The sequence below is a fragment of the Lagenorhynchus albirostris genome, chromosome 5 (assembly GCF_949774975.1).
Source record: "Lagenorhynchus albirostris chromosome 5, mLagAlb1.1, whole genome shotgun sequence".
In the NCBI taxonomy this organism is placed as follows: domain Eukaryota; kingdom Metazoa; phylum Chordata; class Mammalia; order Artiodactyla; family Delphinidae; genus Lagenorhynchus; species Lagenorhynchus albirostris.
Genome location: NC_083099.1, coordinates 108,989,395 through 109,133,573, shown reverse-complemented (window position 1 = coordinate 109,133,573; position 144,179 = coordinate 108,989,395). Strand labels below are relative to the sequence as shown.

The 144,179-nt window shown below is 33.9% G+C and overlaps 1 protein-coding gene across 1 annotated transcript; it reads left to right on the top strand.

Moving 5' to 3' along the window:
• Positions 1 to 10,161: 10,161 nt before the first annotated feature.
• Positions 10,162 to 13,106, top strand: LOC132520660 (R3H domain-containing protein 1-like). Its single transcript, XM_060149397.1, is given in 5 exon segments — positions 10,162 to 10,236; positions 10,311 to 10,641; positions 10,643 to 11,696; positions 11,699 to 12,571; positions 12,574 to 13,106. Coding segments are annotated over 4 exon segments (2,751 nt in total). The 5' UTR covers positions 10,162 to 10,236; positions 10,311 to 10,350.
• The last annotated feature ends 131,073 nt before the right edge of the window (positions 13,107 to 144,179 follow it).

Here is a 144,179-nt window from a genome sequence, read left to right as displayed (position 1 = left end):
TTACAAAGATCTGGTTTCTTAACAGAAACTTAAATTTTATGGTTCTTTTTAACCAAAATCTCAAGAGAGTGAAAATTTTTCCTTAGAAATATAAGAAAAAAGGGAGCTTGTAAAAGAAAATAATTTTTAAAAATTATCTTTCTATGGCAAGAATTTCTTAATCAAATTATTTTAGGAGCTCTTAATAATTTCATTAGTATATTAAACACATGTTAGAAAAGGATTTCACTGATTTTAAAAGGTCAGCATATACTTTTCACTCCATATGCAAGAAAATATACCTAAGTTTTTAGTATAAAATTATTCAAAATTTTCAGTGTTAGTTGCTTCTCATAAATAATATACTTTATAGTAGAAAAAATATATATGCAATCTTTAAAATATTTACTACAATAGCACTCTAAATGTTACTCGTAATCTATAACATTTTAATTTTTTTTCAGAAAACCTGGAATTTTAAATTTCTTACTTACATATAAGCATTTTTTGGTGTAATAAATGTGATCCAAAATACAGATTTTTCTTATGAAAATAAAATGTGAAAATCAAGTTTACTTTAGATATACAGCCAAGATGTGAGTCAATCTTATACAATTGTGGAAAATGTATTGTAATTAAATAAAATGGCTGATTGTCCTTCAACATTAATGCAGTTTGAAATTTAAAATATTAAGAAATAAGTTATTGGAAATGGAGCATATAATAACAACTGTTACAATAGTCATGCTACAGAAGAGTACTTGGATGGTTGGAATCATTCCAACTTTTGCTAGGTAATTTTGCTGTATTATCATTTAAAATGTGTATGCTGACAGTGAATGTGTTTATGTGTATACTTGCATAAATAATGTCCAGGAAAATACACAAATATTAGAATTAGTAACAATTACTCTCTAAGATTATTTCTAAATAGGTTCCTATACACAAAATAATAAAAATTGAGCTTCTGTACTTTACAATTTAGATGTTATATCACATTTATCTCAATACACTGGAACTGTAATTGCAAATAATTGAACTTCCAATACACAAGTAAATGAAACTGCTGAACCAAAAGGAAATTAGCATTGATTGCAGTTTGAGTAACTGAACAGATCTGGTAGTTCTGATTTATCGAGGTGGAAACTAGTACTAAACCCATTAACACAAAAGTATAATTAAAGTGTTGTGATTTTTAGCAACAAATGCAAGAGGAGGAAACAACCATAAAAATATCCTTTTATTTTGATAATGAAAATCAATATGAAAATTGCAAGAGTAGTGCTCTCAAATTAATGCCAGGCAACTAAAAGAAAACTAAACACACAATTATATTTTGATAGACCCTATAAATATTAAAGAAACTACATGATCGGTATATTGATGTTTGTTTAGCTTTCATACCTGGAATTAATACTTGGAGCAACAGTGCATAATTTCTTGGAAGAACTCTGTAAAATGGGGATACCAACTGCTTACTTCCTTAAATAATTAACACTGCATCTTATATAACATTTACCCAGTAAATCCAAAGAAAAATTACATTATGTCCATGGTTACATAACACTTTTAGCCAAAAAGAGTCTATTCAAATGAAATGAAGATAATTTACACAAATCTCCATATCACTTTATGTAAACACAACAAAGATTTGTTTCAACTGTGTTTCATGGTCCTCCATTAATAAGTCATTCCACTAAAAAGATTATTAGGCAACCAAAAATACCATCTGCTCTCATTCTTTAAGTCAATTCTATTTTATGACAGTGTTTACAAGACAAATCTACTTCAGATTAATTAATTTTATAGGTGAGAAATGTATTCAGCTTGTTATTGTATTTCTCATGAAATAATTTTAATGAATTAATCACTCATTTAAACTTCGCTTCCTCCGACCTGAATAAAATCACTGAAACTGTCACCGAGAGTAATTCTGACTGAATTTACAAGTGGCCAGTACAAGCCTTCTTAGTAATAACTATTTTGAATTATCCAAATTGATGAAACCAAAGTGAAACCAATAAAAGGAATTAAAGAAATTACCCATGTAGTATCCAAGCTAATTAAGACTGGTCAGCTATGACTTTTGGCTAGAATTCCACTTGTGCTCACATTTTACTTGAATTAAATTACTATTAACAATGCTTCTGTTGCTATTATTCCCACTCATGCCCATCTACCTCTTCCTTTTCTACTTTATCCTCTTCCTCCTCCTGATGGTATTGCTACTTTTCATATTAGTGCTGTTGCTGCTAGAGGTATTGAAATTACTGCTACTGCAGAGTCATAGCAAACAATTCATGTTTCAGCTCTATCTGTATAGAGTATGCTGATCCTTGTGTTGGGTATTACTTGCTAACTGGCTTTGGATTATTTATTTATATTAAACAAGATGATGTTCATTATCTTAATCAGCTCTAATCATTGCATTGGAGACATCTATTTATCGAGTCCTACCTCTCCTCTTAAAATCTAGCTCTCTAGGGTCCTCATATTAAATGTAGATAGTGTTAACATCTTGATTAAAGAAGAATCACATTATGTATTTTAACTTTTAGGGTCAAATTCATGTGATGAGGGGAGGGGCCACATAGAAGTCAAAGTAACTGAAATCAGATCCCTTTTTCTTTTAAGAAACACATTACCCATAGATAAATCATCAATTTAATACTGAGGCTAAAAAGGAAATTTTATAAAAGGAAAAATATAAAAGAGAAAAAGAAAGTAATCTCTACTGAGAATATTCTATATTGAAAGTAACCACACAACTTTCCTAAGAGGGGAAACAGTATAATTGAGAAATGATGTTTTACATGCTTTCATTACTTGGGGTTAAGTAATATTTTATGAAAAAGTCAATTGAAGACAAGTCAAAATATTTGGGTGGTATTACTATCATCCAAATTTGAAAAAAAAAATACTATTGATTCCATGAAAAATAGTTACAGGCTTAAATTTCAATTATCAACTTTATTAACTATAAGAATGAAATGACAACATCAGTGCTGCTTTTTTGCCACTAAAATGGGAATACCTGGCTGCAATCTATTTTCCCATCGTAGTTAGGGTGATCTCTAAGAAGATAAATTTGGTTGCTTCATACTCTGTTAAAAAATTACATCACATTGCAATGGTGTGTTGGTTCACAAACTGGCCCCCATACTCATGCAGGGCAAGGAGAGACTGAAGAAAGAGGCGGATCACTCCAGAGTGTTAGGTGGAAGTTTTAATAAGCAAGGGAACTTACACATTAGGCTTGTCTTGGGAGGCCAAAAGGCCCACCTGCCAGAATCTTAAAAGTTTATGTAGAGGCCTTAACTGGATTCAGTCATATATACCATCCAGATGATCTCAACGCCACATTGCTTTTTCAAGGCTGTGCTTTTAAAAATGGTCCCCACTGTGGGACCGGTGGGCAGAATGTATATTCCAAGGATGGGGAGGAGGTGAGGAGTCTTTGATTCCCTGGGACCAGCTTGCAATTCAACCAGCTGTCACCTCCATTCAATGACCTCCTCCGACATGGTAAGAGAATTCAGATTCTATGACAACCTCAAAAAAATGTACAACTTTGTGCCACCTGTCAAGCTTTATCTAATCCTGCCATCCCCCATTCTCCCTACACTTTGTCCTAGTTTACTTTTGTTTTGTGAACACACATTTTCCTGAGTAAGGAAAGTTACATATGGTATGCCTTCTTTCTGGGAGGTCTCTTCCTTCTTCCTCCATAGGCTTGATCTTTTCATTTATTCAGTTATCATCACTCTCAATTTATACATTACATTCCTCTAAGAGATTCTCACTGTTTGAACTACATAAAAAGAGGATACCCCCCTCCCATGTTTTCTCTTACACCCTACAATCATTTTCTTTTAGAGAATTCACTACAATTAAGGGTTTTTATTTTGTTTGTTTGCTTAATTTTTTTATTATCTATGCTTCACTAGGTTGCTTCATGAGTGTAGGACCATACATGTTTTACTTGTTGTATTCTAGCTAGTAACACAGTATCTTCAGTACCTAGGTACTCAATAAATATTTCTAGAGTGAATGATTGAATGTATGCCTTAATTTGTTGATAATTTGAGAAGCATCAACCCTGAGTCACTTTTCTAGTGATTAATACTGAAACCAAATAATCTAATAGACTGTATATTTTTCTGGTTCATATCTAGCCCTCAGAATCTTCTTTGCTTTCAGAGATCTTATTTAAATAAAATATTTGGGATTTCTACTAATCATGACATTTTGCAATCAACTAAATGTGGAATATAGTAAGCTAAAATATTGAGCTAATGAAAAATATTATAAAATATAACTAAGAGCATAATATCCAAAATCAATTATGAAGATAGGAAGGTATGCACAAGTACACTAAAATAATTAAAACACTTGAAGTTATAATACAGATCCATAAAACAACTTATGAACTCGTTATTAATAAGCTCCACAAATTTGAGCCTCTGCTGCTAGGAAAAAGTAGGGTTTCATGTATAGTAGAAAGCATGATGATGACAAACAAGCAGCAATGGTTGCCTCACAAGGCAACCTGGGTATTTCAGGTTGAGATTTTTGTGTCCTTTGTTAATGGTTTTGTTTTGTTTTGACTCAGGAGATCAAGGGTTTTTTTATGTACATTGGGAGACAAGAAGACATATCAAATAAGCATTATATTTGTCAAGAGATTAGAGACATGTCTAATAAAGCATGATAACAGGAAGATATTCACTTATATTATTAGTTGTGAAGCTAAACAGTTTAGTTAAATAACCCAGGTGCAAAATCACTGTAGGCCTGGCAAGTCACACATCTCTGAACTATAAAGCATATGTCAGTCCCATGGAGTGAGGAAGCAGAGAAATAACAAATGTGGATTTCCACTCTAATAGACTAAGGAGACAATGCCCAAGAAAGAGTTCTTAGTGGTAGGACACCATCTTGGAAAATATCTTTAACTTATACGTTAGAAAAGGGAACATACATTTTTACATAATACTGAGTGACAATAATACTATAAAAATAATAATATTTTAAGAGAGTGCACAGATCCTTATTTTCGACTAAATGTGAGCACTTACTATGTGAAAACAAAACCATGTCATATTTTCCATATGTTTGTTTGAGGGAAACTTCTCATAGATAACATGACCATGGAAAGCTTTTGAAGAAGTGATATTTGTATTAGTTTCTTACTGCTACTGTAACCCATTACCACAAATTCAGTGGCTTAAACACAAATTTATGTTAGAAGTCTGGAGATCAGAAGTCTAAAAATAGGTCTGCAAGGTTGTATTCCTTCTGGAGGATTTATGGGAGAATCTGTTTCCTTGCCTCTTTCCAGCTTCTAGATGTTGCCTAGCTTCCTTGTTTTGTAGTCCTTCTTCCATCTTCGGAACCAGCAGTATACCGTCTTTTCTCCTCTCTGACTTCTGCTTCCATTCTCTCTTATTCTCTCTCTGAATCTTTATAAGGATCCTGTGATTACATTGGACAAGCCTAAGTATGCTAGGATAATCTCATCTCAAGAACCTGAAGTTAGTTGAGTGTGAAAAGTCCCTTTTACCATGTAAGGTAACATTCACAGATTCCAGGAATTAGGACATGGGCTTTTTTTTTTTTTTTTTTTTTTTTTTTTTTTTTGCGGTACGCGGGCCTCTCACTGCTGTGGCCTCTCCCGTTGCGGAGCACAGGCTCCGGACGCGCAGGCTCAGTGGCCAAGGCTCACCGGGCCTAGCCGCTCCACGGCATGTGAGATTTTCCCGGACCAGGGCACGAACCCGTGTCTCCTGCATCGGCAGGCGAACTCTCAACCACTGCGCCACCAGGGAAGCCCCTGGACTTTTTTGAGGGATCATTATTCAGCCTAATATTTAAGCTGAATTCGCAAGGAAAATCAGTCAGTGACACAAAAACTGGAAAAAACCTGGCCTAGTTTGGATTCCCTGGAGAGCCCACGCTCAGTCTAGTATTTGAGGGCAGGCGGTTTATTTGGGAAGTGATACCAGGAAGTACAAGTGAGAATAGAGAATTGAAACAGTGAAGAGAAAGTAGCTGATAAATGATGTGCTAATGAAAAAAAAAAAAAATATGAGTAACTGGAGCTTAATCCTCCCAGGTACTCTTTGAGCAGCACATATCAAACCTGTACCAATGGGATATAGAAAGCCTGGGAGTTGTGCCTGACATTCCAATCTCTCGCCAGTTGAGGGACATGAAATCCCTACTATGCTGCTAGGCACAAGGGCTAAGCAAGCTCACAAAATTATCAGGAAAACCTTTAGGCAGAACAGCAGAGAAACCAGGAGGAGAGAAGAAATGGTGCTTGATGTGGGAGGCTGTCAGCTCTTCATGAGTACACTGGGAACTCAGGAGGTTGACCAGATATTTTTTTTTAAAACAACAATAGTATCTGGTCCAGATGGCAACAATAATAAGACATTACAGGATACACCCAAGGCATTCAAAAGTCTTGCAACATAATGTAGTCTATGAAACTACACTGTTGAAATAATTAGAGAGCAATAATGCATAATAATGCATTACATGATTTGAAACAAATATACATTATTGCAAGAAAGTATTTTTAAAATGGAGTTAGAGGAGCAATGAGTTTGGTCTGAATGGTAGGTTGATTTGCAGACCTATAGACTGGCAAAAAAGAGTTTGGATAGACAAAAAGAAGAAAGATTTGTGAAGATAGAGAAAACAATACAAGCAAAATTTTAAAAACTATGATTATACATATTATCACATGTTTTGCAATAAGAAGAATATACTGGATGGAAAATAGTGTTTTGATTTTAAGGTAAAAAGATTGCTAGGTAGCCTGCCAATAATAATTATTTGGTTCAGACACTCAAAATAATAGCTATTAAATATCTAATATGTGTTAGACACAGTTTCAGACACTGGCTTTATATCATTGAATGGAACAGTGAAAAGCCCTAGCCTTCAAGCTGTTTCCATACTTGACGTTTATGTAAAACTTTACAATTACCAAAAGGTAACATGGGCTCATATATAAAGTTTATCTTTATATATAATCTGTATAATACAAATAATGAATATATTGAAGCATGATTCATGACATAATCAAAGCACACATGTACTTTTCTTTCCTACCATCCTTTTGAAATATATTCAGTATGGAGTGTTTTTTTGCTTTCATTAAATAAAAATTTCTCAGGCGCATGACTTATTCTGGTAAACTTACATATAAGTTTACAAAACTATTTAGATTACAAATATAGCATCATTTTTCTATTCAACCTTTCCAACATATTCAATTGTAAAACTTCTCCTTACACACAGAAATGACATTTAAGCTCAGAATTGTGTACCAGCTGAGGGCAGAAACTGGCATCTTGTCCCCTCCATAAATAAAAGACTTTGGCAGATCAAAATCAGTCATTAGCACTCCTCTCTCTTCTCAAGTCAGCTCTTTTACTTTTCTCCCTTTTTAGCTATAGTTTAGGTCTCTGCTAGCATCAATATGGGAGGAGGTGAAAATGTTGGAGGCTGTCTGATGAGCATCCCTCCTACAAGCACACATATAGCAGGGTAGCCAACCTCTCCTGAAAAGAAGATTTGGGAGATACATCCCCATGTCTACCACATTCCACCTATGTCATTACTCAGCTCTGTATCTCTAAATATGTTTGCTTGAGGAACAACTCCTACAGAATTCCAGTTGTCCTCTTTTCCTAAGAGAAAACATAGAAAAGGAAAAATGACAGCCCAGTCTGATTCAGTTATTCTTAAGGGCCACAATATATAAATACTGTCTTCCCAAAAATAAGATGTATTAAATCAAAACAAGAATCACATATTCTCCATCTAGGAGCAAGTTGAATTTATTAAAATAGTTATTAGGACTTTGTTTTTAGTGATAGGTTATGATTAGATATATTGTTGGTACTGGTATTCGTTGATAGATGATATCAATATTTGTTGAAAGATCCATCAAATACATTTTCGCCCTTTCAAATGCAGTATATACAAACTTGAAGCTAGTATTGAGTTGTACATGTAAATACTGATGAATCTTGTCAGAGCATCTGTATAAAGTAATAAATGTGGAACACGTATAAAAAATAAATACAGTCTCGCTGTGGCATACTTAATAATTGCATATTTCTGATTGTTCACTTTTGTCCTGGTATTACATGGCCATGAATTTCACATTAAATAAAATGGCTCAGCAACTGCTATGATACTTTAAAACAAACATGTTAGTACTCCCTGTAAAGAGAAACACAATTTATTGCAGATGCCAAATCTTTATTACTTTTCTGGCTAACGGCAGAAGGACTTGAAGAATGAATCTAAATGTGTTCACACTGGAAACAGAGATTATATAAAACAAGTGTGGCAGCCCCTTGTTTAAAGCACCTCAAAGTTACCAAAAGATTTTGGAAGTGATAGGTCACAAGGTTTTACCTAGATAGGAAGAAAAGGAATGACGAAAATAAGTTTTGGCTCCCAAATGGTTTCCCTCACTCTCAACATTTGTTTACTGACTAGGGCAAAGAGCAAATATGTTTTTTGCCATTTTGTCAAAGGAGGGAGATCAGTTTTCCTCAATGAATACCAATTTACTCTCTCTCTCTCTATTTCTCTCTCTCCTTACCAGAGGCAGCAGGAATTATTGAGAAATCCTGTGCTAATATCTACCTGTACTTAGGCAAGAAGTTCTTAACCCTTACTGCACAATAAACTCTTTTGGAGTCCTAGTAAATTACATCAGTTCTCAACCCCCTTCTCTCCCCATCAAATCTCTGGAGGTAGGTTTCCAGCAAAGGTAATTTTTTTTGTAAGACCACCAGGTGGTTCTAAGACATAGCCAGAATTGTGTACTTCTGCTCTATCAAAGCAATCTAGAAAACACACACACGCACACACACACACACACACACACAATTTTAAATTCCTAATTATAAAGATCCATCAGTCCAATATCAAATGTAAACTTTCACTTTATATAAGAAAATGTTCAAAGTCATATTCTTGATTAGTGGTTTTAATAGTGTTTGAGTATAACTTAGCTTCTATGTGATATGATCTTATAAAATGAAAAAAAAGAATAACCTCTTTCATATTGAAGATATTCTAGAAGGCTGAATAAAACTTTTCCACCCCATTGATCTGTACAAATGTAAATTATATTATGTCGGTGTCTAAGTCAGTTTAGGCTGCTCTAACAGAATACCACAGATAGGCGGCTTAAACAGCAAGAATTTATTTCTCACAGTTCTACAGACTGGGAAGTCCGAGATCAAGTGGACAGTAGATCCAGTATTATACTGAGGGCACTCTTCTTTGTTTGCAATCAGCTGAGCTAGGTGTGTCCTCACATGGCAGAGAGCAAGAAAGAAGGAAAGAAAGTGCTCTGGTCTATACTTATGAGGACACTCATCATATTCATGAGGGCTCCACCCACATGACCTAATTACTTCCCAAAGACCCCACTTCCTATAATACTATCAAATGGTGGGCTGAAATATTAACATATGATTTTGGGGGAGACCCAGCATTCAGTCCATAACAGTGAGCTAAGGGTGGTCTAAATTCTGAGAACAGAAAGGACAGTGCTTCTCTGTAAAAACAAAACAAAACAGGAGAATTATACATTCACTCTTAAAATGTAATATTAAGTAATTCTTCACTTGAAAAAAATTGAATCAAAAGAACTACTTGAAAGTATACAAAACGTGCATTTTAATTATGTTTAAACTGTTACACTTTGGCTCATTAATCACCACATTATATAAGACCAAGATAATTATTTTACATGAATAAAAGGGATTTTATATTATAGATTAGTAATACATAAAATGTTCAAACTAATGTCTAATATTGATGTATTCAATAAATAAAAATGTAAAGATTGGCAATAAGATATGTTTAAATATAATGATATTCTTATAATAAATAATCAAAGCCTGCATTCAAGATAAAATAAGCCTGGTGGTGGGAAGGGGTGGGATTTTGCCAGCCGTGGCTGCCACTGGAGCCGGTGTCCGGGCTGGTGATGGGGTTAATTCCCTTTCGTAAGACTCTTAACTTGCACCCACCCAGCCCCTCCGTCGCCCTGCTGCGTCGTGCTCCAAACGTCTCCTCCTCAGTAACGCAGGCCCCTGAAAGGTATGATATATTTTATCCTAGACAGTCCAGGAATCTACAGTGGTGACAAGGACATGGGACTCCTCCTGCCAGATTCCAAATTGGTCAAGACAATTGACATCCTGGCTGACAACTGTGAGAAAGAACCTTGGATTATTTTATTTTATTTTTGTGGGACACCACAATTCCACATCCATGGGACACATCAGGCTTCAAGTTCCCTGTAGAATTTTAAAATAACCTTTGCTAATGAGGATGTCTGATACTGTTACTGTAAAAAATGAAACTGAAACAATGAAGGATTTGGAGGCAGAAGTGAAAGATACAACCAGAGTTGTAAACCTTATCAAATCAGAAAACTATGGGAAGATTTTGGCAGAGAAGACTGAACACTGCATTGACAACAATATTGATTTGCAGGGGAAAATTCAGATACAGTTAACACAATCATTTGGAAAAGAGGAGAAGCCCTCAAAAGGGGAAGCAGAAGGAGAAAAAGCCAGTGATAAGTTGCCCAGAAAAATGTTATCAAGAGATTCTAGGTCAAGAAAACACTGATTCAACCAGCATAGGTCTACATGAATTTTTAGTAAATACATTGAAAAACAATCCCAGGGACAGTATGATGCTGTTGAAATTGGAACAAGAAATTTTAGATTCCATTGGTAATAATGAGTCTCCACGTAAAAAATTCCACCCAATGACATCTTACCATAGGATGCTATTACACAGAGTCGCTGCTTACTTTGGATTAGACCACAATGTTGATCAGAGTGGGAAGTCTGTCACAGTAAACAAAACTAGCAATACAAGAATACCTGATCAGAAATTTAATGAACATATTAAGGATGATAAAGGTGAAGACTTTCAGAAATGTTATATCCTCAAGAGAGATAACTCTACCTTTGACAAAGATGATAACCAAATGAGAATACGTTTGAAAGCTGACAGAAGAAGCAAATCTATAGAAGAAAGAGAAGAAGAGTACCAGAGAGCTAGAGACAGAATATTTTCCCAAGATCTCCTGTGTTCCCAAGAGAATTATATTATTGACAAAATAATCCAAGACGAGGATGCTAGTAGCACCCAGCAGAGGTGCCAGATATTTAGAGTTAATAAAGATTCTTCAGGGAGAGCAACAGATAGCCATCAAAGCAGCAATGAGAACGAGTTGAAGTACTCTGAATCACGTCCCTGGAGCAGCACAGATTCAGACAGCTCTCTCTGAAACTTCAAGCCTGCAGTAACCAAAGCCAGCAGCTTCGGTGGAATTTCAGTTCTGACAAGAGGTGATAGTTCTGGAAGAAGCAAAAGCATAGGCAGGCTTTCAAAAACAGGTCAGCCCTTCATAAACCCAGATGGGAATCCAGTTGTGTATAATTCTCCTATGACTCAACAACCAGTTAGAACCCAAGTGCCTGGACCTCCACAGCCACCTCTGCCTCCCCCATCACCTCAACAACAAGCAGCTCAGCACAATTTCTCACAGCAGGACAACCATGGGTCTCAGTGTAGCCACCTGAGTCTTGCCCGCCAGCCATGTGCAGATGGTTCTGATCCTCAAGCCACCATGTTCCAGTCCACTGTTGTTCTTCAGTACAGCAGTCTGGTTATATCACAACAGCAGCCCCCCCACCACCACTGCCTCCTCTTCCTCCCCTACCTCCTGGGCAGCCAGTCCCTACTGCTTGCTATTCTGCCTCTGGTCATCATGTCAGCCAGCCTGTGCTCCAGCAGCAAGGACATATTCAGCAGCCCTCTCCACAGATGCCAGCCTGTTATTGTGCTCCAGGCCACTACCACTCCAGTCAACCTCAGTATCGCCCAGTCCCTTCTGTCCATTACAATTCACATCTAAACCAACCACTACCCCAGCCTGCCCAGCAGACAGGTTATCAAGTTATGCCCAACCGGCAGCAAAACTACCAGGGGATAGTTGGAGTTCAGCAACCCCAGAGTCAGAGCCTAGTTGGTGGCCAGCCCAACAGCATTGGAAAACAGATTCAAGGAGTGGTCATTGCCTATCCTTCAGTGCCATCATTTCAGGTTTCACTGCCTCAAGGTTCTCAAGGAATTGCCCATCAGACTTATCAACAGCCTGCTATGTTTCCTAATCATTCTAATCAAGGATCTATGCCTACAGCAGGAATGCCAGTTTACTACAGCATCATTCCACCTGGCTAACAAAATAATTTAAGCTCCTCAGTAGGTTACTTGCAACATCCAGGATTAGAACAAGTACAGTTGCCTCGAACTACTTCACCATGCAATTCCCAGCAGCTCCAAGGCCACCAGTGTGCAACTGTGCCACCTCCACCACCTGGTGGCGGAATGGTGACGATGCAGCTCAGTGTACCAAACAATCCACAATCTTGTGCCCATTCACTCCCACAGTGGCAACAAAACAAATATTATGGTGATCACCAGAGAGGACAGAAGTGTATGGAATTTAGAAATAGAGACAATATTGTTCAGGAGATGCCAGATACCCGTTACTTGGCCAGCCCCTGCAGTACAACTCTCCTGCTGTTCTGCACAGACACATTCCAGCCCAACAGGGTCAGCCTGGCAACAGGCATGGAAACCGAGGAAGGAAACAAGCTAAAAAAGCTGCATCCACCGACCTTGGTGCAGGAGAAGCAGTTGTTGGGAAGGTCTTGGAAATTACTGAACTACCAGATGGAATAACTCGTGTGGAAGCTGAGAAGCTTTTTGGGGAACTCTTTAAAATTGGCGCCAAGATCTGGTGGCTTTGGGACCCCCAGTCCCAGGCCCAGCTGCATCGTCACCTCCTCTGCTGTGGCAGTGGGGACAGCACTTTCAACCCCGAAAGCTCTAAACCTAGTGACTTGGCCTCCATGTACACTGTCTTAGCCACATTCCCCTCCATCTCGGCTGCACAGAATTCTCTGAAGAAACAAATTAACTCAGTTAACGAGTTTAAGCTGAGAACGAGCAAGAAGCATTATGACTTTCACATTTTGGAAAGAGCAAGTTCTCAGTAACAGCCACTTTGGACCCATGGCCTTTGTGATTCCCCTGTCCTCACCCATCTTTAACTGGCTTGGTATTTGGAACTTCTGTTAACATGAGACTCCTAGGATGTGTGGTCGTGGCATTACAACTTCTGAAGACAGGCCAGTGATCCAGCAAAGGCGGCGGGGGCGGGGGGGGGGGAATACACATTTCACCCCAGATGACTGTAGGAAGCCACATCGGAATGATACAGAGTTAGCAGCTTTTTCTGAGGAAATGCTGTTCAACTTCCTCCTAACTTTTATAGTTATTTTGTTTCATATTTCTGAATTCTTGTATCAGCTGTATTGTACAGCAAATTATTCTTCAAAATGATTACAACCAGTTGCAACCTGTATTTCTTTTTTTGAAGCCAGCACAGTGTGATCCAACATAGAATTTTTTGGGAAAAGAATGCAGGAGTGTAATAACCAAGTCACAACGGTGTACTGTCTTTGGGGGGCTGGAGGGTGACTAAGGAGACCCCACAGATAGAAGACTACTCTTCCCCTGTATCTCTAAACACAGAAACAATTTCCAGAAAATATAGAATTCCCTCATAGGGTCTTTTCCTTACTCACTTAGGTCATATAAACATTAAGTGTAAAGTAAATTTTGTTCTTAACACCTCTTAATCAAACCACTTAGGTTCAAAGGGGAATAGGAATCATTCTAGGCAGGAAAATACTTCCATTTTTTTTTTTAAGTCTCCCTCCAATAATTAAATGCCACTTATTTTCATTCCCTTCCTTGTGGATTTTTTTATCACCTGAGGAAATGCATTTGATGAGTGCTGGAAACTTCTTAAGTGGTTTAAAATGTGTTTTCATTGTTTGCAGCAGATCACTGGACATCAAAGATTCATTGCACTTATGAACAAGGAACCTGTTTTTCAATTTACAAGGCTGTACAATGTGTGCTGATGCAAGCCTTTTTTAGTTCAAGAAAATAAATGTTTACAAATATATACCCACTTTGTCTTTTGTAAATTAAAATCATGTTTTTAAATGAGAAAAAATAAAAGATAAAATAAGCCCAATGCAATGCACTTTATTTTAACTAGGTTTAGTGATTGTCCAAAAAGTAATTCTCAAATTAGAAAAATTATGCTTCATGTATATCAGGAGTACTATCTTCCTGTTTACAACAAGGTTTTAATCACCTTGATTTTTATAATTACTCCAATAAAATATTTGTAATACCTTCTCATATTACAATTATAAATAATTATTTGTGGTAATCTAAATTTTACTTATGACATTAAGTTCAATTTAATGACTTATTTCTAAATATTTGGAGGAAAAACATTTTATTTTATCCTCTATTAGAAGAATATCAACTGTTTCTAAAAGCAACTGTCAGTTTTACTGTATTTACTATGGCAACAAGCCTAGTTAGTATGTGTGTATGATTTATTTTCAGCAGATGTATAATTATTTCTAAAACAAGCAGATATATACTCTTACAAAATTAACTTTTTAAATTTGAAGTTGTAAAGCATGGTAGTTCTAAATCATAGAACATAAAACCCTTAAAACTTCCACTTTTCATCCCCGACTTATAAATAATATTTAGCACTTCTGACAAAAAGAATCTTATAACAGAATTCACTTACTGGAATAAAGCAGTGCAATAGATAATATGCTTGCCACCTAATTTTTTCTCCTTTACCCTTGGTACCAGAATGACTTAGTCCTTATGATGGCCAGGACACCACAGTCCCTTTAATGCTCAAAGCAGTAAATCCTTCCAAATTAAGATTTCATCTTGATTGTAACCACCTGACTCTTTGATAGACCTCAGAGCTATTCATTTTGCTGTTTTGTAGTATAATCATTATACAACTACACAATGCTCCCTACCAGTCTTGTCATTAGGGTGATATAAATTTGTTCCTCTACTTCTGAACTTCCAACAAGGTGACAGTCCTCTGTTAATGGAAGCCTTGCAAATACCAAGGAGAGAATTGTGGCAGTATCAGAAAGTGTTATCCCAATCAGGGGAAGCAAAAGTGTATGTATAGCTTAGTGATAGAATAATTCTAATTTTCAAAGTGAAAAATCAAGGAAATAAAATTTTCCTTCAGGAAATTTGACTGCTTTTTATAAAATAACTTTGTTGCATGATTAGACCAAAAATCGCCTTTTTTTGCTCTGCCTTATCATACATACATGCTCATCACTGCTGATATTGTCCTAAATCTTCTAGGAAGATGGGAAAACCAATAGGATTCTAATTTTAAAACTAGCTAAACTTCAGATATATTTGTACTACCCTGAACAAAAGATTCTCCTCTGGCTTTATGTTCTTCCCCATGTGGGGTCCACAGACTCTCATTTTCGGAGATAGTGATGACTTTCCTATTAATTGAGAGACATCAAATCAGTCTCAGAATCTGTTATAAGCAGATATAGGTTATGACTGCAAGAGACTGAAGCATATAGTTAGTCTTATTATCAATGTGTTTGTGGTATCCTTTCTGTAACACCTGCTCAAGCAACCACTTCATGAGCTATAATCTGGATAACTGTTCTTTGTTCTTCTGTAAGACCAGACAAAATTAGCTCTTGAACCATGATGGAAAAAACCTTATTATGTCTTACTGACCACTGTAACTATAGTCAAACTATAAGGAATATCACTAGATTCACATATTCTCTTCTCAAAAAAGAATATATTGCATATCTATATATCTATATCTATATATCTTCTGCCTTTTATATGATGAAAAATATCATGGAAAAAACAGATTATTCAGTTATAATCCCCATATCTGGTTCTTCAAGCTCTTCACGTGAGGGTCAGCAGCTTTTCTCTTGACTTAATCTACACATGCTTAGCTCCTGGTTTAGCAGTGGATGACAAAAGTCTGGAGATAATCCTATTCCTATAATGCTGAAACATAGGATCTCCAGAGTTTTATATCCTTCTCAGTATCTGGTCTCTGACTAAAAGTCACAAAAGCAATCATGCAGTAGAAAAATTAGAAGGCATAGTACATGTTGAAACTCAAATAATTATCAGCGTGATAAGTAACAACTAAAACAAGAGTAGGGTGGATGGATCATGGAAATAAATAGTATATTCTGTAACCCCTGTAGAAAATTACTAAAAGGAAATATGAGAATTAAGAACAGAGCCCAATAGAATAGTTTCTAGACTCATCTTTTCCATATTATTTAGGCCATACAAGTTAATTTTCAATAAGATAATGTTAAAATAAATATTGTCATGTTATTTGTACATGATTTCTAATGGCTCTATTAATATTGTTTTGCTTATAATTTATAAGTGAAACAGCATGAGATATAACAATTAACTATTAACTAGACCCATCTGCATTTAAATATATTTAACTTATACTCTTACAGGTTTTTTGCCGAGTAACCTATTTTAAGAGCTATAATATTGACTTTTTCTCCCAATTCCAGTTCTCCTTAAAAAACTTAAATATCTAAAAAGTAGCATGTTTTGATTTCTCTTCTATATTTTAGAATCAAATTGACCTTGAGCCTCAAGACGGCTGAAGAGTAAGACCTGGAGATCACCTTCCTCCCCACAAATACATCAGAAATACATCTACACATGGAACAACTCCTACAGAACACCTACTGAACGCTGGCAGAAGACCTCAGACCTCCCGAAAGGCAAGAAACTCCCCACGTACCTGGGTAGGGCAAAAGAAAAAAGAATAAACAGAGACAAAAGAATAGGGACGGGACCTGCACCAGTGGGAGGGAGCTGTGAAGGAGGAAAGGTTTCCACACACTAAGAAGCCCCTTCGCGGGCGGAGACTGCGGGTGACGGAGTTGGGGAGCTTCGGAGCCGGGAGGAGAGCACAGCCACAGGGGTGCAGAGGGCAAAGCAGAGAGATTCCCGCACAGAGGACCGGTGCCGACCAGCACTCACCAGACCGAGAGGCTTGTCTGCTCACCCGCCAGGGATGGTGGGGGCTGGGAGCTGAGGTTCAGGCTTCGATTGGAGCGCAGGGAGAGGACTTGGGGTTGGTGGTGTGAACACAGCCTGAAAGGGGCTAGTGTGTCACAGCTAGCCAGGAGGGAGTCCAGGGAAAAGTCTGGAGCTGCCGAAGAGGCAATAGACTTTTTCTTCCCTCTTTGTTTCCTGGTGCGCGAGGAGAGGGGATTAAGAGCGCCATCAGCGTGGACCACAGAGATGGGCATGGGACGCTAAGGCTGCTACTGTGGCCACAGTAGGCCACGGGAGGGGAGGTGTGCGAGCACAGGTCACTATCCACACCTCCCCTCCCGGGAGCCTGTGCAACCCGCCACGGCCAGGGTCCCGTGATCCAGGGACAACTTCCCTGGGAGAACGCACGGCGCGCCTCAGGCTGGTGCAACGTCACGCCGGCCTCTGCCACCGCAGGCTCGCCCCGCACTCCGTACCCCTCCCTCCCCGCGGCCTGAGTGAGCCAGAGCCCCCGAATCAGCTGCTCCTTTAACCCCGTCCTGTCTGAGTGAAGAACAGACGCCCTCAGGTGACCTACACGCAGAGGCGGGGCCAAATCCAAAGCTGAACCCCCGGGAGCTGTGTGAACAAAGAAGAGAAAAACGAAATCTCTCCCAGCAGCCTCAGGAGCAGTGGATTAAATCTCCACAATCAACTTGATGTACCCTGTATCTGTGGAATATATGAATAGACAACGAATCATCCCAAATTGAGGGGGTGGACTTTGGGAGCAATGATATATATATATATATATATATATATATATATATATATATATATATATATATATATATAACTTTTTCTCTTTTTGTGAGTGTATGTGTATGCTTCTGTATGTGATTTTGTCTGTAATACTTTGCTTTTACCATTTGTCCTAAGGTTCTGTCTGTCCGTTTTTTGTTTGTTTATTTTTTGCGCTGGCCTCTCAATGTTGTGGCCTCTCCCGTTGTGGAGCACAGGTTCTGGACGCGCAGGCTCAGCGGCCATGGCTCATGGGCCCAGCCGCTCCGCGGCATGTGGGATCCTCCCAGACCAGGGCATGAACCGGTGTCCCCTGCATTGGCAGGCGGACTCTCAACCACTGCGCCACCAGGGAAACCCCTGTCTGTTTTTTTTAGTATAGTTTTTAGAGCCTGTTATCATTGGTAGATTTGTTCTTGGGTTTGGTTGCTCTTTTCTTTATTTCTTTTTTTTTAATTACTTAATTTTTAAATTGTTAATAATTATTTTTAATTTTAAAAAATTTATTTTCTTTTCTTTCCTATATTTCTTTCCTTTTTTCCTTTTATTCTTTCTTTCTTTCTTCCTTTCTTTCTTTCATATTTCTCCTTTTATTCTGAGCTGTGTGGATGACAGGGTCTTGGTGCTCCAGCTGGATGTGAGGCCTGTGCCTCTGAGGTGGGAGAGCCGAGTTCAGAACTTTGGTCCACCAGAGGCCTCCCAGTTCCACATAATATCAAATGGTGAAAATCTCCCAGAGTTCTCCATCTCAATGCCAAGACCCAGCTCCACTCAACGACCAACAAACTACAGTGATGTACATCCTATGCCAAACAACTAGCAAGACAGGAACACAATTAGCACCCATTAGCAGACAGGCTGTCTAAAATCATAATAAGGTCATACACACCCCAAAACACACCACCAAACGCAGACCTGCCCACCTGAAAGACAAGATCCAGCCTCATCCATCAGAAAACAGGCACTAGTCCCCTCCACCAGGAAGCCTACACAACCCACTGAACCAAACTTACCCACTGGGGGCAGACACCAAAACAACGGGAACTCTGAACCTGCAACCTGCAAAAAGGAGACCCCAGACACAGTAAGTTAAGCAAAATAAGACAGAGAACCACACAGCAGATGAAGGAGCAAGGTAAAAACCCACCAGACCGAACAAATGAAGAGGAAATAGGCAGCCTACTTGAAAAAGAATTCAGAATAATGATAGTAAAGATGATCCAAAATCTTGGAAATAGAATGGAGAAAATACAAGAAACATTTTGCAAGGACTTAGAAGAACTAAAGAGCAAACAAACAATGATGAGCAACACAATAATTGAAATTAAAAATACTTTAGAAGGAGTCAGAAGCAGAATAACTGAGGCAGAAGAACTGATAAGTAACCTGGAAGATAAAAGAGTGGAAATAACTACTGCAGAGCAGAATAAAGAAAAAAGAATGAAAAGAATGGAGGACAGTCTCAGAGACCTCTTAGACAACACTAAACACACCAACATTCAAATTATATGGGTCCCAGAAGAAGAAGAGAGAAAGAAAGGGACTGAGAAAATATTTGAAGAGATTATAGTTGAAAACTTCCCTAATATGGGAAAGGAAATAGTTAATTAAGTCCAGGAAGCACAGAGAGTCCCATACAGGATAAATCCAAGGAGAAACATGCCAAGTCACATATTGATCAAACTATCAAAAATTAAGTACAAAGAAAAAATATTAAAAACAGCAAGGGAAAAATAACAACATATACAGGAATCCCCATAAGGTTACCAGCTGATATTTCAGAAGAAACTCTGCAAGCCAGAATGGAGTGACAGGACATATTTAAAGTGATGAAAGTGAAAAACCAACAACCAATATTACTCTACCCAGTAAAGATTTCATTCAGACTTGTTGGAGAAATTAAAACCTTTACAGACAAGCAAAAGCTAAGGGAATTCAGCACCACCAAATAAGCTTTACAACAAATGCCAAAGGAACTTCTCTAGGTGGGAAACAAAAGAGAAGGAAAAGACATACAATTACAAACCCCCAAAATTTAGAAAATGGTAATAGGAACAAACATATCAATAATTACCTTAAATATAAGTGGATTAAATGCTCCAACCAAAAGACATACACTGGCTGAATGTATAAAAAAACAAGACCTTTACATATGCTGTCTACAAGAGACCCACTTGAGACCTATGGACACATACAGACTGAGAGTGAGGGGATGAAAAAAGATATTCCATGCAAATGGAAATCAAAAGAAAGCTGGAGTAGCAATTCTCATATCAGACAAAATAGATTTTAAAACAAAGATTATTAAATGAGACAAAGAAGGACACTACATAATGATCAAGCGATCAATCCAAGAAGAAGATATAGCAATTGTAAATATTTATGCACTCAACATAGGAGCACCTCAATACATAAGGCAAATACTAACAGCCATAAAAGGGGAAATCGACAGTAACACAATCATAGTAGTGGAATTTAACACCCCACTTTCACCAATGGACAGATCATCCAAAATGTAAATAAATAAGGAAACACAAGTTTTAAATGATACATTAAACAAGATGGAGTTAGTTGATATTTATAGGGCATTCCATCCAAAAACAACAGAACAAACTTTCTTTTCAAGTGCTCATTGAACACTCTCAAGAATATATCATATCTTAGGTCACAAATCAAGCCTTGATAAATTTAAGAAAATTGAAATTGTATCAAGTATCTTTTTTGACCACAGCACTGTAAGACTAGATATCAATTACAGGAAAAAAAATCTGTAAAAAATACAAACACATGGAGGCTAACAATACACTACTTAATTACCAAGAGATCACTGAAGAAATCAAAGTGGAAATAAAAAAAAAAAATACCTAGAAGCAAATGACAAGGAAAACACTACGTCCCAAAACCTATAGGGTGCATAGGTTCTACGAGGGAAGTTTATAGCAATACAATCCTACCTTAAGAATAAGAAACATCTCAAATAAAAAACTAACCTTACATCTATAGTAATTAGAGAAACAAGAACAAAAAAACCACAAAGTTATCAGAAGGAAAGAAATCATAAAGATCAGATCAGAAATAAATGAAAAAGAAATGAAGGAAACAATAGCAAAGATCAATAAAACTAAAATCTGGTTCTTTGGGAAGACAAACAAAATTGGTAAACCATTAGCCAGACTCATCAAGAAAAAAGAGAGAAGACTCAGATTAATAGAATTAAAATGAAAAAGGAGAAGAATTGACACTGCACAAATGAAAAGGATCCTGAGAGACTGCTACAAGCAACTCTACACCAATAAAATGGATAACCTGGAAGAAATGGACAAATCCTTACAAAAGCACAACCTTCTGAGACTGAACCAGGAAGAAATAAAAAATATAAGCAGACCAATCAGAAGCACTGAAATTTAAACTGTGATTAAAAATCTTCCAAAAAACAAAAGCCCATAACAAGATGGCTTCACAGGCGAATTCTATCAAACATTTAGAGAAGTGCTAACACTTATCCTTCTCAAACTCTTCCAAAATATAGCAGAGGGAGGAACACTCCCCAGCTCATTCTACGAGACCATGAACACCCTGATACCAAAACCAGAAAAGAAAGAATACTCTAGACCAATATCACTGATGAACATAGATGCAAAAATCCTCAACAAAATACTAGCAAGCAGAATCCAACAGCACATTAAAAGTATCATACATCATGATCAAGTGGGGTTTATCTCAGGAATTCAAGGATTCTTCAGTATACACAAATCAATCAATGTGATAAACCATATTAACAAACTGAAGGAGAAAAACCATATGATCATCTCAGTAGATGCAGAAAAAGCTTTCAAAAAAATTCAACACCCATTTATGATAAAAACCCTCCAGAAAGTAGGCATAGAGGGAACTTAACTCAACATAATAAAGGCCATATATGACGAACCCACAGCTGACATTGTCCTCAGTGGTGAAAAATTGAAACCATTTCTACTAAGATCAGGAAAAAGACAAGGTTGCCCACTCTTATTCAACATAGTTTTGGAAGTTTTAGCCACAGCAATCAGAGAAGAAAAGGAAATAAAAGGAATCCAAATCGGAAAAGAAGAAGTAAAGCTGTCACTGTTTGCAGGTGACATGATACTATACATAGAGAATCCTAAAGATGCTACCAGAAAACTACTGGAGCTAATCACTAAATTTGGTAAAGTAGCAGGATATGAAATTAATGCACAGAAATCTCTTGCATTCCTATATGCAAATGATGAAAAATCTGAAAGTGAAATTAAAGAAACACTCCTATTTACCATTAAACAAAAAGAATAAAATACCTAGGAATAAAACTACCTAAGGAGACAGAAGATGTGTATGCAGAAAACTATGACACTGATGAAAGAAATTAAAGATGTTACAAACAGATGAAGAGATATATCATTTTCTTGGATTTGAAGAATCAACATTGTGAAAATGACTCTACTACCCAAAGCAATCTATAGATTCAATGCAATCCCTATCAAAATACCACTGGCAATTTTCACAGAACTATACCAAAAACTTTCACAATTTGTATGGAAACAAAAAAGACCCCGAATATCTAAAGCAATCTTGAGAAAGAAAAACGGAGCTAGAGGAATCTGGCTCCCTGACTTCAGACTATACTACAAATCTACATTAATCAAGACAGTATGGTACTGGCACAGAAACAGAAATATAGATCAGTGGAATAGGTCAGAAATACCAGAGATAAACCCACGCATATATGGTCACCATATTATTTTTTGGGGGGGCTGTACGCGGGTCTCTCACTTTTGTGGCCTCTCCTGTTGCAGAGCACAGGCTCCAGACGTGCAGGCTCAGTGGCCATGGCTGACGTGCCCAGCCGCTCTGCGGCATGTGGGATCTTCCCGGACCAGGGCATAAACCCATGTCCCCTGCATCAGCAGGCGGACTCTCAACCACTGCGCCACCTGGGAAGCCCTGGTCACCTTAGTTTTGATAAAGGAGGCAAGAATATACAATGGAGAAAAGACAGCCTCTTCAATAAGTGGTGCTGGGAAAACTGGACAGCTACATGTAAAAGAATGAAATTAGATCACTCCCTAACACCATACAAAAAATAAACTCAAAATGGGTTAAAGACCTAACTGTAAGGCCAGAAACTATCAAACACTTAGAGGAAAACATAGGCAGAACAATCTATGACATAAATCAGAGCAAGATCCTTTTGACCCACCTCCTCGAGAAATGGAAATAAAAATAAACAAATGGGATCTAATGAAACTTAAAAGGTTTTGCACAGCAAAGGAAACCATAAACAATACCAAAAGACAATCCTCAAAGTGGGAGAAAATATTTGAAAATGAAGCAACTGAGAAAATTTAATCTCCAAAATTTACAAACAGCTCAATATCAAAAAAACAAACCACCCAATCCAAAAATGGGCAGAGACCTAAATAGATATTTCTCCAAAGAAGATATACAGATCATCAATGAACCCATGAAACAATGCTCAACATCATTAATCATTAGAGAAATGCAAGTGAAAACTACAGTGAGATATCACCTCACACCAGTCAGAATGGTCATCATCAAAAAATCTACCAACAATAAATGCTGGAGAGGGTGTGGAGAAAAGGGAACCCTCTTGCACTGTTTGTGGGAATGTAAATTGGTACAGCCATATGGAGAACAGTATGGAGGTTCCTTAAAAAACTAAAAATAGAACTACAATACAACACAGCAATCCCACTACTGGGAATATAACCTGAGAAACCATAATTCAAAAAGAGTCATGTACCAAAATGTTCATTTCAGCTCTATTTACAATAGCCAGGACATGGAAGCAACCTAAGTGTCCATCGACAGATGATTGTAGAAAGAAGAGGGGGCACATATATACAATGGAATATTACTCAGCCATAAAAAGAAATGAAATTGAGTTATTTGTAGTGATGTGGATGGACCTACTGTCTGTCATACAGAGTCAAGTGAGTCAGAAAGAGAAAAACAAATATCGTATGCTAACACATATATATGGAATCTAAAAACAAACAAACAAAAAAAATGGTCATGAAGAACCTAGGGGCAGGACGGGAATAAAGACGCAGACCTACTAGAGAATGGACTTGAGGACACGGGGAGTGGGAAGGGTAAGCTGGGACAAAGTGAGAGAATAGCATGGACATATATACACTACCAAAAGTGAAACCAATAGCTAGTGGGAAGCAGCATCATAGCACAGGGAGATCAGCTCAGTGCTTTGTGACCACCTAGAGCGGTGGGATAGGGAGGGTGGGAGGGAGGGAGACGCAAGAGGGAAGAGATATAGGGATATAAGTATATGTATAGCTGATTCACTTTGTTATAAAGCAGAAACTAACACACCCTTGTAAAGCAATTATATTCCAATAAAGATGTAAAAAAAATAAATTAAATTAAATTGAATTCTCCTAGATATGACTCCTTAAATAGAAACAACGGAACTTTTCCTCAATGTGAAACATTCAATCTGAAGTTCAAAGTCTACTGCTTTTTTCCTTCTCATCCTTCTGTCTGAGATGACATTATAAGATCAGGCAGATGTGTCTGGTCTCTGGAAAGTCAACAAATTTACAAACTTACATCACCAGAGCTAAACACAAGGTTGTTTATAATTCTTATCTCTCCTCACCTCACTGCACAATCAAGCACTGAAAAAATCTTATCCTCATCTTATCATCAAATTTTACCTTCCATTCTGCATCTCCTGGCAGCAAATGCTTACACAGTCTGAATACCTGTCAAATCAGCAAGCTATCTCTCCCAAGTTATTTTTGGGTGCTACCCATGGTAGCACATGAAAATATGGTCACTCTCTTCTCTCCTTAGGGAAATACCAGAAAGTCAGTAGTGCTTCCTCAGAGGGATGAATTGCCACTCTGTCACAATTAAGGGCTCTACAAAAGTATGGGAAAACAGAAGCTTATGATTTCAGTCAGAAAACTTTTAACTCTGGTTTAGTAAAGATAAGGGTGAGAAGACAAATGGTCAATATGCATAAAATATTTTATACTGTAGAAGAACACGGCTTCTTTGCTAAATAACAGCATAATAACATCAAGATGAGTAATCTGAAGAAAGACTAAAGTACATTCAAGACAAACAAAAATTTTGCTAGATAAAATGTGTAGGAATAGCAAATTCATGGCAAATGTGGACAGGAAATTTCTTTGTACATAAAAGAATTGGAATAAAACTATGAATAATAGGGCAATAATCTTTTAACTACTATAATATGTAACAAACCTAAACCTTAAGGTTACTCCCAAGGAGGCTAATGAAGCTCCATCACCCTGCTTCTTAGGAGAACTCTAAGAAATAGTTACTGAAAACCCGGCCTCTGTTCACTGGTGCTGAATAGAAACGTGGAAACAGAGTTTTGGAGGAGCAGAAAAGAGTAGCTTTATTACCTTGCCAAGCAAAGGAGGCCACAGCAGGCTAACACCCTCAAGACTGTGCCTCCCTTCCTGGGAAATAGGAAGGGGTCTTATAGTTTCACGGTGGAAAATAGAGCTGTAGGTAAGGATCCAGGCTGATATAGTCTTGCATTCTTCTTTCCTCCAAGAGACACTGAGATCATTAGGGCTGGCATTAGGTGGTTCCGGAACAGGTTCTGGTGGTCCTCAAGGTTATCGTTCCATGACCTTCTTTCTGGAATGAAGAATGCTAGCAAAGGAAATGAGTGTTAGGAAGTGTTGTCTTGGAGACGTAAATATCAGGTGCATAGTACAACTTTAACTAGAGGGCAATCATTTTCAGAGTGCAGTTAAGCAAGAAAGGGTGGCGGGGGGGGAACATCTATAGGAAACCAGTTGAATGGGTGGAAAGAATACCAGTTGAATGGGTTGAATAAGGGCTAACATAATGAGGGTAGTTTCTGCTACGGCAATACTATTTGCAGCTTCAAGAACCATATTTAGATCAGACTCAATTGTTACAACTCCATGATCCAGCCATGTGAGGAGATGCTAAATTATATTTATCAGTTTATAAACATAAGGATTAAAAAAGAATCGATTTCAAGTCCAAACATTTGTGAACTCAACATGGAATGTTAGAAACAGAGGCAAACAAGGCCTGGAAGAATAATAAAGAAACAAAATTAAACACTGCCTTAAAACAGCAGGTGATACACTTATAAACTCACTAGATCCATGTATTACTTCTTTATTGATGCTGTAACAAATTAAAGTACTACAAATTTAGTGAACTAAAACATCACAAATGTATTCTCTTACTGTTCTATAGGTCAGAAGTACCAAATTGGTTTTATTGAGGTAAAATCCAAGGGTCAACAAGGTTGGTTTGTTCTGGAGGATTTAATTAGAGAAGCTGTTTCCTTGCTTTTTTTACCTTCTAGTCACTCTCTGTAGTGACTTTTTTTACCTTCTAGTCACTCTCTTGTAGTCCCATCTTCCATCTTCGAAGTGCATCAGTCCAATCTCTGTTTCTGACATTGCATACTTTCACCTCTGACTCTGATGCTCTTGCCTCACTCCAAAATGGACCTTTGTGATTACATCAGTAATAGATTATCTCCCTATTTCAAGATGTTTGCCTTAATCACATTTGCAAAGTCCTTTTCATGCCATATTAGATAACACTCACAGGTTCACGGGATTATGATGTGCACATATTTTGTGACCAATTTTCCACTGCCTGCAAAACCCCAGTATATAGAACAAGCATATATACACTAGCAGATACTCAAGTTCATATAATTTAATAACTTGTTGAAATTTCAGAATTTAATTATATTACTTACTAGGCCATTGCATTGAACCTGACTTTTTGAGGAAAAAATGCATACATATTTTCAAAATTTCAAGGTTAGAAAATGGCATTAATCATGAAATTCAGAAAGATGGATATATATTTTAGGAGCAAATTATAGTGACCTAGCATACTCCTAGAGTTAGCAGATACATTTTTATATTACACAACCTTGGAAAAGGAGTGGGGAAGCTTTTATTTATGTATTTTTGTTTTTTTCAATAAATTTCAAGTTTAAGGGGTCAGGAATTATCAGGATAAAGTCAGGCACCACAAGTGAAAATAGGCAGATTTTTCTCTATTATTTGCTAATGAATTCCTAAAAACTCTTCGAGAACAAACTGAAGAGAAAGCCATAGGGAAAATACTTCAGAGAATTCATCTGGGTTATCAACAGAATAGCTGATGAGGTCAAATTTTGGTTCACCATGAGGACACAGAAAGGACACTACCGATTCTCTCATAGCCAGTGTTTTTTTCAGATAGTTTAATAGAGGTGAATCGAGCTTGAATTAATTATTGCCAAGTTCTTTAGAAAAATGCTGTATTCATAATTTAATAGTATAAGGTTAGCAAATTCCTGAAAGAAGGAAGAAACATGCAAATAAAATAAAATCAACACCAAACTTTTTCTGTGTGACTACTTTGATATCCATTATCAGTTGACACTACAGAGCAACATAAAAATAACAAGAACGGCAAAAACAAGCCCTCATAAGACCACAGTGGCATAAACAATAAATTGTCTACTTATCTGGTGCAGTTATCTAGGTGCTAGTCTTAGCTGTGATTGAACAATGTGTCTGGCTGTCAGTGGATCTAAGCTGGGACAACTGGGGCAGCTTGACTCTGATATTTTCTACCTTGCCCTCCAGCAGACTAGACTGAGTGTGTTCTCAAGGTGACTGCAGAAGCACAAGAGAGCAAGCAGGAACATGCAAGTACTCTCCCAAGACTTTGCTGGCATTGAGTCTGCTAATATTCAATTTCCAAAGCAAGTCTCAAGATTAAACCTGGAGTCAGAGTGAGAGAATGCAACGAAGTTACGGGTCACTATTTCAGTTAACATAGGATATCTCAAATCCAAAAATAATTGATTATACAAATTTGAATATTTGCTTTAATCAATTCATACAAGTAGGAATTTTTATAAAGCAAATATTCAAGGAAATGTTTTATAAGAACAAGCAAAAGAATAGTCTTTTACTGCTATACAATCTACATAGAATTTCATGATATTTATTTTACTATTAATGCATGACACATAAATTGATAAAAGTAAACTTTTCCCCCATCTCAGTTTAGCAAAGTGTTACCCACATGTTGAATCTAATGACATAGTTTCAAATTTAAAAATTCCCTAATATGTTTGTTAATATTATAATGTCATGTGTATGTTGAGGACATTAAAAAACCTGATAAATGAAAGACTTTTTGCTTGCCTGTTCATTTGAAAACAAAATAAATTAATAAAATATTCATTATTTATTTCATTAAAAATTGAGGTATTGTTGATTATTTTTGTTTTGCAAATGTTTAAGGTTGCTGTGGTTGGTGTATTTAAGTAAAACCTTTCTCAAGGTTTTCAGAACTGCCTATCATGTAAAGTTCAGAGTTTAGTTTTCTGAGGTATTGCATTTCCTTATTTCTTTCTGAAAACCTGTAGTATTTTCTATGATTTCTCAAAACAAGAGTAATATGGACCATGCATAATACTGAGCCCCATTACTGGCAGTATTTACAGGCAGTATCTCATTGTATAGAAATACGGGCTGGTTTCTGCTTTCTACCCTTTTTCTTTCATTCACCAAATGTATATTAAATATGTGCTTGTTTTAGATTCTGGGCATACGGCAAAGAACAAAACAAAGTCCCTGCTCTTCTGGAGTTGATATTACAGGCTTCTTTCAATCTGTGGCCCGATTTATTTTGTCAGTCTTTATTTTTATTCTAGTTCTGAAATATTTTTCTATGTGTTTACATATGTGTACCTGTGAATATGTGCACGAGTTTGTGTGTGTGTGTGTGTGTGCGCATGTATGTATGTTTATCTGTCTCTTTCCAAAGCCTGGCCTTAATTCAAAGTATATGTCTTTGAATTTGGTTTAATTAACTAAAATTATTTGATCTGGGTCTTAAATTTTACTTATTTTTCAGATACTACACACTGTTATGTTTGACAAATTGCAAAAAATAAATATTTCAACTTCATGAGTGTGTGTGTGTTTGTATTTATTGCTTTCTCACTTGAATGTTATAATAGTCAGAATCCCTTTGTAAGGTAGGAAAAAGCAAAAACAATTTCACTTTTTTTGTGTGAAAAGCCTCAGTTTAAAATTAATATATTAGAATATTATGTATTTTCCTCAGGTAATACACTCCTTTTGTCCAGCTTGATATGTTGTATTTTATTGAATAAGGTTCAATAATACATTGCACTCAAGAAGGTTGTATTGTGGTAGAAACATTCTATTTTCAAATGCTTTTGTAATAGAATCTACTCAATTCTTCAAAAAGAAATGAGGAATGCATAGGAAGGGCAAGGCCCCACGAAACTAAACTCTAAGGTCTCCATTACATAGTTATCCCTTGAACATTCCTAAAAGCTCAGAGAAGGACTTTATTTAAACATACAGGCTACAGCCACCTTAGATATTTGCAAAATAAGAATAATAAGAGAACTCATACCCATAGAGATGCTGGGAGATTGAATAAGAATATTCTCAATAATCTTTGTAAAAATTCCTTGAGTTCTTTGAAAAATAAAAGAGTACCATTTAAATTTGTGATGCTATTATGAAGGCTTGAGCTTGGGGAGCAGGTAACTGTATTTAGAAGGTAGTCCTTGTGAGGTAGTCCTTGAATTCATTTTTATCATCACAGTCTAAGCACTGGCAACACTTTTCCAAAGTAGTTTCTGTTTTGTGCCAAGGAGCTTTCAAAAGCAAGAAATATTAATTATACGTTTTTGGATATATATATATATATACTTTTTTTTTTTTTTCGGTACGCAGACCTCTCACTGTTGCGGCCTCTCCCGTTGTGGAGCACAGGCTCTGGACGTGCAGGCTCAGTGGCCATGGCTCATGGGCCCATCCGCTCCACAGCATGTGGGATCTTCCCAGACCGGGGCACGAACCCGTGTCCCCTGCATCAGCAGGCAGACTCTCAACCACTGTGCCACCAGGGAAGCCCGTTTCTGAATATTTTTAAGGAAAAAATATTTAAATATAACGACCCAAAGGACAGATCACAGTCCACTTTATATACATTATCTACCACTGTCAAGAGGGAGATTTTCATACAAATTTCAGGTGAAAGCATGGATAGCCAAAAACCATATTTTAACTCAGGTCTTCATATAATCTATTCTATTCCTAGCACAAAAGGACAATAATAAATCAACTGACCAGTATTTTCAGACACAAAATTTAAGGATATTCTCACAGGTCTCTGTAGCATTCTATGATTAGATAGATCATGATCATATTTGGAAAGAGTGAAGTATAAGGCCAATGAGAGAGCAGGTTTGCTATACAAATGAGAGTTAATTGTAACTCTGAAAAACAAGGGAGCGAGAGCTGTTAAAGTCTAAAAATAAAACCTAATAAGTAATAAAAGAATACACATCCCTAAGATATTCATTGTGAAATGTAGGACTAGTCAATTAATTTTGGCTTTCTAAAAATATAAACACTTAAAATAAAAATTTTAGTTAAATTCAAGACTTCCTTAAAAAAAAAACCGAAGTTTTTCACATATTCAGGCATTTAAGCAGTTTTTCTTATTCAATTTTAAATATGCTGCTGTTGACTTTGGAAAAGTTATTCCATTAAGGAATCTAATATACTTAGAGTTGCAGTAATTATGTTTCTGTCAAAGTGTGCAAAGGATAGTGTTCTGAACAGTGTATTACTTTGCTTCATGCTAAGTGCAAGTCACAGAATGTCCAGCATAGCATCTTCTAGAAATATAGCATTTGTTAGACATAAAATTGATAACAAAAGAGAAATGAATACATATTCTCCTAGGGAATCAGGGCATCTGCAATACAGCCTGAGAGGCAAATAAACATTTTCAAAGCCTGACAAATTTTTTCTGACAAGTATATGATGAAATATAAGAAAGTTTGTCGAGGTCAAAAAGTCAATATCTCCCTCAACAAAACCAAACAGCACAGGAAATTAGATAGACTACCATTAACCTAAATTTATCTGATTAATCTTTGAATTTTGAAATCCAATTTAACAATCTCCTTGTCCCAGAGGTGAATACTCAAGCACAGCTGATGTCAGATCCTAAGAACTCTTACAGTAATTCCTGGACATCATCCTAATCAGTTCAGAACTACTAAGCCTCTCAAGGTCATTCATGTTCTCTTACTAAATGTGGAGAATCTATGAATCTGGGAAAATATAGGTTGATTCGACCCTTTTGAGCTTGATATCTAAGCTGACCTGTGTAATTTCTGTACAGAGCATCGCAATAACGTTGACTCAGTTTACCCATTTGATAAATCTCATGATCTCAGGAATTTTGAGGGCTTATGCTTCATCAATTCATGCAACACTGAAAATGTTACATTTGGACAACTAGGTATTACTGATTACAAAGTTTTGCCAAGCATTCTACATATTAGTCATTTCATGATGTAATTTTTTTTTTTTTTTTATGATATGCGGGCCTCTCACTGTTGTGGCCTCTCCCGTTGTGGAGCACAGGCTCCGGACACGCAGGCTCAGCAGCCATGGCCCACGGGCCTAGCCATTCCACGGCATGTGGGATCTTCCCAGACTGGGACATGAACCTGTGTCCCTTGCATCGGCAGGAGGACTCTCAACCACTGCGCCACCAGGGAAGCGCCATGATGTAATTTTTAAAAAGGACAAATTGCAGAGGATAACAATTTATGTAGCAACATCCCCACCTGTATAGATTGTGAAGTTTAAGCCACTTACACTCTCTTGTGGGTTTTTATAAAATTTTTACCCATATTGAACAATATATCAAATATTACAATTCTTAGTGAAGTAGGACCTTAGCTGTGTTTGTGATCTGCGTATTGTAATTAACATATCAGTGGTTTGAGCTTTATAATAGTCATGTTTTTATATTCTGTTTATTTAGTCAAAATAAAAATCATTAGGGTGCAGTCTTCTTTCTGTGACCTCCCAAGGGCCTTTTTTTTTGCGGTACGCGGGCCTCACTGCTGTGGCCTCTCCCATTGCGGAGCACAGGCTCCGGACGTGCAGGCTCAGCGGCCATGGCTCACGGGCCCAGCCGCTCCGCGGTATGCGGGATCCTCGCGGACCGGGGCACGAACTCGCGTCCCTTGCATCAACAGGCGGACTCTCAACCACTGCGCCACCAGCGAAGCCCCCCAAGGGCCTTTAAGTAGATTGATATTCCTCACATTGGCCAAATTCATTTCTATTGAGGGGATTTTTATCTTTGTGATAATAGACAGTTGCTAAGAATTACTTTTATTCAACTATAATTATTGCTGTTTACCTTCTTCTAGAATAGATATATAAGGACTTGAAATTAATAATCTAAAATGAAGTAAACAGACCATTTTCCAATTAAAATAGTACTATAGCACTCACTGATACACACGAGAGTTTTATAATTATGACCCCAGGCATATATACAAAAAGCAGTGTTTCTGAGTCGTTGGGCACTTGTTTTTCAAAGCCTAGTTTTTAACTATGCTTTTTTTTTAAATTTTTTTTTAACTTTTATAGGAATTCTCAGATTATTACCCTCACTGCTTCATCAACCTCATTTCTGAAACTGCAATTTTAGTGTGTTAGAAACTCATTCTCCTGTACCTATTCCCCACATTTTCTCCCAATACTTATTCCTCTACTCTTATCTTAGTATTTACTTATATTGACATTTGGTAGACTATATTTTAATTGATATCATGGGTTTAATAAACCAATAAATACTGTTCTTAACATATTATGAAAACTAAAGGCACTAACTTTGAACAACATCACCAAGCAGGAAAACATGATAATTCAGAAGAGTTTTTAGAAACACCTGTCGCTACTTCCAAATTTCCATAATTTCCAGTGGTGTAAATAGCCTCTCAGTGGAAACTGATATTATAATACTACTTCTCAGCAGTAGCTCTAGACTAATGATGTGAGAAAGACATAGAGTATGCAGAAACTACTTGAAGCCACTTTGGGATAAAATAGAAAAAGACCAAATAATAGAAGTCTTCTATTATGGACTTTGAAATACCTTTCAAAAGTATTCTGATATTTTCACTGCTTCTTTATAGATATCTAAAAATTATATATGAATTATTATTTAGAAGTGTGTATAGCAAACAAATATATATGGAATCATACTTCCTATTCTTAATATCAAAGGTGCATTTCCAAAAATATGTTTCTATCTTCCAAAGCTGCTGGTCTGAATATACAATTAAAAACAAATTAGGCCAAAAATTGTAAATATGTTCATTGACAGATGTTAACAAGACATTGTTACCTATTAGACTACAGTACTGTTAACTAGACATTTTGTGGTGATCAAATCATTATGTTGTACAACTGTAACTAATGTAATTTGTCAATTATACCTCAATAAAAAATAAAACAGAAGGCATGTAAAAAATAAAACAAAAACACAATTTAGGAAACTAAAGGTTTACCTCATGAAACACTCTAATTTTGCCAGCAGAAATACTAGCAACTTTGAACAGAACTGTAAATTATTTATTTACCATTTGACTATTCACTTTAACATATGAGTTACCTTCAATACCACTGTCAGTTCATATATACTCCATTACCTATTCTGCCCTACTATATCTCCTTATCCTGCTTCATTTAACTTCATATCAACATATATTACATTCCATATATTTATTTTCTGTATCCCTCCAATAGAATCAAAGTTCAAGAAAGCAGGCAATTTGTTGATAATTACTGTGTGTATCATGGTGTCCTGGGAATAATAATATTTGAATGAATGAATAGATTCTTTGGTGGAACCAATTCATTCAGAAGTCAGTATTACAATTATTTCATATTATATTACTTTTGTACAAAAATGATGGGCTCTTTATCTTAAAAGTTAATTTTTTATGTAAAACTGTTATTTACTGCTAACTTTGAAGATTATTTTCCCTTTCCAAGTCATCAAAGACAATGTTGAAATAATAGGTATGACCCAAATAAAACAGATGGCCAAGCAGCACACACACCTTGCCACCTGGAGTGGCATTCACTAGAGGAAACTTATGGACACAGGATCAGTAGCAGTTAACCCACTCTCTACCATAACAATCTGGCAAATCAAATAGGACTCTGGGAGAGTGATCTCAAACATTGAGATATATGCATCTTAAGTGGCATGATTGGGAAGCATTGGCTTTTCTTGCTGTTGAGAGCATGGGTAAGAATGCAAGAGAAATATGACCTGATAAAAACTTGGTTTTCCCCCATCCTGCATACTCAGTACGTGATTGGTAATAGCAGCACTCTTGTGTTGTGATCAGGGGTTGGTGTCTTGCAGATATTCTGACAAGATAGTGGTAGAATTTGCTACATCTCCTTATCTCCTGGCAAAATTAGAGATAATGTGTAGGGTAGAGGTACCAACATTCGTGTGTCATGGTTGGCAAGGACTAGATGGTTGCCTTGGTGCTTTTTAAGCTACTTGCTCCTTTCCTACAGAGGATGAATTTTAGAGAAATTAATCCTTATCACTCAGTAAAACATAAAATCAGTAGATGTTACTACCCAGGACACAGATAATGCAGGTTGTGAAAGATAGATGAGATTTGAAATAGAGGGAGTCAGAAAATAGAATATGAAATTTTTTTCCAAATATTACAGTCTATGTATGAAAGAAACTTTATAGATACTTTTTCCAAACCTGCATAAGTCTTAACAATTTGCATTAAATTATTAATAATGTGTTGTGAGGATGAAAAATACTTTTCTAATTTACTACTAATAAAACTTTTTTGATCATCCATGCTGCAGGAAAATATGTTATGTGTTTCTTTTCTCTATAGATAATATAATATCTAATAACATTTTGTCAAAATAGTAAAAAAGTATTTTAGAGATATAGAAAGCTATTAAATAATTCATATATCTTACTTTTATGGATTTTGTGAGGTTTGTGGTATTTATTACCTTTTTACCATTTGTAATTTATGTCACTTCATTTTAAATATTCATATTTATATATACTTTTGTAATTTAAATTTTGTATTTATTTTTCTTAAAGAGAACCTCCCCAAAACTTGTTTTCCCTGTTATTAAAGAGTTTTAAAAATAATGATTTCAGTACATCTATAGCTAAAATTGTTTCCAATTTGCATTTAACAAAACTTCTCTTTGTTAACACGAGTCAAATATCAGTAAACAAGGCCAGATGGACACATTATATTTTATTCAATAACTTTTTAATCTCTCTGTTTTCCAACAGAATGCAATATATCTTAATGCACAGTCACCTTGAAATTGAACCTGAAGTTTCCTATTTTATCTAAGATAAGGAATAAGGCTGTCATATATATCACCTTCAACCTGCCTTAGCATAAAGGATAAAGGTTATATCCTCTCGGAAATGAAAATGTCAAATATCAAAGTTAGGTTCAATTATCTCTGAAAAGAGATTTCGATAAATGGGCAATCTATAGTAGTGAAATTCACATAATAGAATTATAAACACTTCTGGTTTTTAAATCATCATTGAAAAGGCATATAATACTGTATAAATTTCAGAAGAATAACATAGAAAGACAATACATGGAACTCATTAATATGGGAGCAATTTATTCAGAGAATCATCATTTAAAATACATGGACATGTCTTTCCTTCTTTAATATATACTTTCAGTTGAAAATGTAAGTATAAAAATGACTGACTACACAACAATTTGAATTTGAGATTAACAGCAACCTGTCAGTCATTGTTTATCTAAGACTTCTACGACAAACTGTAATCATTTTTCTGTTTTAATATTGAGTTAAGATTTTAGGAAATTAATGGATTTCTAGTTCACTTAAATCAGGTGTCTCCTTTGCTTCCTCTAATGGAGTCCTAGAAAATAAAGAGGTAGTGTCTGATGTCTGTGGGTACTCAATAACATAGTTCCTTTGCTTTATTTGCCTTCCCAAAACATTGCATATTTATAGTGTCATCTTTCAATTAAGACAGTTATTTTGATACTCAGGAATCACTATATATTCAGATTAGCCAAAAAATTACCCTCATAGGGTCCCTGGGTATTTCAACATTTGATGAAAATAAATAGAATGAATAGGGATGTAGGAACTTTTCACCTCATGGATGTCACTGGAACAGTGTGCATTACTTAGAGTACCTGTAGTCTCGAACATCCCCCTGCCTAAGATTAGCTATAATTATGACTGTACTGTTAAGCCTGTTTTTTGTTGTTGTTTTCTTCCTTGATTTAATTGCTTAAGCAACTGTGGAACTTTCAAATTCTTGTGGGGAATGGCTAATGAAGAAACCTTGTATTACTTACCATCTCAAACAGTTCAATTCAATAAATACATTATTGAACACATACTATATCTCTAGATGTGCAGTGAAGATTAAGAAAAAACATTGAGTGGGCATCTCTAGAAGTTTTGACTGTAGCCAAGAAAGTGAAGTATATCATTATTATTAATAAACTATATACAATATTAAAATATTAACACACAATACTAATACTATGAGCATGCACAATATTCATAATGTAGTTAGCATCTGAGTAGATGACAACAACACTTTGAATTATTGGAAAAAATCAGCCTGAGATGGGGGTAAAATAAAAAGAAACAAAAAAGTAAAGAAGTGAACAAAAAGTTGAGACAATATTATGTGCTTCATCTCTTCTGGCTTAATGTTATCATCTAAATTATTATTATATATATATATAAATATATATATCATTTACATATATCATCTCTGAAATGCCCCTTTTCAAAATGCATATTCAAACATTTAAATGCACTTGCAAGGAAATTAACTAAGATTAAATATTGCTGATTTCCAGTTGCAACTTTCCAGTGGAATAACTAAAGAAGTCACTTGAGTTGATTAGGATACCTATAAATAATATTGCATAAAATGTATTACAAAACTATTTAAACACAGTGCAGCTTATATAAGGTGAGAAAAATATAAATTTCCTAGAAAACATTTCTGAAGCATTGATCACATATACTAACCAAGGAATGCTAAAGACCAATAGAGTTTTCTAAATGAACACACCAGATATCTAATTAAAAATGACATCTTCAAGTCTTTCTTACTTCACAATTTAATGAACAATAAGACAATTTACTCTATTTTAAATCACATTTATTACCTGAATTTCAAGTACAGCTGGAATAAAGAAGACTATTTAAATTTGTTACTTGTTAAAATATTTACTGTTTTTTTTTTCTTATGGCACATAAACAATCTTATTTCCCCAAGCAGCATTACTTTATGAAATCAGACAACTTAATATTAAGACAGATTCCTTTTGGATTCCTCAAACTACTAACTGGAACTAATTCTTTACCAAAGATCAGAAGAGTATTAATTACTTGGCAAAAATGGCTAAACTAGAGGATTTCAGTCTTCAGAGATGTCCTGGGAATTAAACCCATGAGAGCATTCCAGGAGCTTCAGTAATATGATTCTCTATCAGAAAACAACCTTAGACATTGAGTACATCAATAATTGCTAACACAAAGTATTCAAGTAAAAATTTTCTATGATGGTATTACTCAAACTGGTCTACAGAGGAGCAGGCTACTTTCACATTTGCAAATTAAATTTCCTACAAACTATTAATCTTATATGTTCATTTTATTCAGAAAAGACTTATGTATAACTCATCTCAGACCCTTTAAATAAGTCATCTATTGCCCTAGAAATAAGGGTGGACTGATTCTTTGGGCATCTCAATTGACCATGATCCTGGAGATTTGGAGGGGTACCATCCTGAACTTTACAGAAAACATACTGTCTTTTCTTCAGTGAGTGTTTGTTGTTCTCCATATTTATTATTGGTGAAAATGTCTATCTCAAATATATCCCACAAAATTCTGTTTTACTTTAGTAATATGATAATTTAAGACATAAAACTTTTAAAGTAATTTTTATAGTTTGAAATAATTTTCCAGAATATCATTAATATAAGAAAACTTTCAATCATAAAGAAGGGAAAATTATATATCAAAAACTTTCAATCACTACAGTAATGACAGAAAACTCTAACTCAATTACCACAGATAAGAGTTTGTAAACTTTTTAAAAGGGTCAAAAGTATTTTAGATTATTATTTTAGTATAAGGTCAATACACAGTTATGGATTTTCTATTTCCAAGAATATGTGTATTTAAATAAATATTTTCCAATTTAAATAACAGTTCCCATGTGAGTGATTGATAACTGAACTTGTATTTTACTCAAAAACTCAATAAGGGAGGGAGATATAGAAAAAGAAAATAAAAATATGGTAAATCAAAAAAATTTCTGAAACAATATTTCAATTATGTCTCAACCTATTGGTTTAATTTCTCCTTGTAAATTATTGTTATTATTTTATTAATTAAATATACTCCTCTACAAAATATACATCTAATATATTCATCTATAAAACATTAATTTTCCAAATGTAATCTTAAATACATTGCAGGGAAATTTACTGGACTAAGATTTAATACTGGTAGATTCTAGTTCAAGTTTTTAGTTGAAAGACTAAATGAGACACAGGACATGTATCTATTTAGAAAATTCAATAAAATGTCTTATGCAACCATTTAAAATTAGGAAGCATCTACATAGCAACAAACATACTTTCTTAAATATTTCATATATATATATAATATATATATATATATAATATATATATATATTACTACTTGGATCCTAAAACACTTTGAATCTGTAAGCATCCTTCCTAGCCTCCAAGTAAATTGTGAAGCCCAGGGGAAGGAATATCCAGCAGATGGCTATGTAAACACAGCACTCAGATAGTTGAGTAGTTCCTTTACATTGCCATCTGCCATGTAATCCTCTCAGAGATTGAAATCTTTCAACTATAAAATGTTCTGCCAAGATTTCACAATGCCTATCAGCCCAACTAACAGGTAAGAAGAATTCTGCAATGGATGAAAAGTCTCTAAAACATTTCTTAATATAAATTTTCAGGAAAAATTATTAATATATTTAAAATTAAGTGTGTCACTATGTCAAGCTTTAGTAGAATAACTACATTTACATTTACATAGCCATCTGCTAGTATTTGCATAGTCACACTTCCTGGGTTGCAAAAACTTACTGCACAAGTATCACAGTGTTTCTCAGTACAGTGGCACACCTGTCAATCTGTTCTGGTCTCTAAATATCCAGAAAACAAAGGTAGGGGAGAGGAGAAATCAACTTACAGTTGTCTCAATTTACCAGAATTGATCAACAATTCCAGTCAATGGTAAAACAACATTTTAAATCCCTTATTACAGACTTTTTATTAATTTAAGACACTAAAACTGTTCCTAATATTTGTTTCTACAGCTTTTTTTTTTTTTCACGGTACGCGGGCCCCTCACTGTTGCGGCCTCTCCCGTTGCAGAGCACAGGCTCCGGACGCGCAGGCTCAGCGGCCATGGCTCACTGGCCCAAGCTCTCCGCGGCATGTGGGATCCTCCCGGACCGGGGCACGAGCCCGTGTCCCCTGCAATGGCAGGCAAACCCTCAACCACTGAAAAAGTGTTTTTGATATCTATTGTACCGTTTACTCAATATACATATAATTCTGTTTCCCTATAATGCAAGTATAAGTGTAAACATATGTCTTCATTTACTCTGTGGAACTTATCCAGGATATGATTTTGACTGTTCTAAAATTGCAAACTCCTAAACAACAGCACTATATTTAAATGTGTGTGTGTGTGTGTGTGTGTGTGTAAAATGTGAACACTGCCCAATAATCATGTAATATTTATTTCCTGAGAACATAAATGATATAAGGATAAGGAAGGATTTGCAATGGAAATGAGAAAATAGTTTCAACTAGTGCAATGTAGCTAAAGAAGTATTTATAAGTAAATTTAGAGCTTTGATTCCAGTATTTAAAATATAAGATTTCCAGTAGAAAATCAATGTAAAAAGGTGAAATAAAATAGCACATTAAAATCAAAGAAGGTAGGAGGAAGAAAAGGAAAGTAAACTTATAAGAAAAATCTGAGAAATTAAAAAGTTTATTCTTAAAAATAATAAACCCCCAGAAGATTGTCCAAGTTAAAAAAAGAAAAAAAAAAAAAAAAGAAAGAAAACACAGGCTATCAATATCAGGAATGAAAAAAGAGCCATCAAAATAGAGTCTCATGTTAAAAAGATGGTAAGAATATCTGATAAGCAACTCTGTCCAATAAATTTCACATTTTACATGAAAAGAACTAAGTCCTTAAAATTCCAACTTACCAAAATAGCACATAAAGAAATAGAAAAACTGAATCGTTACATATCTTTTATAAAAATTTTATCTACATCTAAAAACTTTCTGCAAAGCAATTACAGGCACAGAAGGGTCAATTTTTCCTTAACCTTTTAGGACTAAATATTATCAATTTTATACAATCTCTTCTAGATAATAAATAAAAACAGAGTAGTTTCTACTTTATCTTATGAGACCACGCAAAACTCAGGCCTCATAGATCAAACTTGAAAAAGGACATTACAAAAGAACAAAATTATACGGCAATATCTTCCATAAACTAGCCATAAAAGTTCAGAACAAAATAATTAAAAAATTAAATCCAGACATGTAGAATAATAATAAAAATGAATCAAGGCAATTAATCCCATCAATAGATAAATAAAAAGTCCTAGAGAAATGGAGAGATATTGGATTTATATATTTATGCACTGGAAGATTAAAAATCTCTATTAATCAGGGTTCTCCAGAGAAATAGAAACAATCAGATATATGAATTTATATATGATACATAATATGTATATTTGTATATGTTATACATAATTTGAGAGAGAGAGATTTTAAGGAACTGACTCACATGATTATGGGAATTGGCAAGTCTGAAATCTGCAGAGCAGTTCGGCAGGCTAGAGATCCAAGAAAAGATGATGTCGCACCTCACGTCTGATGGCAGTCTGGAGGGAGAATTTCCTCTTATAAGATTTGATTAGGAGTGTCCAATGGTAATATTTTGCATTTTTCTATTGCACATGACATCATGGACTATCAGTACTCTCCTTAATAATGGAAATAGAGTCATTACTGCATTTAAGTCTAAACAGATTAGAGAACAATTCCAGGGACCCAGAATCAATTCAGAAAACTCATCCTAAGATTCTGTTCCTCTAGTACCACTCTCAGTAACAAGATGTCAACTCACCTCAGATTGTTATGCAGAGTTAATATAAGTCCAAGTAGAATCTCAGAATGTTTTTTAGAAATAATTTGATCCTAAAATTAATGCAGAAAATATAAAAGACCCATAAAAGCCTAACAATCATAAAGAAAAACAAATTTGAGAACTCATGGTATCAGAGATCAATACATAATACAAAGATACAGCAATTAAGACACTATGGTTTTGGCATAAGATAAAGAAACATGTATACAGTGTGTACTCTGGATGTGAGTTTCAATAGAATTGTTTTAGAGATTAGAAGTTGAAAAAAATATGACATTTAACTTGAACCACATATTTTAACTTGAACCACAGCACTACTAAATGGAAATGAATAATCATGTGTATGAATCAGTTTTCCTTGATATATTGCAAGTATACATACTTGAACATACTTGAACTATTTGAGATTTGAAAACCAGACGTTGATAGCATATGTGATGCATATAACATTTCTAACAAAAGTGAAGCAGAAACTACTTTAAATGTATAGACCTAGAAGGGTAGCAATACATTTATTTGATGATAACCTTGTAATTAAGTCAAAATAATATCAAGATTTATTTGCTTATTTATCTCAACTTTTTGGAATATCAGAATTAGAATATTCACAGTAGAAAATTTCAAAAATATATTTGACCATATCTAAATTATAAAAAAGATTAGTTTTATTAATTAAAATTCCAATGCAATTTATAAATGTTTATATATTTATAAACCAATGTTTTTTCTCTGATTCACTGTAATTAATAATACTTTACTAAGAAAGCTTGAGAGAAATTTGGCTTTTGGAATGCTTTATTTTGGCATACTTTTTTTTCACTAAAGTTTTTTTTAGACCAGTTTTAGGTTTACAGCAAAATTGAGAGGGAGGGACAGAAATTTCCCATATACTCCCTGCCCCTGAACATACATAACCTCCCCTACTATCAGCTTCACTCACCAGAGTTAGTAGACTGTTTTTTTTAGCAAAGACATTGACACATCATAATCACTCAAAGCTCATAGTTTACCTTAGGGTTAACTCCTCATGCTGTACATTCTATGAGTTTGGACAAATGTATAATGACATATATCCATCACTATAATAACATAAAGAGTATTTTCACTGCCCTAAAAATCCTGTATGCTCTGCTGATTTATCTCTCCCTTCCCCTTACATATCTTTAAAATTCCCTGTTCTTCTTTAATTATTGTCTTTATTTCCCTTATTGAAACGGCTTTGTTTAAATGAGCTCTACTACAACTAATAAGGGCTAAAACAATCAAATGCTTTGCCCTTTATCCTGAAAATGTGCGTGGAACTTTTATACTATGAGTTCAAATAATCCTCAGATAGGCTACACATTTTATTAAATATTTATTAGAACACTTCGACCTACTGTTTACTTTTCCTTATTTATTTGTATAAACATTTTTGCTGCATTAGTATAAATTTAAAAATTTTGTAATCATTACAAATACTATTTCATTTATTTGATATTTTTCTTAAAATTAGAGTGTAATAGAATTTTCAAAATTTTGTTTTTTAGGAAAAATAAAGATTTTAATTAAACTTAAACAAGAAAAATATGATTTTGGAATACATACATTAGATATTTATTTTTTGCTAAACATATTATAATAAAATTATAAAAAAGTTTTAGAATAAAAAGCTAATGTTCAGCATTATACCCAAATTACTTACAATTGAAGATAAACAAAAAGAAAATATCAAGTGCCCATAAAACAAGTTGAAATAACAGTGTCAAAATAAAATTTAAAAAAATATATATGTTCTGGAGGAAGCTAAAAGAGATTATTATAACTGAGTTAGGAAAAATTATAGGAGGTGACAAACTGTGATTAAACAGATAATGAGCATTTGGAAAGGGATTTCATAGAAGAGGAAAATGGGAAGGTATAAACATTTTAGAAAAATGAAGAACAGAAAGAGAAAAAGTCAGTTTGATCTAGGTCACAATGGAAGTTAAAACTGGATCAGTATTATGTAGCCATCTAGAATGGGGATTGAGTTGTGCATAGTCCAACTTTTAAAATTTCAAATAAATTCAGTGAGCAATGCAGTACTGGTACATACATTTCAGTGAAGAAAATATAATCAGAAATCTACGTTAAAAGCAAAAGGTAGCAGCATTGAGAATAAAAGGCAGGAGTACGGAGAAAAAAGATATCAGGAAAATAGTAAGAGGCTATATTATCCCTATTCTGGTAAGACATAAGGAAATCTAAATCAGAGGTGACAAAGAGAATGGATGGAATTTATTGATCAGTTTGAAAAATATTGCTTATGAAGGACTTAAAAATTTTAAAACTGTGTGAATGTAGATAATGAGCAAAAAATATGAGTCAAAAGTGTCTCATACATTTTGAGCTTTTCTGATTAGGATAATGGCTGTATACTTTCTAGGGAGTCTAATTAGATATTTTCCCAGTTGAAGTAGGCAAAACTGTTATTATCCTACACTGCTTAGTTATTTTAATTATTACTGTTACAATCTCTGAATACTGAACTACAAAGTGAATATAAAACTGCATGAAATATCTATATCATTTTCCACATATGATTGTAAAAAAAAAGAATGAATAACAAGGTGACATGGAAAAACATTATAAAGATAACAAAAATAAGTCCTCACCTTATTCTAACAATCAAAATAAATCCTATGATTAAACATTTAATTGTAATATAAAATTAAACTTCAAACTATTACAGAAAACTGTAATAAAAGGAATGACATTTGACATAATGATGAATCAACATTGATATGAAAGTATTTTTTAAAGAAAGAAGTAGGTAAACCAATCAGATATTTTCTTCATGTTACACATCAGTAAACCTGAACCTTTTTTGAATTAGTATGAGCTTTGGACATGTAATGCCATGGGATACATAACAAAGAAGAATAACAATTATGAATAGATGAAACTGCATATAATTTGTTTCTAAATATTGAAAATATAATTAAAATACATCCAATAAAATAAAAAAATATTTTAATCAAATTAAGATAAAAGATTGATATGTTTAATACAATGGGTACATACAAATAAATTAGAAAAAGCATTTTGGCAAAAGACATGAACAGCCTATTCACTAAAAAAAAATATAGATGAGTAAAAATATTTGAAATATATTCAAAATACTAAAAGAAAAATAGTAATGCAAGTTTGCTCATTAGGAAATCTTTTGCAACTGATAGTTAAAACCATACATATTGCACAAAACAGGCATTCTTGTGTTTTTCTGTCAGAATAAAACATTTCATAAAAGTATTTCCTCTTTTATAATAAAAATTAGAAATCTCCAAAATTTTCAACAAGATTTTATAGTACATATCTTGAGTATTAAAAAATATCTTGAGTCTATACTTAAAATTTTAAGTGAAGAATATATTTGCTTATGGAATGCTCTTTGCCAAGCCAAAAAATATAGATAGAGAAAAAAGTAATAGTAATGGAAATATTCAAACGTCATATCTAAGTACTGGAATTATGGTAAATCATATTGTATCTTGCTGTTATTGTAATTCTTGCGTTGTTCTTTACCAGATTTACTAAGAACAGTATACCAGTTTGTCAGCTATTTTTGAAAATAATTTCATTTGATTTTCATAAATTTCATGCATGATATATATCATTCCCTGTTTTGAAAATGAGGAACAGAAAGATTGAAAAATATTTTAATCTGACATTTATCTAGCTTCAAAACCCATGCCTTTTCTACTCTTCATCTCTGGTGCTTTTTTCTTTCCTTTATTTACCAGATATTCCTTACTGGTTCTATTAAAATACATAACTGTCTTTTGAATAACAAGCACCTACCAAGTGTTTCAAATGGTCCTAAATTTGGGGCTTCCCTGGTGGCGCAGTGATTGACAGTCCGCCTGCTGATGCAGGGGACACGGGTTCGTGCCCCGGTCCGGGAAGATCCCACATGCTGCAGAGCGGCTGGGCCCGTGAGCCATGGCCGCTGAGCCTGCACGTCTGGAGCCTGTGCTCCACAACAGTGAGAGGTCCGCATACCGCAAAAAAAAAAAAAAAAAAAAAATAGTCCTAAACTCTCGGCATATAGCAGTAAACAAAGAGATGCAAATGAACAAATAAAAGAATAAAAAAAAAACACTTGAAAAAAGGAAGTAAATGGAATGAAAAGGGACTCAGTGAGGAAGACAAGTGTTTGGAATGATGATGATGATGATGATTTATGAAAGTAAGTATCTAAAATAATAAAAAATTGAAGAAATAAATGAGGGAACTTTTCTCACTAATGAGTTGCTATGGGCTCCTTTTGACTTACCTCTACATTCTTTCACTGATTAAAAAACAGCAGGAGTTAAACAGGATTATAATTGATCATTTCTTTAAATAGCTCTTTGGCATAGAGCAGATGCTCACTGAACTGGATGCAAATATTTCGATTTTATTGATTCTGTAAGCAAATGTTATCATGTCCCATCAAAGAAAACGTTTCCATTGTGATAAAAAATAATAATTTTAATGAGAAAGACCTCCCTACAATGAGCTAATACTAAATAAGTATGAGCCTTTCAAGAGAGAAAAAAAAAAAAGTGTGATACAGAAAGCAGAAAAAGGGAGGAGGAGAAAGGATTGTTTACCTGCTAAGAACATTTTAATAAAATGACAATCAAACAGATAAAAAATAAAAAAAATTATGCCTACAAACCTGAGCTGCTGTGGAAGATGATACTTCACTGTCCAGAGCCAGGGTGGTCATTGCTGCAGTGTAAACAACCCTAAAATGTTAAAATCTTATTTGTATTGAATTTTCCTTGAGATCTGTCTTTGCAGAGAAAAAAAAAAACATAGGTAGGTAAGATCCATATGTACCCAGTGGCAGTCTAAATGACTGCCCCTGAGCACAGGTGCCCTCAGAATTTCTGCAGATGTTATGAAAATGTTCAAACACACAGCAAGAGGTCAGTATCAAGCAGTACATCAAGAAAACATGCCAACAAAATACAAAGATTTTGATGAACTTAGTTCCAATCGTTGAACTTAGAATAAGCATATGCCAACCAGTAAAAATGACTTTGATTAATTAACATCATGGACCTTGTCCTAAAAACATTCTGATCTAAAATCAATCACTTTGATTACAGGGAAGGAACTTTGAATCCAAGCAGGTGAAAAGATTCAGATAAGGAATTTGAAACTCAACATGAGACCCGCATTTATCTTAACTCCATGGTTTCCAAGAATTAGGATTCCAATACACTTCATAGCCTAGGATGAAGACTACACTCTTTATACATAGTCCTGCTTTGCTTTGACCCAATCGAAACACTGCTTCATTTCAATTTTACCTAAACCCCCCTTTTTCCCAAATCCAAACTCTTGTTTATTCCTTTGTTTGGTTAGAGGCTGCACTTTTGTTTGTGTCTCTCCCTTGTCTAAGCAAGAATTCAATCCAGTTTTTGTTTTTAAGAGTGGGTTGACTTATGAATTGACAGTTTTAAGAGTCTATGTAGATATTAACTTGGAAATCTTTGCCAAATAGAACCTTGGGACTTCCTACATGACAGTATATATTCTAGAAACCTTTTTTATTCATGGTTCAACTTCCCTTTGTCCCTTCATGTCAAATAATTTGAATACCAATCAATATTTACACCTCCAAATATTAAATTTAGCAGAACTAATTTTGTTCACTGAGAATTAAGAAGACACTTTTGAGATTATTTCTCTGATTTGGCTCTTTAGGGATCTCAATAGATGAGCCTGTGCTTTTTATCTTCCTTTATGTTCATTTTATACGATTAATTATCTTTTTGTTCTATTTTTTGTCCTGATCGTCATAATCTTAATAAGGCTTAGACAATACCACTAAATCTATATCACCATTCTGCTATTCTCAGTGATATAGCAGGTATATGGGTTTTGTGAGAGTAGCATGTACTGTCTGAGGCAACCACTTTGCCCTGAGTCCATGTGGGCAATTCTATTCTGACTGCCTAAAAGAGAGACAATTAGTGTGACTAACATAGGAAATCTTTGTTTCCATATTTCAGTGGTTAATATAGTTAGGGTTACTTCTTGGTTTTTATGGAATTGTCAAGAGCCTAAGACACTCTTCTAGTGTCAACTGCCACTAGAAACTGGCTACAGTGACTCTCAACTTTGTGTAACAAAATTTTCTGCAACTAAGCTTTCTCCCCTTCTTTCAAAGGAAATATAATTAGCCTTTTACAGATCTTCCTCGACTTACAATAAGGTGACCTCTTGATAAAACCATCCAAAGTTGAAAATACCCTAGGTCAAAAATGCATTTATTACATCTAACCTATCAAATATCATAGCTTAGCCTAGCCTACCACAGACATGCAGAGAACACTTATATTAGTCTGCAGTTGGGCAAAGGCATCTAACACAAAGCTTATTTTATAATAAAGTGTTAAACACTTTATGTAATTTATTGAATGTTGTACTGAAAGTGACAGAATAGTCATATGGGTACAGAATGATTGTAAGTGTATTGGTTGCTTACCCTTGTGATTGCCTGAGATGCAGCTCAGCTGCTGCTGTCAAGCATCAAGAAAAAGTATTCAACTGCAAATCCATAGCCCAGGAAAAGATCAAAATTCAAGATTCAAAGTACAGTTTCTACTGAATTCATATTGCTTTCACACTGTCATGAAGTCCAAAAACTATAAGTCAACTCGTCTTAAGTTGGGGATGGTCTATACAGTGGGCTTTGACTTTTTGCAAATCTGTTTATAACAAGCTTCCTCTGTTACTCTTTCTCTTTGGAAACTTGGAGAGTAATTGCTTATAAGAAATATATATGTCATCATGTGCCCATATAGCAATATCTAGTCAAGATAATTTTACCCAACATAAAATAATCTTTCACATTATAAAAATCTCTTAAAATATTCAGATTATGTGCTAATTTATATATAGTAGCTATTAAGCATTTCCCTAAATTTTATTTTATTTAAAAAGAATTTTTCCTTCTAGTTTTATTGAGATATAATTGACGTAGAGAAGTGCATGGGTTTAAGGTATGCAACATAGTGATTTGATTTACGTGCAACATGAAATTATTACCACAGTAAGTTTAGTGAACATCCTTCATCCCATATAGATACAAAATAAAATTTAAAAATATATTTTCCTTATGATGAGAGCTCTTAGGATTTACTCTCTTAACAAATTTTATATATAACATACACAGTATTAATTACATTAATCATGTTGTACATTACATCCCTAGTACATATTTTCCTTATAGTTATTACCATACAAAGATATAACCTGATTATTGACCATATTTCCTACTCTGGACATTTCATCCCCATGACTCTTTTATTCTGTAACCAAAAGTTTATACTTTTTAATCTCCTTCACATATTTAAATCATCTCTCCATCCCCCTCCCCTCTGGCAATCACCTGTTTGTTCTGTATCTATGATGCTGTTTCCATTTTGTTATGTTTGTTGTTTTGTTTTTTACATTCCACATATAAGTGAAATCATAGGGTATCTGTGTTTCTCTGTCTGACTTATTTCACTTAGTCCATCCATGTTGTTACAAATGGAAAAATTTCATTCTTTTTTATGGCTGTGAGATGTATGTATCTCACAACTTCTTTATCCGTTTATTTCTTGATGGGTACTTAGACTGACTCCATATCTTGGCTATTGCAAATAATGTTGCAATGAACATAAGGGTGCACATATTTTTTTCAATTAGTGTTTTTATTTTCTTTGCAAAAACACCAAGAAGTGGAATTGCTGTATTGTATGGTAGTTCTATTTTTAATGTTTTGAGGAAATTCCAGGCTGTTTTTCATAGAGGCTGCATTTCCATAAATTTTAAATTAAAAAATCAAAAATACCACCAGGTTGCAGCAACACCCAATATGTGTTAAATGATTTGGCTCTTCCAAAAAAATCTTCTGTTGTAGCTGAATCTCTAAGTTAAGTTTGTGGTTTTGGTTACTAAGTTACAAAATAAAAAGGAGAACAGCAATCTCAGCACTTCTTTAAAAAAATTAAGTCTTTAAAATTAAGTTTACAGATAAAGAGAAAACTGAGGGGTTCTAGTCTTAATATAATCACTGGACAAATTAGATTTCTCTGATAGTTTTGTAATTAGAAAAGCTAAGACATACTCTTATTTTTTCACACTTTCAGATATGATATATAAATTGTGTTTTATGTAAGAAGAGGAATATTTCCATTTAAACAATATTAAGTTTTCCATTCAAGATATCTTTCCACTCACTTAGATCTTTAATTTTGTTCAATAATGTTTTGTGCTTTTCAGTATACTTGCCTTGCAAATCTTTTGTTAAATTTATTCAAGTCAAATTTAATTATTTTTGATGCTATTATAAATTAGAGTATTTCAGTGTTAATCTTTAGAGTTCTGAAAAACAGTTCAAAGAACAAAAATGCTATTTGTCTACATAAATATTTTCAATTCTCATGTCATTGTTTAATGTTTGTCTTTTACAATATTTGAAATAAAATTACCAGGATTATTTACTTCAGGAAGGAAAAAATTCTTACTGATTATTATGTTATCTTCTCCTTATTTCTGTTGAATGTTACACTGCCACGTTCATTATGAGGTAGCCAAGATAACTAATCTTATTTTTATTCCTGTAAAAAGTCTATTCTGATGATTTGTATTTAATTTGTCTTTTCAGATTTAAATCTGAATTCTGACAAAACAGTTAAAACCTCATTTACTTTCAAAATACATTCAGGTTTTCTGGAAAGTAACTGAGTAACATAAAATATTTATCACCACACCCTATGCAAAAAAGTAATAGAAACAATTAAGTTTGTGTGGAATTCTCCATATTTCACTTATCTCCAAACTATTATGAGGATACTTTTTGTGAAAATTATGAAAATTACCTGATATGTTGAAACAGATATGGTTTATTATTCAAAGTACTTTTACTGATAGAAATTGTTTCAATAATTATGTGTTTTTTCAGTTTTAGAAGAGGTATACACATATTTGTGGCAAAAACTGGCATAATGATGGTTAACACATTGATTTTGTTTCCAGCTTTCAAATTCTTTTCAGTTAGAAACAATTATTGCTCATTTAATAGCATAAACCAAATGGCCCAGAAGGTTTCCAAAATAATATTTTACTAGATTCTTACAGATTAAATTTCCATTGTAACTGAATAAAAGAGTCCAGTTTCTTCATTCCTTATTCTCTACAAGAAAAAAATTTATTTAGAGCTGTTCAGTATTGTAACCAACAGGAATATTTTACCTTCCTTTTCCAGAAACATCATCATTTTCTGTGTGATCTTAGAAACAGAAATAGAGTCACAGATGTAGAAAACAAACTTATGGTTACCAAGAGGGAAAGGGGGGACAGGGATAAATTGGGAGATGGGGATTGATATACACACACTACTATATAAAAAATAGATAACTAATAAGAACCTGCTGTATAGCACAGGGAACTCTACTTAATACTCTCTAATGAACTATATGGGAACAGAATCTAAAAAATAGATTGGATATATGTATATGTATAACTGATTCACTTTGCTGTACACCTGAAACTAACACAACGTTATAAATCAACTATAGTCCAAAAATACCTCACCAGATACAGTTAACATTTAGTACAGTAATAAAATTCCAAGGGACTGCTCATGGTACAAGTGTTCTATCTAAAATATCATATATTTTCTACAGTAAATAATTAGAAGAATGCTTATATCCCTTATTTGTCCATGCAAGGATTAAGCCCATTTTTTAAATGTATTTTTAAATTTTTTAAATTTAATGATTTGTGATTTCTTTAACATAGAGTTTTCTGATAGCTAATGCAAACAATGTGTATAAAAGTCTATTTAGTGCTCATTATTATCAATAATAATAAAACAAAATTTATCATTGAATTTGGAGAATGATGTGACAGACTAAATTCTAAATGAAATTTATAGTGTTATATCTATTTAAGTCATTTGAGACCAGATATAGAAAAAGACTAGAACAGCAATTTACAGTATATATTTACACTAATTGAAGTCTTCTTTGGAAAATATTTTTCATGAATAAATGCATTTCCTACTTAATATCTAAATGTATATTAACTATTAAGCATGTTAAAATTCTGCAGTAAATAAACAAATGTAAGTTTAACTTAGAATGTTCCCAAATAATATGCAATGAAATAATTTTCTGGAGTGACATTTACTAATTTTTCTTCAAATACTTTGGAAAATAAAGTCCACTAGAATGTGGACTTAGCACATTCTAGTGGACTTATCACATTCTAAGATTATCTTTCTAAAACACAGTGAAGTGAAGTGACTTACTGTGTTTTGAATGTTTAAAGCACTGCTAACTGTTTGAAGTATTTTTTTTTCTCATTAGTTATCTATTTTATACATAGTATCAATAGTGTATATATGTCAATCACAGTCTCCCAATTCTTGCCATCCCCCCCTTGGTGTCCATATGTTTGTTCTCTATATCTGTGTCTCTATTTCTGCTTTGCAAATAAGATAATCTATACCATATTTTTAGATTCCACATATATGCATTGATATATGATATTTGTTTTTCTCTTTCTCACTTACTTTGCTGTGTATGACTGTCTCTAGATTCATCTACGTCTCTACAAATGACCCAATTTCATTCTTTTTTATGGCTGAGTAATATTCCATTGTATAGTAAACTTTTTATTGAAGTATGAAGTATAACATATATATAAAAGTGTATAGTTAATACATGTACATATCTATGAATCATCACAAAATAAATGCATTGTTCAATTCTACTCAGAACAGCATCCAGCAACTGCTCCTGTGACCACCTTTAGTCACTAGCTCTGTAGTGTGCATAACAATAATTCAAAAGACTATGAAATAGTTTTTAAGCTTTATATAAGTTGAATATATTCAACATGCTACTTATTACTTTGTATCTGACTTTTATCAGTCCCCATTATGTTTGTGATATTCTTATATCCTGTTGGGTAGCATTGCAGTTTTTTTTAATTCTAATTGTAATATGATATTAATTTCCATTGACTATATCATAATGCATTTATTCATTCAAAGTTCACATAGATTTGGTCTGTATATCTACATTTTGGCAAATTAGTGGTACAGTAAACATCCTTTTACATGTCATTTGGTGAATATATGAACTCAATCTTATTAGGCATATATTAAGGAATGTAAATTTTAAGTCATATTCAGCTTTAGACATAGCCAAATAGTTCTACAGTGGCTGTACTAATTTATACTCTCACCATCAATCTTCAAGAATCTCATTTGTTTGGTATTTTAATTCTATTTAACTATTTTGATGTGTGTACATGTTATGTTATTATGCTTTTTTAATCAACTTTTTGATTTATATACAATGAAATGCACAATTTTAATTTTCTAGTTGAATTAGTTTTGAAAAAATGCATATATCCATGTAATTACTCTCACAAGAAAGATTTTGTATATTTCGGGTATCTGCAAAAGTGTTCTCATGACGCATCCCAATCAATTCTTACAACCAAATCGCAGGGCCAGGCAATGTCTGATCTGCTTTGTATCACTATAGATAATTTTTTTCTTTTCTAGAGATTGATTTAAATGTAGTCATCTAGTATGTATTCTACTATTTATGGTTTCTTCCAGAGGTACAAAGGTGCAGATATTCATTTATATTGTTGCCTATATCAGTTGTCTGTTTCTTTTCCTTGCTGAGTACTATTTCAGTGTATGGACATTTAAAAAAATGGTTCATCCATTCAATAGGTGGCATGATTTTGGTTACTTATAGTTTTTGGTTATTACAAATATAAAAAAGCATTTAATATTTGGGCAGTAAGTTAGAACTTTGATTATGGAATAAGATTTATATCTTAGATAAAGCTTTTAAAGGGCGTACTCAAATTTTTAGATTGAAATATGGAGATACTTTTGTATTTCTCACTCTTTCTTCAAATTGATTTTGGTAAACACAAAATATTTCATTAAGCAGGCATATATTGATTTCAGTGTTTAGAAAGTTTCATAGTCATGAATGAGAATACCATATATTTTAAAAATTTGTATTCCTTGAAGATATTATATTTTGTCTCCAAATTCAAGTTAGGTGAATACTTTTCTAATTAATGTGCCATTAAAAACATCTCTTTAGAGTATTGCAATGAAAATGTTTGGTGCTTAGGAGTGATCCTGACTCCCTCTTGCGAGAGCACTAGAATCACACCTAAATGCTGAACAGTTATCAACAGGAAGACACTGGAAACCACCAAAAAATATACCCCACATCCAAAGACAAAGAAAAAGCCACAATGAGATGGTAGGAGGGGCACAATCATAATAAAATCAAATTCCATAACTGCTGGGTGGGTGACTCACAAAACTGGAGAACACTTATACCAAAGAAGTCCATCCACTGGAGTGAAGGTTCTGAGTGCCATGTAAAGTTTTCCAACCTGGGGATCTGGCAATAGGAGGATGAATTCCTACAGATTCAGACTTTGAAGGCTAGCGGGATTTGATTGCAGGACTTCCACAGGACTGGGGGAACCAGAGACACCACTCTTGGAGGGCACACACAAAGTAGAGTGTGCATCAGGACCCAGGGGAAGGAGCAGTGACCCCATAGGAGACTGAACCAGACCTACCTGCTAGTGTTGGAGGGTCTCCTGCAGAGGCAGAGGGTGGCTATGTCTCACCATGAGGACAAGGACACTGGCAGCAGAAATTCTGGGAATTACTCCTTGGCGTGAGCCCTCCCACAGTCCACCATTAGCCCCATCAAAGAGCTGGGTAGACTGCAGTATTGGTCAACTCAGGCCAAACAACCAACAGGGAGGGAACCCAGCCCCACACATCAGCAGACAAGTGGATTAAACTTTTACTGAGCTCTGCTCACTAGAGTAACACCATGCTCTACCCTCCACCAGTCCCTCAAATCAGGAAACATGCATAAGCCTCTTAGATAGCCTCATCCACCAGAGGACAGAAGCAGAAGCAAGGAAAACTATAATCCTGCACCATGTGGAACAAAAAACACATTCACAGAAAGATAGACAAGATGAAAAGGCAGAGGGCTATGTACCAGATGAAGGAAAAAGATAAACCCCCAGAAAAACAACTAAATGAAGTGAAGATAGGCAACGTTGCAGAAAAAGAATTCAGAACGATAGTGAAGATGATCCAGGAGCTTGGAGAAAGAATGGAGGCAAAGACTGAGAAGATGCAAGTAATGTTTAACAAAGACCTAGCCAAATTAAAGAGCAAACACCTAGAAGAATTAAAAAACAAACAAACAGAGATGAACAATACAATAACTGAAATGAAAAATATACTAGGAGGAATCAATAGTAGAATAATTGAGGCAGAAAAACAGATAAATGACCTGGAAGACAGAAAGGTGGAATTCACTGCCATGGAAAAGAATAAAGAAAAAATAATGAAAAGAAATGAAGACAGCCTAAGAGACCTCTGGGATAATATTAAAGGCAACAGCATTCACATTATAGGGGTTCCAGAAGGAGAAGAGAGAAAGAAAGGACCCGAGAAAATATTTGAAGAGATTATAGTTGAAAACTTCCCTAACATGGGAAAATAAATAGCCACCCAAGTCGAGGAAGTGCAGAGAGTCCCAGATAGGATAAACCCAAGAAGAAACATGCTGAGATACATAAAAATCAAATTGACAAAAATTAAAGACAAAGAAAAATTATTGAAAGCAACAAGGGAAAAATGACAAATACCATACAAGGGAACTCCCATAAGGTTAACAGCTGATTTCTCAACAGAAACTCTACAAGCCAGAAGAGAGTGGCATGATATATTTAAAGTAATGAAAGAGAAGAACTTACAACCAAGATTACTCTACCCAGCAAGGATCTCATTCAGATTTGACAGAGAAATCAAAAGCTTTACAGAAAAGCAAAAGCTAAGAGAATTCAGCACCACCAAACCAGCTCTCCAAAAATAGCTAAAGGAACTTCTCTAAGTGGGAAACACAAGAGAAGAAAAGGATCTACAAAAACAAACCCATAACAATTAAAAAAATAGTAATAGGGAAATACATATTGATGATTACCTTAAATGTGAATGGATTAAACCATTTGCTCCAAGCAAAAGACACAGGCTTGCTGAATGGATACAAAAACAAGACCCATATATATGCTGTCTACAAGAGACACACTGCAGACCTAGGGACACATACAGACTGAAAGTGAGGGGATGGAGAAAGATTTTCCATGCAAATGGAAAACAAGAGAAAGCTGGAGTAGCAATATTCATATCAGATAAAATAGACTTTAAAATAAAGGATGTTGCAAGAGACAAGGAAGGACATTACATAATGATCAAGGGATCAATCCAAGAAGAAGATGTAACAATTATAAATATATATGCACTGAACATAGGAACATGACACTACATAAAACAAATACCAGCAGCTATAAAATAGGAAATCGACAGTTAAACAATAATAATGGAGGATTATAACACCTCACATACACCAATGGACAGATCATCTAGAAATAACATTAATAAGGAAACATAAGATTGAAATGACACAATAGACCAGGGAGATTTAATTGATATTTATAGGGCATTCCATCCGAAAAGAGCAGGTTACACTTTCTTCTCAAGTGCACATGGACCATTCTCCAGGATAGATCACATCTTGGGTCACAAATCAAGCCTCAGTAAATTTAAGAAAATTGAAATCATATCAAGCATCTTTCTTGACAACAACACTATGAGATTTGAAATCAATTACAGGAAAAAAAAAACATGAAAAATGTAAACACATGGAGGTTAAACAATACATTATAAATAACCGAGAGATCACTGAAGAAATAAAAAAATACCTAGAGACAAATGACAATGAAAGCATGACAATCCAAAACCTATGGGATGCAGCAAAAGCAGTTCTAAGAGGGAGGTTTATAGCAATATGAGCCTACCTCAAGAAAAGAGAAAAATTTCAAATAAACAATCTAAATTTAAACCTAAAGAAACTAGTGAATGAAGAACAAACACAACCCAAAGTTAGTAGGAGGAAAGAAATCATAAAGATAAGAACAGAAATAAATGAAACAGAAACAAAGAAAACAATAGCAAATATCAATAAATCTAAAAGCTGGTTCTTTGAGAAGATAAACAAAAGTGATAAACCTTTAGCCAGACTCATCAAGAAAAAGAGGGAGAGGACATAAATCAAAAAATTATTAATGAAAAAGGAGGAGTTACAATGGACACCTCAGAAATACAAAGCATCCTAAGAGACTGCTACACGCAACTCTATGCCAATAAAATGGACAACCTGGAAGAAATGGACACATTCTTAGAAAGGTATAACCTTCCAAGACTGAACCAAGAAGAAATAGAAAATATGAACAGAAAAATTGCGAGTAATGAAATTGAAACTGTGATTAATAATCTTCCAACAAACAGAAGTCCAGGACCAGATGGCTTCACAGGCGAATTCTATAACACATTTAGAGAAGAGCCAACACCCATCTTTCTCAAACTCTTCCAAAGAATTGCAGAGGAAGGAACACTCCCAAACTCATTCTATGAGGCCACCATCACCTTGATACCAAAACTAGGCAAAGATACTTCAAAAAAAGAAAATTACAAACCAATATCACTGATGAATATAGATGCAAAAATCCTCAACAAAATACTAGCAATCAGAATCCAACAACACATTAAAAGGATCATACACCATGATCAAGTGGAATTTATCCCAGGGATACAAGGATTCTTCAGTATATGCAAATCAATCAATGTGATACACCACATTAACAACTTGAAGAATAAAAACCATATGATCAACTCAATAGATGCAGAAAAAGCTTTTGACAAAATTCAACACTGATTTATGATAAAAACCCTCCAGAAAGTGGGCATAGAGGGAACCTACCTGAACATAATAAAGGTCATATATGACAAACCAACAGCAAGTATCATTCTCAATGGTGAAAAACTGAAAGTATTTCCTCTAAGATCAGGAACAAGACAAGGAGGTCCACTCTCACCACTATTATTCAACATAGTTTTGGAAGTCCTAGCCACGGCAATGAGAAAAGAAAAAGAAATAAAAGGAATCCAAATTGCAATAGAAGAAGTAAAACTGTTACTTTTATCATCAAAAGTATCATCACTTTGAAGATGACATGATACTATACATAGAGAATCCTAAAAATGCCACCAGAAAAATACTAGAGCTAATCAATGAATTTGGTAAAGTTGCAGGATACAAAATAGATACACAGAAATCTCTTGCATTCCTATATGCTAATGATGAAAAATCTGAAAGAGAAATTAAGGAAACACTCACATTTACCATTGCAACAAAAAGAATAAAATACCTAGGAATAAACCTACCTAGAGAGACAAAAGACGTGTATGCAGAAAACAATAAGACACTAATGAAAGAAATTAAAGATGATACAAACAGATGGAGAGATATACCATATTCTTGGATTGGAAGAATCAATATTGTGAGAATGACTATACTACCCAATGTAATCTACAGATTCAATGCAATCCCTATCAAATTACCAATGGCATTTTTTACAGAACTAGAACAAAATATCTTATAATTTGTATGGAGACAAAAAAGACTCTGAAGAGCCAAAGCAGTCTTGAGGGAAAAAAATGGAGATGGAGGAATCAGACTCCCTGACTTCAGACTATGCTACAAAGTTGAAGTAATTAAGACAATATGGTATTGGTACAAAAACAAAAATATAGATCAATGGAACAGGACAGAAGCCCAGAGATCAACCCACGCACCTATGATCAACTAGTCTATGACAAAGGAAGCAAGGATATACAATGGAGAAAAGACAGCCTCTTCAATAAGTGGTGCTGGGAAAACTGGACAGCTACATGTAAAAGAATGAAATTAGAACACTCCCTAACACCATAAACAAAAATAAATGCAAAATTGATTAAAGACCTAAATGTAAGACCAGACACTAAAAATCTCTTAGTGGAAAACCTAGGAAGAACACTCTGACGTAAATCACAGCAAGATGTTTTTTGATCCACCTCCTAGAGTGATGGAAATAAAAGCAAAAATAAACAAATGGGACCTAGCGAAACTTAAAAGCTTTTGCACAGCAAAGGAAACCATAAATGAGATGAAAAGACAACCCTCAGAATGGGAGAAAATATTTGCAAATGAATCAATGGACAAAGGATTAATCTCCAAAATACATAAACTGCTCATGCAGCTCAATATTAAAAAAATGAACAACCCAATCAAAACATGGGCAGAGGACCTAAATAGACATTTCTCCAAAGAAGACATACAGACGGCCAAGAAGCACGTGAAAAGCTGCTCAACATCACTAATTATTAGAGTAATGGAAATCAAAACTACAATGAGGTATCACCTCACACCAGTTAGAATAGACATCATCAAAAAATCTACAAGCAACAAATGCTGGAGAGGGTGTGGAGAAAAGGCAACCTTCTTGCACTCTTTGGGGGAATGTAAATTGATACAACCACTATGGAGAACAGTATGGAGGTTCCTTAAAAAACTAAATATAGAATTACCATATGACCCAGCAATCCCACTACTGGGCATATACCCAGGGAAAACCATAATTCAAAAATACACATGCACCCAATGTTAATTGCAACACTATTTACAATAGTGAGGTCATGGAAGCAACCTAAATGCCCATTGACAGATGAATGAATAAAGAAGATGTGGTACATATATACAATGGAATATTACTCAGCCATAAAATGGAACAAAATTGGGTTATTTGTAGAGACGTGGATGGATCTAGAGACTGTCATATAGAGTGAAGTAAGTCAGAAAGAGAAAAACAAATATTGTATATTAATGCATATATGTGGAACCTAGAAAAATGGTATGGATGAACTGGTTTGCAGGGCAGAATTGGAGACACAGATGTAGAGAACAAACTTATGGACACCAAGGAGGGAAAGTGGTGAGTGGCGGGATGGGTGGTGGTGTGATGAACTGGGAATTTGGGATTGACATATATATATATACACTAATGTGTATAAAATGGATAACTAATAAGAACCTGCTGTATAAAATTATAAATTATATAAAATTCAAAAAATAATGTCATCTTGTAATTATAGTTATCAGAAATAGAAAACACCAGCCCAGTGAGAAAAACTGTTTTTAAAATGGTAGTTCACAAACCTACATAACTTAATTAAATTTTTCTCTAATCTTTCTTAACTTTATAAAAATAGGTTTTAAAACATTCTGTGAAGAAGCACATTGGTTCCCTGTGCTTTAACATATGTAGTATCTTCCCAGTGATGAGGATGTGTTCTGTGGTGATGAGTCTCTGCTTCACTGTAATCTTTATGAAGTTGAAATCGTATAAATATAATATATTATAATGACTGGAAACATTTTGGGTGGAACTATGAAGTAGTATGTTGTACAGTTCCTGAGAAATATTTTCTTATATAAATACATATTCAAATAATTCTGTTTTGTTTCTTTAAATGCCATTATAACGCAAATCTTTTTAAAAGCAGTTATGTAAGAGCTAAGAGTAGTTTGTACTATATATGTTTGCTAGAACTGGGGTATAGTGTCATGTATAGCATAAGCACTCATAAAATATTAACAAAATAATTATACTTACATATAAAATTTATAAGCAGCTCATGCAGCTTAATAACAAAAAAACAAACAACCCAATCCAAAAATGGGCAGAAGACCTAAATAGACATTTCTCCAAAGAAGATATACAGAGTGCCAACAAACACATGAAAGAATGCTCAACATCACTAATCATGAGAGAAATGCAAATCAAAACTACAATGAGATATCATCTCACACCAGTCAGAATGGCCATCATCAAAAAATCTAGAAACAATAAATGCTGGAGAGGGTGTGGAGAAAAGGGAACTCTCTTACACTGTTGGTGGGAATGTAAATTGATACAGCCACTGTGGAGAACAGTATGGAGGTTCCTTAAAAAGCTACAAATAGAACTACCATATGACCCAGCAATCCCACTACTGGGCATATACCCTGAGAAAACCATAATTCAAAAAGAGTCATGTACCAAAATGTTCATTGCAGCTCTATTTACAATAGCCCGGAGATGGAAACAACCTAAGTGTCCATCATCGGATGAATGGATAAAGAAGATGTGGCACATATATACAATGGAATAATACTCAGCCATAAAAAGAGACGAAATTGAGCTATTTGTAATGAGGTGGATAGACCTAGAGTCTGTCATACAGAGTGAAGTAAGTCAGAAAGAGAGAGACAAATACCGTATGCTAACACATATATATGGAATTTAAAAAAAAATGTCATGAAAAACCTAGGGGTGAAACAGGAATAAAGACACAGACTTACTAGAGAATGGACTTGAGGCTATGGGGAGGGGGAAGGGTAAACGGTGACAAAGCGATAAAGAGGCATGGACATATATACACTACCAAACGTAAGGTAAATAGCTAGTGGGAAGCAGCCGCATAGCACAGGGAGATCAGCTCGGTGCTTTGTGACCACCTGGAGGGGTGGGATAGGGAGGGTGGGAGGGAGGGAGACGCAAGCGGGAAGAGATATGGGAATATATGTATGTATATAACTGATTCATTTTGTTGTGAAGCTGAAGCTAACATACCATTGTAAAGCAATTATACTCCAATAAAGATGTTAAAAAAAAATTATTGAAAATTTTGTTTGGAGCTAAGCAAATGCAAGCCAAATTATAGAATAATTTTTAGATTGATTTCCAATGAATAAAGTTCAGAAAATTTAAACCAAGTCTTTGGACTCAATATATATAATTGAAAAGAGCATTCTTTCAGATCTTGGGCAGTGTCAGGGATCTAAGGTTTGAGTAGATGCGATGAACAATTCGTGCAATGTACCTGCTGTTATGGACCTCTTGTCTGTTTGTGTGTGTGTGTGTGTGTGTGTGTGTGTGTGTGTGTGTGTGCAGAGATAGACAGTGACAGTAAAGAAGCAAACCAAAGACAAGGATATTGAATAGTAACATATGCATTGAAGGTAATTTGAAAAAAGAATGGCTGGATTAAAAAGTTCTTAAATTCACAGCTTATATTCACATTTAAGCTGAGACCTGACTGTCCAGACCTAGTAAAAGGATATTTTAGGGAGAAGGAATGGCAAGTACAAAGGGTATAAACTGAGAACAAAGTAATTGGCAAATAAAGAATTTTAAGTGGGAGCAAGGAAACTACTCTATATTTTTCTATAATGGTAGATAACATATTATAAATCTGTCCAAACTTCTAAAAGGTACAACACAGAGAGTGAACACTAATGTAAACTATGGATTTTGGGTGATAATGATATGCTGATACACGTTTAAGAATTTTAACAAATGTACCATTCTGGTGGAGGACGTTGATCATATAGAAAGTTATACATATGTGGAGGCAGAGGGCATATGGAAAATCCCCGTATCTTCTGCTCAGTTTTGCTGTGAATCTAAAATTTCTCTTAAAAATAAGTCTAAATAGGCACAGAATTCCAACAAGAAGAAAAAGAATGATGGATTTTACCTTAATAATTAGAAAGTGTAAGAGATTGATCAAATGATAAATTACAAGATGCATGGTTTATGTGCCTGAGATCAGAAAATATTCAATATTAAAACCATGGAAACTCATTCAGAAAAAAAAAATCCTCTGAAAGCATAAAGAAGGACAAAAAATAAGCAATGCTTACTCATGTGGGTTGTTATACTTTTATTTTTTATTTTATTTTATTTATTTATTTTTTCAGTACACGGGCCTCTCACTGTTGTGGCCTCTCCTGTTGTGGAGCACAGGCTCCGGACACGCAGGCTCAGCGGCCATGGCTCACAGGCCTAGCTGCTCCGTGGCATGTGGGATCTTCCCAGACAGGGGCACGAACCCGTGTCCCCTGCATCGGCAGGTGGACTCTCAACCACTGCACCACCAGGGAAGCCCGGGTTGTTATACTTTTAAGGATCTTTTTCTAACTATTTGCATTAAACTTCAAGATTCCCATCAGACATCATTCTGCAACATTTTTCTGTTTGTTTTGTTTTTGTTTTTGTTTTTCTTACCTTTCACTCCTCCATGCAAACATGCCTCCTTCCTATAGTGGCATCCCACTCTATGAATTATACTGCTGATATAGTCTGAAAACTTTTCAATTGTAGAGACCGTATTTTGACTATATTTCCTCTTCTAAGAATCCAGAAAGTGCCTGTCAGAATTTTAACAACCTATGAATATATATTGGATACTTTAAAAATATTCTATTAGCCATAAGAAGGAGAGAAAGCACAAAAAAAAACCAACAAAAGACAGAAGAGAGAAATTGCATATTAAATCCAACCATCAATAATTACATACTAAATACTTCAATTAAAAGGGAGAGACACTGGGCTTCCCTGGTGGTGCAGTGGTTGAGAGTCTGCCTGCCCATGCAGGGGACACGGGTTCATGCCCCGGTCCGGGAAGATCCCACGTGCCTCGGAGCAGCTGGCCCATGCGCCATGGCCTCTGAGCCTGTGTGTCCGGAGTCTGTGCTCTGCAACGGGCGAGGTCACAGCAGTGAGAGGCCCGCGTACCGCAAAAAAAAAAAAAAAAAAAAAAAAAAGGAGAGACAGGGCTTCCCTGTTGGTGCAGTGGTTAAGAATCCGCCTGCAAGTGCAGGGGACATGAGTTCGATCCCTGGTCTGGGAAGATGCCGCAGAGCAACTAGGCCTATGCACCACAACTAATGAAGGCTGTGCATCACAACTACTGAAGTCCATGTGCCTAGAGTCCGTGCTCCGCAATGAGAAGTCCACACACCGCAATGAAGAGTAGTCCCTGCTCACTGCAACTAGAGAAAGCTTGTGCACAGCAGCGAAGACCCGATGCAGCCAAAACTAAATTAATTAATTAATTAAAATAATAATAATAATAAAAGGGAGAGACAGTAATACTGAATAAATAAGGAAAACCCAAGCATATGACATATAAACAAAAGGATGTAAAAAGTAATAACATGTAAATACTAATCATAAGAAAGTTGCACTTGTGTGAACCTGAAAGTGATTATCTTATTAAATTTTGTACCTTAGGTGCTTCATTGCCTCAATCGAGCCCTAACCTTGTTCTGAAATCTCTTTCAAGTGACGAGATAGGAAATTATTCTTAACACTGGAGAGCCCCTGGTTTTCAGCACAGGGCAGGCTTTTCTCTTGAACAAATAAAATTTTTTAAAAGTTCTGGCTTGGAGAAAAATATATAGTTGCACTGCGTGTAGAGGAGAGAAATCAGTTTGGTGTTTGACTGATATTAATGTAGATTTTAAATTAATTCTACTTTTTTCAATCCCATGTATCACTCCTCATAGTTGGTATTTTAGTTCAAATACATCAGTCAGAATAACTTCATGTTTAATAGTATTTTTATCACAGTATATGCTGAGCTGTAGATTTCTCAATCCTATTTCAACTTTTACCTACTCCTCCTGTTTTCTATCTTACATTAATTTGTTAATATATGTTACTGTTTTCTTTTCCAGGTAGGTTTTATCATTTTAATCTCCTTATTTTAAAATTAAGTATAAGACGGTACAACTCTAAATCAATTTGTTCCGCATATGACCTCCCAGTATATCCTTCTCATCTTCAATAAATTCTACTAAAAGTCAAGAATGCTTTGATAACCAAACTTAGTGTGGAAACTAGGGAAGATGATGAGTCTGGGATTAAGTACCATGGTATATATGAATTCAAAAGCAATAGTCAATGACAGCTCTAGTATTTGGATATTGACTTCAGGTGCAAATGAGCACCATGGCATATAACAAGCCTTACTTTTTTGCCCAGTGCATTTTTAGCTCCATGATGAAGAATACCACTATCTACTGAAGGTTACTCATATTGTCAAAATTGGATATTTGATGTGGTGAGAGACCATGGTGAGTTCCAGTTTGCCACCATTGATTCCAGTTTGTCCTTATTTAATCCTAGTTCAGGTCCATCTTTCCTATATATAATTTTTAAAAATAAACATGAATATATGCTATTTTTGCTTTATTCTGTAAATGTGATAAATTAGATCTATTGATATTTTAAAATATTTTAATAGAATAAATCCAATCTAGTCATGAGGTATTATATATATATAGTTAAATATTATAAAAATTATAATGTATTAAATATTATCTAATATTTTTTCATGAGACTCATATATAATTCTTTTTTCCAGATATTCCTGTCAATTTTTTAAATCAATGCTGGTCTGGCCTCATAAAGGAAACAAAGGAGGGCTCCATATATTCTTCCTTATTTGGATATATTTGCATAACATTGACAATAATGAATTTTTACTCCTTTATCGAATTCATCAGTGAAACAACCTAGGCCTTATGTTTTCTTTGTGAGATATTTTCAATTTAATGTTTCATTTTGAAATTTTGAAATACACAGACATATTTATATTTTTATGTTGGTTTTGGTATTTCTCCAGTAATACATTCATTTAATCTGAATTTTCATTGATATTTACACAATTTTCCTTTAATATTTTCATGTGGTCTTCTTAATATCAAAAAAATATGTAGAAAGTCACCTTTTTTGTTTTTGATATTTTTCATTTATTCCCACTCTTTTTGTCGGCAGTTTCACTCACCAATATTATTAGTGTTTTGAAAGTACTAACTTTTGGGGTTTTTTGACTTTATTATATTGTCATATTCTCTTTCATTAATTTTTTATATTATTCTCTTTCTTATATTATTCTAGTATTTTTTTATTTAGGTTAAATTTGCTCTTAATTCTTCTTGAGAGAATCATTAGTTTATTTCATTCTTTCAACATTAAAAAAAAATGTACATTTAGGGCTTCCTTGGTGGTGCAGTGGTTGAGTCCGCCTGTCGATGCAGGGGATGCGGGTTCGTGCCCTGGTCTGGAAGAATCCCACATACTGCGGAGCGGCTTGGCCCGTGAGCCACGGCCGCTGAGCCTGTGCGTCCGGAGCCTGTGCTCCACAACGGGAGAAGCCACAGCAGTGAGAGGCCCACGTACTGCAAAAAAAAAAACAAAAAAAGAAAAATGTACATTTAAGGGTATCAATTTTCCTCCAAGGTTAACTTTAGAAGGTATCATCAGCCTTTAAGAAAATATTTAGTTGTCATTAGGCCAAAATATTTTCTAATTCTCATTTTATTTCCTCACTGTGCCTGAATTTATGGCTTTATATTTTTCATATTTTTTTGAAAATTCTCAACTATTATCTCTTTGATCAGTTTTATTCTCTCATCTTTTTTTTTAGTCCACCTGTTCTCTGAGTCTATTATTCACATATTTTCCATTTATTATATTCTGATTTGTACTTTTCATCTTTTTGTGTTTCTAGATTTTATTATGGTTATTTCCTTCTGATTTTTCCTAGTTCAACAATATTTTCTTCAGCCAGCTCTGCCTGGCTGTCAAACATGTTCACTGAATTCTTATATTTTCATTTCTAGAATTCTGTTTTACTCTTTCATAGATTTTAGTCCTCTACCAACTTTCTCAATCTTTTATGTCCTTGAACATATTAACACCATTTCCTAAAGCCTCTGTTTCTGAATCTCTTTTATCTGTGAAATCTTTCTTTTTTATTCATATGATCTTTCTCTTCTTGGGTCTGATTTGATTCCTTACCAGTTATAGTGTTAAAATTACAGATAAAATAGAGGTTTTTTATGATATTTTTATTTTAAAAATTTACATTTTTATGTTGCAAGTTGCTTAAGCACTGGTATTCAACATCACGTGAAAGCAGTTTCAGGATTGAAATTAATTGAAACAAGGTATTGGTCTCTCCATGAACTTCTCTATGTTTTCTTTGTCCTTGATACTAAGTTTTAGACTTAAGTTCTCTACTAGACATGGAGAGTTTCATAATTTTCCACATTTGGTGTTACTGTACTCCAGTTAATTGTATTCCTCCTATTCCTACAAGACTCTCAAAAGTTTCAAATATCTTCTTAGCATCTGGTCACCTTATTTTTGAATTGTTATACCCCCATATAAGAAACACAGACTCAATTCTACATGTTCACTTTTGTGAGCCTATATATTTTTTTCTAAATCCTGATATAATATTCTTCACTGCCTTCTTGACTTTCTGGTTCCTTTGATTAGATATTTTCAAAATCTTTATTAGCTTTTCCAGTTGTTGTCAGTGGGAGTTTTATTCAAATTAACTAATACGATTATTAGGTAACAGAATTCCTGAAACACACATATTTTAGCTAATTTTCCCATCCTTTCTTCAGTATAGGTGATATCACATAACCACAGAGATGTATGAAGAAATGATTTGTGGGACTTCCAGGCTGTGTATTAAAATACAGATGTTCTCATCATAGTCCTTCCTTTTTTTATATCTTACATGCTTGCAGTTATACAGGGCAGAAACAGAGCTTTGACCATGCACATGAGAATTACACTCCAGATGATTTTGAAGGAAACAGAGTCCTTATTTGATTGTGGAGCATAGTCTGATTGTTCACCTTTAGACTGCAATGTGAGTAACAATAAACTTTATATACTTACACAACTCCATTTTGAGGTACCAACTATTACAAAAGTTTGGACTTTACTCAAAATAATACAAAACCTAGATAAAATATTGAGTAGGGGTTTAAACATATAAGTTAGGAGTTCAGTGGAGAAGTCTGAGCTGGAGATAAAAGTGCAAGAGCCATTCATATAGAGAGTTCATTTAATGCCAAAAAGCTAGATGATATCATTTAGAGTGTATCTAGATACAGAAGAGAACAAAGTATTGAGCCATGGGATGCATGACAGCTTTGACACATAAAGATTTGACTATAAATAAGCCATATATCTGAGAAAAAGAGGCAACTGAGGTTGAAGGAGGTACAAGATTGAGTGACAATCTCAGCATTCAAAGAAAGAAGAGGTATTTTTTTAAGGTATGTCAACAGTATCAAATGCTGCCAATAAATGAAGAGTTTATCATAAATTTAGCTTCTGAAGGTCATTAGTGATATTGACAAAAATTGTTTTGATAGAATGGTGGGGTGAAAGCCTGATGGGTATTCATTGATAAAATAATGAGAATAAAGAAAATGGAGAGAACAATCATCTGTCGATACTATCCTTTTGAAAAATTTTAGTGCTAAGTTGAACAGAGGAAGAGGACAGATTTTGGGGGAGGAAGTAGTTTCAAGGAATGTTTTTATTTAAATGTGACTGATACCATGTTGTATACGCTTATGGGAATAATACAGAAAAGGGGGAAACATTGAGGAGTAGGTTTTGGTTAAAATAAGGAACGTTCATTACTTTAACAGAAGACAAGTATATGGGTGACAGGCACAAGTATGCTGGTAGACTTAAAATTATGACAATATAGGAATAATGATCATTTCTACTTTTTATGCTTTATTCTTTCTTCTCTTTTAGTGAATCAAGAATAAAGGTAAATACTTGAGAGTAATCAGGGAAGATATATACTGGAGGCTGAAGGAGAATGAGGACTTTTTCAAGAGACAGATAAAGGAGAATGAGGACTTTTTCAAGAGTCAGATAAAGGAGTAAAAGAACTTAGGAACTAGAAATATGAACAAACTTCTACTCTCTTAGCCTACTTGGGTATATTTAAGCATAAATTTCTATTAGACGTCAATAGGGATTTATACTTTTCTCTAGACCTGGATTAAGAGGAGTAATTTATTTAATTAGGTTGGGTTTTTTGACAGTTAAGTAAAATGTTTGAGCAACAGACAAAAAAGCTGTTGATTGGGTGATTATAATGATGGAAAGTGGAACCTAAACCAGTTAAGAAAGAAAGCAGGGATTTGAGGAGCACGAGGAAGAGTAAAAAGTGGTATATACAAAAGATTGAATAGCTAGATCGTGTCAATAAGTAATTAGATTCAAAATCACAGAACTAAATACAGTAAACAACAAAAAGAGGAGTGAGTCGTTAGAAAGGAACATCATTAACAGCATATGCTAGTGTCAGATGCCATGGGAGATTCAAATTTGAATTTATTTTTATCAGTAAAAATTCATCATCAATATTTCAAATGGATTCATTAACAGGCTATATTTTGGATGTTGTGATGAAGTTTTCATCTTCTGTTTCATTCCTTAAAGCATATATTTTAACTGACATTTAAATATGGTAAAAAATTTGACTTCTAAAGAGGTGACATCTTCACAAAGTAACCTTGTTCAATATTTATTTATTTTTTTTATAAAACATCACTGGTTCAGTTTTAGAGCATTGTTCCTTATCTTTTTAACTTTGTAATTTTCATTCAGATCTTTGTAGTTCTTTTTCTCTATAGAAGTTTTATAATTTATTTTTTACTTAAAGACTAAGTTCTTTATCTGCTCACTATGATATTCCAGGTAAATTAATTTGTATCATTCGAGGATAACTTTTTTGTTCAAGATGTATTTTTTATTACCTGAATTTGCCATGTTTCCATTCTTTGAGTTTGTTCTTATGTTAAACTGGATACAAGTAATATATATTATGGTGATATATAAATAAGAGAGTATCATAATCAAGAAGCCCTATAAATTTTTTTAAATTTTTAATTTTTTTTTTTTTTTGCGGTACGCGGGCCTCTCACTGTTGTGGCTTCTCCCGTTGCGGAGCACAGGCTCCGGATGTGCAGGCTCAGCGGCCATGGCTCACAGGCCTAGCCACTCCGCAGCATGTGGGATCCTCCCAGATGGGGGCACGAACCCATGTCCCCTGCATCGGCAGGTGGACTCCCAACCACTGTGCCACCAGGGAAGCCCTATAAATTTTTTTAATACATGGTTTCCTTTAACAGATGAATGATGTGGAATTCTTTTCCCACAAAATGACTCAGCCTACCTTCTGACATATTCAGATATTTAAAACACTTTGTCACAGCATGCCTGCATTTGTATATCATATTACATTTTATATGAAAATTGTAATCAAGTCATTTGTAGCAAATAATTGCCCAAATCAGAAATGCAAAATATGCTTCAGATTATAAAGTTCCCTTTTTACTGCAAATGATTGGACAAGAGACAAGCTAGTCCTGTCACTACATTTCTTTATACCTGTCAGCCCTTAGATATCTAGCCAGTAATAAAAGTTTTATTTCTTCTCAAAGGAGAACTTTAATAATAGATTAGTGATAAGTTTTAATGCTGTTTGGTACTTTGCCTTTAATTTATTCATTCCATTTCATTTCATATCTCTTAGATTTCTTCCTATACCCATCATCATGTCAGTTAACTATTCTATTTCTACACTGTTTAAGTGTATTATTGAGGTTTTTGTGTTTTCTTTTAATCAAAGACAGCATAATTAGTACAGATTTCACATTTTACATAATCTCTAAATTGTAGCTATAATTAAAATAAAAATACTCTTTTAAAGGAACCTTGTGATAATACATTTAAGGGTGCAAGATAACAAAATTTGTGAAAAAATAGTAGAATTTTATAGTTCCTAAGTTTAGGAAAACGTAGTAATGCAGATAATTGGGTTTGTCTTTCAGTGTCCTAATTACCAGTGTGTTAAATGGAATTTTGTGACATCTGTGATGTGTGTGTAAGTGTGTGTTTGTGTGTGTGTGTGTGATTGTGGTGGTGGGTCTCATCAAACAGAAGAATTGTAAATACTGACTTGATTTGTGCTTAATCTCAATCTAAACTCCCCACATGATTAAACACATCTACTTAAAGATTATATTTTTTTGAATGGCTTTCATTTCTTTTTTTTCTTCCAAGATGGTAATTTTGTGTTTTTCAATTATATTAAAATTTATTGCTCTATCTTTTCAAAATAAAACATTTTCCAGGTTTTGTTACAACTATACATTTCATTAACATCCCATTTAGCTTTTAAACTATATAATTAGTAAAGTGTTAATACAATATCATCTATAAATGATCCAAGCCTATTGTTTAGAGATATATCTATTGTTAGTCCATATGCTTTCCCACAGTCAAGTTTTAGAATAATGCATATTAATTTTCAAATATTTTTTCCTAAATGAATTTTTTTTTTTTTTTTTTTTTCGGTACGCGGGCCTCTCACTTTTGTGGCCTCTCCCGTTGCGGAGCACAGGCTCCGGACGCGCAGGCCCAGCGGCCATGGCTCACGGGCCCAGTCGCTCCGCGGCATGTGGGATCCTCCCGGACCGGGGCACGAACCCGTGTCCCCTGCATCAGCAGGCGGACTCTCAACCACCGCGCCACCATGGGAAGCCCCTAAATGAATTTTAAGAAGTTATTGAACCAATAATTTAATATGTTCCATGACAGATGCCCTTTGATCAATTTGCAGAGTGTTTTAAATACTGTTCTTTCAATTTCTATTTAACTACATTTATAATAGTTTCCTTTATTAAAATAAAGTTTTTTTTTGATTTGGAGTCATTTTTTTTAAGTTTCTTGTAGTTTCAGTCAACATAAGAATCTTGTTAGTATGTAATTACTATTTACACTAAGTTCCCCCTCCAATTTTTTAGTTCTTAACATTATATCTTTATAAGCATTAACATTATATTTAAAAAATTACATTATTCTATTTCACAAAAAGTACAATAGGAGATTTCTTACCTGGCCTCCACTTAAATGTTTTGCCCTATTAACTGAATTTGTTTATAATTAATTTATTTAATTTATTTTTGGCTGCTTTGGGTCTTTGTTGCTGCGTGTGGGCTTTCTCTAGTTGTGGTGGGAGGGGGCTACTCTTTGTTGTGGTGTGCAGGCTTCTCATCACTGAGGCTTCTCTTGTTGCAGAATATGGGCTCTAAGTCTGTAGGCTCAGTAGCTGTGGCACACAGGCTTAGTTGCTCTGCGGCATGTGGGATCTTCCCGGACCAGGGCTCAAACTCGTGTCCCCTGCATTGGCAAGCAGATTCTTAACCACTGCGTCACCAGGAAAGCTCCCCTATTAACTGATTATTACATTCCCTCTTTAAACTACTAACTAAAATGTAAGGTAAACACACTGATGGGAATTAGACTACTCTCTACTATAATCCACACTTCTACTCACACCTATTAGTTGTTACATACCAATAGTTGTATCTATTCCAAAAAAATGATTTTATCAGGCATACTGTTACTGTAATTACTTAATTCAAATAAATATTATGTAAATCCATTAAATATGAGTGTGAAGAGGAAGAGAACATTGGTTTTATGCAAACTTAGTTGAGTTCTTAGAAATGATTTACAAAGTTGAGAGGTTGGATAATATTCTGACATACTGAGTGTGAGTGCAAACACTAAGTGTTTGGGAAGGTAAATATTATAATTCAGATATTTTTTCCACTAAATTTGCTTTGTAAGTGTCAAGAACCATGAAGACCTACCTCCACTTTAAAGATCTAAACTGGAAATCAAGAATTAATGCATTTTAGGCTGCAGTTTATGCCAGAGAGGCAATTCCTGTCAAAGAAACAATATTTGCAGAAAAGGTCTGGCCTGAGTAGCACATGGTTTTAATTACTTCACAAGTTGGCACTCTCCATACTGGCCACTACTCATATCACTAAGGTAGACTTTCCTCTGACAAGCGAGGTGTTTGGGACCTAAAAAGGTATTATTTGGGGTAAAATCTTAATGTTTTCAGTTTCAGCTGATGCTAACACTTACAGAAAGTAATCCTTATGATTTGAAGCTATTCTTCACACTATGAAAGAATTACAGATTTGGAAGTGATCTTACAGTAATTTAATCCAACTATATTCTCTATGCATATATCTAATTTAAGACTATCTTGAGAATAGTATTTGAATGTTTAATGCTTCATTTTGTCTGTGAATATCTCAAATTTTTTGCATGAATTAACTATTGCTGACATGCAGATTCCTTCAAAACTGTTGTCTTAAAACAAGAACAGTGGAATATTTCTCAAAATTATGTGGGTTGGCTGGCTGGCTGGATCTACTATTGAATGTGCTTAGACTCACTCATGTGGCTGCTGTCAGCAAGAGGAGCAGCTTGTCTAGAATATCTGAGATGGCCCCACTCATAAGTGTGCAGAGAGAGTGGCTGTCAGCTGTGACATGTTTGTTCTAATCCAAATCCCCAGTGACCTCTTAATCTGCAGTAAACAAGACTAGCTTCTTTACTTTGTCAGTCTCAGGACAATATCACATGAAAGTCAGGTGTGGAAGCTATAAAGCCTTTTTAAACCTAAGCTCTGGAACTTGCACAACATAATCTCTACCATATACTATGGCCCATGCAAATCACAAGGCCAGTATAGTTTCATAGTGTTGGGAAACAGAGTTCAACACTTCAGAAGGAGCTACAAAATACTGTAGCTTTGTTTTTGAATCTATCACATTTTGAGGTTTTTTTTTTTTTAATTAGACAGTGATTTTCTTTTAGGTCTTCACCAGTTAACCTTTTACAACCTTTACTCGCATATATACCTAATCTAATGTTCAACATGACAGTTCTGTGGGTATATAGACATGACTGTGTAGCTACCAGCTATGATCACTCCTCAGATCCTTCACTTCCAATAACAGGGCTGTAATTCCCATCAACATTTTATCCTCTGTCTTCTGTATGTATTTATCCATTCTCTTTTCATTTATTTTAAATAGTTGTCACCAAAGTACTAAACTATCCCATTTTACTCAAGAATTATTCATTTCAATGACATATGTCTGAAATTCTCAACCACTGGAATGGACTGGCTTTTTCTTACATAAATTCTCTCTTCCTAAAAAACATCACGTATTCAAACACAGTCATTGATAATAAAGCAAAAGTATACTAGAAAAAAAGTAATAGTCTCTAAGAATTGTTACAGTAGTATTGCAACTTATGTACCATGTCAGTTCTTTTTAGAATATGTACTCATATTTTATTACTTTAGCAGAAAATATATATTAAATCACATAACAAAAAAAATGCTCATTAAGATATATTTTACTTCTTCAAATACTTATTTGTATATTTGAACCATTGTCTTTCATGAAAATGTCTTGTAAGTCATTATAAAACACCATCATATAAAATATTTTAAAATGAAACAATGTGATTAAAATAATAAAACTATATAAAATGAGGCCATGGATGATTGATCAGGCTAAAAGAGGAGTCTTGGATAATTTCAAGCACCATGACCAAGATAAAGATTAGAGAGTAAAAATGCAGTGCCAAGATCTTCCACATAGCTGAGGAAAATGATTGCTGCCTAAAATCATTTATACCCATATAAACTCTAAAAACAATAGAGAAAAATAAGAAAAAAAATGAAATCATACAAAAGCATTTTCTCATCACAACCTGAACATAAAAAATGCCCATACTTCAAATTATCTTTAAGTAAAAATTAAAATATATTGAAATATATAAAGAACAAATATTAGTGAGCTCTCTATTACATTTCCATGATAAACCTTTGTAGTGAGTGCCAAATAAGGATAGTTTTGGGGAAAAATGCACAGAAGGGAGCAGAGGAAGGCAGTAGCCTTTGAAAAATTACTATAAAGCTATTTCCCAAAAGAGAAAGTCCATACCAAAAAACATTATGGTAGATATACTGACCACAGTGAAGCAACTTAAAGCTAAGCACAATCCAAGGTTGCATCTTCTAAAGACATTACTTCTGTAAGAGTAAACTTTAACCAGGAAGGATGAGACTACCTTTAGAAATTAAGTAGCAAATGAAAAAAATATTCCGTTTGTAAGAAATAGGATTCAAAAAGTCAGAGGACACAAAGCCTCTCCCTCTACAGAAAAAAACAAAACAAAAAACATACATACACACTGAGGCACTGAAGACATTGTATCTTGCTACTCAAAGAATAGAGTGCCATTCAACTAAGAATGTGGTCAACTGCTATAATGCCACACATACACACATACACACACACACAATAAGTTTATACAATGCTACTATAAGAAGACAGAATATAACACTGAAAACACATTAGCTGATGATATTTCTTTTCCCTTCAAAATAATGAATTAAAAGAGAAATGTAATACGATATTCCAAAATAAAATACATAACCTCATTCACACAATTGGAGATAGTAAAAAAGAAGTGTAGTATATGCTCTAAAATTGAAACAAATGGACAAAAATATAAAATGAAAAGGGATTTTATTGAAATGAGAAAATAAGTGAAAAATATTACAATGTGTTCTCAGAAATGACGACTGACTTACAAAGTTCTCAGGGTTTTACTAACAAGAGGTTATTTAGTAAGGAGCATTAAAGAAAAGAAAAAGCAGAAAAACAATGAAGGCAATGACAAAACATTGAAAATGTATCAGAAAGAAAACTGCTGAAAGAGAAGATAGGCAAAGAGGAAATAAGTGAAAAATATTTTTAAAAGTATGAAACTATATATATATATATATATATATATATATATAAGCTTTCTCTAAGTAAAAGGTAGAAAATCTATATATTGAAGCTAAACAAAAGGTTCTTGACTTTGACACAGAATGATCAAATGTAAGACAAATTCTAGTAAGATTATTTTGCTTCAAAGATAAATAAATTCCTTAATGCTTCCAGGCAAAAAAGAAACAGTATTTTATATGGATAGAAGAATTTCACTAATATCAGAGTTCTCAAAAACAATGTAAAAAAACAGAAAAAATTGAATAACATTTTCAAAAGATTCAAAAAGAGGAAGTGTGAAACAAAGATTATATATCCCTCCAAGCTGTTCATTAAGTATCAAAGCTATAGGAAAACAATGTTAAACATATAAGTTCTCAGGAAACTTGCTACTTTTGAGTCCTCCTTGAGGAATTCACTAGAGGACACTCTTCATCCAAAAAGAAAATGACAGGAAAAATATGAGTAAATAAATTATGGGGACCATTTAATATTTTTAATTTTCTAACTAAGACTAAACAAACTGAGGACACAAGTGGAAGAATCATATGCAAATTTGTACATTATGACAAAGTAGAAAAATTAATTAGATATGAGAACAGATGGGAGAAGGAAATGGGAAAGTAGAATTCATTTACTGACTGTTGAATAGGTAAAATATGGGAGTCAGATGATACCACAGAAAGCCAGTAAACCAGATAGTAAAATGTTAAACAAGAAAATAGGAAAGTAATTGCACAGAAAAAGGAATGAGTACAAAGATAAACAGTAAAATAAAATGCAAGTACTCCTTACAAAGTAAAATACAGTTGTAAATCAACCATAGTTCAATTTAAAAAATGAAAAAAAAAAGGTAATTATTGCAGTAAACAAAAGTAAAATAAAGTGAAAGAAAAATGAAAATACATCATGGGGACAAAAAAATAGAAATACAATATAATAGAAATATAAATATAATATATTATATAGAAATATAATATATCACATATGATTAAAATTATATGGCAGGTTAACTCCTAGATATTTTATTCTTTTTGATGTAATAGTAAATGGGATTGTTTCCTTCATTACTTTTTCTGATATTTCATTGTTAGTATATAGAAATGCAACATATTTCTGTATATTAATTTTGATTCTGTAACTTTACTGAATTCATTGATCTCTAATAGTTTTCTCGTAGCATCTTTAGGATTTTCTGTGTATAGTATCATGCAAACTGTGACAGTTTTACTTCTTTTCCAATTTGGATTCCTTTTATTTCCTTTTTCTTCTCTGATTATTGTGTCTAGGCCTTCCAAAATTATGTTGAGTAAAAGTGGAGAGAGCAGGCATCCTTGTCTTGTTAATGAGCTTAGAGGAAAGCCTTCAGCTTTGCACCATTCTTTGAGTATGATGTTAGCTGTGGGTGTGTCATATATGGCCTTTATTATGTTGAGGAAAGTTCCCTCTATGCCTACTTTCTGCAGGGTTTTTATCATAAATGGGTGTTGAATTTTGTCAAAAGCTTTCTCTGCATCTATTGAGATGATCATATGGTTTTTCTCCTTCAATTTGTTAATATGGTTTATCGCATTGATTGATTTGCGTATATTGAAGAATCCTTGCATTCCTGGAATAAACCCCATTTGATCATGGTGTATGATCCTTTTAATGTGCTGTTGGATTCTGTTTGCTAGCATTTTGTTGAGGATTTTTGCATCTATGTTCATCAGTGATATTGGCCTGTAGTTTTCTTTCTTTGTGACATCCTTGTCTGGTTTTGGTATCAGGGTGATGGTGGCCTTGTAGAATTAATTTGGGAGTGTTCCTCTCTCTGCAATATTTTGGAAGAGTTTGAGAAGAATAGATGTTAGCTGTTCTCTAAATGTTTGATAGAATTCGCCTGTGAAGCCATCTGGTCCTGAGCTTTGTTTGCTGGAAGATTTTTAATCACAGTTTCCATTTCAGTGCTTGTGATTGGTCTGTTCATATTTTCTGTTTCTTCCTGATTCAATCTTGGCAGGTTGAGCATTTCTAAGAATTTGTCCATTTCTTCCAGGTTGTCCATTTTATTGGCATAGAGTTGCTTGTACTAATCTCTCATCATCTTTTGTATTTCTGCAGTGTCAGTTGTTACTTCTCCTTTTTCATTTCTAATTCTGTTGATTTGAGTCTTCTCCCTTTTTTTCTTTATGAGTCTGGCTAAAGATTTATCTATTTTGTTTATCTACTCAAAGAACCAGCTTTTAGTTTTATTGATCTTTGCTATTGTTTCCTTCATTTATTTCTGATCTGATTTTTATGATTTCTTTCCTTCTGCTAACTTTAGTTTTTTTTTTGTTCTTCTTTCTCTCATTGCATTAGGTGCAAGGTTAGGTTGTTTATTCGAGATGTTTCCTGTTTCTTAAGGTAGAATTGTATTGCTATAAACTTCCCTCTTAGAACTGCTTTTGCTGCATCCCATAGGTTTTGGGTCATCGTGTCTCCATCGTCATTTGTTTCTAGGTATTTTTTTATTTCTTCTTTGATATCTTCAGTGATCACTTCGTTATTAAGTAGTGTATTGTTTAGCCTCCATGTGTTTGTATTTTTTACAGATCTTTTCCTGTAATTGATATCTAGTCTCATGGCATTGTGGTCAGAAAAGATACTTGATACAATTTCAATTTTCTTAAATTTACCAAGGCTTGATTTGTGACCCAAGATATGATCTATCCTGGAGAATGTTCCATGAGCACTTGAGAAAAATGTGTATTCTGTTGTTTTTGGATGGAATATCCTATGAATATCCATTAAGTCCATCTTGTTTAATGTATCATTTAAAGCTTGTGTTTCCTTATTTATTTTCATTTTGGATGATCTGTCCGTTGGTGAAAGTGGGGTGTTAACGTCCCCTACTATGAATGGGTTACTGTCGATTTCCCCTTTTATGGCTGTTAGTATTTGCCTTATGTATTGAGGTGCTCCTATGTTGGGTGTATACATATTTACTATTGTTATATCTTCTTCTTGGATCGATCCCTTGATCATTATGTAGTGTCCTTCTTTGTCTCTTCTAATAGTCTTTATTTTAAAGTCTATTTTGTCTGATATGAGATTTTCTACTCCAGCTTTCTCTTGGTTTCCATTTGCATGGAATATCTTTTTCTATCCCCTTAGTTTCAGTCTGTATGTGTCTCTAGGTCTGAAGTGGGTCTCTTGTAGACAGCAGATATATATGTCTTGTTTTTGTATCCATTCAGCCAATCTGTGTCTTTTGGTGGGAGCATTTAATCCATTTACTTTTAAGGTAATTATTGATATGTGTGTTCCTATTCCCATTTTCTAAATTGTTTTGGGTTCATTATTGTAGGTCTTTTCCTTCTCTTGTGTTTCTTGCCTAGAGAAGTTCCTTTAGCATTTGTTGTAAAGCTGGTTTTGTGGTGCTGAACTCTCTCAGCTTTTGCTTGTCTGTAAAGCTTTTAATTTCTCCATCAAATCTGAATGAGATCCTTGCTGGGTAGAGTAATCTTGGTTGCAGGTTTTTCTCCTTCATCACTTTAAATATGTCCTGCCACTCCCTTCTGGTTTGCAGTGTTTCTGCTGAAAGATCAGCTGTTAACCTTATGGGGATTCCCTTGTGTGTTATTTGTTGTTTTTCCCTTGCTGCTTTTAATATGCTTTCTTTGTATTTAATTTTTGACAGTTTGATTAATATGTGTCTTGGCATATTTCTCCTTGTATTTATCCTGTATGGGACTCTCTGTAGTTCCTGGACTTGATTAACTATTTCCTTTCCCTTATTAGGGAAGTTTTCAACTATAATCTCTTCAAATATTTTCTCAGTCCCTTTCTTTTTCTCTTCTTCTTCTGTAACCCCTATAATTTGAAAGTTGGTGCATTTAATGTTGTCCCAGATGTCTCTGAGACTGTCCTCAGTTCTTTTCATTCTTTTCTCTTTATTCTGCTCTACAGTAGTTATTTCCACTATTTTATCTTCCAGGTCACTTTTCCGTTCTTCTGCCTCAGTTATTCTGCTATTGATCCCATCTAGAGAATTTTTAATTTCATTTTTTATGTTGTTCATTATTGTTTGTTTGTTCTTCAGTTTTTCTAGGTCCTTGTTAAATGTTTCTTGCATTTTGTCTATTCTTTTTCCACGATTTTGGATCATCTTTACTATCATTATTCTGAATTCTTTTTCAGGTAGACTGCCTATTTCCTTTTCATTTGTTAGGTCTGGTGGGTTTTTATCTTGCTCCTTCATCTGCGGTGTGTTTTTCTGTCTTCTCATTTTGCTTATCTTACTGTGCTTGGGGTTTCTTTTTTGCAGGCTGCAGGTTCATAGTTCCCGTTGTTTTTGGTGTCTGTCTCTAGTGGCTAAGTTTGGTTCAGTGGGTTATGTAGGCTTCCTGGTGGAGGGGACTAGTGCCTGTGTTCTGGTGGATGAGGCTGGACATTGTCTCTCTGGTGGCCAGGTCCACGTTTGGTGGTGTGTTTTTTTGGGTGTCTGTGGACTTATTATTATTTTAGGCAGCCTCTCTGCTAATGGGTGGTGTTGTGTTCCTGTTTTACTAGTTGTTTGGCATAGGGTGTCCAGCACTGTAGCTTGCTGGTCGTTGAGTGAAGCTGGGTGCTGGAGTTGAGATGGAGATCTCTGGGAGATTTTCACCATTTTATATTATGTGGAGCTGGGAGGTCTCTTGTGGACCAGTGTCCTGAAGTTGGCTCTCCCACCTCAGAGGCACAGCACTGACTCCTAGTTGTAGCTCCAAGAGCCTTTAATCCGCATGGCTCAGAATAAAAGGGAGAAAAAATAGAGAGAAAGAATTAGTAGAAGTAGGAAGAAAGAAAGAAAAAAGAAAGAAAGGAAGGAAGGAAGGAAGAAATAATTAAAGAAAGAAAGAAGGAAAGAAAGAAAGAAAGGAGGGAGGGTGGGAGGGACGGTGGGAGGAAGGAAGGAAGGAGGGAAGGAAGGAAAACCGAAAGAAAGAAAGAAAGAAAGAAAGAAAGAAAGAAAGAAAGAAAGAAAGAAAGAAAGAAAGAAGGAAGATAAAGTAAAATAAAATAAAATACAATATAATAAAGTTATTAAATTAAAAAAATAATTATTAAGAAAAAATTTAAAAAAGAAAAAAACAGACAGATAGAACCCTAGGACAAATGGTGGAAGCAAAGCTATACAGAGAAAATCTCATACAGAAGCATATACATATGCACTCACAAAAAGAGGAAAAGGGGAAAAAATCATAAATCTTGCTCTCAAAGTCCACCTCCTCAATTTGGGTTGATTCGTTGTCTAAAGGAGGAAAGGAAGGAAGGAAGGAAGGAAGGAAGGAAGGAAGGAAGGAAAGAAAGAAAGAAAGAAAGAAAGAAAGAAAGAAAGAAAGAAAGAAAGAAAGAAAGAGAAGATAAAGTAAAATAAAATAAAGTTATTAAAATAAAAAATAATTATTAAGAAAAAAAATTTAAAAAAACCCAGAGAGATAGACCCCTAGGACAAATGGTGGAAGCAAAGCTATACAGACAAAATCTCACACAGAAGAAATACACACAGACACATACACATACACACTCACAAAAAGAGGAAAAGGGGAAGAAAATCATAAACCTTGCTCTCAAAGTCCACCTCCTCAATTTGGGATGATTTGTTGTCTATTCATGTATTCCACAGATGCAGGGTGCATCAAGCTGATTGTGGAGCTTTAATCCACTGCTTCTGAGGCTGCTGGGAGAGATTTCCCTTTCTCTTCTTTGTTCTCACAGCTCCCAGGGGCTCAGCTTTGGATTTGGCCCCGCCTCTGCATGTAGGTCGCCGGAGGGCGTCTGTTTTTCGCTCAGACGGTACGGGGTTAAAGGAGCCACTGATTCGGGGGCTCTGGCTCACTCAGGCCGTGTGGAGGGAGGGGCATGGAGTGCGGGGCAAGCCTGCAGTGGCAGAGGCCGGCGTGACGTTACACCAGCCTGAGGCTCGCCGTGCGTTCTCCCAGGCAAGTTGTCCCTGCATCCCGGGCACCTGGCAGCATCATGATGTTTTTTTAATGAATCTTTGCAAACAACAGTAATTCTATGAATTCCTGCCAGAAAATCATATGATGAATGTATAAGCATCATGGTTACCAGATCAATACATATTATGGGACATTCTGTGTAATAATTGTCCTTCCCTCCTTGAAATACCAAGGTCCTAAAAGGAAAGAAAAAACAAGAAATGTTTCCCTATTAGGGAGCTGAAAAAATATATAACTAATACATCAGGTGATCCATGATTGAATTCTAGTAAATTAGTTCATTTCTAGTGGGACAACTGATGAAATTGTCAATAGATAACACAATTATTTTGTATTGATATTAATTTTCTGAGTTGACAATTACACTGTGACTGTATAAGGTATGTGTAACTTACTCATTCCAAAGCATACATGGTGAGATGAAGAACTAGAGAGGGAGACAGAGAATGTTAAAGTCAATGCAATAAAAATGCTAACATATGTGAAATGTAGGTTAAGGTCATATGGGAAGTTTTCATATGTTTTTCACAACTCTTCTGTAAAATATGTACTTCAAAATAAATTTTTTTAAAGTACACTGCAATATTTTTTTCACTCAATTTTACTTCTTTCTATTCATTTTTTTTGAAGCAGAGGGTCATAGAGATAAGAGATGAAAGTTCGAGAACAAAGGCATGCAAAATCCGTACAGGATTTAAAGCCCAAAATGAGTTTTAAACAGTAAAACATTAAAAAAAATGGGTAATGGATTAATTAGTGGAAAATAATAAGTAAAGAAAATTGAAATATAAAAGTCATAGAGGTTTTGGAGGTTTAGAAGGTAAGATTTTCATTCACATTAGTTTCAAAATTGTAAACTAATGTTCCTGTGAGAGCTGCAACTTAAACAGAGGCAAAATGTAACTCCACATTTTTCCCTACATGATTATACAACAAAATACCAAAGTAATTCATATATTCATGCAAGAAACTCTTAAACTAGAATTGATGTCCATATTGTTGGAGAAAGTGCACAAATTTGGGAGCCAGAGAGATCTGCATTTGAATCTTACTCTTCCAATTTCCAGCTTCTTGACAAATGTTAGTTCCCTTTTTATAAAAGAGAAAACTGGCTAATTTTGTTGCACTCTGTGAATTTTAAGATGAGTTGCAAAGAGCACAGAAGGAGTTTAAATCTGCAGTTTTTTAAGACACTAGCTAGTTTCATTCAGCAAGTTAAGGCTTTGCCAGAGCACGATCCATATTTATCTGCATAAAAATTTCTCCCCAGAAATTCTGCTTCAATGATGTGGAGGTGGTCCAAGAATCTGCATGTTTAACAAGCACCCCCAGGTTATTCAGAAGTACATTACATTTTATGAATCACTGCTTTAGATGGAGAATCCCCAAATTACTGCATTAGGCTAAGCTTGCTCTATAATATTAATATTATGAACTGATTTTCTGAAAAGTTATTTTACACACATTTGACTAAGAAAAATACATAAAGAAAACATTCTTAAATTATTTCTTCTTAATATCAGGTACATCTGAGTTAAGAAAAAGTAAAAGTTAACTATATTTTTTAAAAATATATTGGTTATTAAAACAAAAAACCTTGCCACAGTGATTGCCACTTGCATTTTAAATCACAACAATGAGATTGGCAATAATCACGGATGAATTTTGAAATGGAAAGTAACCTGAGTTGGCCAATATTTGGGAGAAAAATAAATAAGAAAATAGAGAAAATGAGTCATATTAATCAATGTACTTAAAGATACTTAAATTACACAAGAGATTATTTTCAGCAATAGCTATATTTAGAAAAGTAGAGAAGTATATTGATTGTGTCATATTGTAAAGGGGTTGGATAGATAGATTCCTTATGATATAACAGATATTTTTGGTGAGAACACAAAATGATATAACATATTTACCTCTCACAGGGATATTTCTAGATTTAACTACTGTTCCCATTATGATCTTACCAAGAATTATCAGGGAATTAAATTTAAATATAAATTTATTCAATTTTCCCTCCTTACATTGGGAATAGCTACCCTTGATGAAAGAATATTGCCTTTATAGATAAAACTCTACAAATTGACATGCAAATGCCAACAAATTCTGTTAACAATACCCCAGAGAAAATGCCACACTTCCTCAGTTCAGTTGTCTAACTAATGTAATATTCTCTCCTTGACAGTGGCCGAAGTGACATTTTATAGATAAGCATGGTAGTTACCCTCCATGATCACATCTTTGAAAACTATAGCAGATTTTTTTAGATGTGACACTGGTAGTGAACCCTAACTCTGTAAACTCACCTTTCTTTCTTAATCTATTTTGTTCAGAGACTCTAATGATGCATATTTTGTCAATATATTGACATATACATATAGATACATACACATATAGTTTATGTATCTTATGAGCTTTGCCTGAAGAATGTCCTAAAATATGAGGGAAATACTTTAAGCATCAAACAAAGAAAAATTAAAATTTATTAATTTATTTATGTTTAAAGTGTCACCAATTTTATTGTTGTGGGTTGGGTAGGGTGAGCAGTGGCCTAGCTAGTTAAGCAGACAATATCTATTTCATGAAAAATAAAAATAAAATGTTTCATTTGCAACTGACTATTGTTTAAGAGCATTTTTGGAAACATTGCTGTTGTCTGTTAAAATCATTGTAATTATTACATTAATTGTAATAATTATTAACAACTATTTCTTAATAATACAATTTTATTTTTGCTCTTAAATTAAAATGCAAGTGATCAAGAAACTCTAGTCCATAATATAAAGATTTGGATATAAAATATACAGTAATATATGTCCAAGAAAAAAAATTAAGCTTAAAAATATAAGGGAAAAACAAATTAAGCATTTTTAACTGTAATTTGAAAGAAGAATTAATACAGTAGTATTAATAGTCTAGCTTGATATCTTAGATTTAAGGCATTGTGGCTATTTTTAAATTTTAGAAAGCTAAAATAAAATGGACTCTTCTCCTGATATATCTGTTCAAATATGAACACAGAACTACATGTGTAAAATATAACTTAAAACTATTGTTTTAGGGACAGTAAAACCTGCTTTCACTGTTTCTGCATTGGTTAATAAATTACTTTATTTCTCATTTTCTCCTGCTTTGACTTTGTAGGCATGTCCTCATTACCATATTCAATTAATTAGTGCACAAAGGTAATATTCTAGTGCTCACAACTCATGGAGTTGCATTATTGACTCCAAATAAATAGGGCAGATTTTTAACGCAAGATGAGCATTCAGAGATCAGAGGGAACAAAGCAAAGAACTTTACACCTTTGTGAAAATACTAGTACTAAAAATTCATTACCTGACCAAGAAGACCTCTACAAGGACAAAGAAATAGCCAAAAGGAAAATAAATAAATAAATAAATAAAGATAGAGCACATTAAAATTAAATGTAAAAAGTAAAGTTTCATTAATTTTTATCTCACCTTGACCTGAGCTGACTGAGTGGGATTAGAACAAAAGTATTTTTTTAGAAACTTGCCTTCTCACATTCTGAGAGAAAAAAAACAAGCATTATGTTGGCTCTGTAATTTTTGTATTTATTATATTTGTACACCAGAGGCAAAAAGTATTTCAATCCACGATATTTTCTGTATGTTCAAATGTTTCTTAATTCCTTACTGAGCTAATGCAGAAGGGTTTCACAGAGTGTTTTACATAGCTTTGTTGAAAAAAAAATGCAAATACAAATGTGACTTAAGATTTTTGAATCTTATATTCTGTTCTGCCTTGCCAATAGAGTCATTTTAGCATGTAACTTGGAAATAGGTCCTTCTTAAGGACAAATTTTAAAGCAATGCCTTATGTTTGATCTTTAAATATAGCCAAATTCCATTACCTGCGGCATAGGAGACATAATCCCCTAACAGCCACAGCAGCAGTGTGTGTGATCAGCCACAGCCTCAATTTCAGTCATGCAGATTTTCCCCTTTTTCCTCCAAAGATCAACTCTTCAACACCTTTCCTACACTGCTACTAACTTGAATGAACCTCTTAAGCTTGAGTAAAATAATAGCAATACAGCTTCAGGTAACACACGTACTTCAAAATGTCTCCTCGCTGTATCCCATTACAGACTCTTCTCATGATATGTTCACTCTAAAATGGAAAGCACTGGGAAGATAATGCAAATGACTCTCCTCCTTGTCTCTGCTGGGTTTTGTGTTCTCTCAACTTCCCTTGCCCTTCTTTTTCTGGCTCCAGGTACACTGCTGTTACCAGCAGAAATTTTTCTGCTTCCAAGTCCCTTACTTTCCCGCAGGAATGTCCTCAAAAAAATTTTTTTAAGTCATTGAAAACTTGATTTACTGGTAAAATGGTCCAGAAGGAAGCACTTAAGCTTAAGGGATTGATTTTCAAGGAGAAAAATGGGAAAATGATATGCATGTTTTAAGGGGCATCAATACCTGCCTCTCTTCCTTAAAACACTGCCTTCCTTAAAATGCTTGCTACCTTACCCTTCCAAGGTTCAGTCTTACTCTTTGTTATGTTCATATTCTTCACATCATTTCTTCTACTTCCCCCTTCTTTGAAATTATATTCCTTAATTTTCCCAGATCATTTTGTCCTTGTTGAATTTTAAAAGTTCTTAAAACTAATATTTTAATTAAGTTTCTGTTAGTTATCAATTTTGAAAGAAAGTTTGCCTTTTCAAATCAAATTACAGTGAATCAACAAGTTATTTCACTTGGCTCACATTTCAGATAACTTTATTTATTAGGGGACAAATTCTTTTACCTGGATCAATTTTAGAGGATGTTCTTGCTCAACACAAAGCAAACCATCTGCCCTAAGGCAACTCTGTTGAATTTTAATTAGTTGCATCAAGCGCTATATACAATATTTCAACATTATTTATGTTTTGACCCACATGTAGAAATTATATCTCATTAAAAACATATGACATTGCTCCAATAGCTAGAATACAAATTCTTTTGTGCATGTAGAAACTGGTTTGGGATTTTCCTAGTTATTCCTAATTATTTAAAGCAAAATTGTAAAAGTGATCTAATGGTTTTTAGATGATTACAACTTATTGCAAGTTTCAACTAATATTCTCACATTTTATTAGATTTAGAACTTTGAAAAAAATTGATTTTCAGTTGATTTTCAATGACAGTGTTTTTCCATTGTAAATAGAATAAGCTTGACTTTTTTATAATCATATTATCTTAATATATTGATATATTTGCTCATATAGATTTTACTGCAACAGAATTTTATGACAATTAATTCTACGGAACCTAACATGAAAAAATTAAGAATATATAGTAATGCATAAATAAACACATATTCCTCTGAAGAATACTCTGAAAAATTTATGCAATTTTCAAATATTCTTGAAAATATCACCATCATCTCACAATTAGAAGAGACACATATCCAAGATATAATATAACCACTATGGAAATAAAACCATTGATATATAATAATGTAACATCTCTGAGAATTTTGCCTAAATTCACTGTGAATACTTAAAAACAAAACAAAATAAAACAAAAAGCCAAAACAGCATGAGAGACTGTAAAATTGACATGGTTAAGACACAGATTTAGGTATGATTCATTATTCAATTACAGTAAAAGTACAGTAGTTTTCCAAAATGTTATTCTAAATATGTAACTTTACTTGAAAACAGTTTATGCCATAGAAAATAAGTTTCCCTATATTCAAATTAGAGTAAAACACAGCAGATCAGGGGTAGAATAATTCTTTAATCACGAATGATTCTTGTCTAGACAATTCAAAACCAATAAAGCTATGAGTTTTAAATAGACATTTAAATGTCAGAAAATGGCAATGCATATTTTAATTATTCAGTACTTAAAAGCTCAAAGGCATATAAGGAGTCTCAGCATGGAAGTATAAGAATGCCACCTTGTGTAGCAGTGATACATATTTCCAAGTACTTTGCGGACACGAGAAGAAATAAGGTGGGGAGGTGGAAACTTTCTCTCATTGCTACTCTCTAATTTAAAATACTTGGAGAAAAGCTTAAGGAAATTTGTTACAATTTTCTTTTTTTTCCCTGAATATCAGCTTGTGAAAGTGACATTGTGTTGTACGCAAGAACAGATCTTGTTTAAGAAATGTTTCACTGTTATGTTCCCTCAGGCTGAGCGATCTCTTTCTCTCTCTCCTTGAATGGCTTGCATAAATTGAGCTTTCTGGCATATGCATCCAACTGAAACAAATTAATAACTGCCCTCAATTGCACAGGAACATTGTTTTTGCACCATTCATTACTACATTAGTCCTTCAGTTATTTAGGACTTCCCTCTCATGTAAGGATTTGAAACAGTGACCAAATGTTTATGCCAGAGCTTCATTTTTTTGACAAAGGCAGTAGAAAACTGTCAACTGTTTCAAAAACTTCAATAGTGTGATTTTGGCTAGAAAATATATACACACAAAGAATTCAGACAAGCTTATTCTTCAATAATAGGATTATCTGGTTGAGAGTCCTAACAGGCCATTCTTTTATGACACAAGTACCATCTCATTTTTCACTATGCTCATTCTACTCACAAAGATAATTTTTCAATTACTTCAATCCTATTTCAGTGTCCCTTTCATTAAAAAAAAAAAGAAATATGAAGTTCCTGTTCTTTCTGGCAAAGAAAATTTTATATTCCTTCACCTTATCTACAAGTCTAATATGAGATCCTTGAACAAAATTGTTAGTGAAATCACTGGGGAAAGGAAAAAGAAAAAATCTTCAAATCAACATATCATTCATAAAAGAAAACAAAAGCATGTGTCAGTCACCCAGATAGGTTAAACAAAAGTCTCTGTCTGAAAAATTCATCCTTTTCTTCTTACATTGATCAAAGTCATAAGTGGTGTTATAACCAGGATCAGCCTTAGAAAAGAACCATGAAAGAGATGAACGTCACCATAGGAGTTCCTTAAGCGTCACTGCCATCTTCTTTCTGGTTCCTGTTACTGTGCCACTTTTTCCCTGTTTCTCTTTCTTGTTCTTTCCTCTCAATGGAAACATATCCCTCAACTTGACTGAAGCCCTGTGTGTAGCACTGGCTCTGCTTGGCAGGTATCTTGATTCCTATTCCTGGGTTGTCTTTAATATGATCATAAGTGAGTGTGATCATGAGTTAATTGAAATGAATAAATATTTTTCTAGATGGTTATAGTTATATACCCAAAGTGATTTAAATCTTATGAATTTCAAACAAGGCAAAATAAAGATATATACTATATTAACCTATGCCTCATCTTCTGCCTCTGTTTTTCCTAACTTCTCACAGCTGGATGCAAAAAAAGACCAGAGAACTCCCATTCAGTGTGGAGCAAATTCAGTTGAGGCAGCAAAAGCTTAAGAATTTTTGCCCTTTCCCTCCCATTCATTTAAAGTGTCTTTTGGTTTGTAAAAAATCTAGTATACCATATAAATAGTTCCCTTATAAGGAAAATCCAGAAATGTTCACTTACAATGTGATTTCATCAAAGACAAATTTATTTACACTGTTGAATGTTAACTTTAAACATTGTAAAACTCCTGCAAATTGTATCCATACATCTAGATACTTTGTATGCAATGCAAAAGCCATATACAAAATGAACAAAAAGTAGCATTAATAATGAGAGTATAGGGATATTCTTAACCTATTTTACAGCTGCACACACACACAAGCTAAAAAATAAGTGTGCTTTAATATACAAGAAGAATGTAAAATACTGAATAAATACATAAATTCTAAAAGCCTTTATTTTATTCTTTGATTCTGGATGAATGACTTCTTTGCTTGGCATGTGGTTCTTCATTACCTAGCTTAATTAACTGATGACTGCAAAAGTTAATTAACTTAATTTTTTATCTTATCTGATCTATGGATCATTTACTCATAAGGTAAGAATATAGCATAGTATGGAATTTTTCATAGCATATATTTTATTCTTAATTCTCATTAGTGGATATAAAATAGGAAACTGATGTCATTTGTTTTATTATACATAATGCCATGTTATTATACATAAAGCATCACTTTTTATTAAGTATCAGATTTAGAAAATCAACTATTTCACACAAATGACTTGAAATCACTAGTGTCAGTTGTATATTATTTTAGTAATTGTATTATTGTTGTGTTTTTAATAATTTATATGTTGGGATTTATTCAAACTACCATTTATTATAAAAACAGAGATTTAAATGTGATTTACATTTAATTATGAAACAAATTGGTAAAATGATTAACAATATGTGAAATAAAAGTCTCACACAAGGTTATATAGGAGATAAATTTATCAACAAATAATCATAGCACCAAATTCATTAATGCTAGGAGAATTAATCCCTCCTATAATATTTACATAAGAACAAATGTCAACTACTGACATTTTCAAGAAATTAATTTTGACTACAAATTAATCATATCTGATATGATCTTGGAGTAAAATTTCCCAAAATACAGAAGTCTTGATACAATTCTGAATCCAAACAAAATGGGAGGCAGCCTTATACAAGAGCATGAGCAAGGGTTTTGGACACAGATAGACCTAGTTTTAAATGTTCGGTCAACTATTTTCTATGAGTATAAAAATTCAAAAAGACATTTAATTTTTTAGCTTATGGTTCCCATCTGTAAAAAGGTGACCATTTTGGTGATGCAATATGTACACAATGGTTAACACTGAGTGTGCATATAGTAGATTTTCTTTTAGCATCAATTTAATATGACATTGCTATTATTGTTTTTTCCTGTATAATATCCAGGCCATCATCAGTTCTCTATGAACAAAATACAATAAATAAGAATCTCATTCAAGGCTTCAGCTTATCCATGATGACAATAACAGAAACAACTCGTCCAAACAGAGGCACACTTGTCAAGCACCTGCCAAGCACTCTGTTAAATATTTTTAGTTGTGTTATGCAATATTGACAAAAATCTCATAATATTTTGATTTTAATTGAAAACTATTTCCAAAAAATATAGTCATGCAGGTGTGAAGTGACAAGCAAAATTCAAATCCACTTTTCTATGATGTCAAGCCTATGTCTGATGAAATATTAAATTTAGTCACATTGTTTTTACTATATGTTTATGATACAACTTTTTAAAAAGTTAAATAAAATGCATGGTTAAGGTTTTAAATGAAACACTGAAATAATTACATTCTTTCAAATAAAAAAAGGAAGTATAAATTGTGAAGTGAGAAATAAGTTTTGTTCACAGAGACCTGGTGATAGAACTCAAGTTTCCCCCATTAATTTATAAGCTTCATCTTGCTATCTTTAATTTAGGAAGGAATGCTGTCAAAACTGGCCAAGCTGTTCTAACAGACTTGACACCATTTTGACAAACAAAGCACAGCACACCCAGAGGCATTAGGGATCAAGACTTCCCAAAGATCATGTGTACTTTGGCAATCTGTGTATTTTAAATTTTTGAGAACATTAAATCTCATAAAATTGGATATTTTGTGCAGAATTTTACATGTATGCATGCCTTTAATAGAGTTGAATATTTTTATGAAACTGATGTATCCCTAAAGTATTTTTGAAAATCAATTTTAGAATATAGAATCATATTTTCCCACCAGTTTCATTGTTTCACTTGACATGTATTTCACTTGATATATATCTAAAATATTTTTGTAAAACCGATTTCCGAATATAGGATCTTATTTCCCCCTGATTTTCTATCACTTGATATGTGTTTCTCTGAGAAACTAGTTAGAAATTCACTTTTAAAAGTATATAAAACTTACATTTAAGGATCTAGGTTTTGAATATATTGTGAATGTCAAAATAATAGTAATGTTCAAAAGAATTTGTAAATAGAAATGTAAATGATGAGCAAGTATTTTGGCTTTTGTATCAATGATAATTTAATATTCTAAGGAAATAGTAACAATTATGAGAAAATTGAAAATAAATGGAATAGTCTCAAATTTGCATGTATTAAAACCTTTTCTTCCACAAGATGTTATAGCAAATAATATACTAAATCTAATTTTAATAAACACTAATTGAGTCCTAGTCACTACTTTAATTACCTCTTTTAATCTCCATAATAGGATTTTAGGTACTGTACTCAATTTTTTAAACAAAAATCCATTTTAAAATAATTGTAGCAAAATTGATAATCAGAAAGGTTAACTAATGTGCCCATGGTTATATTATTGATACATTGTGAAATCACCTCAAACCTGATTTACTCGAATCCAAAACTCATGGCCTTCACCACTTTGCTGCAATGACCCAACATAATTCTCTGAGTGTGCTACATCCTGATTCTTACAAAATTGTAGAAGCTCTTGGCTTTTAGAAATGAAAAGACATTTCAGAGTTGAGTATGAACAATTAAACTTGTAAGAAAATTTGAAAGAACTGGAAATAGGGATAACATTAATATATTGTTCAACTAAACAAAAATAAACCTTACTTGTACAGAATTTTGTCAGGAGAATAATATGAGAATTTAAAAAATATTATTTATGAAGGTCCAGCCTGTTCAAATATCCATTTAAAATGTTGTCTTCCAAGGATTCTTTAACATAGGTTCAAAGGATATGTACATTAATCCAAGTATATAAATCTCAGAAGAAGTTTTTCATTGTACTCATATTCAATAATTAGGAAATTCAGATATTTTATATATATATATATATATATATATATATATATCAGTTCTCACCAATAAACTGATGGGACACTTTATTCAATAATAAATAAATACATGGTATCATCCCTGCCTTAAATGGCCTTTTCTTCGAGTTCTGAGTCAGAAGATATGGGATACTTTTAGAAAAATTAAAATAGAAACAGGAACAAAATATTTAAAAAAGTGAAACCTGTCTATGTCTGTCCTAGTAGTTGCTTAAGATGCACTTTTGAGTGGAGAAAAGGTTGATTTACCACATATGTCACGTTCTGTTCATTATCTCTCAGCATTTGGGGTGCCTCCTAAATTAGGTTTATTTTATTATATTTAGAAACATGACACTAAAACATGATGCTGTCATGACATATGATATATCATGACATATGACATATATCATGACATATGATATACGTTTTGCAAAGATTATTAACACTTATAGGAATGCCAGAATGTTATAAGCACAATAACTCTTTCATCAGCACATGTTCATTACTCACTCTTCACATACAAACTATGGACCAGTATTGAGAGATTCAATAAAGAACACAACAATTTACATGCCCTCACCTTATGTTTTGTTTTGATCTGATATGATTTCAAATCCACTTTTTTGTTGCCATTGTTTTACTCTAAGAGTGAAGTTTGTTTTGTTCTAAGGGTGAAGTTGTTTACCTTGAGGAAGCTGTGTCAGGATGCCCTCATCCACATCTGTGGTTGTCAATAAGCACTCAGTAGCTCAGATTTTGATTAGCACTGCTGGGGTTATTGATAAGAATGTGTGGAGGAGCAACTATGGTTAGGGGATGTTTGTTTTAAATACCAATAGGTTTGACCTACAACTTAAGAGTGTTGGGTCTGGGGAAGAAGATTCTTGATCTAAGTGGCTCTCCAGAGACCTTAGGACATTAGCTCCTGCCTGGACAAAGTGACTCTGCAAGGTAGTGGTTAAAATCATACAGCTGCCCAGAGAAGCTCATCTTGCTGGCTAACACCTGTGTCCTCCTTCTCTAGCAACATGCTCTAGCAGCAAGAGACTTTTACCCCAGCAGCTGGACATCAGCTTCTCAGTGGCTGAGCCAAATCTCCAGACAAACAACTCATAGAAAGATTCGTCTCAACTAAATTTGTACTTTATTCTTTTCATCTCCTTGCCTGGAATAATGGTGTAATTAATCTATTATTGGTTTGGAGTATGTTATTTCTTTATTGGTTTATAAGAGATATTATCCTGTATGCTATTGGCTTGTGAAATTATTATAATTCTCACAGTGAACCTGTGTTAAATAGATTAATTGAAAAAGACAATCTCAGTCTCTGAGCATAATTTGACACTTCTGGAAACAAAACACCTTACATGTATTTTACAAAGTTTTAATTTTATAAAGTTTTTATAAATCTTTATAAAGTTTAAATTTTAATATAATTTCAGATAATAAATTTGCTCTTTTTTTGTATTATTAACATTTTATGGAGCAAATGGGATATAAGCTAAACTGTGAAGTAGAGACATGATTTGAATATTTAGAAGACTTATAAAGCATCCTGGTTACAAGGAAAGTTGTGGAAAGATAAAAGAAGGCCATGGTATTATTGGGAGTGAAGACTTGGTAAAAAAAAAAAAAAAAAAAAGGCCTCAATTTATTTTCTAACATATAAAGCCTGATTCTTCAGCTTACCTAACTTGTAGCATTGAGAATATTTAGTTAATTTAAGCAAATATTCCTAGGATACTACTTTGAAATAGTAGGTATTAATCAAAAGCTTGTCTTCTTTCTCCCATAGAATAGTACTCAGATTGCTAAAGGCATCTGGAATACTAGTCAAAAACTCCCTCTAAAAACAATATTGAAACTGTGTATGTTATTGACGTTTGATAATTAAGACAGTAAGACTGATAGACACATGCCAAATGTATTGAAGCAGAAAGTTTGGTGTTCTGAATATAGATCCTGGGATGTGAATAGAATATACAGGGAGAGATCTCTAGCATAACTTGTAAAAAGAGAATTATAAAACAATTCATACAGCAAGAATTAACAATAAAGAAATATTTGTGTTATATTGTGAAATCAATCTATAGTTACGGATTTATATATTTATTGTGATATATATATAACATGTATTAAAGATTCTGAAAAAAACTTTATTTAAATACTTTTTTTAACTAATGTTTAAAATTATTTTCATATTTTACGGGATAATTATTTAAGGGCTTCAGACTAGGGACACAATACTTGCATGGTTAAACTAAATCTAGGCAGTTTTCTTTTCCCATCAAATTCAAGGCAACTTTTTCAAGGATGGCTTTCCAACTTAAAAATGTAAATGAAAGCTGGAGAAGAAAATTTATTAAGAAATATAATCTAACCCTCCCAGACTTCAGGCAGTACTACAAAGCTACAGTAATCAAAAGACTGTGGTATTGGCACAAAAACAGACATATGGATCAATGGAACAGAAGAGAGAGACCAGAAATAAACCATACACCTATGGTCAATTAATCTTTGAAAAAGGAGACAAGAATATACAATGGGGAAAGGACAGTATCTTCAGCAAGTGATGTTGGGAAAGTTGGACTGTCTCATGCAAATCAATGAAGTTAGAACACACCCTCACACCATACACAAAAATAAACTAAAAATGGCTTAAAGACTTAAATAGAAAACATGACACCATAAAACTACTATAAGAGAACATAGGCAAAACATTCTCTGACATTAATCATACCAGTGTTTTCTTAGGTCAGTCTCCCAAGGCAATAGAAGTGAAAGAAAAAATAAATAAATGGACCTAATCAAACTAACAGACATAGAGAACAGATTTGTGATTGCCAAGGGGAAAAAATGGTGGGAGAGAGAAGGATTGGGAGTTTGGGATTAGCAGATGCAAACTATTATATATAGTTTATATATATAATATAATATATATATAGTTTATATAATATAATATATAACATTATATCATAATATAATATAGTTTATATATGTTATGTATAGTTTATAATATATATATATGGATAAAAAATAAGGTTCTATTGTATAACACAATGAAGTATATTCAATATCCTGTGATAAACCATATGGAAAAGAATATGAAAAAGTATATATGTGTGTGTGTGTGTGTGTGTGTGTGTGTGTGTGTGTGTGTGTGTATAACTGAACCACTTTGCTGTACAGCAGAAATTAACACAGCATTGTAATTCAACTACATTTCAATAAAATTTTTTTAAAAGAAATATAATCTAAGAAGACAAAAATTATTTGAAGAAATACAGCAGCGGCCATCATTATTAAGGCATAACTACTGACTTACTTTCACAATTAGTGTGGTTTGCAGTTATCTGCCATCATTCATCTGGCTGGTCCCCCTCATGTGTCTGCTTGTAAAACTGTACAAATGTTATGACTTCACGCAGTGCTGCTATAGCAAAGAAGAAAGCATAGAGAGTTAGATATGAGGATGGAACACTGTATTTGGAATCAAAAATACTGAATTGGGTATTTGTTACCTATGTGAATATTGACAAGCCACTTAAATTCTTTTAAAATGATTTTCTAATTTTAGATTTAAATGCAATACCTCATAGTATTATTCACTAATGTCAAGTAAAACAATGGGACAATTTAAAATGTAAAATTTACTAAAAATATTATATTATCAATTCTGTTTTAAGTAAGGTTCCTTAACAAAGAAAATTGATATTCTTATAAATCAAATTACTACATAATGCATGATGTTTAACCTGAACACCTAAGTATATATACGTCAGGTACTGTGAACATAATCAATTCCTTCATTTTAAACATTTCAGAGTTCAAATTTATTTCTCAATAAATATGAAGTACCTGTAGGATGAACACTAAATTTTATGCTGGTCTCAAAATTCTAGAAGAGTTATGCACATCATTTATGTTAAATAAGCATAGAGAAAAAAAAATGTGAAAGAAAAATTATCTTCAAAATATAATTGCAAATATCTAATGGTAAATTTATATTAATTTTATATTAAAAAGGCATATTGCTGCCTAGAATATTTTTGTCAATATTCATGATATATACATCAAATTCAAATTAATTATTCAAAAGTTTAAATTATTTGTATCCCATCTTTCCAATGAAATATTATTTAAGGCTAGTCTATTACATGGATGTTGATTCTCTGTAACTTGGTTTCATAGGTTTATGTGAGTACTACCTTATTTTTACTTTTATTTTTTTTTATTATTATATTTCCTGAAAAGAATTCTTAAATCTGTTTGTGGGATTATTTCTAACAAGAGCAATTCTCAACAAATAGTAAACCTAATCAGAAAATAAACTCTTGCTATAGTTTCCTAAGCTATATTGAAATACTCTGGCTTACTACTTGGCTATATAATCCTCTTTCACCTGCATATCAAGGATATACTTCTCACAGAAGTATGAGGATTAATAAAAAAGTCATTAATAGAATCTTCTATATGCTTCCTTGTTCCAAAAGACTTCATAAGAGATATATTTTAGTACTTAGAAACTTTCCAAAAGGCATATAGGTAACAACAATCTTAAAGATAAGAAAATTAATTCAAAGGGATTAAAACTTTACCAATATGATGTCAAATATTTGCTTGAAACATGAGAAGTCAAAATGTTCAGTTGGTTGTTATGTTGGGTCATCAGTAACAGGTAGGGAACAAGAAAGTCTTTGATAAATCATAATTGAGAAAAGAACTCTTCTTGGTGAAGTCTATTTTAAATGTTTACATCACAGAATGACAACATATCACAGAAGCATAAAACATTAGAAATTGCAAGGCCTTCAGAGATCATTGATTCATAGTGTAAATTTAAAAGGCCACTAGGGAAATGCAGTGTCTACTTTGGACATAAAGGATTGTGATTTTAATATCTCCATACCTACTGAACTTAGTAACGTTCATTAAAATCAAGTAAATTTTTCACTCAGCATTTTCTCTTTCACACCTATTAAAAGTTTTGATTTAGTATGACAAATTTTTCTTCTCAGAAATTATAACAATTCATTTATTCTCAGACACAAGCTATTGATTTCAGTGAAGACATTTTATAGTATCTTTCTTCAGGGTTTACCTTCCTAATGTAAGGTCCTGAGCTAAATCTTTCAGCATCTTCTGGTCTACTTTATTGTATTAACACAGAATCATAGAGTTTTAGGACAAGAAGGAAAAATGTAGATTATCTTCTCCCACCACCTTCTATCTTCTCTATTTAATTGCAGAATTGTTTTACAAACTACTTTTGGGTATCTTCTAAGTAGAAAATTCCCCATTTACACAACTGTAATAGAGAACTATTTTTGATGTTGAGTGAAAATTTGTTTCTACATTCCATTTGTCATTTCTACTTCCTATCCTCAGTAAAGGAAAACAAATTAATAATTTTACTTGACATTCCTCAATATCTGAGTATTCCTGTGTTGGCTTTCCTTCCCCAAATCTTACCTTTAGTTTATTTTTATTAATAAGGCATGCTTTTGAGTTGCATTACCACCCTTGTTACTGTGTGAATGCATTTGAATTTTCTACATTCTTCTTAAAATTTCCTACCAAAAATGTGACATAATTCTTCAAATAAGGTTAATGGCATTCTCAGAAGGCAGGCCTATCAGCTTTCTCATTCAGGATATATATGTCAAGGTAGATAAAAATAGCTTATTTCATGGTTATATTTCACTTTTAAATCACACAAAATTTATGATGAATTGAAAGTTTGATGCACACTTTCCAAATAACTACTATAAATGAAGAACAGCTTCCCTTCTCCTCAAGTAGGAAAAATTGTATTTATCTTCATGAAATTTAATCTTGTTATATTTTGACCATTGTTTCTAATTAGTTATGATCTTTTGGTTATTGGTACTGATATTAATGCATTTCTCCATTCTTATTTAACATAATTCAAAAATGCCAATGGCTTTGTCCACAGAACTAAAACAAAAAATTCTAAAATTTGTATGGAAACACATAAGACCTCAAATAGCCAAAACAATCTGAAAAAGAAGAACGAACCTGGATGTATCATCCTCCATGATTTCAAACTATACTACAAAGCTACAGTAATCAAAACAATATGGTATTGGCACCAAAACAGACACATAGATTAATAGAGCAGAACAGACAGCCCAATTAATGTTATGGCCAATTAATCTATGACAAAGGAGGCAAAAATATACAATGGGGAAAAGACAGCCTCTTCAATAAATGGTGCTTGGAAAAATAAACAGCTACATGAAAAGGAATCAACTCAGCTCTCACACTATAAACAAAAATATATTCAAAATGGATTAAAGACATAAATGTAAGACCTGAAACTATAAAACTTCTAGAAGAAAACATGGGCAGTAAGCTCTTTGGTGTTGGTCTTAGTAATATTTTTTTGGATATGTCTCTTCAGTCAGGAGAAACAAAATAAACAAATGGGACTACATCAAACTAAAAAGCTTTTGCACAGTGAAGGGAATTATCAATAAAACAAAAAGATCACCTACTGAATGGAAGAATATATTTGCAAATATCTCTGATAAGGGGTTAATATCCAAAACACGCAAAGAACTCATACAATTCATCATCAGAAAAACAATCAACACAATTAAAAAAATAGGCAGAGAATCTGAATAGACATTTTTCCAAGGAAGACATATAAATGGTCAACAGGCACAGACAAAGATGCTCATCATCACTCTTCATCAGGGAAATGCAAATCAATACTATACTTGTCAGAATGGCTATTATCAAAAAGACAACATATAAGAAACATTGAGAAAAGGGAACCCTCATGCACTGTTGGTGCGAAAGTAAAGTGGTGTGGCCACAATGGAAAAAAAGGTACAGAGATTTCTCAAAAAATTAAAAATAGAACTACCATATGACCCAGCATTTCCACACCTGGATATTTATCCAAAGAAAATGAAAACACTAATTAGAAGAGATATATGCACCTCTCTGTTCATTGCAGTATTATTTACAATACCCAAGATATGGAAGTAACCTAAGGGTCCATCAACAGATGAATGGATAAAGAACATGTCATACACACACACACACACACACACACACACACACACATACACGCACACACATGCACAATGGAATATTAGCCATAAAAAGAATAAAATCCTGCCATTTATAACAAGAATGGATCTATAGGGAATTATGATATGTGAAATAAGTCAGAGAAACACAAACATTGCATGACTTCACTTACATGTGGAATCTAAAAAACAAAACAAATGAACAAACATAACAAAACAGAAACAGACTTATAGATGCGAAGAAAAAATAGGTAGCTGCCAGAAGGGATGGGGGTGGAGGAAAAAAAAATAGGTGAGGAGATTAAGAGATACAAACTTGAAGTTTCAAAATAAATGAGTCATGGGTGTGAAATGTACACAGTAGGTAATAGAGTCAATAACTATGTAAAAAATCATGAGTGTGCTTTGTATTTCTTTAATGAGTTGTTGGTAAAATGTGGACTAGGAGAGGGGAGAGGGCACAGATTTTACCAAGTTATTAAACATTTTCCTCCTAATGGAATGGGTAAAAACTCTATACCAGGCTTCCCTGGTGGTGCAGTGTTTGAGAGTCTGCCTGCCAATGCAGGGGACATGGGTTAGTGCCCCAGTCTGGGAAGATCCCACATGCCGCAGAGCGGCTGGGCCCATGAGCCATGGCCACTGAGCCTGTCCGTCCAGAGCCTGTGCTCCACAATGGAAGAGGCCACAACAGTGAGAAGCCCGCATACAAGAAAATAAATAAATAAATAAACAAACAAAAAAAAACCCTCTATACCAACATATCTGTCTCATCCAGAAGGAAAGTGGCTAGATTCACTTTTCTTTTTTCTTCCTAAAGTCAGTCCCATGATTTTTCAATCCACTAGAACTTGGATTCTACTCATTGTTCAGTGTTTTATTGCAGCCTGTCCTTTACTATGAGGCACTGGAGCACTCATGTGTCTCTAGAAGTCCATGATTGTTTTATATTTGCTCTTTTCTCTATTACACACATTAGTCATCAATTCATGGTTTTGATTCTCTCTGGCTATGTCATAACTGATTCAAAGAACTTGAAATACTGCTACATGCTTATAATTATTGTAAATTTTTAATATTTCATATTTCTTTTTCCTCCCTATCTTTTTTAAAATTTTTATTGGAGTATAATTGCTTTACAGTGTTGTGTTATTTTCAGGTGCCTAGCAACATAGAAGCACCTCAATACATAAGGCAAATGCTAACAGCTATAACAGGGGAAAGCAACAGCAGCACAATAATAGTGGGGGACTTTAACACCCCACTTACACCAATGGATAGATCATCCAGACAGAAAATTAAGAAAGAAACACAAGCCTTACATGACACATTAGACCAGATATACTTAATTGATACTTATAAGACATTCCATCCAAAAGCAGCAGAATACACTTTCTTCTAAAGTGCACGTGGAACATTCTCCAGGACAGAGCACATCTTTGATCACAAATCAAGCTTTGGTAAATTTAAGAAAATTGAAATCATGTCGAGCATCGCTTCCAACCACAACTCTATGAGATTAGAAATCAATTACGGAGAAAAAAAAAATTTAAAAACACAAACACATGGAGGCTAAACAATAGGCTACTAAATAACCAATGGATCACTGAATAAATCAAAGAGGAAATAAAAAAATACATAAAAACAAATGACAATGAAAACACAATGACCCAAAACCTATGGGATTCAGCAAAAAGAGTTCTAAGAGGGAAGTTTATAGCAATACAATCTTACCTCAAGAAACAGGAAAACTCTCAAATAAACAACTTAAACTTACACTGAAAGCAACTAGAGAAAGAAGAACAAATAAAACCCAAAGTTAGTAGAAGGAAAGAAATCATAAAGATCAGGGCATTAATAAATGAAATAGAGATGAAGAAAACAATATGAAAGATCAATAAAACTAAAAGCTGCTTCTTTGAGAAGATACACTAAATTGATAAACCTTTAGCCAGATCATCAAGAAAAAAAGGGAGAGGACTCAAATCAATAAAATTTCCTTTCTTTCTGATCTTTAATCTATTAAAACTTTTTTAATTGTATACTTTATTAATATATACCTGTGGTACCTTTTTCATTTTTTTTCATTCTGTTTTGCGACAATTTATACTCTCTGGTAAAACATATTTCAGAGCTTTTTCATATTCTGTGTGAGCATAGAGAACACTTTAATTATAGGAATTCATAACATCTCATTTCTCTTTAGAAGCCATACATTACAAACATATTTTAGTCCAAAGTGACCCCTACAGCTCTTAGGTAGAGTACAAAAATGAAACCAATAGCTGTCTTTTTGTACTTCCCTTGGTAATTTCATTTTAATAAATGCCACAGAAACCACCCTAGGTTTAGGTTGCCTTGGTTCTAAAGAGATGTGACTTGAGCACCTATTTTCTGCTCTTAAGAAGTATATTTAATGTAGGGTGTGACACAATCATTTCATTATTAGCAAATTATCACTTATAAAATTACCCAAGCCTCCAATAGCAAACAGCAAATGTGCAGAAAAATTTCTCAAGTATTTGAAAGAATTATCCCTCTCTTCCAATTTCTTGCCAGGGAGAATCTTGGAAACCTGCCTCCTTAAGAGCACAGAATATTTATATTGTTGACATACTGCTATAATGGATCTTCACCATGATAACTAATAAAATGTGTGATTACCATGTGCCAGGTACTGTGCTAAGATTTTACATCAATAATCTCAACTAAAGTCCAAATTAGCTGATGATTTGATTTCTATTTGTGTACACATCTTACAGCTCAAATTTAGAGGTGTCAGCTAGTTATCCAATGGAAACAAACTATCAAGTTTTAGAGCTGGATTTTGGATTTAGGATTTATCTTGCCGGTTCTCTAGTTTTTGTTTACTCATTTCTGAGTGGAGTACTTTTAGGAAGTTCACAATTTTTCTGGGAATTGGGTATATGTATTCATCTTTCTTATCTTCTAGTCTTTGTGACTAAGAGTAATTTTATTCTTATGATTTTAGTGTTTCATTTAGTATTATTCTATTTTAAATATTAAGGGCTTTAGGGAAAGTGCTTTTATCTTTATGAAAGCAATAGGTAAGTGTTTAAATAGATTTTAGGGTGGGGGAAGTGGTTGTCGACTGAACTTATCCCATGGTTTTTATTCAGTGTTTTTCAGAATTAATTACTTACAAAGCATATAGGCATACTTTGGTTTTGCAGAGCATCCTAAGAAAGATTAAACCATGTTTCATGTTAGCTAGGTAGTTTAATGACTTAAGAACATCAACATCCAGTTAGAAAGCAGAATCCTGTGTTCTTTACTCTCTACTCTGTCAATGTTAAGAGCAGCATGATCCATGGATGCTGCATAATGTCTCCTTAAAGAGGTAGGAGAGAGGAATGTTGGAAAGTAAATGTGTTCAGTAAATTATGTATTAATCACAATTTCTTGTTTTGCATTTTAATCAGAATCTTTACTATGTTAACAGTGGACATGGATGAGATGAAAAACACATGATATGTTTCCATAATATATTTGACCACATTCTACTGAATACACTAGGGACATGCTATTTTAGAGAAAAGGGTAGAATCATTCCTTCTTCTGTTCTAAAAATAAATGTGTTATAAGTCATGTTCCAAAGAAAGCAGGAAATTTTTTGAATTTGAAATGAACAAATACATCCTAGATCTAAAAATAAACTTAAAAAGTGAGAGTGAAAGTCGAAGACAGTATAGCCATGATGGTCTGATTCCTGGATTAGACTGTGATACTTAATGGTATAGAGAAATATATAATTTCTGTGCATTGAGAGAGAAGACAGCTGACTCAATCATATCAACCAAACTGATAAGTTATTTGAGAAAATGTCTGTGTATTATAAGCCTTCTACATTGATTAAACTTAGTCAGATAGAAGAAATAAGTGCACTGGTGATAAGCAAAGAGACATTTAAAATAAATATAGATCTAAGATCTAATTAAAAGCACATGTGATTGTTGCTGACAAATTTCCCTGTCTGTTAATTTTGTCAAAGGTTAACCTCATTTGTCAAGCAAAACTTATATAATACTAACAGTATATTGGTGAGTAAAAACTAATGTGATTTAAGAGAGTGTCATTTAAAAATAATAATAGTCCCCTTCAATGCTAATACCCTGAACTCTCAAATTTCACAATGTGCTCACTTAAAAGCAACACTAGTGAATTTTTAACATGTTATGTTTTGTAATATTTAATATTCTGTGACTATATACTTCTTCTTTGTCCATGAATTGTTTCCTGAATATCATTTTGTAGCTTAACTAGAATTCTTTTAATAATCTAAATCACAGTTCAAATTTTCCTTCAAAATATATGCTAGATTTCAATGTTTGAACATAATTAGTGTGTCTCAAATTTAGCTCAGTTTTATTTGACAATGTTTTTATTAGACAGAAGATATTTTTTTCTGTTAGAACTTAAATAACCAATAAAATCTAAAAGAAAAAACGTACAGTGACCCAAATAGGTATAGTTTACTAGTCAGCAGAGCTAGAAAGGTACAAAAATAAAAAGAAGTTTTGTAATTAAAATTTCCCATTATCTATACAGGTATGCAGATTGAACATAATTAACCATGAAGTTAAAATGTTGAAGAGTGGTAAAAGAAGAATGCATATCTATCAGTTTTCTGGTATCTACCCTGATCCAGACTGAGCTTGCATGCAAGGCAAACATAGAAATTCCATTCCAAATTGTCAAAGTAACTGTTTGGCAAACAGTTTCGATTAGTGTAAAATGATCCAATTAATGCACCCCACAAAGGACTAAGAACAAATACCAATATCAAACACGGCTGCAGAAAGAAATCTTTGAAGTGGCTGTTTTGAACAGACTATTAACAACACGAAATTTAGCTGAAATGCAACCAACCAGATGCTAGTGCTTGAATACAGCAAATAAAAAAGATTGCTTTACTATTAGAAAGGTAGCATAAATTTTTGCTCTACATCACTTAGTACAGCCAAGAGACTCAGAGAAGAAGATTCTGATTTTACTTGAGTCCTTTTAGTTATTCTTATTTTCTATGTTTGATTTTATTTGCTGGTACTCAGGGTGAATTTTGGGAGATGAAAAATTTCATCTCTAATGTTCATATAATTTAGGGCCATGAACTTACTGAAAATAAAAGGGAAATAAGAATGCAGTAACAAATGTACAGCTCTAGAAATTGCTTCTGTGGGAATAAGAATTAAAGCTGTTTCTCTTCCTCTATTCAAGTAACTCTTTTTAGATATCTGCAGTAAAGACTTCACTTTGCAATCACTGGAAACATCTAGTTTAGAAATGAATCCTTGAGAACAGGGAAGTTTAGAACAATAACGTAATGATGGATATGTGACATTATACATTTGCCAAAACTCAGAATATAAACTGCAAAGACTGAATATTAATAAACCAGGAACCTTAGTTAATAATTATGTATCAGTATTGGCTTATCAATTGTAACAAATATGTCCATTGACTTAAAAAGATGCTAATAATACGGGGGAAATAGAGGGTGGTATACTGGAACTCTACTTTCTGCAAACCTAAAACTGCTCAAAAAAATAAAGCTTATTCATTTAAAAAATTAATCCTTGTTAGTTGATATGCACTTTGGTCTACACGATATAGGCAGATTCAATATATACTCTGGATTATGTGGCTTCATTGACTGTTGTACAGTTTAGAACTTCATGAATGTGGGCAATTCAGATCAAAAACACTCCAGGATTTTTCTCAGAAGTACTATATTTTGTTAGGTATTTCTACACTTATTTTCTTTATATTAAATTTCTAGATATAATTTTTCAAGGCACAGTTGAAAATCTTATACATTTATAAGATACAGATTAACACTTGCTGTGAGCTAAACTGTGTCCCCCCAAAATTTACACGTTGAATCCCTGACCCTCAATGAGATGGGACTTTTGGGATGTAATCAAGTTTAGAGGTTTAGAGGAGATCATGAAAGTGGAACTCTCATGATGAGAAGAGATCCTAGAGAGATTGTTTTCTTTCTCTCTGCAACATGGGAACATAGCAAGAAGGCCTTGTGCCAATCAAGAGGAGATATCTCACCACAAACTGACCATATTGGAAACCTGATCACAGACTTTCAGTCTCCAGAATTGTGAGGAAACCAACTTCTGTATTTTAAGTCACCCAACCTATAGTATTTTTTTTTTTTTTGCGGTACGCGGGCCTCTCACTGTTGTGGCCTCTCCCGTTGCGGAGCACAGGCTCCGGACGCGCAGGCTCAGCGGCCATGGCTCATGGGCCCAGCCGCTCCGCGGCATGTGGGATCCTCCCGGACCGGGGCACGAACCAGCAACCCCTGCATCAACAGGCGGACTCTCAACCACTGCGCCAACAGGGAAGCCCCTATAGTATTTTTTTAATGGTAGTCCAATCAGACTAAGACAACCGTTCATGGAGTTTAGGGTATAAAGAAGAGGAAGTAGTGGAAAGAGCACTGAGTAAGGATTTGACATATTTCTTGCACACAGACTCACCCTTTGAAATAAACCAACTCTGGAACATAGTCATTTATAACATCTTTTTAAACCTGAGTATTTCCATGTTCAAAATGAAAGGGTTATATTATCTGACCTATCACTAGTCTTAGCCATTCAAGTAAGGGTTGCCAGATAAAACATAAGACACTCAGTTAAATTTGAACTTCAGATAAATAATTAATGAGATTTAGTATTAACATCACCCATGTCCTATGTGGGACATGCTTATATTAAACATTATTTGCTGTTATTCTGAATATCTAATCTAAGTGATTTTTGTTATTGTTGCTATTGTTCTCAGTTATTATTTTTTTTCTTGCAACCCTAATTCAAGTACAATAGTAGTAGATTAGTGGCTCTACAAATTTAGCATGTATAAGAATGACCTGGAGAGCTTGATAAAACACAGATTGCTGAGACCCACCCTTAGAGTATCTGATTCACTAAATTTGGGGAGAAACTCAAGAATTTGGATTTCTATTAAGTTTCCAAGTAGTGTTGATCCTGAGAGAATCTAGATGACATTGGACTCATAAACCTTAATATTTCTTCAAACTTTTAAGAAGTTCCTCTATTAATTCATATTTTTTCACATGTGCATAATAGTTTATTATAATCATTAAATTACCATTTAAGAAAATTTCAATTTTTTAATCTTTAAATTTTTTCCTCAAAATATTTTAAAAAGAAACAACATTTTCGAATATTCTCAAAGTAATTATAATGACCTTGGCTTCAAAAGAGTACCATTAATATTCTGTACACATTCTTGCTAATATTTTCTCCATTAGTCCCCATGGAATATTAAACATGCTTTATAAATAAATGCAGTGTCATCTGTAACCTTGATACAATCTTTCTCCTTTCTTTTGAGTCCAAACTTTCTAATGAACTTTAGAGTTATATATTCTCTGCAGTTCAAATAACTGCTGAAGAAATAAATATCTTTGGTGATAAAATAGCTGTAAGCTATTCTGACTTTTCAGTAGATTTGTATGTGGGAAATACAGTATGTCTATTGAAAAGTTTCTGTATTCCTTCCTGTTTCTCATCAAGTGTATAATTCAGGTCTTATCCTAACCCTTTACTTCACAGTCTTATCTAGGATATTCTTCTTGTTATGGACAAGCCCATGAGAAATGCATCTTGTGTGCTGTGGCTGTCAATTTCTAACTCATGATCTTTTGTTTCTGTAGAAACATGTGAGACACAGGGAGAAGCTCTAACTTTCTTTATCCAGAAGAGCACACTAATATTTTTATGTTTCTTTTCAGCTATAATTAGTATCTCTTATTCAGAACTCCCCATGCCCAATGAGGATCACAGATATAGGACATAATCAAATACTTCAATGTTAGGAACTACTTTCTCAAAATTATGCAACATCTGTGTTAATAGACTTACTTTGCTCCTCCATTCAATATATATACATGATACCTAAATTTTCCTCTGTGAATCTTCAGGTTTTGCTTGCTAATTTTTACCTTTTGGAATTTCAGTTCTCCTGACCTCCTCTTCCTGCAGTCCCCAAAATACGTGTCTGTGCTCTCCCATGCTAACTTCCCCTCTTGTTATTCTTGAGCTACAACATCTGAAGATCCTTTCCAACCATAACTATAATTAGTTCCCCTAACTTCCATACTTTGTCTGTTTCCATCGTTTTTCAAATTTCCAGTAAAGCAGAGATCATATTAAAGTAGAAATCAATATATTTCTTATCATTGTCCTGTGGTTCACAATACGAGAAGCATTCACTTCCATTACTAAATTAAATAGTTCTCAGAAATTTTACATCTACCAATCCCTAAATACAGCCATGGGTGTCCAATATGGACTACTCATATTTGATTGTTTAAACTCTATCTGATTCTTTCAAGAATATTCATTCAAAACATTATTTTGGCATATAAATACACACATATATATACACACACATACTATATATGTGCATATACATATTTATATATTGCTTTATATAACAGTCTTTAGAAGATACAAGACATGACTAAAATATACAAAACTCGATAATCCCATATGAATGTTGTTATACCATGGGTAAATACTTGACAATGGAGAAAGAAAAATAATTATGTATAATTTCTTTGAAATTCTAGTGGTTAATAAGTTACACTATGTGGGAGCTCCACTTCAAAAAGGTTGACTTCAAATAAAATAAACTATATAATGTAGTAATGCATCACATATAATTTTTCTTCTAAAATAGTTTTTATTTCTGTGGGAGAAAGTCACTGAGTTTAAGCACAGAGCAAAGAGTAGCACTGGTACAATCATCCCAGGATGTCAGTAAAGAAAAATAATAATAAAAGTACTTCTATCAGAATAAAGTTAGCTTTTAGAAACAAAGGGGAAATGGCAGGAGAGAAAAAATTCTGAGAAATTACTTACCACATGAATTGGAAAACGGACATCAAGAGCTCAGCTTCTTCTTATGAATAACCAGACTATGGGGAAAAAAAGACAAAAATCCATCAGTAAGAGTACTAGTAAATTCATTTTGTTTGTAGCCATTAACTGAATTGTTTAATAGCAATGAGTTTCATTATTATCAAAGTTATGATATTTGTCAAAAAATGAATATACACTATGTGCATTATGTTGGTGCGCTCAAAAGAAAAGCAATCCAGAGGCAATGTTCACAATATACTTGAAAAAAAAAATACAGAAACATAAAGATGTCAACAGTTTCATAAATATCAGAAATTATAAAATCTTAAATTATAAAACATTGTATAATTACTCACATATATTGAGTTCTGAGCATAAACCAGGTACCAGAATAATTGATTTACAAACACTGCCTCATTTGATCCTCAGTGAGACCCTATGAGGAATGTCAAGTCTTAGCTTCACTTTCTAGATTACAAAAAATATTTAGAAAGGCTAATTAACTTGTTGGGAAAGAGGCACATATAATCTCAGAGTTTAGCTCTTGCCCCCTTAACTTCTATGCTAAACAGCCTAAATAGCAAGAGGTGAACCACTGCTTCTGAATATTGTACGACAAACTTTGTTAATGCATCCCTGGAAAATTCCTCCAATCTTCTGCTTAAATTAAGATGTGCATAGACATAAAATTTTCTTCTGACCAGTTTTCCTTTTCCTTTTTATGCTATTTAATCACTATTTATTGGAACACAGAAGCATTTCTAAAGATATGTCAAGAAAACAAAATCCAACACCCACCACCAGTAGCAAACCATAGTGAATCTAACAGCAGACTTTACCACTTAGTTTTAAAGGTCATTTTTGTGTTTGCAAAATACAAGTTTAAAAGGTTAGATTCCATGAGGCTTTAAATAGTGACTCAGAGTTTTGTTTGCATTAGCTTTATTCAGTGTCGTTTCCAATCTTCCATCTCACTATAAAACTATTCAGGAAATGTCTGCTTAGCTTTCTTTCAGAAGAAAACCCAAGGCAAATTACTAGAGAAATATTTAAAAATTCATTCATACTCTAAAGAAGAAAATAGGTTATCTGTGTACAGCCTAAGTCCATTTGTGGAAGTTTATGATAATCAATATTGCTGTACAAAACTGTTATCCAAAATATTCAAAAGTTATTAGCTCACATTATTGTTCTTAGTCTAAAATGTTATGAAATCCAAGATATTTTGCTTAGAGTTTTTTTCAAATTGATAGAACTGATTTTTCTCTTTTCCTATAAAATATTTTTTGTTGCTGAATTTATCAACACATAAGTTGATTGACTTCAAATTACTTTTCCTTTTGTTTTCAATTGAATATTGTGCTATAATTAAGGCAAACTTTTATTTAATTTCTGTGATAGATCTGTGTGGTTTCAGAAGGCCAAAAATATATTAGTTGTGATGTTGACAAGGCCAATTTCATCTCAGGTGTCAAAAATGAAATATATGGTCATTGCTTCAACACAATTAAAAATGGGGTGAGATTCCCTAAAGGAAACAACTGGAAATATTCTTAGGAACCCAAATAATTCAGTTAAGAGAAACATAGGAGACAGGCAAGAACTGTAGGATGTGTAGGATGCTTATTTTTTATACGTTGTCTGTTTGCAGAACATGTGATGAAAAATGGTCTCAAAGGACAAAGTAGGATTCTAAGTTTTCAGCAAAACAGAAACAGCAGAAAATATATAATATGTTATGCGCCCAAGTGAATTTAAGAAAAACGTAAAGGTTAGTCTCTTATTCTCTGCTTCACACTGGGAAAAAAAATTAAGACTGCAAGTTTTAATAAAGAATGGCATGAACAACTCTACAAAGCTATATGTGGACATCTCAGGACTAGGAAACAGAAAACAGTCCCAAACATTAACTTCAGTGAGTACTTTTGATAAAAATGCCATTCACCTTTATAGATGTCAGATAGATGATTGTTTTAGTTTTTTGTATTCAGGTCTTACAGACATTACACAAGATTAACCCTAAGGTACACTTTTCTAAAATGTGATATAAACCTGGATTCAGTATGGTGTAATTTCTCAGGGAATGAGGTAAATAAATGTAGTTCAACAAATATACTTCATCCCTTCAATCACTATGTAAAACAGAGTGGCATATGTAAGGAGTGAAATTTCAGTCTTTTAAGACTCATAATTCTGGGTTGATGGTGACTTGAATAGAAGTATCCAGTATAGATATATATTGTTTTATTTCATTAGTTGCACTATTTTCTTTGGTAAAAGTGACTTGAAAAGCAAACTGAAGGATAATATTAGAAAACACAGTTCAGCACGGTGGGCTTCAGGCTGGTGCAACGTCACGCTGGCCTCTGTCGCCGCAGGCCCGCCCCGCAAGGGGTGCCTGTCCCTCCCCCCGGCCTGAATGCGCCAGAGCCCCTGGATCAGCGGTTCCTTTAACCCCGTCCTGTCTGAGCAAAAAACAGAGCGCCCTCCAGCGACCTACACGCAGAGGCAGGGCCAAATCCAAAGCTGAGCCCCTGGGAGCTGTGAGAACAAAGAAGAGAAAGGGAAATCTCTCCCAGCAGCCTCAGTAACAGCGGATTAAAACTCCACAATCAACTTGATGTACACTGCATCTGTGGAACACGTGAATAGACAAAGAGTCATCCCAAATTGAGGAGGTGGGCTTCAAGAGCAAGATCTATGATTTTTTCCCCTTTTCCTCTTTTTGTGAATGTGTATGTGTATGCTTCTGTGTGAGATCTTGTCTGTATAGTTTTGCTTCCACCATTTGTCCTAGGGTTCTATCCATCCATGGTTTGTTTTTAAATTTTTTTCTTAATAATTAACTTTAATAACTTTATTATACTTTACCTACTTTCTTTCTTTCTTTCTTTCCTTTCTTCCTTCCTTCCTTCCTTCCTTCCTTCCTTCCTTCCCTCCTTTAGACAACGAATCATCCCAAATTGAGGAGGTGGTCTCTGAGAGCAAGATTTATGATTTTTTCCCCTTTTCCTCTTTTTGTGAGGGTGTATGTGTATGCTTCTGTGTAAGATTTTCTCTGTATAGCTTTGCTTCCAACATTTGTCCTAAGGTTCTATCCGTCCCTTTTTTTTTCCCTAAATATTTTTTTAATTAAATAACTTTATTATACTTTATTTTATTTTACTGTATCTTCTTTCTTTCTGTCTTTTTTCCTTCCTTCCCTCCTTCCTTCCTTCCTCCCTCCATCCCTCCCTCCTTTCTTTCCTTCTTGCCTTTGTTCCTTCTTTGCTTCTTTCTTTCTTTCTTCTTTCCTTCCTTCCTTCCTTCCCTCCTTTTTTTCTTTCTTTATTTCTTCATACTTCTACTAATTCTCTCTACTTTTTCTCCCTTTTATTCTGAGCCGTGTAGATGAAAGGCTCTTGCTGCTCCAGCCAGGAGTCAGGGCTCTGCCTCTGGGGTGGGAGAGCCAACTTCAGGACACTGGTCAACAAGAGACCTCCCAGTTCCACATAATATCAAATGGCAAAAATCTCCCAGAGACCTCCATCTTAACACCAGCACCCAGTTTCACTCAACGACCAACAAGCTAGAGTGCTGGACAACCTATGCCAAACAACTAGCAAAACAGGAACAAAACCCCATCCATTAGCAGAGAGGTTGCCTAAAATCATAATAAGGCCACAGACACCCCCAAACACACCACCAGACGTGAACCTTCCCACTAGAGAGACAAGATCCAGCCTCATCCACCACAACACAGGCACAAGTCCCCTCCACCAGGAAGCCACACAACCCACGGAACTAACATTATCCACTGTAGACAGACATCAAAAACATCGGGAACTATGAACCAGCAGCCTGCAAAAAGGAGACCCCAAACACAGTAAGATAAGCAAAATGAGAAGACAGAAAAACACACAGCAGATGAAGGAGCAAGATAAAAATGCATCAGACCTAACAAATGAAGAGGAAATAGGCAGGCTACCTGAAAAAGAATTCAGAATAATGATAGTAAGGATGATCCAAAATCTTGGAAATAAAATGGACAAAATGTAGGAAACAGTTAACAAGGATGTAGAAGAAATAAAGATGAAACAAACAATGATGAACAACACAATAAATGAAATTAAAAGTACTCTAGATGGGATCAATAGCAGAATAACTGAGGCAGAAGAACCGATAAGTGACTTGGAAGATAAAATAGTGGAAATAACTACTGCAGAACATAATAAAGAAAAAAGAATGAAAAGAACTGAGAGACCTCAGAGACCTCTGGGACAACATTAAATGCACCAACATTCGAATTATAGGGGTTCCAGAAGAAGAAGAGAAAAAGAAAGGGACTGAGAAAATATTTGAAGAGATTATAGTTGAAAACTTCCCTTATATGGGAAAGGAAGTAGTTAATCAAGTCCAGGAAGCACAGAGAGTCCCATACAGGATAAATCCAAGGAGAAATATGCCAAGACACATATTAATCAAACTGTCAAAAATTAAGTACAAAGAAAATATATTAAAAGCAACAAGGGAAAAACAGCAAGTAACACACAAGAGAATCCCCATAAGGTTAACAGCTGATCTCTCAGCAGAAACCCGACAAACCAGAAGGGAGTGGCAGGACATACTGAAAGTGATGAAGGAGAAAAACCTGCAGCCAAGACTACTCTACCCAGCAAGGATCTCATTCAGATTTGATGGAGAAATTAAAACCTTTACAGACAAGCAAAAGCTGAGAGAGTTCAGCACCACAAAACCAGCTTTACAACAAATGCTAAAGGAACTTCTCTAGACAAGAAACACAAGAGAAGGAAAAGACCTATAATAACGAACCCAGAACAATTTAGAAAATGGGAATAGGAACATACATATCGATAATTACATTAAATGTAAATGGACTAAATGCTCCCACGAAAAGACAAAGATTGGCTAATGGATACAAAAACGAGACCCTTATATACGCTGTCTACAAGAGACCCACTTCAGACCTAGAGACACATACAGACTGAAAGTAAGGGAATGGAAAAAGATATTCCATGCAAATGGAAACCAAAAGAAAGCTTGAGTAGCAATTCTCATATCAGACAAAATAGACTTTAAAATAAGGACTATTAGAAGAGACAAAGAAGGACACTACATAATGATCAAGGGATCGATCCAAGAAGAAGATATAACAATTGTAAATATTTATGCACCCAACATAGGAGCGCCTCAATACATAAGGCAAATACTATCAGCCATAAAATGGGAAACCGACAGTAACACATTCATAGTAGGGGACTTTAACACCCAACTTTCACCCATGGACAGATCATCCAAAATGAAAATAAATAAGGAAACACAAGCTTTAAATGATACATTAAACAAGATGGACTTAATTGATATTTATAGGACACTCCATCCAAAAACAACAGAATACACATTTTTCTCAAGTGCTCATGGAACATTCTCCAGGATAGATCATATCTTGGGTCACAAGTCAAGCCTTGGTAAATTTAAGAAAATTGAAATTGTATCAAGTATCTTTTCTGACCACAACGCCATGAGACTAGATATCAATTACAGGAAAAGATCTGTAAAAAATACAAACACATGGAGGCTAAACAATACACTACTTAATAATGAAGTGATCACTGAAGAAATCAAAGAGGAAATTAAAAAAAATACTTAGAAAAAAAAGACAATGGAGACACAACGACCCAAAATCTATGGGATGCAGCAAAAGCAGTTCTAAGGGGGAAGTTTATAGCAATACAAGCCCAGCTTAAGAAGCAGGAAACATCTCAAATAAACAACCTAACCTTTCACCTCAAGCAATTAGATAAAGAAGAACAAAAAAACCCCAAAGCTAGCAGAAGGAAAGAAATCATAAATATCAGATCAAAAATAAATGAAAAAGAAATGAAGGAAACAATAGCAAAGATTGATAAAACTAAAAGCTGGTTCTTTGAGAAGATAAACAAAATAGACAAACCACTAGCCAGACTCATCAAGAAAAAAAGGAGAAGACTCAAATCAATGAATTAGAAATGAAAAAGGAGAAGTAAAAACTGACACTGCAGAAATAAAAAAGGTCATGAGAGATTACTACAAGCAACTCTATGCCAATAAAATGGACAACCTGGAAGAAATGGACAAATTCTTAGAAATGCTCAACCTGCCAAGACTGAAGCAGGAAGAAACAGAAAATATGAACAGACCAATCACAAGCACTGAAATGGAAACTGTGATTAAAAATCTTCCAACAAACAAAAACCCAGGACCAGATGGCTTCACAGGCGAATTCTATCAAACATTTAGAGAACAGCTAACATCTATTCTTCTCAAACTCTTCCAAAATATAGCAGAGGGAGGAACACTCCCAAATTCCTTCTACGAAGTCACCATCACCTTGATACAAAAACCAGACAAGGATGTCACAAAGAATGAAAACTACAGGCCAATATCACTGATGAACATAGATGCAAAAATCCTAAACAAAATGCTAGCAAACAGAATCCAACAGCACATTAAAGGATCGTACACCATGATCAAGTGGGGTTTATTCCAGGAATGCAAGGATTCTTCAATATACGCAAATCTATCAGTGTGATTATCCATATTAACAAATTGAAGGAGAAAAATCATATGATCATCTCAATAGATGAAGAGAAAGCTTTTGACAAAATTCAACACCCATTTATGATAAAACCCTGCAGAAAGTAGGCATAGAGGGAACTTTCTTCAACATAATAAAGGCCATATATGACAAGCCCACAGCCAACATCATCCTCAATGGTGAAAAACTGAAAGCATTTCCACTAAGATCAGGAACAAGACAAGGTTGCCCACTCTCACCACTCTTATTCAACATAGTTTTGGAAGTTTTAGCCACAGCAATCAGAGAAGAAAAGGAAATAAAAGGAATCCAAATCAGAAAAGAAGTAAAGCTGTCACTGTTTGCAGATGACATGATACTATACATAGAGAATCCTAAAGATGCTACCAGAAAACTACTAGAGCTAATCAATGAATTTGGTAAAGTAGCAGGATACAAAATTAATGCACAGAAGTCTCTGACATTCCTATATACTAATGATGAATAATCTGAAAGTGAAATCAAGAAAACACTCCCATTTACCATTGCAACAAAAATAATAAAATATTTAGGTTAAACCTACCTAAGGAGACAAAAGACCTGTATGCAGAAAATTATAAGAACTGATGAAAGAAATTAAAGATGATACAAATAGATGGAGAGATATACCATGTCTTTGGATTGGAAGAATCAACATTGTGAAAATGACTCTACTACCCAAAGCAATCTATAGATTCAATGCAATCCCTATCAAACTACCACTGGCATGTTTCACAGAACTAGAACAAAAAATTTTGCAATTTGTCTGGAAACACAAAAGACCCCGAATAGCCAAAGCAATCTTGAGAACGAAAAAAGGAGCTGGAGGAATCAGGCTTCCTGACTTCAGACTATACTACAAAGCTACAGTAATCAAGACAGTATGGTACTGGCACAAAAACAGAAAGATAGATCAATGGAACAAGATAGAAAGCCCAGAGATAAACCCACGCACATATGGACACCTTATCTTTGATAAAGGTGGCAGGAATGTACAGTGGAGAAAGGACAGCCTCTTCAATAAGTGGTGCTGGGAAAACTGGACAGATACATGTAAAAGTCTGATATTAGATCACTCCTTAACACCATGCACAAAAATAAGCTCAAAATGGATTAAAGACCTAAATGTAAGGCCAGAAACTATCAAACTCTTAGAGGAAAACATAGGCAGAACACTCTATGACATAAATCACAGCAAGATCCTTTCTGACCCACCTCCTAGAGTAATGGAAATAAAACCAAAAATAAACAAATGGGACCTAATAAAACTTCAAAGCTTTTGCACTGCAAAGGAAACCATAAACGAAACCAAAAGACAACCCTCAGAATGGGAGAAAATATTTGCAAATGAAGCAACTGACAAAGGATTAATCTCCAAAATTTACAAGCAGCTCATGCAGCTCAATAACAAAAAAACAAACAACCCAATCCAAAAATGGGCAGAAGACCGAAATAGACGTTTCTCCAAAGAAGATATACATACTGCTAACAAACACATGAAAGAATGCTCAACATCATTAATCATTAGAGAATGCAAATCAAAACTACAATGAGATATCATCACACACCAGTCGGAATGGCCATCATCAAAAAATCTAGAAACAATAAATGCTGGAGAGGGTGTGGAGAAAAGGGAACACTCTTGCACTGCTGGTGGGAATGTGAATTGATACAGCCACTATGGAAAACAGTATGGAGGTTCCTTAAAAAACTACAAATAGAACTACCATATGACCCAGCAATCCCACTACTGGGCATATACCCTAAGAAAACCATAATTCAAAAAGAATCATGTACCAAAATGTTCATTGCAGCTCTATTTACAATAGCCTGGAGATGAAAACAACCTAAGTGCCCATCATCAGATGAATGGATAAAGAAGATGTGACACATATATACAATGGAATAATACTCAGCCATAAAAAAGAAACGAAATTGAGCTATTTGTAATGAGGTGAATAGACCTAGAGTCTGTCATACAGAGTGAAGTAAGTCAGAAAGAAAAAGACAAATACCGTATGCGAACACATATATATGGAATTTAAGAAAAAAAATGTCATGAAGAACCTAGGGGTACGACAGGAATAAAGACACAAACCTACTGGAGAATGGACTTGAGGATATAGGGAGGGGGAAGGGTGAGCTGTGACAGGGCGAGAGAGAGGCATGGACATATACACACTAACAAACGTAAGGTAGATAGCTAGTGGGAAGCAGCCGCATGGCACAGGGATATCGGCTCAGTGCTCTGTGACCGCCTGGAGGGGTGGGATAGAGAGGGTGGGAGGGAGGGAGACACAAGAGGGAAGAGATATGGGAACATATGTATATATATTACTGATTCACTTTGTTATAAAGCAGAAACTAACACACCATTGTAAAGCAATTATACCCCAATAAAGATGTTAAAAAAAAAAAGAAAACACAGTTCAGTCAAATTGCATTTTATTCACCAATCTGCCCAAAAGATATGCCTAATTTTAAGACAATATATTAAAAATTAACTACAAAGTAAAATACTAAATGAATGTAAAATTAATTTGATCACATATATAGTTGTGTCAAACAGATCTTTGGAGTAACATGAAGTTGTAGAGTAAGATTCAAATTACACACTGAAGGCTGCTTCTCTTGCAGATTTATCCCCTTACAGAGTTACCACAGGGCACTCTCTACTTTCCTAAATCATAAGTTTATCAGACTCCTTCGTTCCTGAAAAATGTGTTTATAGTTTTCTCAACAAAAAGGAATTATTTACTGCTGAGACAGGCTAGATGTGTCAGCTATTCTTTGTTTTTCTTTTTTAACTGTGAAAAGTACCGAGAGTCTGAATTTTTAAAGTAGTCATGCAAGCAAATTTAATGTGATCATTTATATTAAATGTTTATGTCCAGACACTTGTCACCTATACAACCACATATAGACAAGTAGAGGAGTGGCTGCTGCCAAAGTCAGAGTTAAGACAAAACTAAAGTAGAAATTTCTATTGTAATTTTCTGCTTCATAAAACCTACACATTATGTATCTTCTCTTTCATATATCATTCAAATATTCACTAAACTTCAAAGGAAATATACATCACTGAAATTATCAATGGCTTTGTTTTGGGTTTCTCCAAGATCACTTAAAGAGGAATTCAGTGGGTGGACCTTCAAAATGGTGGAGGAGTAAGACATGGAGATCACCTTCCTCCCCATAAATACATCAAAAATACATCTACATGTGAACAACTTCTACAGGACACCCACTGAATGCTGGCAGAAGACCTCAGACTTCCAAAAAGGAAAGAAACTCCCCAGGTACCTGCCCATGTGGCTGACATGGTCTTGGTGTTCTGGCCGGGTATCAGGACTGAGCCTATGTGGTGGGAGAGCCGAGTTCAGGACACTGGACCACCAGAGACCTCCTGGCTCTACATAATATCAATCAGCAAGAGTTCTCCCAGGGATCTCCATCTCAATGCTAACACACAGCTACATTCAATGACCACTAGGCCCCAGTGCTGGACACCCCATGCTGAAAAGCTAGCAAACAAGAACACAAACCCACCCATTAGAAGAGAGGCTGACTAAAAGAATACTAACTTCACAGACACCCCAAACCACACCACAAACATGGTCCTGCCCACCACAAAGACAAGATCCAGCTTCATCCACCAGAACACAGGCACCTGTCCCCTCCACTAGGAAGCCTACATGACCCACTGAGCCAACCTTACCAACTGAGGGAAGACACCAAAAACAATGGGAACTATGAACCTGTAGCCTGTGAAAAGCAGATCCCAAACTCAGTAAGCTAAGCAAAATGAGATGACAGAGAGATATGCAGCAGATGAAGGAACAAGGTAAAAATCCTCCACACTAAACTAAATGCTAATAGCCATAAAAGAGGAAACTGACAGCAACACAATCATAGTAAGGCACTTTAAGACCCCACTTTCACCAATGGAGAGATCAACCAAAATGAAAATAAATAAGGAAACACAAGCTTTAAATGATACATTAAACAAGATGGACTAAATTGATATTTATAGGACATTCCATCAACAAACAACAGAAAACACTTTTTTCTCAAGTGGTCATGGAACATTCTCCAGGATAGATCATAACTTGGGTCACATATCAAGCCTTGATATATTTAAGACCACTGAAATCATATCAAGTATCTTTTCTGACCACAACGCTAAGAGACTAGATATCAAGTACAGGAAAGAAACTGTAAAAAATACAAACACATGGAGGCTAAACAATACGTTACTAAATAACCAAGGCATCACTAAATAAATCAAAGAGGAAATAAAAAAATACTTAGAAACAAATGCCAAGGAAAACACAATGACCCAAAATCTATGGGATGCAGCAAAAGAGGTTCTAAGAGAGAAGTATATAGCAGTAAAATCCTACTTCAAGAAACAAGAAATATCTCAAATAAACAACCTAACCTTACACCTAAAGCAATCAGAGAAAGAAGAACAAAAAAAACCCAGAGTTAGCAGAAGGAAAGAAATCATGAAGATCACATCAGAAATAAATGAAACAGAAATGAAGGAAACAATAACAAAGATAAATAAAACTAAAAGGTGGTTCTTTGAGAAGATAAACAAAATTAATAAACCGTTAATGAGACTCATCCAAAAAAAAAAAAAGGAGAACACTCAACAGAATTAGAAATGTAAAAGGAGAAGTAACAACTGACACTCGAGAAATACAAAGGATTATGAGAGGTTACTACAAGCAACTCTATGCCAATAAAATGGACAACCGAGAAGAAATAGACAAATTCTTAGAAAAGCACATTCCAAGACTGAATCAGGAAGAAATAGAAAATATAAAGAGACCAATCACAAGCACTGAAATTGAGACTTTGGTTAAAAAACTTCGAACAAAAAAAAGCCCAGGACTAGATGGCTTCACCAGCGAATTCCATCAAACATTTAGAGAAGAAGTAACACCTATCCTTCTCAAACTCTTCAAAAATATAGCATAGGGAGGAAACCTCCAAACTCATTCTACAAGGCCAACATCACCCTGATACCAAAACCACACAAAGATGTCACGAAAAAGAAAACTACATGCCCATATCTGTGATGAAATAGATGCAAAACTGCTCAACAAAAGACTAGCCAAAAGAATCCTGCAGCACATTAAAGGGATCATACACCATGATCAAGTGGGGTTTATCCCAGGAATTCAAGGATTGTTTAATATATGTAAATCAATCAATGTGATATACCATATTAACAAACTGAAGGATAAAAAGCATATGATTATATCAATAGATGCAGAAAAAGCTTTCAACAAAATTCAACACATATTTATGACAAAAACCCTACAGAAAGTATACATGGAGGGAACTTACCTCAACATAATACAGGCCATATATGACAAACCAAAAGCCAACCTCGTTCTCAATGGTTAAAAACTTAGGCCATTTCCACTATGATCAGGAATAAGATAAGTTTGCCCACTTTCACCACTATTCTTCAACATAGTTTTGGAAGTTATAGCCACAGCAATCAGAGACATGCTGTTTGAAGATGACATGATACTATACATAGAGAATCCTAAAGATGCTACCAGAAAACTATTAGAGGTAATCAATGAATTTGGTAAAGTTGCAGGATACAAAATTAATGCACAGAAATCTCTTGCATTCCTATACACTAATGATGAAATATCTGAAAGAGAAATTAAAGAAACACTCCCATTTACCTTGCAACAAAAAGAATAAAATGCCTAGGAACAAACCTACCTAAGGAGACAAAAGACCTGTATGCAGAAAACTATAAGACACTGATGGAAGAAATTAAAGATGATACAATCAGATGGAGAGATATACCATGCTCTTGGATTGGAAGAATCAACATTGTGAAAATGACTATACTACCCAAAACAATGTACAGATTAAATGCAATCTCTATCAAACTACCAATGGCTTTTTTCACAGAACTAGAACAAACATTTCACAATTAGTATGGAAACACAAAAGACCTGAATAGCCAAAGCAATCTTGAGAAAGAAAAGCAGAGCTGGAGGAATCAAGCTCCTGGACTTCAGAGTATACTACAAAGCTACAGTATTCAAGACAGTATGGTACTGGTACAAAAACAGAAATATAGATAAATGGAACAGGATAGAAAGCCCAGAGATAAACCCATGCACATATGGTCACCTTAACTTTGATAAAGGAGGTAAGAATATACAATGGAGAATAGACAGCATCTTCAATAAGTGGTGCTGGGAAAATTGGACAGTTACATGTAAAAGAATGAGATTAGAACACTCCTTAAGACCATACACAAAAATAAACTCAAAATGGATTAAAGACCTAAATTTAATGCCAGACACTATAATAGTCTTAGAGGAAAGCAGACAGAATACTCTATGACATAAATCACAGCAACATCCTTTTTGACCCACCTCCTAGAGAAATGGAAATAAAAATAAACAAATAGGACCTAAGGAAACTTAAAATCTTTTGCACAAAAAAGGAAACCATTACCCAGATGAAAACCCAACTCTCAGAATGGGAGACAATACCTGTAAATGAAGCAACTGACAAAGGATTAATCTCCAAAATATACAAGCAGTTAATGGAGTTCAATATCAAAAAAACAAAAAAGAACACTCCAAAAATGGGCAGAAGACCTAAATAGACGTTTCTCCAAAGAAGATATACAGATTGCCAACAAACACATGAAAGGATGCTCAACATCACTAATCATTAGAGAAATGCAAATCAAAACTACAATAAGGTATCACCTCACACCAGTCAGAATGGCCATCATCAAAAAATCTAGAAACAATAAATGCTGGAGAGGGTGTGGAGAAAAGGGGACCCTCTTGCACTGTTGGTGGGAATGTAAATTGATACAGCCACTATGATGAATAGTATGGAGGTCCCTTAAAAAACTAGGAAATAGAACTACAATATGACCAAGAAATCCCACTACTGGGCATATTACCTGAGAAAACTATAATTCAAAAAGAGTCATGTACGAATATGTTCATTGCAGCACTGTTTACAGTAGTCAGGACATGGAAGCAACCTAAGTGTCCATCGACAGATGAATGGATGAGGAAGATGAGGCACATAATTCAATGGAATATTACTCAGCCATAAAAAAATGAAATTGAGTTATCTGTAGTGAGCTGGATGGACATAGAGTCTGTCATACAGAGTGAAGTAAGTCCAAAAGAGAAAAACAAATACCATATTCTAATGCATACATATGGAATAAAACAAACAAACAAACAAAATGGTTTTGAATAACCTAGGGGCAGGACAGGAATAAAGATGCAGACTTAGAGAATGGACTTGAGGACATGGGAAGGGGGAAGGGTAAGCTGAGACAAAGTGAGAGAGTGACATTGACATATAAACACTACCAAATGTAAAATAGATATCTAGTGGGAAGCAGCCACATAGCACAGGGAAATCAGTGTGGTGCTTTGTGACCACCTAGAGAGGTGGGATAGGGAGGGTGAAAGTGAGATGCAAGAGAGAGGTGATATGGTGATATATGTATACATATAGCTGATTCACTTTATTATACAGCAGCAACAAACACAGCAATGTAGAACAGTTATACTCCAATAAAGATGTTAAGGGCTTCCCTGGTGGCGCAGTAGTTGAGAGTCCGCCTGCCGATGCAGGGGACACGGGTTCATGTCCTGGTCTGGGAAGATCCCACATGCCGCTGAGTGGCTAGGCCCATGAGCCATGGCCACTGAGCCTGCACATCCGGAGCCTGTGCTCCGCAACAGGAGAGGCCACAACAGTGAGAGGCCCGTGTACAGCAAAAAAAAAAAAAAAAAAAAAAGACATGTTAAAAAAAGAAAAAAAAACCTCAGGGCTCCCAGATTGCAGTGGATTTCTAGAAATCTCATTGTGTTGTACTGTTATTTTTATTAAGTAATAAAGTTACCACTCTGTAGAAGAAAAAGAAGGAGGAACTGTGTGTACACTCTAGTTTAGATGACATTAATTTAATTTTTTAATATAATAAAGATGTTAAAGGAACCAAAATAAACTTTGATACAATCTCTAAATATGTAAAATTGTACATATAAATCAAACATACAAAACAAATAACAACCGAGTGGCAGAATTGGTTCAGAATTCAGAATGCCTTAAAATAAATGCTATCAAAGTCCACTGTTGTTTTAAATAGCGCCAGATATTCAGAATTAAAATAAATTTGCTTTCTTCAGGGCTTTATTGTTCACAAGGTAAAAGGGATACTGAACTCTGCTATTAAATGCCATCATATTCACTGCAGGAGATAAAACATTTACAAAAAAAGCAAAAACATGCATATGGTAGGATTCATACATGTACATATAAAGGAGATATTAGTCCTCCCTCAGCCCTCTCTTTTGCTTATTGTCCCACAGAATAAAAGTGCTCTACTATTTCTTATCTTTGGTCATTGTTCCCCTTATCCATCTCTGTGGGGCAAGAATATTTTGCTATATCACCAGAGTTAGTCTCCAGCTTTTATATTTCCCCTTTTGAATATACAGTTCATGGTGGTATTTAGTATGTGTACAGAGTGGGCAGTAGATATCTGGACAATTGAAGAAGTAGGAATAGAACTGTAATTGATCTGATGTAGAAGGGCTACCTCAGTAGTAATAAAACTTAGCCAGGAAACTCAGTAAACTGCAGTAAGTCTACATATTAAAGGAGTTTTTGGAGTTGCAGTCTGGAGTAGTGAGAGTGTATTAGTCCACTCGGGCTGCTGTAACAAAATACCATAGACGGGGTGGCTTAAACAAAAGAAATTTATTTTACTCCAACTTCTGGAGGCTGGAAAGTCAAAGATCAAGGTTCCAACAGGTTTTGGCTTCTGAAAAATACTCTTTTCCTGGTTTTCCAGTGGCTGTTTTCTCCCAAATGACCTTTCCTAGGCACATATACATGTAAAGAGAGTGCAAGCTCTCTGGTATCTCTTATAAAACACTAATCCTATGGCATCAGGGTCCCTCATTATGACGTTATTTAACCTTAATTACTTACTTTGAGACTCCATCTCCAAATACAGTCACACTGGGGGTAAGGGCTTCAACATATGAATCTGGTAGGACAGACACAACCTTCAATGCATAACAGGGAGTAAAATTCTAGTAACATCAGCAGACATAGTATAGGAAATACTGCCTAAAAAATACCCTAAAACTGGGCAAATGCAGATCTTTCTCTCATTATTATTACCTGGACATAAAGAGAGACTAAATAACAGCATGATTCTGAGTTTCAGAATGAGTCTTAGTCTACCTCTAAGAGGAAGGATGCTATTTCCTCCTTGCTTATTTGATTTTTTTCAACTCTCTTATTCTCTACACTGTCTAGTAACTTCTATCATTGATTTTATGAGAAAGACTGAGTTAGAGACTTCAGAGCAGAGAGGAATGGAAAGGAAAACTGTCTGTTGAATTTATAATGCTTTTGTGGGGAAATCAAGAAAATGTCTATAAGAAAATATAAAAACAAAACAAACAAGCTTCATAACAAGGCATAGTGTCACAGTAATAAAAAGTTGAGGGAAAAAATTTCCCCACCTTTTTATCCAAAATTTAATGATCATTCCACCTCCAGTCTTCTATTTAGTGATGCTGCCAAAGAGTCTTAATATATTTCATGCCTCTTCTTCCACATGATCTCAAATACAATGTATGTTATTCTTCCTCTACTTCCACCATGGAATGTGGTTCTAACTAAGTTTTTGTTCTTGAATTTTTTGTAAATATCGTCTGTGAATATGTTGTCCTAAATCAAGGGAGGGAATCATACCCTAACTGAACAGTACAGATCACTTTAGAATGACATGTGCTGCTTGATTGTTTGGACCTCTATTTTATTGGAATATATTATATATGTTTCATATTGTACATTCCTTGTATTCAATTTCTTATGAAGGTGTCTGGGCAAAGCTGTCTGTCAAGATTTAGTATTTCTCACTAGAACAGTTAGAAGCTTAGTCTGCAGTATCAAATTCTTAGTATGATGCTTCACTGTAAGTCTTGTGTTCTTGGAGATTTTGGAAAACAATTAATGATATTTAACATAGATCCTCTTGCCCTATTTTCTGGATATATTTTATTGAGTTGGTCATGATATTTTTGTTTTAGTATAATGGAATATGGTGACCACTTTTGTATGTTTATTAAAAGTGACAAAGTGATCTACTTTATGCATCAGGAAGTAACGAAGGAAGGAAGGAAGGAAAGAAGGAAGGAAGGAAAATACATTGTTACTATTAAAGAGATTTGTTTTATTCAAAGCCTAGACTTTAAGAATTGAATTTCAGGAGATGCCATTGTCTTGCATTGAAATAATGTTATATTAAGCATCTGGGATGATTTATGTTACTACTGGGTCTTCGATAGTTTTGTAGAAATGATATAAGTATCAGCAATTTGCTGTCTCAAAAAAATAAAAATCAAACATTCTCCAGAAAATGCTAAATGAATTAGTGATAAATTTTTGAGGGGGATTTGACTTTTCCTTAAGAATATAGTTAGAACTATGATTCTTGGAAATGTCAGGGTGATATTTGATATATGTAAAAACCTTCACCAAATCATAAAGGGTACCTGGCTTGGCTAGACACAAAACTAGGTGCCTCATCTGAATATCAGTTTTGGTTTTTGTTTTTCTCAAACCCCAGAAAAAAATTAAAAATATGCATCAAAACAAAGCAAAATTTTCTACACAGATTTATGAATTAAAATATTCTTGATGTTTATGTATGGACCTCAAGGTAAGATTCAGTATTATAGGTCTATCTAGAAATAGAGACTTTGTGAGAATAAAAATATATATCTGTCTTCACTATTTTATATCGTTTTTTATATGACTAAAAATATGTTTTGCTGTTTCTGTTACTTTTTTATACCCACAAACATTAACATACACACACAAAGCCAATCTAAAGTATGAAACTATCACAAAACATCCACAAACATTTGGATCCACTAGAACATGGAAAGATTTAAGGAATTCTTAGCAAAATATTTTCATAGCACCAATACTGTTGGGAAAAACAGTAAAAGCTTTTTTAATAAGTAATTTTAATGAGCTATAGTCCCTTTCTCACTCTGTATTTGGTGTGTGTATGGATAACAACAACTTTTGCAGATTATTTTTTAACCTCTAACTATCTATTAACAATCTAAGATGCTGAAATGTAGAATAATGTCTGTGTAGAGAAAAGAAAAAAAAAAAGAAAAAAAGAAAATGTCTTAGAGATTTATTAGCTAAATTTTCTGCTTTTTGTTACATGTGTGCAAGCTTCCCATTAAATGTAATGAGTTATGAAAGTGCCATTGCCTTGTATTTGAAGTTTCTGTTGTGCTATTTTCTGTGTTGGAGTTACCAACATCAGCAATAACAGAGTAGATACTGCCTGAGTTAAAGCTAGCCAAAGTTGGAACTTTCATTATATGTATGCTATGCTACTAATTGTATATGTCATAGCAACAGAGCTATTTCTAACAAATTAAATGCTAAATTCAAAGTCACGTAAACATTTAAACAATTAATTTGTTTTCATTCTTTAGATCATAAGCATTTAGGATAAAATAAAATGTACTGCTCATAAAGCAGATCATGCCTCTGAAACAATTCCAAGTGCTTAAATATTTCACTCAGTTACGAATGCAATAAAACTTTGTTAAAAATATTAGATACTCTCCCCACATATGCATAGGTATAATGAAAAAAAATCCTCATTTAAAATTTTGAACATTCTTTTTTAATTTACCTTTCTGTATCTCCTTAAATGAAAATTAATACATAGTGCTTGAAAAAAGAAGGAGACAGGAAAGAAGGAAGGAAGGAACGAACGAACGAATGAAGAAACGAAGGAACGAAGGGAGGGAGGGAGAAAAAAAGAAGAAAACATGGGACAAAAGAGGTCAGGCCTTAATTCTACCAGTTAGTTGATGTCCCACAAAAGATCATTACATTCAAAGATTCAGGATGTTTAGAGTTTTCCTCAAAATTAATGGTTTCTTTTATGAATATGCAACTATTTAGAAAACAAGTATTTGCATTTTTTGCTATAATAGATTTTCATGAAGAAAACAGTTTCTATTTTTCCAAGTTTTTTCTTTTTTTTCACTTTAAAATTTGTATTCATTCAAGAAAACGAGTATTAGATTGAGAACTGCTTAATCTTTAATTATTTGGCCTGTAATCAGGTATTTATGGTTTAAATTCCTCAACATTTTTTAAACACCTACCTACTTAACACACACAGTCACACTACCAGCCCAACTAACAAATATTCATGGTAAAAACATATTTCTATCACACCCTTCTCACAAGAAATTCACAGTACTACTCTAATTAACTCAGGGTTTGTCTCAAGACAGAAGAGAATATTCCTTTCTTTTCTAAAGCTAGTAAAGTTCTGTGGGAAAGCATGAGTAATGCACTGCAACTCCACTTATAGTTTGGGGAGTAAATATTCAACATGCCAATGATATATAAATGATATTAGAAATTGTGAATGGCTAATTTTATGTGTCAACTTGCTTAGGTTACAATACTCATATATTTCAAACACCAGTCTAGATTTTTCTTGAAGTTATTTTTAGATGAGATTAACACTTAAATTGGTAGACTTTGAGTAAAGCAGATTACCCTTCATAATGTTGGTGTGTCTCATCAATCAGCAGAAAAGAATGAAGTCCCTTGAGGAAGAGGCAGTTCTGCCTCTAGATGGCCTTCAGGTTTGAGCTCCAACGTCAACTCTTCCCTAGGTCTCCATCAACCCTTTGGCCTTACCCTGAAGATTTTGCATTTGCCAGCCTCCTTATTCATGTGAGCCAATTCTTCACAATAAATCTTTTATGTATATATACACATTCTATTTGTCCTGTTTCTCTGAAGATCTCTAAAACACAAATACCCTCGCATGTTATGCCCAAGAAATTCATCTGGTAAATTCAAAATTCAAAAAATAGTAAAATAAAAATCAGAGGTCTAGATAGCATTTCAAATAATAAATTCAAAAAAATCCCCATGATTATTTTTCATATCAGTTATGTATTTTATGGCTTAAATATTTTTAGATACTCTTCTATATCAAATTGTTGTATATTACTCACTTTGTTTTATGTGATACAACATCCATATACTTTGCTACATAAAAATATAATAAAACAATGAATATTTAGCCATAGGAATTCAACAAAATAAAAAGCAAAGCTGTTTTTTTCTCAGTTTTTTTTTTGAGGTAGAAGAATATTAACAGATACATTCATAAATTCAGAACTAATTAAAAACTATGCAAATTTTTCTATCTTTATATTTCAAAAATATAATATTATGGTTATTTATCTAAGATGAACTGCAAAACTTATGTCAGTATTAACTATCAGTGAATGAAACTGCATTTGTATTTAATAAATATGAAAACATTTTTAATTGTATTTCACACCAGTTACCTAGTCTCAAGCACAATTTGATAGGGAGATGCATCTCTTTACTATTTAAAGCATAAAAATTATTGGTATTAAAGAATAAAAAATGAATAATTTTTAAAAATTATGTTTCTTAGTACTACTATGGAAATTTAACAGGACTCACAATATAAGACTCAACCAAATATGTTGAAAGAAAAATTTGTTCTATTAGAGGACATTCTTGAAAGAGCCTAATGAGTAAGATAATCGGAAAGTACTTATAAACTAAGAGTGCTATAGCATTCATGGTGATTAACATAATAAAAATCATTTTGCTTTTTAATCAAATATATGCCATTTTGAGATGCAATCCTTTTAAAAGAAGTAGAAAGAAAGAGACTAATGATTCATATAAAGAATTTCCTAATTTCCATGTCATAAATTCCAGGCGCTTTACTAACAATCTCCCCACATGTCATAAATTTTCCCTTTACTTTTGCTCTAAGAGAGTACAAATAAGATATTTCTTCATGTATTAAATCTTAATTTAGAAACCGAAGAAGTAATTGAATATTTTCATAGCTACCTTACCTCACTAATGCGTCTAGCAAAGACTGCTAGGAACATACTTGGTTTACAATAAGGAAAGATGCACACAGCACAGGAGCAACTGTTGGGTACCCCGGAAAGAACGTATTAGAAAGGCCTCATTATAAGTTTTGGACTTGTGTTCTGTGATTTTAGGGACAGTTTATGTGGTGGAGTTTTGCTCTTGGATTGGATTGGTTTTACTGTAAGGCAGTGGAGGTAATTCTGTACCTTCTTATTTAGGAAGGCGGGAAACTAGAGTGAGGGTTAAACCGTAATTGGTAAAGAGGCAGTAGTAATTTATTTTAGTAAGGATAACGAGATGTTTCGTCATTTTTATGCTTTAGATAATGTTCAAAGTATGTGTTCAGACCTGAGTACAAAGTGGTCTTGTTTTTATTTTGAACAACGTTGGTCAGAATGACTTTACTGATGTTGATATCCTATGAAATTATTCATGTTCAACAGAAGAACAAGACCTAGCTGTCCTGTCCCAGATGTCAGGGATTGCTTTTATCTTTCTTACTAATGTGCATAAAATTTCTCTCAAACAATTTATATATTCCTCCACATTGTCAGTCTCCTAACTTATTTTCTGCTTTTAATTTTACTCTTTCCTCATCCAGTATTTATATTGATCTTAAAAAAAAACATTGTGAACATTTCTCTGCTCATAGCCCATTCAATTACATTTCTCTGCCTTCAGCACAAAGGCCAACCTCCTTAACAAGGATTAGAAGCCTCCTCAGTGCCTTGGCCCAGCCTGTTTATCCACAGATTTGGAAGAAGGCAAGCTGGAAAGTCTCTACATCATCATTCCAATGGAGCCAACACTCTGATATAGAAAACTGGCATTAACTCATTTTATGAAAAGGGTGAAACGAATGCATTCTCAAACTTCTCTTTCTGAACAGATTGCTGCTCCTAAACCTGTCCATCCAGTGAGACCTCCAATATAAATGATGGTGCACCTGTGTGTGTATACATGCATGCATACATACACACTACCACCCCACGCTCCAACTATAATATAATTATTTTATTTCTCCTAATGTGACATTCTTTCTTTTGCCTCAGAGAATTAGCTCATGAGTTACACTGTATTAGAATACTTCACTGCTGTTACCCTTGTTTTATTGTTCCACCCCTCCTTCAAACTCTGTGGATATTCTGATTCATCATTCATAACTCAGTTTAGAAGTTACTCCCTTCTATTTGTGGAAGGAAGAATTACTATAACAGGTCTCTCTCCCTAATTAATTTGGAAGCTCATTGAGAGCCCATAACATTTATGCCTTTTCATTTCATATCCAGAACTGAATTTGATCTGTAGTATGTGTAGTTAACTTAATATTAGTAAGAAGTTAGAATATTTTAATTAAATTATTTTCATCTTTTTGCCAACCTATGGTTAACACATTTCATGGAGGGATATACAATAATTATACTTTTAATTTCCTGACTTAACCTATCTATTCAATGTAACATTGAAATAGAGGATAATGTATATGAGTATTGTTCTGCCTTCACACTCATCAATCATCATTAATCTTTTATATTTTCTGAGTTAATGATAATCAGGGATCATGGCTCTTTTATTTTGTTCACAGCATTTTCTTTCTTTTTGAAACATAAATATATAAACCTATATTATAAAAAAGGGAAAATTAGGAGGAAAATCATCAGAGATTTTTCCCTTCAAGAGTGTTGTCTCTAAAGTATAGGAGAGATTTTTTTATGGTCACTGAAAACATTATCCAAAATTTGAAATATAAAAAAAGATGTCTTTGGCACACTTATTTTCTTTCTGGTTTTTATTTTTTGATGAGAATATTATTTTTTCTAACTACATTCAGCACTAGCAATAGTTAATGTAAAATTATCCTGAATTCTACCAAAGAAATCAATTGACACAGAGATTGATCTTCCTAGTAAAAGTAGAGACAAGAGTGAAATATTTTTTTACCCTTTATTTTTCATTCCACAAAAGTTTGTTAAAGTCATAATTATTGGAAGAAGAGTGATAGTGAATTTCAAAAACTACTTAAGCTTTTAGAAAATTATAGGGAATAAAAAGCCAACTTTCTTGCCCTTAGCAATAGCAACATAGTCTTTGCTATTGTCTCTAAACAAACAAATGGACTTAGAAATGAAAGTCATTGGTTGTTGGGAAATTTAACACACGTTATATATGTGGAATAAAGGTCTTCAAGCAAAATCACAGTACATGCATACTTCAATATTTTATTTATTTCACTTCATATATATGTTTGGACAGTCTTGTGGGACTGGACCCTAAACACGTGGAATCTGATGCTTACTCTGGGTAGACAGTGTCATAATTGGTTTGAATTCCCAGACACCCTGCTGGTGTCCAATAATTGCTTTTTGGTGTGGGGATACCCTCCTCCTAACACACACTTTGGAATTGCACCCAGGAACCCAAGATAGTGTTTGAGAACAACATGCTTTTCACCTGATAAGAATAAAAGTACACATGAGAGGAGCTTCCTAATGACAAATATTTATGTTGTCTGAGATATCAGTGTATAATTTACCATAGGAAAGAAGAACATTAGCTAATCCAGAAAAGTGTTAAGTGGACATTCACTAAGATACTCTCTACTGTTTCAATGCATGTTAAGAAGTAGGAAATTACTTAACTATTCTCAAATCTTTTCAAATATTTTACACATTCTATGCATAAGATGTATTTGAATATACAGATTAATAATTCTTATTAGAGGTTGCTTTAAGCAGACATCTCAAGTATTTCTATATATTCTATGTATGTGAAAAATATATAATGCTTTTAAATGTGTGATGAGCTGAATATTTTACAAAATTAATATCAAAACTCCCAGCTTATTAAAATATATAAGGATTTCTTTTGTCTATTTCACAGAAAGTTCTGGTATCTGCCAAAAGAAAATCTGAAGTTTAAAACATAATGGCAATTAAAATAATGCTTTATTATTAACTTTATCACCAAAGACATTTGCTGACACTAATATTCAAGCAATAGGTCTCTCATTCTTGAATCAATGCATGCACAACTTTGTGTTGTATCCTTTTATATGTACCCCATACTTTTTACTGTAATTCAATAAATGATAGGAGCATGTCTCATTCATAATTGTATACTCGTTGCAAAGATTATAGTCAGATATGTAGTAGGCATTTGATATACATTTGTTGAATGAATTGTAATAGTCAACCATTTAACTTAACGTATATCAAAGACCCTAGATTTACATTTGAAGTCTGAAAGTTTGCAAAAGTTTGAAAAGGAGAGATTGTGATCTATTTCCTTTGACTTTGTTACCATAATTGTCTTCCTATTTCAGATCATATTTAGCACATTGCTTGGCATTGTGAAAATGAAGTGTTGGACTCAGTGATATTTACAAACATTTATGTCTCCAGCATTCTATAGCACAAAATTTGTAAAATGAAGTGTTGGACTCACTGATATTTACAAATACAAACATTTAGGTCTCCAACATTCCATAGCATGAAATTTACAGCACCTTTCTCTCAACATTTCATACTTGGATTTAAATAATTTATTGGGGTTCATTTGTTTATTGATTTTTATTTTAGTTTTGGTTTCATTTTGAGAGTGCCTGAAGACATGGAATCCTCTCTGTTCTACTGGTTTCTCCCAGTCCTAGTGTAGAAAGAACAACTCAGTAAGAACCTTAAAAGCTAAAAGAACTGGATGTGCAATGTGGAATCTCAATATCCTGAGGGAAAAAAGAGAAGTTCTTAGCAGGAGAATCAATAAGGAACAAAAAAGTGTAAAATATTGTGAATACAGTCCCAGGGAGAGGAATCAAAGTGGCTCTCACAAAGACACAGCACTGACCATATTAAACAACGGGAAAAGGTTCAGAGAAAAGACTTCATGATTCGTATAATAAAGGTAGAAGAAGTTCAGAAACAGCTTTAAGAAAATACTCTGAGGTTGGTTGATCTCCCAGAGGGCATAAGACAGCCAAATGTGGAAATGTTCATAAAACAGAGACAAAACAGTTTGAAAGATCTCTCTACTGCACACTGACCCAACTTACCACCTTGGAAGTTTTCTTAGAACACTGATGTTTAAATAGTTAAGTAGAAAGAAAGAGCCACTGTATTAAGCTAAGTCTTCTAGAAAAAAACAAAACTACTGAGGCTGAGGAAGGTTCTTACAGCTATACCAAGATTTATTTCATAATTAGAGCTACATAGTAATACTCTATAGGATTGAAAGGCAAACCACACTCTTGAAATTCTAAAATAGTAAGAAGCTCTTTCTAATTGAAAAATATTATATCTTGCTCCTTTCCCAGGCCTAACAATGCCTTGAAATTCATGGAACCTAAAAAATGGAAAATAAGAACAAAAAGAAAAAAGCAAGGCATGATTTTTGCAACACTAAAGGAACATGATTGAAATATCTAAATTGTATGATCCATTTATTTAAAAAATTCAGACTAAGAACCACTAGGGAATCTATAAAAACAGACCTATTTTAAAGTAGGTAGATAGAGACAGACATGCAGAGATAAGAGAAGATTTAGTAAAACTCTAGGGAGTGTTGTCTGTCTCTACTTTAAAAAGTATAAAATAATGCATCCCTTTTTTAAATTTACAGAATTTCCATTGTTTAAAAAGTTGAAGATTTACACTTGGCATTGAAAAAGAATATGTGTGTGTGTGTGTGTGTGTGTGTGTGTGTGTGTGTGTGTGTGTGAGAGAGAGAGAGAGAGAGAGAGAGAGAGAGAGAGAGAGAGAAAGAGAGGATATCATCAGAGATTGATATGGGTATCCAGTGATGAACAGAAAGTAATATGGCAGATCTCCTACAAATAAAAATCTGTACTTCAGAAAGGATATTAATAATATAAAATTTAAAAAGTATTCTTATATTCTCCCAAACTTATCCTACAGGCATATTTTAATAATTTAAGAGTGGCCAGTTTAAATTTCCAACTTATCCAGTCCATAAGTAGTGTTTTGTCATGAATATTCAACAAAAATTAAGGTACATCTATTTTTAGTTTTTAAGGAACCTCCATACTGTTCTCCATAGTGGCTGTATCAATTTACATTCCTACCAATAGTGCAGGAGGGCTCCCTTTTCTGCAAACCCTCTCCAGCATTTATTGTTCCTAGATTTTTTGATGAAGGCCATTCTGACCAGTGTGTGTGGTGATCCTCATTGTGGTTTTGATTTGTATTTCTCTAATGATTAGCGATGTTGAGCATCCTTTCATGTGTTTGTTGGAAATCTGTATGTCTTCTTTGGAGAAATGTCTATTTAGGTCTTCTGCCCATTTTTGGATTGGGTTGTTTGTGTTTTTTTTGGATATTGAGCTGCATGAGCTGCTTGTATATTTTGGAGATTAATCCTTTGCCAGTTGCTTCATTTGCAAATATTTTCTCCCATTCTGAGGGTGGTCTTTTCATCTTGTTTATGGTTTCTTTTGCTGTGCAAAAGCTAACCCTAAAAATAGAATTACCATATGACCCAGCAATCCCTCTAGTGGGCATATAACCTGAGAAAACATAATTCAAAAAGAGGCATGTACCACAATGTTCATTGCAGAACTATTTACAATAGCCAGGACGTAGAAGCAACCTAAGTGTCCATCAACAGATGAATGGATAAAGAAGATGTGGCACATGTATACAATGGACTATTACTCAGCCATAAAAAGGAATGAAACTGAGTTATTTGGAATGAGGTGGATGGACCTAGAGCATTTCATACAGAGTAAAGTAAGTCAGAAAAAGAAAAAACAAATACCGTATGCTAACACATATATATGGAATCTAAGAAAAGCAGTACTAATGAACCTGGTGGCAGGGCAGGAATAAAGCCACAGACACAGAGAACAGACTTGAGGACATGCCCAGAAGAGGAAGGGGAAGCTGAGATGAAGTGAGAGAGTAGCATTGACATGTATACACTGCCAAATGTAAAATGGATGTCTAGCAGAAGCTGCTCCAAAGCACAGGAAGATCAGCTCAATGCTTTGTGATGACCTAGAGGGGTGGGATAGGAAGAGTGGGAGGGAGGCTCAAGAGGGAGGAGATATTGGAATATATGTATACATATAGCTGATTCACTTTGTTGTACAGCAGAAACAACACAACATTGTAAAACAATTTTACTCCAATAAAGATGAAAAAAATTAAGGTACAATGTTTTTTCAGTAAGAGTTACTATTTATTTTGCAGTGGAATCAAGCTTAGAGTGCTAACTTCTATAAACCTTAAAAAATTGCTATTTTCCACAATAGAATAAATAATATAAGGATAATATTAAATTGCATAGATTCCACATTTCATACTGGAAATGTTATACAAAGTAAAACATAATCTTGATACATGATTCTAATTATAAACAGTTTGAACACCCTTTAGATTTGAAAAAGGGAAAAATTATAGACATTTATTTACATTATATAAGGGATGAATAGCAGAATTAACTCACTGAGGTACAACTAAGTTGTCTTCAGAGAAAACGGCAATAAGAATTATAAATTGGCCTATGGATTTCACTCCACATGAATAGTTAGCTATGAGGTGTCATGAAGATGCCAAAAATTCTCAAAATATAATTCATTTTCATTGAAATAAATAATTCATTATGATGTATTGCTTTAGAAGGAAGCAGGACAGTGTATCTAAACAGAGAAAGGGTATTACAGTGCCGGATATTTAAAAAAATCAACAAATGATATTTAATTGAATTTGCACTTATTGTTTTATTTTGTTAAACAGGATCATAGGAGTCTACAGCTATTATATATACTTGGTGGATACATTTTTTTTTAAGTTGAAACACATGCTGAGTAGCTGAAGAGCAAAAATAGGTATAAAGAAAGGGTTTATTCTTGAACCTTGTATATTTTCTTGAACCATATCATCACAATTCTTACAAAGAGTGATTTTTAATACAGCAAAGTAATACACACTCCTTTTGTTGTTGTTCATTAAATAATTTTCAGGTTTCGCTTTTTAAGGACTAATTTATTTTACATAATTCTCTTGCCAATAACTTAATGATAACCAAGGCATAATTTCCTGCCAGATTTAATATTTAGCTGAACAAAATGACCATATAAATTATATGTTGCCTAAATCATTTTACTTAAGGAATTTGTGTGTGTGTGTGTGTGTGTGTGGTACGCGGACCTCTCACTGTTGCGGCCTCTCCCGTTGCGGAGCACAGGCTCTGGACGCTCAGGCTCAGTGGCCATGGCTCACGGGCCCAGCCGCTCCGCGGCATGTGGGATCTTCCCGGACCGGGGCACGAACCCGTGTCCCCTGCATCGGCAGGCGGACTCTCAACCACTGCGCCACCAGGGAAGCCCCCAGTTCCATTTTTGACATGGATTGCTAAATGTTCAGATTCTATCAGCCCTTCTTCTTGTTTAGCTGTAATACTACACAAAACAACTTTCCCTTAAAGTTTGTTTGCTACTCTGAGGCAGAGCTTGTCCCTGGTACAGAGATTAAAAATTTATTTCTCTTCATTTGCCAATATTCAGAATATGGAGTTGCTTTCCAGAATTTTTCAAAGGTGACCTATGTGTTATTAATATACATTTCTGAGTAACATAATATTCTGGACTCAAATTATTGGATATGATTCAATATTTCACAATTATCATGCTTATTGATGCTCAAAATTGTCATATCTTTGGCCAGTAGGAGCAAATTCAGGACAACTTCTACACCTTCTTGACATGACCTCTATCTTTATCAGTTTCCTTCTTTCCTGACAAAGTATTTGCATATTTCTTGTCACAGAACTGGAATCAGTTATTTCTCCTCATTCATATTAGTGAGAATGATATTGAGACAATAATCTGTCAATAGTGATATTAATGGGTCTTATCTTTTCCTTTTCAAGGGATAAAGCCAGAAAGTACATATATATATATATATATATATATATATATATATATATATATATATATATATATAAAGAAAATAAATCATAAGTTCATTCTGATATTTCCAGATCATATGTAGGATTCTGGATATTTACTTCTTTGATTTTATACTGATGTGTTTATCTGAAAAACTTGATTCATAATTATATTGTCATAATTAATAATTTTCTTTATCCTGTAGGCCATTTTCTGAATAAAAATACCAATATTACTATCAACAATTGAATAGTGAAAAGTTCATTTTTTTCTTTGCAGTTTTTTCTCTTTAAGACATATCCCATCAGTCATATTACTACATTTTAAAATCAACGAAGATATTTGCTCTATATGAGCTATGCAAACAGCTTAATATAATTATATTCATTTGTTTTATCTTACTTTCATTTTTTCGGATTTGCTCCTGTAATATAACTTTGTTTTATAATTACAAAAAAATACATCCAAAGCTAATTGTACAAAACAGAGAACTGTGACTTTTCTTCATGTGCTCTACTCACAGTATCATCCAACCTATTTTTTACTTAAGAATATATCCAAGAAAGCTATTAATATCAGTGTATATAGCATGTCTTCATTACTAATCCCTTGATTAATTGAAGGATAACTGGATTAAAAACAGTCTTTGACTATTGGTTTAAATTGTTGCTTTTTCTAGGATTATTCATTATGTATTTAATTTCTTTTCATTTTTTGTTATTTATATATTTAATATGACTAAAACATGCAAGATAAAAATGTATAAATAATATTTTGTGTTTTTGTTGATCTCTTTAATATAAATTTATTTACTATAAATCTTTCTCATAACTGCTATTCCATAATTCCAGTTGCTTTGTTTTCATTATCATTTCCAAGATGTTCTGAAATTTCAGACTGTAATTTCCCTTAGACCCAATAGTTGATTAATAAAATTTTGAAATTTCCAAGAAGAATGTGTTTTTAATTATTGATTTTGTCATGGAGTTCTAATTTTATTGTACTTTGGTCAGAGAATACTCTTTCTAATATATATATATATATATATTTTTTTTTTTTTTTTTTTTTCTTCTGCAGTGTGTGGGCCTCTCACTGTTGTGGCCTCTCCCGTTGAGGAGCACAGGCTCCGGACATGCAGGCTCAGCGGCCATGGCTCACGGGCCTAGCAGCTCCGTGGCATGTGGGATCTTCCCGGACCGGGGCATGAACCCATGTCCCCTGCATCGGCAGGCGGACTCTCAACCACTGCGCCACCAGGGAAGTCCTCTAATATTTTTAACTTATTACTGTGAATCATTTTTGGTTACCCTAGTGGTAGTCAAGCTTCATGCATATGCCATTTGTAATCAAATTCCCAAACAAGAGAGAACATCATCCTTACAGAAATTTCCTTCATGGCTTCTTTCTCTTTCAATTATTTTACTCATTTACCTATAGAAAACAATAATTCTGATTATTTTCTAGCACATGTTAATCAGGCTTCTTCTAGAAATTCACCTAAATGAATCGGACAGGAAGAGTCTTTTGTGTAAGGATACAATTACCTTCAATTTTTTTCTAATATAAAATTTAAGACTAAATTTATCCCCCAGCTATTTTTATAGCTGTATCATTGTTTGATATGTTATTCTCTCTAGTTCAAAATATTTTCATGTTGTACATATGTGTGCCTATGGTGTGTATGTATGTGTATGAGAAAGAGATTCTTCCTTGATCTCTGAATTATTTATGTGTATTGTTAATCTTCATAGAATTTATGGTTCCAGAGATATATAATTTATTACCATAATTGTATTTTATTCAAAAATTTAACTCTGTATAAGTTAAATTTAATACATAAATACATAAATGCATAATTATGCATTTATGTATCTATTTACGTATAGTTTATTTACAATATTATATCAGTTTCAGGTGTACAGCATGGTGATTCAGTAATTTTACAGACTACATTCCAAGTTATAGTAAAATAACCACCATAATTCCCTGTGCTGTGCAACATATTTTTTTGCTTATCTATTTTATACATAGTAGTTTATATCTCTTAATCCCATGTACCTATCTTTCCCATCCTCCCTTCCCTCTCCCTACTGGTAATCAATAGTATGTTTTCTGCATCCCTGAGTCTGTTTCTGTTTTGCTATATACATTAATTTGTTTTAGTTTTTAAATTCCACATGTAAATGAAATCATGCAGTATTTGTCTTTCTCTGTCTGACTTATTTCACTAAGCCTAATATTCTCTAGGTCAATCCACTTCATTGCAAATAGCAAAATTTCATTATTTTTATGGCTGAGTAATATTCCAGTGTGTGTGTGTGTGTATATATATATATAAAATATCACACCTTCTTTATCCATTCATCTGTTGATGGACACTTGGGTTGCTTCTGTATCTTGGATATTGTAAATCATGTTACTATGAACATTGTGATGCATGTTACCTTTTCAAATTATTGTTTCTGCTTTTTCTGGATATATACCCAGGAGTGGAATTGCTAGATCATATGGTAGTTTTATTTTCAGTTTTTTGAGGAAACTCCATACTGTTTTCCACAGTGGCTGCAACAATTTACCTTCCCACCAACAATGTACAAGTGTCCCCTTTTCTCCACATCCTCATCAATATTTATATGTAGACCTTTTGATGAAAGCCGTTTTGACAGTTGTGAGATATCTCTTGCTTTGATTTGCATTTCTCTAATATTTAGTGATGTTGAGCATCTTTTCATGTGCCTGTTAGCCATCAGTATGTCTTCTTTGCCAAAATGTCTATTCAGGTCTTCTGCCCATGTTTTGATCTGGTTGTTTGCTTTTTTTGATATTGAGTTGTATTAGCTGTTTATAATTTTTTGGATATTAACCCCTTGTTGGTCATATCTTTTGCAGATATTTTCTCCCACTCAGTAGGTTGTCTTTTCATTTTGTCAATGGTTTCCTTTGCTATCCAAAAGTTTTTTTTAAGTTTAATTAGGTCCCATTTGTTTATTTTTTATTTATTTATTTTGCCTTAGGAGACAGATCCAAAAAAAAAATACTGTTGCAATTTATGTGAAAGAGTGTTCTGCCTATGTTCTTTTCTAGGGGTTTTATGGTTTCAGGTCTTACATTTAGGTCTTTAATCCATTTTGAGTTTATTTTTTGTATATGGTGTGAGGAAATGTTCTAATCTCATTCTTTAACATGTAGCTGTCCAGTTTTCTCAGCACCATTTATTGAAGAAACTGTCTTTTCTCCATTCTTTCCTCCTTTGTCATAGATTAATTGACCATAGTTGTGTGGGGTTTTTTTCTCTATTCTGTTCCATTGATCTGTGTCTGTTTTTGTGCCAGTACCATGATGTTTTGATTACTGTAGCTTTGTAGCATAGTTTGAAATTTGGGAAGGTGACACCTCCAGCTTTGTTGATTTCTCTCAAGATTGTTTTGGAAATTAGGGGCTTTTGTGGTTCCATATAAATTTTAGAATTATTTGTTCTAGTTCTGTGAAAAATGTCATGGGTATTTTGATAGAGATTGCCTTAAATCTGTAGATTGTTTTGGATATTATGGCCATTTAACAATATTAATTCTTCCAACCCAATAGCATGAGATATCTTTCATTTCTTTGTATCATCTTAAATTTTCTTCATCGGTGTTTTATATCTTTCAGAATATAGGTATTTCACCTCCTTGGTTATGGTTTTTCCTAGGTATTTCACTATTTTTGATATGACCTTAAACATGTTTTTAACTTTCTTTTTCTGATAGTTTATTATTAGTGTATAGAAAAGCAACAAATTTCTATATATTAATCTACTATCCTGCAATTTTACTGAATTCACTTATTAGTTCGAATAGTTTTTTAGTGGAGACTTCAATGCTTTCTACATAAAGTTTTATGTCATCTGCAAATAGTGGCAGTTTTACTTCTTCCTTCAAATTTGGATTCTTTTTATTCCCTTTCCTTGTCTGATTGTTGTGACTAGGACTTCCAATACTATGTTAAATAGAAGTGGTGAGAATGGGTATCCTTGTCTTCTTCTTGAATTTAGAATTCCTGAGTATGATGCTAGCTGTGGGTTTGTTTGAGCCTTTTAAATTATTTGACATTTGTTTAAATTTCATCAAATGCTGTATCTTGCTGAATGTCCCATGTACAATTGAAAAGAATGCATATTGTGAAGGTTTTAGGTTCAGTGTTCTATACATCACAACCAATTCCAGGTGATTGAGAGTGTTTTTTAAAACATCTATATCTTTATTAACATTTTTCCTAGTTGTTTTTATAAATTTCTGAAAGACAAGTTTAATGTTACACATTCAGCTTATCATGTAGTCTATTTCTTTATGTCTATCAATTCTTGTTTCATAAATTTAGAAGCTGTTATTTGATCATATATAAATTTTACATATGTTTTTAATATATGTCCAAAAGTGAACATATATTTTTAACATATATATTTTTGATTGTTTGATTTTTCTGAATAATTCATCTTTCATAATTATGAAATACTACCCTTCATCTCTTGCATTTATATTTGTCTTAAAATTTACTTTTTTCCCATACAAATTTAGCACACACAGTCCACTTATTCTTCTTATGCTTTGAGTTGGTATTTTTCTGTTCAATTACTTTCAACATAACTATAACACTTTATATAAAAATATCATTTTTAGAATTAGTTTTCTCCATTCTGTCAATATCTTTCATTTAATTGGCATATTTAGTGCAATAATTAACATCTAGTGCAATTATTTTTAAAATTGAATTCTAGAATTTTATTTTAATTTATTGTTTATCTTCCTCTTTTTTATTTCTGTCTCTCTTTTCTTTTTTTTTTTTTTGCAGTACGCAGACCTCTCACTGTTGTGGCCTCTCCCATTGCAGAACACAGGCTCTGGATGCACAGGCTCAGCGGCCATGGCTCACAGGACCAGTTGCTCCACAACATGTGGGATCTTCCCAGATCAGGGCACGAGCCCGTATGCCCTGCATCAGCAGGCGCACTCTCAACCACTGCGCCACCAGGGAAGCCCTGTCTCTCTTTTCTTGTTTCTTTTGGATTACTGGAATATTTCTAGACTTTTAGTTTATTTAATGACATTTTCAATAAGACTATTTGCACACATTCTCATTGCTTGCTCTAGCGATTAAAATACACCTCCATAAGTTTTCATAGTCTTCTAAAAATAATATATTTACACCTGACATAAAACATAGAAAACTTGTGACTGCATATAAAAATTTGTTCACTGCAAGTCCTTCATACTGTAGTTGTCATAGATACTACATTATGACTACATATGTTTTAAAACCCCAAAGACAATGATATATTATAATTTTCTTTTAAAATACTTATACATTGTTAAGAATATTAAAAAGGAAAATATCCTTTGATTCATCATTTTTTTCTTTTCTTTGATTCCTCTTCCAGATTTAATATCTTCTAATACCATTTCATAACATTATCCTTCATTTCAAAGAAATTCTTTCCACATGTCTTGAAGTTCAGGTTTTCTGTTCTGGCAAAAGATTCTCTTTGTTTCTTTTTTCTGAAAACATCTTTATATCAATTTCATTTTTAAAATATATTCTTAGTGGATGTAGAAATTAATTTTGGTGACACTTTAAAAATACTGTGTTCCATTGTCTTCAGACCTCCATTGTTTCTGAAAAGAAGTCCATGATCATTTAAATCATTATTCCTCTGTGCTTAGCATGCTTCTTTCTCCTGGTGGTTCTTATAAGATTAATGTAGATTTTCTCTTTATTTTTTGTTCTCAGTGGCTTGATGAGAAGTCTTGGTAATTTTCTTTGTTCTTATCCTATGTGGGTTTTGCTGGGCTTCTTGAATCTGTAAATTTGTATCTACCACTATGTTTGCAAAAATTTCAGCCATTATTTCTTTAAATAATGTGTCTCTTTTTAAGACTCCAATTGCAAATATCTTAGAGTTTTTGATATTTTTCCACATGACCCTAAAGGTCTGTTCCTTTATTTTTCAATCTTTTATCTATTCTTGAATTTCCACAGAAAAATACTCTATTAGTCTAGGTTTATGTAAGTAAATATTAAAGAATCAAATGTCATTTTTGATAGGATAGTATTATGTTTTAAACATTAAGATTTAGCAATAAAAATGGTGAAGTTTATTATAGTGTGTTAGTATATTCAGATAGCTTCATCCTGTCTACTGATTTATCTATTTACATGTCAATAATCTACAACAGAGGTTGATAAACTGTGGCCCATGCTCTGGCCGTCTGTTTTTCTAAATAAATGTTTACTGGCTTACAGATACTTCCTTTTCTTTACATATTTTCTAAGACTTCTTTTGTACTACAATGCCAGAATTAAGTAATTGCAACAGAGATCATAAGAACCAGATGTCTAAAATATTACTATCTTGACTTTTAAAGAATAAGTTTGAGAACTCCTGATATTGAATATAGATAATTTAAAAATACAGCAAAATATTTCTATATTAATGAGTTTAAGAGATTAGGCGTTATAATTAGCAGCAAGTTATAAACGATTTTTGTGAGAATAATTTGTGTATAATTCATTAATAACATATCTAATGAATACATATGTCCCCACTGAGAAGCAAAGAATGATTTATTCATTATCTGGTTTTGAATACAAAACATATTAGCAACAGTTTTTTCATATATGAAAAGAAAATCATCACTGATACTAATGACATAGTAATTAATTGAAAATCAATCTAGTGAAATCTGTATGTTCTAATTGTTGCTTAGAGAAGAAAAAATATATTTTACAATAACTTGACAAGAAGTCAGGTAATATACTAATACTTGTCACTAGTCTATTATCTGGACTAGTGCACAATAAAAGTTAAATTTTGGTTATATAGTAAATATATATAAAAGATTTATAAAAATACTTCTCCTAAATCAAAAGCTAATGGACATTAATGATCCTATCACTAAAAAAATTATACAAGGAATTGTTTCAAAATAAATCAAAGTGAAAATACATAAGGTATTCTTATAAATAAGAATTCAGGATGCATCACTAGATTTCTAGGTACTGAATTTAATCATCACATAAAGATTATCAAGTATTTTAAAGGTATTAAGAGAGAGAGCCCAAGGCACATGTTATATGCAAATCAATTACAAATTAAATCAATGTATCATTTTATATTGAGCAAAGGATAAAAAGTTCCTGAGACTGTCCTAAACTAGGACAGAAATGGACTTCCCTGGTGGCACAGTGGTTGAGAGTCCGCCTGCCGGTGCAGGGGACACGGGTTCTTGCCCCGGTCCGGGAAGATCCCACATGCCGCGGAGCGGCTGGGCCCATGAGCCATGGCCGCTGAGCCTGTGCGTCCGGAGCCTGTGCTCCACAATGGGAGAGGCCACAGCAGTGAGAGGCCCGCGTACTGAAAAAAAAAAAAAAAAAAAAGTAGGACAGAAATAACTATTGAAGAAACAAATGTTTGGTTAATTATCTTAGGAAAAGATCTGGGAAAATAGATGAATTCAGATCTGTGCCTGACAGGTACAAGGACAGAAACTTTATCACATCAACAGGAAGGGAAATCCTAAAACAAAGAATCCTGGACTGAAAACTCAGTCCCTTCGTTAAGAGAGTGAATGAAAACTGGTGAATGGAAACTATGGAAATTGGCCACAAGTCAACCAAAAATCACTTAAGATCATAGCAATGACTGACTGTACGTACATTTCTTTAACTAGTACTTGCTATATTAAAGTCATTCTTAAAGGATCTTACCTGTATATCAAATAAAGAAGACAATAAGAACTAATGTTTATGTAGTGCTCAATCTGCTTCAGGCACTATTTTAAGTGCTTTAAAACATTAATTTATGTACTCTTCAAAAGACAGTTTCTCTATATCCACAGACTCACGTTAACTGTCCTAGAAACCTGTTCTTAACTCCTGTTCTACCACAAAACCAAATTTTAAAGAGAAAATATTGAGTTCTGCAAAGTTTGGAGGTCCCTAAGACCATTCCCACTTCTCACACAAACTACAAGTCCAGGGGTCCCTAGGACCACCTTTCAGTTCAATAATTCACTCAAGACTCACAGAACTCATTGAAAGCTGTAATATCACAGTCACTATTTAACAGAGTAAAAAGATACAGATTAAAATCATCCACAGGAACAGAGGCATGGGATAGAGTCTAGAAGACTTCCAAATTTGAAGATTCCAGTGGAACTGTGAACAACACTGATAGTTCTCAGCAATAATGTATAGCAATATACATAGAGTATGGGTAACCAGGGAAGTCACCAAAGACCTGGTATCCAGAATTTTAGTGGGGTTTGGTCATGTGGATATGGCTGACTGCCCATGTGGCTGACCTCAGCCTCTAGCCTATGCAGAGATCTAGCTGATACCTTCTGGTTCAAAGCTCCCATGATAAAGTATTGTCAGTATAGACTATCAGGCATGTCCCAAGGCCCCCTGGAAAACAAAGTCATTTTTTCAGGTAGGATATTCCAAGGGATTAGAGATTAGCTCCCAGAAAATGAGGGCAAAGACCAGAACTCTTTTTGAGTAAGGTTAATTCTTTAAGTACACTAGTCTGTAGCTGTACTTTACCTTGATTGAGCTCTTTATGTTCATATAAATATGGAAGGTACAGAGAAAATACCTTTTTCAGATATTTATTAAAGGAAATTGTACT